The following is a 121,896-nucleotide window of genomic DNA, read 5'->3' as shown; positions in this document are numbered from 1 at the left end:
CACGCACCCGTCAGACCAGACGGTCAAAGTGTTGGCAGCAACTACCCAGTCTGACCACAGAGCCGTGTGTGTGTGTGTGTGTGTGTGTGTGTGTGTGTGTGTGTGTGGTGGGGGGGGGGGGGGGGGGCAGCTCCTGTAATGTGACTGACTGTCTCCTCTACATGGTGAGTAGCAATCTATCCTTTTACATCCTGGAATCTCCATTGGAGTTTAGGAGAATGACATTTTCTACATGGGACGACATAAGCACTCTCCTTTCCCCAACCAGAATATGGAAGAAAACATACCATGAATATTCACGAATTATAAAAACTCACAACTTTATTTCACAATTTTTTTTTTACATCCATACATCATTCTCATTCCAATTCTGATGACACGGAAGGACAGCACCATTTCAATTACTGAAAAAGAAAAGTTATATATCAGTAAGTATTTAGCATAGCTGCTAATAGTATTATCCAAAGAAATGCAAATTACTAAATTCAGCACACACCCTATACCATGTAAGTTTAATACCTTGTAATCAAATCAATAAAACGGCAATCTTCTGATACAGACACCTCAACAAAGATGAAAGCTTTACTTTTTCCCCTGCAAAACAATATAGATATACAACAGTAGAAACATCTGAAAATGTGTTGGTTAGTCTTCAGCACACTCCAGTTTGGGTTTCTACTGCACACTTTTGCATGCATAACCATGCTCATGATGGAAGAAACCTCTATTTCTTAGAACACAGAGGGAGGGGAGAATAGTTAGTACTGTTTCATTGCAATTAACAACAAACCAAGACAAATTCTTCTGTGCAACAAAGGTTATCTGAGAAAGTTTGAAGTTCGTTTAATATTTAGGTGAGAGCACAATATCTTACAAAAATTAAGCATAACCTCTAAAAAAAAATCCCTATATAGAATCGTATAACAAATGACATGTATTTGAGAACATTTTCACAGTATAGCAGGAACATAGATATCTTACAATCTACTTGCTGAACCTAACGAAATCTATACTGTACAGAGATGTTCTTGCTAAAGGTAAAGTCATCATCAACCTGAAGATCGGTATGAATGCCAGTGCTGTATTAGCCATGGTCCGACTGAAGATGGTATGCAATTGCTTCCCTCTTATCTTTCACCTGACTGCCCCCCCCCCCCCCCCCAACCAATTAGAAGGAAACCAAGACTAACTAACATGTTCCTTCTTAGCACTGTAAGGAGATTTAAGTAGTTCCTGACTCAAACATTCACTGCTACTCCAGGGCATGCAACATATGACAAACATTCACCAATGTTTCTACATAAGAATTTCTGGCATGGAGACTGTATGTAGTTGAAACAAATCTGGTTGCTGCAAATTACTAAATACTTCCACGAACAGTACAGCTAACTAAGGCTGGCCCTAAGTGTAAACAGGTAAATTTCTACCTATTCCTCCACTCCAAGCAACACCCCCCCACCCCCACAAAAAAAAAAAATCAAATTTATTGCCTATGTATTACTGTTGAACTACATTAGAGAGCGAAAAGTGTAAAGACACCTGCAAGTTTTTGTAAATGTCTTCACTGAATTTTAAGAGCAACAGAATGTAAAATTGGAAATTAGCATTCTCCGATATTAGTGAAATATTGCAGTTTTCTGCAGCATTGCAATCATCAAAACATGCCATACCAATCCCTTAAGAATTAATTACTTACAGATAACACACCATCAATATCAAAGTAACATACTAATTTAACAAATGGCCATGTCTATCAAAAAGACGTAGCAAACTGGAACAGAAACTGAATACAGTTGTCTGAGAACAGACAAGGGCACACTCCTACACAATGTGATATGAAGTGTAAACAATGTGGGCCCACAAGCAACTGTGTAACATACAGAAATAAAAAAATACTGTGACGTATACAACTTGTGAGAAAATTAACACCAGAAAATTAATAAGTCATAAATGTGATTGCACAAAGAAATGTTGACTTAATATTACTAATAACTGCAATACAAAAATCTGATTGTGGGAAGGATTTCAATAGGTTTGTGTCAGGGAAATACGTGAAGTGAAAATGGAGCAAAATAGTACTGCAGGAGGAAAGAGAGAAGTACATGGAATGTTGGTTGAAGAAACATTGTTTTAACTGAATGTGCACTGACATGGATTCTGTGGAATAAGCCTATTCAAATAATTTTTGATTTTGTGATATAAATATACTCAGACTTCCAGTGATGTTTCCAACCACAATTGGTTCTTTCAATTTGACACCCGTTATTGATTTTCCTACTCGGGTGGTAAAGGATAGCAGCTCACTGATAGATAACTTCTTTATAGACCAAGATAAGTTTAACCACGTAAATGCTCAGCCTGTTGAGAATGGTCTTTCTGATCATGGTGCACAGCTAGTTACAATATATGACATAGCTCCATTCAGCAATACTAAACAGTCCTCCAAAGTAGTACGTTCAGTCAACGATTTAACAATTGCAAATTTCAGGGAAAGCCTACAGCAGTTAGACTGGGATAAGGTGTACCGTGAACCTGATGCCAATTCAAAATATAATTTATTTCATGACATTTTTGTAAATGCATTTGAAAACTGCTTCCCCAAGAAAATAGTTAAATATACTCGTAAGAAACCTTGTAACAAACCATGGGTTACTAAGGGTATAAAAATATCTTGTAACCGGAAAAGGGAAATGTATCTGACAGCAAGAAAGAGTAGTGACCCAGAAACTATCAAAAATTATAAAAACTACTGTGTTATATTAAGAAAAATTATTAAAAAATCCAGGAGTATGTGTATCATGTCTGAAATCAGCAACTCTGATAATAAAATTAAAATAATTTGGAATATTGTTAAAAGAGAAACAGGTCAACCAAGAGCAGAGGAAGACAGTATTACCATCAAATTGAATGAAAGCTTTACGAACAAAAAGTCAGAAGTTGAAAATATTTTTAATAATCATTTTCTAAATGTTGTGGATATAGTAGGATCCAGGTGTTCATTAGAAGATGCTAGGCTGTTAATGGAAGAGGCCATACCTATGCAATTTGATACAATTGAAATCTCACCCACTTCTCCCTCTGAAATTAGGAAAATAATAAACTTTCTTAAAAGCAAAAACTCACATGGAATTGATGGCATTTCCAGCAAAATACTAAAAGCTTGTTCTCAACAGATAAGTAAGATTCTCAGCCACCTGTGTAATAGCTCTCTGGAACAGGGCATTTTCCCTGATAGACTGAAATATGCTATTGTTATACCTTTGCATAAAAAGGGGGATAGATCTGATGTCAACAATTACCGTCCAATCTCCCTTCTAACAGCTTTATCCAAAATTTTTGAGAAAGTAATGTATTCAAGAGTAGCTTCACATATCTGTAAGAATGAAGTACTAACAAAAATGTCAGTTTGGTTTCCAGAAAGGTTTTTCAACAGAAAATGCCATATATGCTTTCACCAGTCAAATTTTGAATGATCTGAATAACCGAACACCACCCATTGGGATTTTTTGTGATCTCTCAAAGGCTTTTGATTGTGTAAATCATGAAATTCTGCTAGACAAGCTCAAGTATTGTGGCATGAGTGGGACAGTGCACAAATGGTTTAATTCGTACCTAACTGGAATAGTGCAGAAAGTTGAAATAAGTAGTTCTCGTAACATGCAAAGATCAGCACATTCCTCAAACTGGGGAACTATCAAGAATGGGGTTCCACAAGGGTCAGTCTTGGGTCCTTTGTTGTTATTATTATATATTAATGACTTGCCATTCATCTTTCGGGGTAATTCATCACTGAGGAATAAAGTATTTATTGCACAAAAGCGTGTAATCAGAATAATAGCTGGAGTCCACCCAAGATCATCCTGCAGACATTTATTTAAGGATCTAGGGATATTCACAGTAGCTTCTCAGTATATATACTCTCTTATGAAATTTGTTATTAACAACCAAACCCAATTCAAAAGTAATAGCAGTGTGCATAACTACAATACTAGGAGAAAGGACGATCTTCACTATTCAAGATTAAATCTAACTTTGGCACAGAAAGGGGTGAATTATACTGGCACTAAAGCCTTTGGTCACTTACCAAATAGTATCAAAAGTCTGACAGATAACCAACAAGTATTTAAGAAGAAATTAAAAGAATTTCTGAATGACAACTCCTTCTACTCCATAGAGGAATTTTTAGATATAAATTAAGAAAAAAACGAAAAAAAAAACAAAAAAACAAAACAAAAGTATAAAAAAATAAAAATAAAAAATAAAGAGAAAAAAACAAAAAAATAAAGTTGTTATATTAACTTAAGTATGTTGTTGAATTAACCTAATTATGTGATGTATTGGAAAATTCGACTCGTTCCACATCATTACGAAATATCGTATTCATGATCCATGGAACTAGTATTAATCTAATCTAATCTGTGTAATAACTGCAGGGCAACAAAGTAATGTCATCAGCAACAGTGCACTTAAAATATTTCCAGAGTGACATCATAAGCTCAAAATTTGTGATAGATCGGAAGACAAGTTCAGTTGAAAAGTGCAATAAAAACTAGCTTTTGTTTTAAATGTAGGCTGTGACAAAGATCTGTAGTGCAGCCATACCTACATCAGTTTCGAAACTAAAACCACTCTTTTTCCCACTGCAGTCAGATTTTTTTAGTTTTTAATATGTTTGAAGGCATAAGAAAAGTCCCACTTAAAACCACATACATCAGGATTTCCATGTACTTTGGTAGTTAAAATAGGGCATGAAACTATGTATGATACCATTAGCATTAGTGGTGGTAGCCTGCCCTATGGTGAACACCAGTCAGCTCAGCAGACAAAACTTATAACTGCTTCTTGTGCACAGCTGACTTTACAGTACAGAGTACTACTATTTCAATGCCGATATACTGTCAGATAACAAAATCAGTAACCAGAAATTACTGACCACACAGTACTAACACAATGATTTCAGATGTTCAGTGCAGTTCATTCCATTTTTATGCATAGTATTTTGACAACTGACCTAATAAGGTTGCTAGAAGTTTCCCAAGTGAAATTCCCTGATTCCCACAGTTTTAGCACATTTCCCCTGAAAACATTTGATATCTGATCGGTAAGTAAACAGGTTATTTGTGTAAATTAGATAAAGGATTTACATGTTTAGTAATAAGTTGACTCATTCAATTAACAGTAGGCTTTTTCTCCTTCTCCCACACTTTCTGCACCAGACCAGTTAAGAAAAAAACAGGAATATTTTGTACAACAAACCATTAAAATTTCAGAAATTTGAACAGCAGCACTTGGGTATGTATGGTGACATTTTTTCAGCCAATATTCAGTCTTTTGTCAAACAATTAAAATCAATCAACAAAAACCAGACAATTCCTTCATAACAGCAGCAATCTCACAAAAGTCCACTCAGTTCAGTGGCCCACTTGGTGAGTAGTCATGACTTTTTGGTGTTCAGTTCATTAACTTGCTGGTCAATGGACCTCTTCAACCTAGCTCTCTCGGTTCCTTCATATTCTTCCCACTGCTTCTGTTTTGAGGCCTCACCAATTTTGTCATATACTTGACGTATAGCTAACCAATGACTTCAATATAATAGAGGGAAACATTCCTCGTGGGAAAAATTATATATAAAAACAAAGATGAGGTGACTTACCGAACGAAAGCGCTGGCAGGTCGATAGACACACAAACAAACACAAACATACACACGAAATTCAAGCTTTCGCAACAAACTGTTGCCTCATCAGGAAAGAGGGAAGGAGAGGGAAAGACGAAAGGAAGTGGGTTTTAAGGGAGAGGGTAAGGAGTCATTCCAATCCCGGGAGCGGAAAGACTTACCTTAGGGGGAAAAAAGGACAGGTATACACTCGCACACACGCACATATCCATCCACACATACATTGGATGGATATGTGCGTGTGTGCGAGTGTATACCTGTCCTTATCCACTGTATGTGTGGATGGATATGTGCGTGTGTGCGAGTGTATACCTGTCCTTTTTTCCCCCTGAGGTAAGTCTTTCCGCTCCCGGGATTGGAATGACTCCTTACCTTCTCCCTTAAAACCCACTTCCTTTCGTCTTCCCCTCTCCTTCCCTCTTTCCTGATGAGGCAACAGTTTGTTGCGAAAGCTTGAATTTCGTGTGTATGTTTGTGTTTGTTTGTGTGTATCGACCTGCCAGCGCTTTCGTTCGGTAAGTCATCTCATCTTTGTTTTTATATATAACCAATGACTTCTGTTTCTTGGTTGACTATCATACACTATTAATGGAAAAACCTTGCTCTACGATGGCTTGATCATGGTTAACACTGAGAATCTTTTACAGGAAGTTATACAGATGTCACCATCCAAAAAGTCACTTCAAAAGCAACTGATTCTAGTCTCACTTCCCTTGTAGCATGCACGGAGATCACAAAATCCCTGCTTAGCAAGAAGTTGCACATTCTTTCTCAACTTTGTCACAGTCCTTACCACTCATTCAATTCTGCAAAATTAATTTCTGCAAGGCACTTGAGATTCTACTGTTTCTAGTTCTTGAGCTGCTATTTATCACTCCTGAATCTGAAAAGCTTAGGTATCAACAAAAGCTATACTTCACGAGCGTCTTTAGGTGGTGGTTTGGGCACATTTTGATCACAAAGTCCACGGGTTTGCAGATAATCAGAAAGTTCAACGATGTACTCCACAAATGATTAGATCTACCCTGTGGATGGACTGGAGAGACTAGATCCGATGGGCACAGCCTGCATATTAGCAGGAAACAACTGGCCTCAGATTAGCAGCCTGATCAGTCAGAGATACCAGTGAACTGAACTGCTCAGAAATCCACTCGTGTAGCCCAGCTATTCATGTCCATAGTCTCAAGACACCCTCTGCATTTTGGAGTGAGACCCAGTGATCAATCTGTGCAACAGGCAACTTGGGCAAATACCCCGAGATCCAAAAAACCATTCCTCAAACCTTCCTGATACTGACTGCAAGCTGAAGTGAGTGGTGGGGAGGGAAGAAGCAACAGGAACGATTGAGTAGGGAAAAAGTGTATGACACCCAATAGCCACTCCACCTCGCCCAGACAGTGACAACACTTAATGCCTCTGTAAACAAACAGTTTCACAGTTGAGCCAAAAAAACGAGATTTGCCAAAAGGCCGCCCCCCTCCTCGGTATTTCCCTGATAGGTTTGAAATTCCGACTTCCAGGAATTGTGACAAACGTGCCTAACCTCCTTCAGTGGCTGCTGGCTGATGTTCATGTTTCCACAGACACAGCATTTCCAGCTCTAGTCACTCAGATGACAGGTGAGATCTTAATAAACTGAGTAAACCTCTGCTATAGTTTATAAGTTTTCCAACTTCTTTTATTAATATAGTAAGCCGGCACAAAGGTTTCAATTTAAACTACACTTATCTCATCAGCTTTCTACATACTGTGCATAAAAATGGAATCTACAACCCTGCTGAACACCCACAAACAACAACATTATTCAAGCAGAACAAATAATCTGAAATATCAGTAACTTAATGCTCTACAGGGAATTACAAATGTGTAGAGTACTCTTGAGTTTAGTTAGTGAACATGCAGAATCTTCACAATTTAAAGTGCACCTGCAGCTAGCTCACTGAAAGTGATAACATTCATTTCTGATTAGTGTGGAGCAGTTTCAAATGAATTCTGAACATAATTTGTATAAATAACAATACTGTTGCAAATATTATCACCTAAGACACTTTAAAGCAATAATAAAGGGCCATCACTGAAACTTCATGAAATCTGCTGCTTTTAGCAACATAATGCTAAACAGAAAGGTTAGGATGACAGTTTAGTTCCTGTGTAAACAACACAACTCTAGATGTGACATAAAAAAAACCAGCCCTACTTCCAGTAGTGAAATTCCATTCTACTAAGCTTCAGTCACCCACAACACATTTCCCAACAATTTTGCACAACAAATCATATCAAACATGCCCCATTTTTAAGATCTTTCATGTGGTGCATTAATTAAACAACAAATATTCACAGTACACCCGTATACGAAAACTGCAACCAAACTGCCCTTCAACCTAACCTAGACATTACACATCTGGCTACCATTACAAACTTAATCCACGAAATAGTGAAAATCAAATAAACTCATTGTTCAGTTTTACTGGTAGAAACAAACTTACATGATGTCTTGGCTCCTGTACTGTAACTGGGTGTTGGAACCAAACTGTTAGTTACATGTTTGTGGAGCTAAAGTGGTGTATTTGGTGGTTTTCATATTTACCTGCATCCTACAAAAATATACAGTTTAGTTGACGCACCACATGAACGAACTCTTAAAACTGTGTCATTTTTGTACAATTTATTGGTGAAAAATGTTGTGGGTTACATTCATCAATAAAACTTTCACATGTATTCCAAGGTGAAATACCCGTGGTCTAGGGGTAGCGTCTTTGATTCATAATCAAAACGTCTTCGGTCCTTTGTTCGATCCCCGCCACTGCCTAAATTTTGATAAGTAATCAGCATTGGCAGCCGAAGACTTCCGGCATAAGAAGTCAGCCTCGTTCTGCCAACGGCCTTGTCCAAGAGGGCGGAGGAGCGGATAGAGGTTCAGGGCACATTCTTGTCCTAGGGGTGGGAAATTGCCCCTAAAGGCGAAAGAATCAGCAATGATCAACGACATGAGGATGCAGAAGGCAATGGAAACCACTGCATTAAAGACACGCAACGTGTATCCACAGGACATGTGGCCTGTAATTGAAGAAGTGTCCTGATGACCTCTCCATTGGCAAAAGATTCCGGAATAGTCCCCCATTCGGATCTCCGGGAGGGGACTGCCAAGGGGGAGGTTACCATGAGAAAAAGATTGAATAATCAACGAAAGGATAACGTTCTACGAGTCGGGGCGTGGAATGTCAGAAGCTTCAACGTCGTAGGGAAACTAGAAAATCTGAAAAGGGAAATGCAAAGGCTCAATCTAGATATAGTAGGCGTCAGTGAAGTGAAGTGGAAGGAAGACAAGGATTTCTGGTCAGATGAGTATCGGGTAATATCGACAGCAGCAGAAAATGTTATAACAGGTGTAGGATTCGTTATGAATAGGAAGGTTGGGCAGAGGGCGTGTTACTGTGAACAGTTCAGTGACCGGGTTGTTCTAATCAGAATCGACAGCAGACCAACACCGACAACGATAGTTCAGGTATACATGCCAACGTCGCAAGCTGAAGATGAACAGATAGAGAAAGTGTATGAGGATATTGAAAGGGTAATGCAGTATGTAAAGGGGGACGAAAATCTAATAGTCATGGGTGACTAGAATGCAGTTGTAGGGGAAGGAGTAGAAGAAAAGGTTACAGGAGAATATGGGCTTGGGACAAGGAATGGAAGAGGAGAAAGACTAATTGAGTTCTGTAACAAGTTTCAGCTGGTAATAGCGAATACCCTGTTCAAGAATCACAAGAGGAGGAGGTATGCTTGGAAAAGGCCGGGAGATACGGGAAGATTTCAATTAGATTACATCATGGTCAGACAGAGATTCCGAAATCAGATACTGGATTGTAAGGCGTACCCAGGAGCAGATATAGACTCAGATCACAATATAGTAGTGATGAAGAGTAGGCTGAAGTTCAAGACATTAATCAGGAAGAATCAATACGCAAAGAAGTGGGATACGGAAGTACTAAGGAATGATGAGATACATTTGAAGTTCTCTAACGCTACAGATACAGCAATAAGGAATAGCGCAGTAGGCAGTACAGTTCAAGAGGAATGGACATCTCTAAAAAGGGACATCACAGAAGTTGGGAAGGAAAACATAGGTACAAAGAAGGTAGCTGTGAAGAAACCCTGCGTAACAGAAGAAATACTTCACTGATTGATGAAAGGAGGAAGTACAAACATGTTCCGGAAAAATCAGGAAAGTCGCTGAGGAATGAAATAAATAGGAAATGCAGGGGAGCTAAGACGAAATGGCTGCAGGAAAAATGTGAAGACATCGAAAAAGATATGAATGTCTGAAGGACTGACTCAGCATACAGAAAAGTCAAAACAACCTTTGGTGACATTAAAAGCAACGGGGGTAACATTAAGAGTGCAACGGGAATTCCACTGTTAAAAGCAGAAGAGAGAACAGACAGGTGGAAAGAATACGTTGAAAGCCTCTTTGAGGGTGAAGATTTGTCTCATGTGATAGAAGAAGAAACAGGAGTCGATTTAGAAGAGACAGGGGATCCAGTACTAGAATCGGACTTTGTGTAGGATATATGAGTCTGGCGATATACTATCTGACTTTCAGAAAAGCATCATCCACACAATTCCGAAGACAGCAAGAGCTGACAAGTGCGAGAATTATCGCACAATCAGCTTAACAGTTCATGCATCGAAGCTGCTAACAAGAACAATATACAGAAGAATGGAAAAGAAAATTGAGAATGTGCTAGGTGACGATCAGTTTGGCTTTAGGAAAAGTAAAGAGACAAGAGAGGCAATTCTGACGTTACGGCTAATAATGGAAGCAAGGCTAAAGAAAAATCAAGACACTTTCATAGGATTTGTCGACCTGGAAAAAGCGTTCGACAATATAAAATGGTGCAAGCTGTTCTAGATTCTGAAAAAAGTAGGGGTAAGCTATAGGGAGAGACGGGTCATATACAATATGTACAACAACCAAGAGGGAATAATAAGAGTGGACGATCGAGAACGAAGTGCTCGTATTAAGAAGGGTGTAAGACAAGGCTGTAGCCTTTCGCCCCTACTCTTCAATCTGTACATCGAGGAAGCAATGATGGAAATAAAAGAAAGGTTCAGGAGTGGAATTAAAATACAAGGTGAAAGGATATCAATGATACGATTCGCTGATGACATTGCTATCCTGAGTGAAAGAGAAAAAGAATTAAACGATCTGCTGGACGGAATGAACAGTCTCATGAGTACACAGTATGGTTTGAGAGTAAATCGGAGAAAGACGAAGGTAATGAGAAGTAGTAGAAATGAGAACAGCGAGAAACTTAACATCAGGATTGATGGTCATGAAGTCAATGAAGTTAAGGAATTCTGCTATGTAGGCAGTAAAATAACCAATGACGGACGGAGCAAGGAGGACATCAAAAGCAGACTCGCTATGGCAAAAAAGGCATTTCTGGCCAAGACAAGTCTACTAATATCAAATACTGGCCTTAATTTGAGGAAGAAATTTCTGAGGATGTACGTCTGGAGTACAGCAATGTATGGTAGTGAAACATGGACTGTGGGAAAACCGGAACAGAAGAGAATCTAAGCATTTGAGATGTGGTGCTATAGATGAATGTTGAAAATTAGGTGGACTGATAAGGTAAGGAATGAGGAGGTTCTACGCAGAACCGGAGAGGAAAGGAATATGTGGAAAACGCTGACAAGGAGAAGGGACAGGATGATAGGACATCTGCTAAGACATGAGGAAATGACTTCCATGGTACTAGAGGGAGCTGTAGAGGGCAAAAACTGTAGAGGAAGACAGAGATTGGAATACGTTAAGCAAATAATTGAGGACGTAGGTTGCAAGTGCTACTCTCTCTGAGATGAAGAGGTTAGCACAGGAAAGGAATTCGTGGCAGGCCACATCAAACCAGTCAGTAGACTGATTGGGGGGGGATGTATTCCAAATAAGTGTTTGAAGTCTCCAATATGTGGTAAAAGGAATATTTGGTGATGACATCTGTAAGATTCTGAGAATATTAAGGAATACATACTTTAAGCAGAGGCAAAGGAAACATTGGAACATACTGGGCTGCACCTTCAAACTAGGCTAACAACCCATATGGCCACAGATCCATTCAAGTCTGTGTTCAGTCATAGGCTCCTGTTTCAACATAGGATTTTAATGATGAAGTGTTAGTACTGACATGACAAAGACCCTGTTCTGCTATGCGTGTACTGGCATGAGTCAGCTGTCTACACATCCCAATTGTACTTTCCAACCCAGCAGGAAATGTAGACATTGTCAAATACCTGATGTTTTAATGAAAACAGTTTGTTTCCATGTTCAAATATGGATGCCAGGTGGCTGTTTTGCATTGATAGACTGGCAGCATAATGCCTCAGATGAGAACTTTGAAGTTATCACAATGCTTTCTTTAGAAAAACTGATAACATTTTATGACTGCAAAGTACTTTTCTTTAATCAAATACATTTTAAGCATTTAATGTGAAAGCCTTAAAAATACAGTTTGGATGAGCTTCATACCTTCTTTCCTGATGCTGCACCAACTTTGGATTTCTTTGTACCACGTACTTTCTTCATTCTGTTTTTCCTTTCCTTGCGCTGCTTCCTTGTTGCCTTTTGTTTCTCATACAAACCATGCTGCAAAATTAAATTCACACAGATTAGCCAATGTTGCAGTACTTTATAGCTTAACTGTACATCCAATTATCTTGTGTTATCATTCGAGACATTCCATGCTTATGGGCGTGACAAGCACACATTTTGCAGTAATATACACTGAAGTGCCAAAGAAATCTCCATACTCCCACATGGTGTATGTGTGTTTTTTACTCTACCTCACAAAAGGATTAGTCCAAAAGCTAGCAAGTTTTGTTCTTTTTGTGTGTGCGCGCCTATCAGCAACACACCATTTCTGCTCATAATTTATTCACTTATGGAATTTGTTAACAATTAATTCAAGATTGACCGTACCCATAATAGTAAGTCACAAGTAGAGACTCACACCTAGGACGACACAGTTCTTTATGTAAGAGGAAATATATGTGGATGTGTTCTGGTTGGGCCCATAAATGATGAACAATACAGCACTGCAACATATTTCAGATTTCAGCTTGCTGATACGTTACTTTATAATCAAGACATAACATCAGATGTCAATTTTTGCTGTAGAGATTGTCAGCACCATGTAAGGTAGCATTCTTTTTCAGGTAACATTTTATTTCCTTATTTTCCATATTTACATATTATATTATATGTCTGTATATATCAGTAGTGTTCAATAAGCTCAGCCAGCACTGTAGAACACCAGACCAGTGAATAAGATTTCAGTTACCACACTGGCTCAAGTAGCCACTAGCACGAGATGCTGAGAGAAAGACAGTTACACCAGTGCACAATATGTTGGGAAGACTACAGGCATTCCGAAGCAAAGCAAGTAATTTGGTTTAATAAATATTTACTAATAAAAGTAACTTCTTCCACTACAGCTATTACGAGAACCCTACTGGTGAGAAACACTTTCTTACAACAATATTACAACACCTACAACACAAGTAAGTAGTCATTTCAATAACCTGATGAATAATGCTTACAGTAAAGTTGCACAAACAGCAGATCTAAATTGTGCGGTAGTCGCCAGTGGCAGATATGATGCCTTTAGGCCCAGTTCTGTCTGAATATGCTCTCAGTAAGTATCCAGTTTTGAATGAAAAGTGACCGTTCCACTGCTGTTAAACAAAGGTATTTTTGTAAAAAAATACCTCATGCCGGCACCCAAGAACATTATTTCAGCTAATATAGTTTCCCCTCTTTCATCATTTTGAAATTACAGGATATACAACTGCATTGTACAGGAAATTCTGTGTGACTACAAAATCCAAGGACGAGTTGTCCTAACCTCAAAGTTCCTGGTGGAAAAATACAGACAGCCATACTGTACGCCTCTTATGCCATCTTCTAACAGACTCCCCAACTACACTAAACAATTCACAAACCTCCACAAAACAGTTGGCCAAATTCACCAAAAGAATGTGATTCACATATGTGGATATCAGGAAGAAGACAGCAATGGAGCTATTCTAAATGAATGGATGGATACATTCAATCTCCAGTCTGTGTACAACACCAAATATCCAGGAACATTTCAATCTGGTAGATAGCTAAAGGACAATTATGCTGATTTGAGTATTTGGAAGAAACAGACAAAAAGGTCATCACGTCTCTCCCACACAGAAAGCATAGGCCAATCGTAACACATTATGATACTGAAATTCCACTAGTCACGTTCATCCCTCATTCTCAATGGAGGGGAACTGTATATTGGGGAATGTGTTGTAAGGATAACTCCCATCTGTGCAGTTCAGAAAGTTGGTGGTGGAGGGAAGGGTCCAGATGGCCACTTCCACTCCTGTAATTATCTCGGCCTCAACTTACGGTAACATACTGCCCCAAAACTCTCCACCCTCATTTTCCACCCCCTGTATTCTATCATCTCCCACGGTTTCCTTGCAGCCGTCTGCCAACATATCTGCCTGTCTCTCCCCACTCCTTTCCTTTTCTGTTCCTCTTTCCCCTAGCTCTCTGCCCCACAACCTCCTGGCACCGCACCTGTTTGAGTCTAGTCCTTGCACACGTCACCAGACAGTGTTCACCTCTCTCCCCACCTGACCTGTACACTATTATCCCTTCTCCTCCACATTGTTGCTTGCATCCCATGTGATGTTACATTCTGGCCCAAGATGCTGGAGTTGGCAGTATCTCTCTGTACTGATGAAGACTGGCTGAAAGCTTTATGTGAGTGTCTACAACCCGACATGACAATACTTTCGTGTAATTGAAAACCATTTGATAAATAAAATAAACCAACAAGTACAACACTATTCGGGAAATGGGAAATACGGAAGCGTCCGATACCACCCGTCTGCTTTGACCCATGATGTCACAAATATGGCAGAAATGACCATAAACCACGATTCCAATATGGCACGTATAAAGTCGGTATGTACACATTATGAGGACGAAAATACATCGAAAAACAAACACACACACTTTCCAGAAAAAGCCTAATGACACTAATGGGACAAGTGCGGGAAATGGGGTGTTTTTGGGTGGGGGCAAACTAAATATAAACAAATTTAGACATCCACCCCCGTACAAAACCACACGAAACGACGAGAAAAAGCGACATCACAAAACTCCCCATATACCACTAAACACAATATCATCTGGAATCCGACACTTCCTTTGACCTATATAGCTCAACAGCAGCTCCTGTCCCATAAATTAGGATCAAACACTTCCCTTGGCCTATATAACACAAAAACATCTCCCGATACCAATATCAACATACACAGCCACATATTGGGATCGAACACTTCCCTTGACCTGCGCACTGTTACTTTTATCCGTCATATCCATTCCTGAACAAAAAACAACAATCTATTAATTTTACTAAAATTACCACTCGATCTACAGCAAACAACACCAAATTAACCTTCACAAAAAATCGTCAACTCACTGAAACGAATTCCACTACAAACACAGCCGACTAACAATTCTGGATGACGAGCAAAAGCAAACTGAACCAATTACACCACACACACGAAAACCCTGAACATACCACCAGAGAGCACAACAAACCACAACACGACGACATCTACAAACACGCCACACACACACTCACAAGCCAAACTCCACGCCGTCATGATGTCACACACGACAACACCCGTACGTCACGGGTCAAAGCCAACGCGTGGGATCGGACACTTCTGTCGACCCGGGAAATGATATGCAACATGTTCCTCCCATGAACCATGGACCTTGTCATTGGTAGGGAGGCTTGTGTGCCTCAGCGATAGATACTCGTACCTTAAGTGCAACCACAAAAGATGCGTATCTATTGAGAGGCCAGAAACGTGTGGTTCCTTAAGAGGGCCAGCAGGGTTTTCAGTAGTTGCAGGGGCAACAGTCTGGATGATTGACTGATCTGACCTTTTAACATGAACCAAAACGGGGGAACTACAGACATAATTTTTTCCAAGGGCACGCAGCTTTGCTGTATGGTTAAATGATGGCGTCCTCCTGGGTAAAATATTCAGGAGGTAAAATAGTCCCCCATTCGGATCTCCCGGCGGGGACTACTCAGGACGGCGTCATCGGGAGAAAAAAACTGGCATCATACGGATCATAGCGTGGAATGTCAGATCCCCTAATTGGATAAGTAGGTTAGAAAATTTAAAAAAGGGAAATGGGTAGGTTAAAGTTAGATTTAGTGGGAATTAGCAAAGGTCGGTGGCAGGAGGAACAAGACTTCTGGTCAGATGAATACAGGGTTATAAATACAAAATCAAATATGGGTAATGCAGGAGTAGGTCTAATAATGAATAAAAGAATAGGAACACGGGTAAGCTATTACGAACAGCATAGTGAATGCATTATTGTAGCCAAGATGGACACGAAGCCCACACCTACAACAGTAGTACAAGTTTACATGCCAACTAGCTCTGCAGATGGCAAGAGTCTGAGGAAATGTCCGATGAGATAAGAGACATTATTCAGATAGTGAAGGGAGACGAAAATTTAATAGTCATGGGGACTGGAATTCGATACTAGGAAAAGGAAGAGATGGGAAAGTAGTAGGTGAATATGGAACGGGTGAAAGGAATGAAAGAGGAAGCCGCCTGGTAGAATTTTGCACACTGCATGAATTAATCATAGCTCACACCTGGTTTAAGAATCACAAAAGAAGGTTGTACACGTGGAAGAGGCCTGGAGAAACTGGAAGGTTTGAGATAGATTATGTAATGGCGAGACAGATTTAAGAAGCAGTTTTTAAATTGAAAGACATTTCCATGGGCAGATGTGGACTGACCACAATTTATTGGTTATGAACTGTAAATTAAAACTTAAGAAACTGGAAAAGGTGGGAATTTAAGGAGATTGGACCTAAAGAACCAGAGATTGCAGAGTGATTCAGAGAGAGCATTAGGGAACAACTGACAAGAACATGGGGAAGGAATACAGTAGAAGAAGACTGGTAGCTTTGAGAGATGAAATAGTGAAGGCAGCAGAGGATCAAGTAGATAAAAAGATGAAGGCTAGTAGAAATCATTGTGTAACTGAAGAGATACGGAATTTAACTGATGAAAGGAGAAAATATAAAAATGGAGTGAGTGAAGCAGGCAAAAAGGCATACAGACATTTCAAAAATTAGAACAGGAAGTGCAAAATGGCTAAATAGGGATGGCCGGAGGACAAATGTAAGAATGTAGGAGCATATCACACTTGGGGTAAGATAGATATTACCTATAGGAAAATTAAAGAGACCTTTGGAGAAAAAGAGAACCACTTGTATGAATAGCAAGAGCTCAGATGGAAACCAAGTTCTAAGCAAAAAAGGGAAGGCAGAAAGGTGGAAGGAGTATATAGAGGGTCTATACAAGGGTGATGTACTTGAGGGCAATGTTACGGAAATGGAAGAGGATGTAGATGAAGATTGGATGGGACATACGATACTGCGTAAAGAATTTGATACAGCACTGGAAGACCTAAGTCGAAGCAAGGTCCCGAGAATAGACAACATACCGTTACAGCTACTAATAGCATTGGGAGAACCAGTCATGACAAAACTCTTCCACCTGGTGATCAAGATGTATGAGACAGGCGAAATACCTTCAGACTTCAAGAAGAATATATTAACTCAAACCCAAAAAGCAAGTATTTCCAGGTGTGAACATTACCGAACTACCAATAAAAATGCTGGAGCACATGAGGCAATACTGACCCTACAACTTATCTTAGAAGATAGATTAAGGAAAGGTAAACCTCTGTTTATAGCATTTGTAGACTTAGAGAAAGCTTTTGACAAGGTTGACTGGAATACCCTCTTTCAATTTCTGAAGGTGGCAGGGGTCAAATACAGGGAGCGAAAGGCTATTTACAATTTGTACAGAAACCAGATGGCAGCTATAAGAGTCGAGGGGTATGAAAGGGAAGCAGTGGCTGGGAATGGAGGGAGACAGGGTTGTAGCCTATCCCTGATCTTATTCAATCTGTATATTGAGCAAGCAGGAAAAAATAAAATAAAATAAAAAAATAAAAAAAAATGGAGTAGGAATTAAAATCTGTGGAGAAGAAATAAAAACTTTTGAGGTTTGCCAATGACATTGTAATTCTGTCAGACAGCAAAGTATCTGGAAGAGCAGTTGAATGGAATGGACAGCGTCTCGAAAGGAGGATATAAGATGAACATCAACAAAAGCAAAATTAGGATAATGGAATGTAGTCGAATGAAGTCGGGTGATGCTTAGAGAATTAGATTAGGAAATGAGACACTTAAAGTAGTAAAGGAGTCTTCCTATTTGGGGAGCAAAATAACTGATGATGGTCAAAGTAAAGAGGATATAAAATGTAGACTGGCAATGGCAAGGAAAGCGTTTCTGAAGAAGAAAAATTTCCAACATTGAGTATGGATTTAAGTGTCAGGAAGTCATTTCTGAGAGTATTTGTACTGAAGTGAAACATTGATGATAAATACTTTAGACAAGAAGAGAATAGAAGCTTTTGAAATATGGTGGCAAAGAAGAATGCTGAAGATTAGATGCGTAGATCATGTAACTAATGAGGAGGTACTGAGTAGAATTGGTGAGAAGAGGACTTTGTGCCACAACTTGACTATAAGAAGGGATCGGTTGGTAGAACATGTTCTGAAGCATCAAGGGTTCATCAATTTAGTACTGGAGGGAAGTACAGAGTGTAAAAATCATAGAGGGAGACCAAGACGTGCATACACTGAACAGATTCAGAAGGATGTAGGTTGCAGTAATCATTTCGAGATGAATAAGCTTGCACAGGACAGAGTAACATGGAGAGCTGCATCAAACCAGTCTCTGGATTGAAGACAACAACTATGTTTTAATGAGTCTAGTTATGGCACAGAAAGAGGGTGAAACACGCTGTTACTGAACTGAATCTACCTACAGAACTTAAAGGTTCGACAGATAGCGAATGTGGTTTCCAATGCAGATTGAAGACATTTCACCTTTGCTGCTACGTAACAGAGGAGTACATGAATATAAAGTATTTTCTATACTAACATTTTTAAATGAGTGTTCTGTATTCGGCTGAAATGTTCACCATAATGTTTATCACTTTTTTTTTTATGGAACATGTAACTAGTTGAGCAGTCTTTGACTGAAGATCACAACAATACTTCACAAACTTCACACCATGAAGTTCCCTATCAAACAAACTTTACCATTTCACTGAAGTATATATCCCTCAAGCTAAGTTTTTATCGGGTATAATATTCAATTTGAGACAACTTACACACTTAGAAAAAAGATTAAGAAAAGGCAAACCTACATTTCTAGCATTTGTAGACTTAGAGAAAGCTTTTGACAATGTTGACTGGAATACTCTCTTTCAAATTCTGAAAGTGGCAGGGGTAAAATACAGGGAGCGAAAGGCTATTTACAATTTGTACAAAAACCAGATGGCAGTTATAAGGGTCGAGGGGCAAGAAAGGGAAGCAGTGGTTGGAAAGGGAGTGAGACAGGGTTGTAGCCTGTCCCCAATGTTATTCAATCTATATTGAGCAAGCAGTAAAGGAAACAAAAGAAAAATTCGGAGTAGGTATTAAAATTCATGGAGAAGAAGTAAAAACTTTGAGGTTCGCCGATGACATTGTAATTCTGTCAGGAAGGACTTAGAAGAGCAGTTGAACGGATTGGACAGTGTCTTGGAAGGAGGATATAAGATGAACATCAACAAAAGCTAAACGAGGATAATGGAATGTAGCCAAATTAAGTCGGGTTATGCTGAGGGAATTAGATTAGGAAATGAGACACTTAAAGCAGTAAAGGAGTTTTGCTATTTGGGGAGCAAAATAACTGATGATGGTCGAAGTAGAGAGGATATGAAATGTAGACTGGCAATGGCAAGGAAAACTTCTCAAGAAGAGAAATTTGTTAACATCGAGTATAGATTTAAGTGTCAGGAAGTCGTTTCTGAAAGTATTTGTATGGAGTGTAGCCATGTATGGAAGTGAAACATGGACGATAACTAGTTTGGACAAGAAGAGAATAGAAGCTTTCGAAATGTGGTGCTACAGAAGAATGATGAAGATAAGGTGGGTAGATCACGTAACTAATGAGGAGGTATTGAATATGATTGGGGAGAAGAGAAGTTTGTGGCACAACTTGACTACAAAAAGGGATCGGTTGGTAGGACATGTTTTGAGGCATCGAGGGATCACAAATTTAGCATTGGAGGGCACCGTGGAGAGTAAAAATCGTAGAGGGAGACCAAGAGATGAATACACTACGCAGATTCAGAAGGATGTAGGTTGCAGTAGGTACTGGGAGATGATGAAGCTTGCACAGGATAGAGTAGCATGGAGAGCTGCATCAAACCAGTCTCAGGACTGAAGACCACAACAACAAACACATATATACTGTGTTATGTGCAGACCACACAGCACAAAACAAAGGGAACAAAAATCATTTCTGCCTGCACACACATATCGACTAAATGCTTCTACTCTTGAGTGGTTTCCTTTATCCCTACATTTACCAGAACTTTCCTTACGGCTATGTGTAAGCTTATCTATTACTGCGCAAAGTAAATCTGACACACACACACACAAACTGTATATGCAATATTCACACATTTGTTATAACTGCATCTAAGTTTTATAGTGTTACAAGAGGATGACTGAATTCCCTTGTGGCTAGATTCTGTCCCTATATCCTATAGCAGTATGCATAGACAAGTTTCCTATGCTTCTCATCCCCCCCCCCCACACCACTCAGAAGATTGGAAATGGAGATGTTGCATGTTGAAATGGATGAGTTAGTCTCAAATTTATAGTATTTGGCAATTCATGTGGTATGATGAGATCACCACTGTGTTCGCATCTTCTAATTGCTGGTGAAGTAACTACATAATACACAGGCTAGGCATGCTGCCTCAGGGGAAAACAGTGACTTTCATTATATACACAGTACAATAAACTGCATATTTTGAAAACAAATGTTCAAAATGGGTTCACTACTATTTACTAAGTGCTGCAAAGTATTTTCCCAGCATTTGAATGCGAGGCATGACCTGTGGGTACTGAGCACCAGCCAAATCGTCAATGCCTACAACCTTCAGAACAATTTTAACTAAAAAACGTCAGTATCATGCGTTCTAATGCAAAGCTAAGATTTTTACGGTCCTTAAGTATTAGATTACTTCGATTATTCTGACAATTATTGATAAAGACATTGTACACTGCATAAAAATTACTTCCAATCTTTCCGTATTACTATGTCAACAGAGTTTCGAACATACAAGAGCCTAGATAGATTCTAACCAAACAGCTACAAATACTAATAAGCAAGACTTACCCTCTGTAACCTGTATTTCGGTTCAAACTTCTTGGCATAATCTAGCGTATCATAAATCAAGGCGAACCCAGTTGATTTTCCACCTCCAAATGCTGTACGAAATCCAAATACAAACACTGTATCTGGTGTAACTTTAAACATTTTACCGAGTTTTTCTCTTATGTCAGTTTTCTTCACAGACGGCTGCCCTGGATGCAAAACATCTACAACCTGCAAGCAATAAGTTAATGAAAAAAAAAGTTACTGGTGCACTGTAGTCTGAGGGCAAAACAAGAGCACAGATTCATGATTTTGAATGGCTACGCATAAAATAAACAAGAGGGTATTTTAAGAGCATTCGTTTCAACTTGCCAAATAAGTGAAAACTCTCCAAACATTTCCATAATGAAATTTTATTCTACTTACCATCTGCTTTCGGCATAAGAGCCTGTTTGTCATGAACTTTCTTGTTCGAATAGTTGCTGTTCCTTCACTCTGCAAAAGAAAAGTACAAATATCGATGAATCCTCTGTTCAAATTTCACTCTTGATGTTTGAAATGTAATTGTTTCGCAAAATACTTAATTCACGAATATCCTACCATTATTGGTACAATGTAAATTTAACTGCAAGTAGAAACGGCACACTAAAAGTGCAATTCCGAATATATGTCAATAGAAAGGAACACAAAAAATATTAAACACACGAACGATGGAGTTTCCTACAACGGATATACAATTTCAACAAGCGCATACCATGCTGCCCTCATACACTAGCACGTTGTCTCCAGCAAAAGGATCAAAGCGCCCTCTACTTCCTAGAGGGAAACTACGTCATAGCTGCTGAAAATGGCGTTGGTTTCGGAAGGACAGGAATATTGTTCTCCTTCAAAACGAATAAAACTTGACCACGTTCAACAGCTATCGAATTATACCACTGGTATTGACTTAGGGAGGTATTCTGCCTCTACGAAAGATATATGCAGTTCAATCTCAGGTAAGCAAATAATAAATATTTTCAATTAATCGTGTAAAACTTGTGCTCAAAGATGGCGGACTTTAGGCGTGAAGCTCTTCAGTAAAGTTATGTTATGTGGGCGGGGCTGCCATGACAGCAAAAATGGCGCAGGACAAAGTCGAATATACAACTTATTTTCATAAATAGCATTTACTTATCAGTTTTTCGTAGAATTGTGATTCTGGTATGCTGGATGTTAATGCTCGAAGTTCGAATGTTATGTTATTGTGAAAGTTAAGACAGTGCAATCTCGGCTAATGTGATGTACTCGATATGGATTTGTGTATCGATTCTTAGCTTTTATGTCGCATAAGTATAAACTGTCTCTTTTCTGCCTCTCGTACCAGTTTAACAAATTTAATTTTCTAAGGAGTCTTTATTTTGCAGAATTTATTGACAGAAGTACGACGATGACTTGTGATTTGAGCAACGTTAGTTGCAATTTCTAAGATGGAGTATAGCGACAGCAATGGCGTCTAGTACTACTATTTCACGGGAAAATGCTGTTGACGTTAGAAAGCACTTGTCATACATGATGTATGGACGATGTTGCAGTTAATACCGAGAGAAAAAAATTTACTTTTTTCGTTTGAAGCAAGTATATATAATGACACTCCATAGTCAATATCAGATTAATATTACCTGACTCGGCAAAGGTTTTTGGCCTTCCGGAAACTATCAGTAGTATTCTTCTCCAAAATTAGCCCGAATACGTTGTAATTTATCCAATTTCAACCCATACAATCCACTTTATGCCCTTGAAATATCTTAAGAAACTGGATAGAATGTGCTGAGATTTCGAGAGAGATAGATGGTTGCGCAGTATTGTGGGATACTTGTAACTGTACGTCAAAGTAAGTGCAATGTTATATTGCACAAAAATGTAACCATTATTTTAACAGTAGTTGACTGCTTATGTATTATGTTAATGTCTTTTAGAGCTCATACCATTATTTACTCTTAAACATATTGTTGCAACTGTGATGTAAAGTATAAACAATAAAAAATGCTGATTAATAAATTTTACGTTGTTTGTTGAAACCCTTGTCGTTAGCCTGGTGTGCGTCAATTACAAATGTAAAGCATGAATGATAAATTCAAAGTGATTCAGAAGAATATAAATGTGTGTTCATTATAAGATTCTTAATGTATGCATGCGCCGTATCTTTTCTAATCATTCGAACGAGAGACAGCAAGCAACACCTTTAAGTACATAGACTTTCGTGGGTATTTTGGGGGAGCGGCTACTGTCGTGTGAATTGGATAAGAATTTTACACGGCACGAAAAACTGCATATAAAGAGAAAACTATTATAACTAAGCAGGGTAAGGTAATAGTTGTTATAAATGAAAGTAGGACGACTAGACAAATTACGTGTTACTTGAATACCCAAGGTAACCTTACTTACTGTTGTCTATGGCTTTTTAGAAGCCTCATGTAATTATGTGTTTAAATCTGTCCGCATCCTGCTTTTCGACAGACAAGCATGAAAACAAGGGATGCAGCACCACAGGATAATCTGTGCTAATTTAGAACAGGGCTATGAAAAATGTGTAGAGGCAAGTGTGGAGTAAGAGCTTTATGGTAAATCAATTCCTGCATTTTCAGTATGTATTTGTCAATGAGACCGTTTCGTTAAACTCGTCCCTCTCCTTAGTTCTGTATGTTTATTTATTCGCCCTTTGACCATGTACCATAGGACATGTCAAATGTATTTACACTTGTAAGCAACTTGTGTGTAATGGGCTGGACCTGGGAAGGGTGGGCAGGAAGTCAGCTATTTACCAGGTCAAGTTGTAGAGTGGCAGACAGATGTCCCCATCCTACTTTTCCTTGATATCTGTTGATGTAGTGCCCAAGTGTGATATACAATCGACTGTGAGACTTGACAAATTTTTGCTGTCACATTAAACCCAATAAATTATTTAAGGTATGGCTTCCTGTTGGAAGTGGCCATTCCATCTAGTGTGTCTCAGGTAAGTAATCCAGAATGGCTCCTGTTGACTATTCCTTAGGTGATTACCAAGCCTCAGTCACTAAGATTCTTAACAATGTATTGCAGAGTGGGGGGGGGGGGGGGGTCTTTTAGAAATGTAGCTTCCCCGAAAAATGAAAAGTTTTCAAGGTTTTTCCAAGCAGCCTGACTTTAATCTGGTTGAGTTCTGTTTTGTAACAAAATGGAAATTTTTAAATCCTTAGTGCAAATGTGGGACATCTTTAATTGGTAAACAAGTATTACAAATTGGTGTAGAAAGGTTAACACCCATGGTCAACAAATTCTAATGGGTCTCTGAGGCTAAATGTGTTATCCATGAAAAGTTTTTGTAAAACCTGACATTTTATATGAATCAGTATGAGAAACAATTATGTCGTATCTCTAATTTTTTCTGATGATGTATGGACCAGCATAAGTTCGTGGGAAGAGGAATGAGCATTTGGGCAACTGAAAGGAAAGAACATAACAGGAAACTATATAGAAAGCTTTGGTGATTATGCCTGTTCATGAAATTTGACGGTGTAGAGGTGAGCTAACATTCAATGAACCATTGAGATCCGTGCTTTCTGTAGTTTCCTCAAATCACGAAATGTGAGTGCTGGTATTGGTTCATTTGAAAACGACATGGCCAGTTTTTCATTGTACACTCTGCAATGTGGATCAAGAGACAGACATGATTCAATTAGAGCTTCGGGAGTACTATCTTCACCATGAAGTTTGGCGTATATGAGATCAGTGCTTGACTGTAACTGTTTGTGCGCAAAATGATTTGTGTACTCTAGGGACACTGAAATTGTCAGATCAAGGCACATCTGATTCCTCCCCCCCCCCCCCCCCCTCCCCCCATTGGCTTCCATACTTGTGTACATAATTATGGTAATGGAAAGCTCTGGGTGCATGTGTATGTGTGTGCATGCGCCACAGACACACATTTCACTAGGCTCATTTTATAGTAAAAGTTATAGAAAGAACCATTTCCCAGATGAATGCTCAAGTAATGCTTAGATTGGTATGTAGTGAGCCTGCTTTGTATCGTACCAGTTACGTAAATCATGAGTACTGAATAACAACAAGAAACAGCCAGCATTACTGGTAAGGTAGGTGCCATCAGTCAGTGGAGTTTGTTGCAGCTTTCCTTAATGCAGAGTAAAGGCTTGATATGGGATAATACATGGTAAAAAGTGGTCATAGCTAGAATTCCATTAATTGTTTCACTAGAACTGCAAAGTCATGAGCTCAGGTGGAAGACCATGCTGAATGATGGATGAACTTCAAATTTCTGTTGTGTGTTGTGATTTCACTCAAGTACTGGTAAAGTATTTGTTCCTGGCTTTTCTACTGATGACTAGGTTAGGATCAAGAGCCACACTTGTGGGAAGAAATCATCAGAATCTCCACCATAAAGCAAATGAAATAATTCTTCATTATCTGACAGTTGAAAATCGTTGTCCCCATGTGTGAGGTCATAGTTTACTTGGAATGGGGAAAAGCCCTAATAAATGGTACAGTGGGACGTATCATCTGCCACATGCTTCTCAGTGGTTTCCGAAGTGCAGATGTAGAAGTATATCCATTGCATCTTTGAAGACAAGAGTCCCAGAATTCATTACCATAGCACAGCATCCTGTATTTTTGTCCAAAACAGAACAGCAGCGAAATGTTGTAGAGACAAAGGTGCTATGCTGCGTCATTGTATTGTGAGACTTCATGTTCATAGAAGTGGTTGAAAGTAAATTATGACCTTGTCAATTGTTACAGATATTTTCAGTTGCCAGATAATAAAGAACTGTACAAAAATGTTTGCAAGCTCTTCATTGAACAACTGGTGTGCCACCAACAAAACCTGACACACTTCCTTGGCAGAAAAAACAGTGGTCCAATATCTTTAAAACATCATATCCCGCAGGAACCCAACAATTTTGTAAGGAAGCTTGCCTTCTTAAATATTGATTTTATTTTATTGGTAATTGTCTTGAGCAATTTATGGAAAATTTGATTCCGTGGTGAAAAATATGCTTATTATTTTTCCCTTTTTGTTTCCCAATGTATTCAGCATTGGCTCTTGTCCCATGTCATACAGCATCCTATTCTGTGTTAGCTTACTTCTTTTGAAAGATAATTTTCACTGCACAAAAGCAACCAATAAAATTATAAAGTGCAACGTGCAGACTTCAACTTAACAGTAGGCCTACCTATATTCATGTATGGCTATTCATCTTTGTCAAATGATGAAGCAAATGCTCACAAATGCACTTCTTTCATTTTTCAGTCAGTTACAGCATTTTAAATTTTTCTTGTCCTAAGGAAATGCTCACTCATCTCACAAATGCACTTCTTTCATTTTTCAGTCAGTTACAGCATTTTAAATTTTTCTTGTCGTTTCAGTGCTTGTGTTCTACCACTCCCCCCCCCCCCCCCCTCCCCCCTCCCCCCTCCTGCCTCCCTTTTTTTTCCTCATGTCAGTTGCTAAATTTATTGGCATTGGAGGAGATATAAAATTATAATTATGCATCAAGCCAAAGCATTCTCATACAATGAAAAGTTTTTAGAAGATATGAACCACCTATGTGAAGCAGTCAAAGAAAGCAAGCGAAACAATTTGCAAATTTCACACACATTGGTGCTTTTCATTTATTATAATGTTGTTCTACCAAGAACCAACAGAAGATTCTGTTAATATGATCAAAATTAGGGATTATTTAGTAGAAGTGAAGGTCTTCTGCTCCTTTGAAGCAAGGAGGATGTAAGAAATAGTTCAGCACAGACAAATAGGGCATTCCTAGTTTAAAGACAGCTGCTAGTATCAAACATAGGCCTTAACTGAAGGCCAAAATTTACATCTGGAGCAGAGCATTTACGGGTGTATCATGGATTGTCAGAAAACTGGAAAAGAAGAAAATTTAAGTCTTTAAGAGATTTGATGTTGCTGAATGATCTTGAAAAATTAGGTGGACTGATAAGAAATGAAAAGTCTAAACAAGTTTTGGTACCAAACCAGCAAGGACATTGAAAAATCACATTGTCCACAAGCATATTGAGAAAACCACACTGGCAATAATGTGGCTTTTTTCCAGTGTGCTTGTGAATGAATGACTGCTTCTTTTTATGCTCTGACAATATCCAGTTATGGCTGTAACAGCTAATTTCTATGTGAAATTTTGTGTGTGCACTTTGTAAAACAGTAGCAGAAGGAACACGAAAGGTGAATGTGCTGGTGCTATCCCAAAAAATAATGTATAGTGAAATGTATTCCAGAAAATGGACATTGAACTGTATTTGTTAGTATGTCAATCATCAGATTAACAAGCAGTGTCTTGGGTACCTTTGTGAAAGATGCTGTAGTACATGTATGGGAGATAACATCGTCAGCAAATATAGTGGCTTGCAGATGAGTAAAGCTAGTGACCCATCTATCATGAGCAGACACAGTGGACATACAGTGAAAGAAAGTGGTGTGGGGGAGGCCTTGTGTGGCTGTGGGCAAGGCACTAGTGGTGCCATAACAACTGTATGTACACCGAAATAAGTTGATAGCCGACACCTAATGGACAGCTACGAGGATATATTCAGATGAATACTCATGGTGTTTGAGCCCTGTGGTGTTGCCGGAAGCAGAGACAAACACAATTCTATGGTCTTTACAGTGTTATGACAGAAGAAATTATTTACATCAAATAGAAAAATTTAACACACAGATGTGGCAAAGAAATCAAAATCACTTTGAATCCAGGACCAAGACCCATTCGAGCTGCAGTAAATTAATCAGTTATAATTTCAGGATTGCTGATAATGACATAATTCAAATAAGCTTTTCTACAATTTGTTTTTGACAGAAGTGTGGTGTTTTTATTGTCCTGAAGATATTGTTAGGTGGTCCACTGTGTTCATTATAAAAATACTAATCTTTAGATTTTTTGTGGCAGGGACACGAAATAATTGGTTTTGATTGTCTCCTGTGTTATTCTCAAACATTGAAGGGGACTTTCAGCTCTGGAAAATGTAACACCACTTGTAATGAGCTTGAATGTTTTGTAAATTAAATAATTTTCGTAGCGTTATTAGTGTGGTCAACATTAATGGAGATAAACATGTTAGGAGCTATGGGTCTCTTTAACTTTGTCAAAAAAGAAAGAGTAGGGTAAGAGGGGAACAGTGGACATAATTCCTTCACTTTGTTGCGATAATGATCTTATTCCCATCTGTTTGCATTTTCAGCAGAATTTCCAGTTTCCAGTTGTGCGCTTAGTTCAGAGAATAGCAAAAGTCATGTTGATGATGATGAAGACGAGGATGATGATCTTTTAAATGTCAATGGTATCCAGCAGTTGGACTCTTCTTCAGCAACAGAAATAGAATGTGATGTTACTGGAGAGGGCAGGTATGGTTTATTTTGTTCCTTATTTTAACAAATACTGACTTATTAACCTTCTCAACCTACCTTTTCCACCTTCTCAAGAAGGGACTATTAGTTTGAAAAGCTATGATAGAGTTAAGTACTTCTATATTTTATGTGTCTTTCTGCAGCATGAAATAGTTCAATCCTTGAAGGTAAGCTACTGGTAGACAATTTTGGATTTTGAGCTTTGAAGCAAACAGACTTTTATTTACTTAATGAAAGACAGCAGCAGCTCTCTCCTTTCACTATACAGCAAGACTGTTTCTAGTTTAACCGCAGATAAGCCCAGTTATGAGTTTAGTTGCTTCTCAGATTACGTCTTCAATAAGATTCCTTACATGCATGAATTTATGAACCAGTTGTCTCAGAAGGGTAATACAAAATTACACGAAGTTGCTGTGTACCAGATTCACAATTGAGGCCACTTTACAACTGTGAAATATTACACTGTTCATTTCACAAAATGTAATGGAAAGAAAATGATCTAAACATTGTTAATTTAGTGATACAGAATTCATGTTGCTGCTTCTGCTGTTATTGTAATGATCTTATGCCTGAAAACTCGTTGGATGTATGTCTCCACACTAGCCTTTCCTGTGCAAGCCTCTTAAACTCTGCGTAACTACTATAACTACACGTCTTTGAATCTATGTACTCTAATTTAGTGTGGATCTCCCTCTACAGTTCTACCCACCACACTTCCATAAATTGCCAACCTGATAATTCCTCGATGCCTTGAGATGTGTTCATTGAGGCAGGTTGTGCCATTAATTACTTTCCTATTTTGATTCAGGACCTCCTCATTAGCTATATGGGCTATCTGTCTGGTCTTCAGTATCCTTCTGTAGTGTCACATTTCAAAAGCATCTGTTCTTTTCTCACCTTAATTCTTTATCACCTGTGGTTCACTTCCATAGGAGGCTATAGTCCAGGTAAATGTGTAAAGGAAATACTTCTTAACACTTGTTTATAGTTAGTGTTAACAGATATCTCTTTTGGAAACAGTTTTCTTCATATTTGGCTGTGTTTTATATTCTCTCTAATTTGCTCATCATGAAGCTATGTATCTGTTCAAATAGGATACCTTGTTTACTGTTCTTAGTGTCTCATTTCCCGATCTAATTCTTCCAGCATCACACAATTTAATTCAACTACATATCGAAATCCTTGTTTTTTGCTTATTGATATTTGTTTTATAAACTCTTTTGGACAGTATCCCTTCCGTTTACCTGCTGTTCCAAGTCTTTGGCCATACTTGCATTGACAAACATCCTTCACCTTGAACTTTAATTCCTTTTCCAAATTTCTCCTTGGTTTCCTTTATTGGTCGCTCTATATGCAGATAGATAACATGGGGGTAGGTTGAATAACCGTCTCATTCCCTTCTAAGCTACTGCTCTCTTGTCATGTCCTGTAACTCCTATAACTACACTTACCTTTCTGTACAAGTAGTAGATAACTTTTTGATCCCTGTATCTTATACCTGTTACATTTAGAAAAATGTAGAGTCGGTAATGCCTGCTGTGTTCCTAAATTTCCCCTTAACCCAAACTATTCTTCCCTGAGGTCAGTTTGTACCAGTCTTACATTCTTTTGTAAATATTTCTTGTTAGTATTTTGCACTCGTGACATATTAAACTGATGATTCTTTAACATGTCAGCACCGACCTGAATTTATAATTGCTATTAAAAATCAGATATTAGCACTAAATATTGAATTGCTACCATTAGCTGTAATTGCACATTTTTGCTTGATGCCAGACACTACATGTGAGCAGCTGGCAGCAGTGATTGAGCATATCATAATTTTCACAGTTTGCTATGATGACATGAACACATACAAGGCATTCAGCTTATCATGTGGTAACATGCCTTGTATGTGTTCATGTAATCAGTAGTGGTGTGACCAGATGAAGAAATTCAGTTCTTAAGATTTGGTACAGTAATGTAGTTTTGTTTTGGTACTCCTCAAAATCCTTGCATTATTTTTGTCTTGATATACTTCCATGCGAAAATCTGTTAACGGGCATGTATAATGTCTTGTAAATGTGTTAATAGTTCAGATAACTTTTGCTATATTTACGTTGAAATCATATTTTGTTTGAAGTACAGAGGAGGCAAGGGGTAGAGAGCAAGGAAGTAGATAGAGGGAGTTGGAGGACAGGCACAGTGGAGGTTGAAGCCAAGAGGGAGGATATGTTGCAGGAGGAATCCTCACGCATGCAGTTCAGGAAAGACAGTGTTGGTGTGAAGAATCCGGATGGCAATGGCTGTGAAGCCGACAAGCACATCGTATTAGGTGGCATGTTCATCTGCTGGATGATTCAGCTGTCTCTAACACAGTGTGGTGGTGGGCATTTGTAAACACAGACAGCTTGCTAGTGGTCATTCACATGTAGAATGACACACATGGGTTACATGTCTTGCATCTAGGACTTTTATAGTGATTCATGAGTCTCTGGTCAAGGGGATGGTGGCACGTGTGGGATAGGGACGAATAAGGATATTGTGTATGTTGGGTGAGAGGGCAAATACCACTTTGAGATGAGCAGAGAGGATATTTCGAGCTAGAGTAGATGTAGTTGAAAGCTTGGCAGTGTAGGTGATTTGATCCCTAGTGGTGGTTCTCCTTTGGAAGCATCACCTACAAACATATCTGTGGTACAGCTATGAGTAGCCACATGTCACCACCCCATGCCACCTATTTGTAGGTTATATAGTGGAACCCTTCCTAGCTGTGTGGAATCACAAACCCCTCACCTTGTTCAGATCTGTTGATGACATCTCCATTATCTAGATTAAGGGTGAGGATACCCTATCCACATTTTTCCAGAACCGCAACACCTTCTCACCCATTTGCTTCATTTGGTCCTGCTCAGCCCAACAAGCCACTTTCCTTTACATCAACCTCCACCTCACTGGTGACTGACAATAACTGTGTTCACATCAGACCTACCAAACACTGATAGTACCTCCATTTGGATAACTGCCTGATATTCCACACCGATAAGGCTGTTATGTAAAGTCTAGTCACTTGTGGTTGTCGAATCTGCAGTGATGAGCAGTTCCTTTCCAAATATGCCAAGGGTCTTGCTGTAGCCTTTAGGAACCGAAATTATTCTTCCCACCTTGTCCAGAAACAGATGTTGTGCACCTCATATCCCCAGTTACCTCCTATCCCCCACATGCCCTCTACTAGCCCCCTCTTGTGACTCAGTGTCACCAAAAACTAGAGCAACTGAACCACATTCCCTGCCATTGTTTTAGCAATCTCTTGTCGTGTCGTGAAATGAGAAACGTCCTGCGTACTATCCTTCCTGTCTCTTCCACAGTGGTATTCTGCTGCCCACCCAACCAGTACAGTATCTTCGTCTGTCCCTATTCACCCTGCTCCCAACCCCTTGTCCCTTTACTTATGTCATTGTAATAGACCTTGATGCAAGACCTATCCCATACATCCTCTCACTGCCACTACTCCAGTCCTTCTGGGGCCATTTGCAAGAGCAACTATATGGTCTACTAACTTAGCTGCAACCATTGCATGGTATTCTACATGCATACAGCTGCTAACAAGCTTTCTGCCCCATGGTTTCTTCCACTAACACGAGCTTGTATGAATGGCACAGACGGCAATATATTTGTTTCCATAATACCCTTGGCCTCAGCCTTCACTAGCTCCTGCCCCTCCACTTGCCTCTATCTCCTGCCCTGCACTTGCTCCAGCCTCACACTTGCATGCTGCCCTCCAGCTGATGCTGTTGCTGGCAGCCCACCAACATATCCCCACCCCCTTCCTGCTCACGCCTAGAGGTAACAGTCCAGAATTTTTTTTTCCAATCCCTACCGTTCTGTCCCCCTTTCTCCCCACCTGATGTGTCTTCTGTACCCTCACTACCAAGAAAACTACTCACTGCAGTTGGGCTTCAGTGCGGCCATTCTCTGTGTGGTGAAAGGTCTTTTTTTTACAAGGTAGGGGTCTGAACAAATAAATGGGTGCTGTATATGCTGTTCTTAATGTTCATCCATCTTCAGTGTGTGAAGAGATGCAGAAGTGCTAATGGTTTGAAGGATGCCCACCAGCTGTGCTAATGACTAGTTATTTCTGTCCACCCTGTAAACAAAGGGGTCTCTGTGAAGAAGAAATCAAGGATTTTGTGCCCTAACATGTGATCTGCAATTCTCTCTGTACCTCATGGCAAACAGCTTCCTGTTCCTGAACCTCCAGAAAAGGTTTGTGTTTGCTCTAATGCTCCTCATTAGAAGTTGAAAAACCACCTATTTTGAGAGATGTAGATCTATCTCCAAGACATTCTTCTTAGTTCAGAAGATGGCAGAAGGGGAGTTCACTGACCTCATTACAAATCTAGAACTTCATAAAAATAACGCAGGCCCTTAAGTATCACATTTAAGGGAGTGTAAGTATCTACAGATCTCTGTGGGAATGTCCACATTTCACTACAGAATTAAAGAATTAAATCAATTCCTTAAAAGTGAAGATGACTTCATGTAGTTGAAAAAATATAGATCACACTGGACTTGCATTCGGGAGGTCGATGGTTCAATCCCGTGTCCGGCCATCCTGATTTAAGTTTTCCTTGATTTCCCTAAATCGCTCCAGGCAATGCCGGGATGGTTCCTTCGAAAAGGGCGCGGCTGACTTCCTTCCCCATCCTTTCCTAATCCAATGATACCGATGACTTCACTGTCTGGTCTCCTTCCCCAAAAAACGTAGATCGTTTGATAAAGACACTGAAAATGATGCACAGTTCTCATCATTAGTGACGGTTCATTGAAATTTTGAAGAGAAGTCTTAGAACAGCACCTTTTCACAATGATAACAATCTTCCTTTTAGTCTTGTAGCTTATGATACCTATGCAAAATAAAACATCCGATTGTGAGAATCATCCTGATAGGAATATCAGATAATACTGAAATGTTTGTGTGGAATTTTGCCTTTTAAGAATGCAGTCGGGATACACAAGCACTGTAGTTTTGTGTTCAAATGGGACAAACACCACCAATAGAAAAGTTACTGAGGTCATTAATTGACAGAGAGAGATACACAAAGTTATGCTTCTGGGAAATCATATAAAATTGGGACTTACAAAGAATTTTCTAAAAGTTATTAATTTAAATGACTCTGCACACCTTACTCACTCATTTGCTTTTATCAAAAGTTCCCCATACTCAGTTTCAAAACTGTAAAAACAGCCGCATTCATCAGTCCACCGATCTGAGAACTTTTCGACACTTTCGCTGACCAAGTTTTAAAAGACAAAAAGAAAACACCTTGGTAATTCTTGAAGAGCGTTTTGAATGGTTTTGTGGGAAATTTCAAAGGTGAAAATTTCAAAGAACTTTTGCAATGATCTGTACTTGTATTAACAATACCAATGTAACATGTCATTAAAATTCACTTTTCGTAATCACACCTGCATTTCTTCCTGCCAAATTGTGATGATATGAACAGTGGACATGGTGAGCACTTAAAACAGAACACTTCACTGGCAGGGCAAACGTACAAAGGGAAATTGAATTCTGACATTTTAGGTGATCATTATTAGATGGTAAAAATAGTTCCAGACATCAAATGCTGTAAGACATATCTTTTCTTTATCTTTTCTTGTCAGATATGTCTATATCTGTACTCTACTTACTGGTGTGAGGAGCATAACACAGGATACTTCGTGTTGTGCCTTGTATTAGGCTTTCTTCCCATTCCATTTGTGTACAAAATGAGGAAGAATGATTACTTAAATGTTTATCCATCCTGTTAAATCTAACATGTCTGTGTGACCCATATGAGTGCAATACATTGTGTGCTGTAAAATATCCTTAGATTCCACACTTAATTCCTGTGCCTGGAACATTGTAAATAGGGTTTTGTGGTTGTAAACTTACGCATTCTCCCTATTATCCAACCAGTGAGCTGAAGCCAGCCAACTGCTTTACCTATATTTATTGCAGTTTGTTTCCATTTTGTTAGACCCAGTGTGAGTCAACTGTTTCCATTGATGATGTAGACATATCATACTACTTTTTTTTCTTTTTGTGAAGTGCACAATTTCATATCTTGGAATATTTAAGGCAAGCTGCCAACCTTGGCACCATTTAAAAATTGTATTAAAATCTGATTGAAAATTTGCGCAACCTTTTTTTTTTTTTTTTTCCAGATAGTACTCCGGTATAGACAAGTGTGTCATCTGAAAAAAGTATGAGGTTACTGTTAATATTGTCTGCCATGTCATTAACATAAAACATGAACAGCAAGCCTCCCTAAACATTTCCCAGGGGCACATCTGAAGTTACTTCCATGCACATTTATCACACTCTGTCCAAGAAAATGTGGTGCTTCTTCCTTGCCAAGAAATCCTCAGCCAGTCCCAAAGTTCATTTCATACTGCGGTTGACCGACGGCTGAAAGTTCCTGAATACCAGAACAGTAAGATAATGGAGGTCAGCTCTTCCTCAGTTTCTCTATAGTTGTAAATTATTAAAATTTATTGTGACAGAGTACAGTAGATCAAATGCTGCCATCATGTAAAAACAATTTAGCAGTGGCTGTTAGTTCACCCAGTCCTACTGTTAAGTGGAGAGACTGATGTCGCTCACCCAGTGTCCCAAGTGGAAACATGTCTCACTTTGACACAGATTCTTGGAGGCAAAAAAACATGTAAGTTCACTGCTTCCAAGGTGCCGTGTATGTCCTGATTATTCTTGTTGCTTTACTTTCCTGCTGACTTGGTTTCCACAAAAAACCTGGCCAGATATTTCTTGCATAACTGGATTGTAATTAAGGCATATTTAAACAGGCACCTGATGATGTGTTAGATAGTATTACATGTTTCTGTAACTACTAAATTTGCCTTTTTAATTTTATTTTACTTTATTTTTACAGGAGGAAGAGACAATTACCTGGACCAAGTGATGAAAATGAAGTAGAAGAAGAAGAGGAAGATGACTGTGATGATAAAGATGAAATCTCGTCTACTGTTAGCAATCTTTCAAACTTGAGTGGTCTTTCTGATTTAAGTGGACAAGAGTGGAAACCAATAGCAGGTTGGTTTATGCTATTACATTTGTAATCTCTTGTTCATTACTTACAATTATATATAAAAACAAAGATGAGGTGACTTACCGAACGAAAGCGCTGGCAGCTCGATAGACACACAAACATACACACAAAATTCAAGCTTTCGCAACAAACTGTTGCCTCATCAGGAAAGAGGGAAGGAGAGGGGAAGACGAAAGGAAGTGGGTTTTAAGGGAGAGGGTAAGGAGTCATTCCAATCCCGGGAGCGGAAAGACTTACCTTAGGGGGAAAAAAGGACAGGTATACACTCGCACACACGCACATATCCATCCACATATACAGACACAAGCAGACATATTTTTCAAAATTTGTCTGTGTCTGTATGTGTGGATGGATATGTGCGTGTGTGCGAGTGTATACCTGTCCTTTTTTCCCCCTAAGGCAAGTCTTTCCGCTCCCGGGATTGGAATGACTCCTTACCCTCTCCCTTAAAACCCACTTCCTTTCGTCTTCCCCTCTCCTTCCCTCTTTCCTGATGAGGCAACAGTTTGTTGCGAAAGCTTGAATTTTGTGTGTATGTTTGTGTTTGTTTGTGTGTCTATCGACCTGCCAGCGCTTTCGTTCGGTAAGTCACCTCATCTTTGTTTTTATATATAATTTTTCCCACGTGGAATGTTTCCTTCTATTATATTGATATCATTACTTACAATGTTAGAGACGACTCACGCGCAATTCAGTGTGTACATTGCTGTTTACGTCCTGCTCTAGTAGGAATTGTATCTCGAAACCCAGTGACAAAAAGAAATTGACATCTCACCAACAATAAGGGAAGTGTCATGTCTCCACTTAATGAATAGGTAAAGAACGTACTTCAGAAAAGCAGCATTTTCTGATTTTTGAAGTATCACTTTTTATACATATACCAAACAGAAAGTACAAAAACCGCATAAGGCAAAGGTCCCGAGTTCGAGTCTCGGTCCGGCATGCAATTTTAATCTGCCAGGAAGTTTCATATCAGTGCACACTCCACTGCAGAGTGAAAATATCATTCTGGAAACATCCCCCAGGCTGTGGCTAAGCCACGTCTCCGCAATATCCTTTCTTTCAGGTTCACAGGTTCGCAGGAGAGCTTCTGTACAGTTTGGAAGGTAGGAGATGAGGTACTCACAGAAGTAAAGCTGTGAGGATGGGGCGTGAGTCGTGCTTGGGTAGCTCAATTGGCAGAGCACTTCCCTGCGAAAGGCAAAGGTTCCGAGTTTGAGTCTCGGTCCGGCACGCACTTTTAATCTGCCAGGAAGTTTCATATCAGTGCACACTCAGCTGCAGAGTGAAAATATCATTCTAATGTAAGATCTCTTAATGCTATACACATACAAACATACGGGCAATAATGCCTGTTTTCTGGTGCTCTCTGGCAACTGCTGAAACAAACCTGTTGCTAACAGGCTGCTGGAAAATAAATGTGAATGGTGGTTTTAAAAGCATTACTTTCAAAGTGAATTTCCTTTTATGCAAGATGAATTACATTACATGTGTGAATGTGCAATCAATTTCTGGAATCACAGAGTGTTTGACTGTCACTTAAAACTTAACACTTCGAGGACCAGATACTTACAAGAACTTCATGCCCAGAAGACAAGACATTTCAGTCATTATTTAAAATTTTACTGGAATGTTTGTGTGATGTATCTTAAAGTGAAACACATGGGGGGGGGATTATTATACATGAAAGATTAGCTGTTCTTGTAGTTACACTTTGTATATTAATTTAAACCATTAACTTTTCCTGTTTGTGTGTTCATGCAACTTAACAATGGTGCTGCTTTTTGCTGACTGTATCTTATGTACTTATGCCCTGAAGATCTGCTGTCATCGGCTGGCTGGCGAGATCACTTGGCATGAGTTGTGCTTGGCTTACAAAACGCATCACAATCTTGATTTCAATGCTTCGGAAACTAACGTGCTGAGTGTGGTGGGATTCGACTTTATACATTCGTAATATGAAGATATGCAGCGTACTGGTTGCTGCACGTAAAAGTTCTTTCCAAAATGCTTCTTTTTTTTTGACGGGAGGAGGGGGAGTTTGTTTTTTAAAGTTTCAGGAAGCTCTATGCCAGTATATAAAACCTTAACCATTGAAAAGATTGAAAAGTTTTACAGTTCCAAGGGAAAGTATACTGTCACTAGACATGGAAAAAGTGTATGTTAGCCCAGGAAATCTGGGCAATCCGGGGAAAATTGGGGAATATTTTTCCTTGTCTGTGTATACACTCTGTTGTAGCCTTGCTGGGGCTTCTCTTTTACTTTCCAAATCTCACAGCCCCTGTCCTGCATACCTTTCTAGGCCAGAACTCGTAAAAGGAAGGATATAATGGAGAAAAGGCAGTTTTGAAAGGAGTACAGAGGTACTGGCAGAAGTAAACTGTGAGGGCAGGTCACAAGTTGTGTCCAGCTAGCTCAGTTGATGAGAGCAAAAGACAAGGTTCCAGGTTTAAGTCCCAATCCTTATCACGGTACAGTGATGGGTACGCCTGTCACAACACCGTAAATGTGATATGCGACTCTTCTGTAGTTTGCCATTTCTACAATAGTTGTGCAGCAATACTGTTAGATGGCACTAGTTGTTAGCTTGTGAAACTGGAGCTCATGTACATCGTTCAGTCTGCTTTTGTGAGCTCCACGAGTGTTGATGGCTGACCCCTACAGAATTGGGACCACAAGAATTCAGTGCTTTTGGAAGAAAGTGATTTTGGTGATTCGTGTAATTGTGCAGACTGTGAAATTCCAAACAATAGTTCATTGAGTGGTGAAAAGGATAGTATTTTATGTGACCAGAAAACTGGAAGTATGCTACTGTGTGCGGTGATGAGAGAAACGTGTTGGTGCACTGAGGGAGTGTGCTGCAAACTGTTTGGAAGTGATTTGTCAAGACTGGGACAACGTAGCTAATCATTCTAAAAGTACACTGTGATATCCAAAATAAAAGCGACAGTTCTAAGGTGTTAGGGACAAAATTCTACAGTACTTAAAAACTTGTATATGAATTTTTGATGACACCATTTTTTGAGCCAGTTGCAAGAGTAACAAACTGTTATGCTGCAAAATCGTTGGCTATCAATTCAAGCACTGAAACATGCTGGTTTACCGTAACAATTGACAAATTAAAGGCGCACATTTCTCTGTGCATCTTTGTGTAACAGACACAAAAACCACCTACATGAGACAAATGGTCAAAAAGAAATATTATTGTGACTGCAATATTTGCTGAAACAATGACATGGAGAATGTTTGAAGCTATCTCCTGGTATTTGCACTTTGCTATCAATTCACCAAAAAAATGAAGAAGAAACTGAAAAAGCCCCAAATTTGAAAAGGTATGTGTTCCTGCCAAATGCCTGATGAAGGATAGGGGCAAACTTTTGTATGTTTAACATAATCCATCAAAGCCAGACTGGACATAAGGATATATAAAGCATGCTATCCAGAGAATGGGTAATGTTATAATCTGAAGATAGGTACTGGGAAAGAGGAAGTAAGTGGTGATGTGGCTGTCATATTTCCAGCAAGTGAAAAGATTCTGGAAGACTTTGTTTGGAATATGAAGTACTCTTTACATGGAGAAGTGCTACAGCTCTCCAACTTGTTCTGAGAATTGCTAGAGAGCAGCACTCATGCAGTCAGGACTGTAATACCGACAGGAAAAAGTGTGCCACTCGTGTTCTGTGGAACTAACCTAAAGAAGGGGAAATGTTCACATCATCAAACGATATTTTTGCAGTGGAATGGTCTAATAGCAAAAATGTTCATCTCCTGTGAATGCTACCATATGCACCAGAGTATTTACAGGTACATAAACATGAAAAAACAAAGCTAAGATGTTATTGTTTTATCAATTACCGATGAGGAATGTGTGAAGTTGACAATATGTGACCAGTTTCTGCCCTCATATCAACTTATGAGAAGAGGTTTTTAGGAGTGAAAGAAGGTACAGTTCTATCTCCTGGACATAGCAATTATAAATGCAATCGTAATTTACGACATACTAAACCCAGCACCCAAGAGGATGATGTCAACAACATTCTGGCTCATTGTGGCAAAGCGAGTGTAACTCTCCATGTCTACACTTTTAAGAGATGACCAAGGAGAGCAGAAAATCCATTATGGCTTCAAGAGAGAAGCAGGGAACATTTTCTATCAAAAATAATTCCAGATCAGAAGAAAACTGTTCCCTCTAGAAGTTGCAAAGTTTGTTATGATTGAGAGCAAAATGTGGTAACCTGTTTTTGATGTAACATGTCTAAAGTTGTCCATTTGAACCAGTGTTCTACATGTATCCTACACAACTGCACTGTGTGAATATTTATGACTGATAAGAACTGATTCTTGGTGTACCACAAACAGTGGAGCTGTGTGTGAATGATTGCGGTGCTATAAGTCTTTAGAATGAGTGTATGCCTTTATGTTTCCTAAATAATAAAGTGTATGTGAAAAACAAAAATATACAGTGAAAATAACTGTAATCACACGGGAAGACACACAAGGCCATTGATCCTTTGGAAGTGAACTACCTGCTGGAATTACTATGTTGCTCAGGAAATTTGATTTCTGATGCAGATGACGCTCTTTTTGCAACCTGACGAAACACACAATTTTGCCTACACTGTGACTTACATGCTCTGTGATGTGGTTAATTTCATCACAGTACTATTGCCTGAGAGGCAAGACTTTGGATAGATACGCATTAGTATCTGCTGAGGGTGACCGACAATTGTGCTGTTTAGTTTCCTGAAACCTCCAGTGCCCAACAAAACAGTTTTTCCCTTCCTGCCTGTATTTTTTTAGTAAGAAGTTCAGTTGCAAAACTAGAATTTTTTTTCTGTGTGATTCATCATTCTTTCTATTTTAGAACTTGCTTACACAGTTCTTTTGTGTTCTAGGTACGATGAGCTGGGTTCAGAAGCAGATGCTTACTGGAGTGAATCCACGTTGTATTCTTAACCAGATAGTAGGTGACGGAGTTCCTGTATCAGAGCAAATGGATGATTTGAGCCTTTGGAAGATTATAGTTAATTTTCTCAGTGAAATACCGAGGAGACAAAAATTACGCCATATAAATACTTTAACAGATGTCGTTCGCTTGTTGAGAGGTGCCAGGAAAGTCATTATTCTTACTGGAGCAGGGGTAAGTATTCTAATTCTGCTTATTAGCTGATTGATAAATATTACATATTGTTAATAACTTGCGATTTGAAAGTCAGTATGTAATTTACAATTATATAGAACATAAGAAGGCAAGGAAAAATTTTAGCTGCCCAGAGATGCCTTAAAAATGTGTTTTACGCTAATGGGTCATTCCATGTCAGTTCAACCAGGGGCTCCAGCTCATAGTCTCAGATTTGACTGAAATTCAGTACACTAATTCTACCATGTGTGGAACACTCGTGTACAAAGTATTAGTTTCCCCTGCCAATTAGTTCCAGAATTATGACTTGTGACAGAAGGTGGCGTAACCCGGAAATTGCAACCCGCATCTGGCAATCTATCTTCAGACCCAACTTCAGGTCTTAATAACTTTGGAACTATTCCACACAGTCCAGTGAAATTATTACAACCCAGTAACATTCATTTAGAGAACACACTCCGTGAATCAAAACACCAACAAAATATTTCTGAAGGAAAATAAAAAATTCCAAAATGTGATTTAAAAAATGTAATACGTTAAAAGGTACATATTGTAGGTGCCCTCTATGCCAAATATAAATCAATCAAAAAGGGTATACATTTTTTGTGGTAAGCTTAATGTGGTATAAACACACACAGAACTCATCTTGCCCATATCAGTCACAGAAACTGAGTTACATGCACATGCAAATACAAAAATTCGAAAAATTACCTGAAAATCATGGGTTTTCTAAATGTGGTAGCACAAAAGGGACAAGTGGTCTCCAAGCCAAATTTCACACATTGCATTAGTAGACCATAATGATACGTGTCTCAAAATTTCAGCATGTTATTGCAAGACATTTGTGTACAATGGAAGTTGGTAGATGTTTTTGGTGATGTGGCCGTTGTTCCACAACACAATTTTGTAAAAACATATCTTTCTCTTCTTATCCTCTACCACAACTGTGTAATCGCTAAGCAACAACATACAGACAGATTAACACAACCTATCATTAATGTTTACTGCACCTTAACTGCTGAAAACCAGTCGATTGTGCTTCAAACAGAAGTTCTCTCACACTTTAGCTACTGTACTCTGTACATTGAGTGACAAATTGTACTGTCTTCCTGACACTGTGGTAGGAACTGGAACTGTCATAAGAATGTGTTCAAAAGGAATCCAACACCTGTCTGCCAAACGTGGCCAATGAAATGATCTTGCTGGTGCCATGAAGTTCACAAATACATCACCTTCTGCTTCACAGCACTCTGCAACACATCCTAAGTACCATTTGTCATCATAAACAGCAATAACATAGCAGCCTGGTTGTATGTTGCAGCTTTTGCTTCTGAATCCTGAGTCACACACACTGTGAAGACACATGTTGTGCATGAACCTATAGTTATAACCGGACAGTCTGCTCATCTGCACATTGTCAGAGTCCGCTGGAGAGAAGTGATGATGGCTCCTTGTGCCTGCAACAGTTTTAACATGTTCTAGTCTGCTTTTTAGCAACTCTTCGACTGATTTCACCTCATCTTTCGAAATGTAGAATGATTGTATGCCAGAGATATTTTTCTGTATCAGGTAAATAATTGAAGAGGTGTTAGAATGTGACCTTCTGTAGGGTGCTGCAGACTAGCTCGTGATGCCATGTGCTTAATGGTAGCACCGATACCATCACATACATTTTTACCACGACTTGTTGTGAAAAAATTCCATTCTGCATGAATCTGAAAATCGTGGTAATGCGTGCATAAATTTTTGAGATTTTTACAGCTTTTGTAATGACTAGCTGCTACATCACTGAAGTATTTTGCAAAATGTACGTGAGGCAGCTTGTTTTTCACATATGCCGTGACAGTGCGAATGTGGGCATGAACTGCAATGGCATCATGAATTAAACAATCACTAAAACTGCACAGGTTCATGATAGACACATCACCTGATTCACCTCTATAGTAAATCGCAAATGGGTGGAGAGTTGCTTGACTGTTGTCCCAATGATATCCTTGGATGGCATCTTGAACTATAAATGCATAATTTTCAGAAAAGTCTAGTATTACTATAATGTCATCTTGTTTCAAATCATCCTTACGAAACTGGAGATAAGCCAATTGTGCTGTTGCTGTGAAGCTGTGTGTGGTCAGTTTGTCCGTTTTTTGACAACACATTTCAACAAAATCTTCCACTCACTGTACTTTGCTTTGTTTCAAGACTTATGTGCGATCCATGTGTGTCCATCGTTTATAAGAAACAAGTTCATCATCATCCATAAGGAGTTCACCATACAGTTTGTTGCTCATGTGTTTTGCAAGATTTGCCTTACCAGGACACTTTTCACACCTGTGTATCATGCACTGGTAGGAACTGATGTCACACACTAGCAGCTTCATTTCATTGCACCGTTGTAATCCAGACCAGAATCCTTTATAGCAGCAAACATCAGCTTAGCATTTTGATGGGTCTCACATACACAAACATTGTGTGTGCCCCTTGCACTTACAGGCACAACCCATTTTGGCCGAAGATTAAAAAAAAGGTGATAAACCTACTTTGGTCTTGGGATACTTTTCCTTGAATTCTACATATAGTTCTGATATGTTGCATAGCAACAGTCTTTTTTGCATCTATACACATACATTTCCCATTTTCACCGTTACATAGTCTTTTTTTCCAGGCATTATTCGGCTGTAGTCATTATTTTCATAAAACTCAGACACTAGCACCTTTATTTCTGAACTCAATTGCTTACCCTGAGCCTGCTGAAGTTGTGGAAGCCCCCCTTGGGTTGCTTTTATTTTCCTAGCTTGCTTTACCATATATGTAGAAATATTGAATTCATTTGCAGTGTAGTCAATAGACCAGCTGGAAGGTGCAAGGGTAAGAATAGCTACTTTTTTCTGACGTGTGGATATGGCACATTTTTCTTTCAAATTATGCACAATTTCGTCCAAATCAGAGCATTTCTGGCATGATTTCTGTTCCTTTGGAGCAGATAGTTCTTCCTCTTCCACCATCAGTGTGTCAGCTATTTTGTGTTTTAATTCCATTTGAGCTTCTTGTAGTTTTCTTCTACCATAGCTGGGCCTGTCTCTTTTCCCAACTTTGTGGTGGGCATCAACCTGTCATAATGTTAATTTGTTTGCTTCATGACAACTTTTTCATTGTTTTTCTTTAACTAGTGTATAATTAGAATGTAATGACTCTATATAACAAGTGTTTGATTGATTTTAATTGAAATGTAAGAAACTCAGTAAATGAGAAATGTAACTTTTCATGTGTTTAGTGTAGTAAAATATATATTCATGTTGTTTATAGGTTTCTGTATCATGTGGAATCCCAGATTTTAGAAGTCGTGATGGTATTTATGCAAGACTTTCAGTTGACTTTCCTGACCTGCCAGATCCCCAGGCAATGTTTGACATAGCATATTTCAGTCAAGACCCTCGCCCCTTTTACAAATTTGCTCGTGAAATATATCCAGGACAGTTCAAACCTTCTCCATGTCACAGGTAAGAAATGACTAGACATTTACCTGTAGTAATTAAGCCTCTCTCTCTCTCTCTCTCTCTCTCTCTCTCTCTCTCTCTCTCTCTCTGTGTGTGTGTGTGTGTGTGTGTGTGTGTGTGTGTGTGTGTGTGCGTGTGTAGGAGGAGGGGGAGGGGCTGTCGGAGAAAGGAGGGAGATGCAAGCAGATCATATGATTCAGAATGCTGTTTGGCGCCATTTTGTAAGTGAGTAGCAGTAGATGGTTGCACTTAAAATATATTCATGAAGATACCACAATTATGTCAGTAATAATTTTTGTAAGATCTTTTGTTTGGTTGCGTTGCTCCATGATTTAGGTACTCATATGTTAATGGATCACATTCGTGGTGTAGGAACAGCTCGAATATAAATAATCTAAAGAGTAAAGGTAACAGCTCACTGTGTCATTGGGTGTAGACCTAGCGGGCACAGAAAAAACTACATTGTACCTGAGGGCAGCTTGAGTCAGTTGTTGTCATTTACCATTAACTACAGGCTGCTTATTTCTGCAGGCAGATTCATCTGCAGAACCCACTGTGGCCATTTATACCCATCCTGCCCACTTACAAGCCTTAAATTCCAAATTTGGAAAGTAATTTTCTAGATTAACCATTCCAAGCAAAGTCTTCTATAATACATATGGTAAGAGAGGACCAGACAGATCAGCCCTCCCAAATGTTAATCTTTTCTTTCTATCAACTATAAATAGCTGTGGTTCTGTAATATGTAATGTTCTTCACGACATTCTCAAAATGTAATTATTTCAGTGTGTTTTTATACAAATTAAAATTGCCATTGTTTAGCCATTGCATGAGGAGAGGGTCCCCATAACCGTAATAAATACCTTCTAGTCTCTCTCTTTTTATATCGTTTTCCAGATAATATAACCAAGCATTTTCACCTCCTGAACAGCAAATGGATAATATATCAATCACAGTCTGTATTTCAAAGGGGGCTGCTCCACTGATCTGCCATTTATGGCACACACTTGATGTTGTCAGTTATAATATTCTATTACAAAAGTTATGGTTTTATGTATTACATGGTTCAACACATGCATTGGCAATTATTTTGTTTTGTGCAAGGGTGTTGAAGTGGTTTCCAGAGGGACACTACTGTATTAGCATGGTAACAAATCACGATGGACATTCTGTAGTTTGATCTTGTGCCTGTGATGAGGTAGTATTGCTTCTTCTACAGAATTACTATTGTCAACTCAGAAAAACAGAGATAGTTACAAGTTAAATTTATGTCACAGAGACAGCCATAAATTATATTTATGTGTAAGTTAAGTAGTTTGGCACAAATGCTTGTCTCTGATATGTTTTGTCAAAGGAAAGAGCACATCATTCATCCAGTTTTACTGTTAAAATTACTCCACCTTGGTCTACGTAATACAAGAAATAATAGATCAGGTAACATGTTCCACATTCCTGAGTGTACATTTTAATGACAATTTCAACAGGAATGCATAAAGTAGACCTGTAAAGGTGTTTACAATGATACTAACTGCCAACTTGGATCACATAAAAATTAGTAAAGTAATTTGTGTCTCATATTTTCCTTAATTGTTATCATTTATTATAATTTTTGGGATAACTCCTCACTTAGGAAAATTCACTATGCAAAAGAAAGTAACTAGAATTATGAGGCCCACACATATACAACTTCTTGGGATCTGTTAGAGTTAGGAATATTAGTGTCGGCCTTACAGTGAATTTATTTACTAGTTTGAGGGTAATAGATAGCCGGCCTCGGTGGCCGAGCAGTTCTAGGCGCTTCAGTCCGGAACCGCGCGACTGCTACAGTCGCAGGTTCGAATCCTGCCTTGGGCATGGATGTGTGTGATGTCCTTAGGTTAGCTAGGTCTAAGTAGTTCTAAGTTGTGGGAGACTGATGACCTCAGATGTTGAGTCCCATAGTGCTCAGAGCCATTTGAACCGTTTGGTAATATCCAGTACTAAGGGATGGATGACCTGCATTGGCTGTTGCATGCAACTTGACAGGAAGGAGTGAAATACACAGTAGTAAGACCCCATGACACTCAGCCTGTAGAAATAAAATGTACCTCACACACAGGGGTGAAGCTTGAAAGTTTTCTCTCTTTGTTGACTCCTTGACTGTTTAAAAGATTTCTGGTATAAAAGGAAAAAGATTGATTCCTACTCGCCAGATATATGACATTGAATAATTGCAGGCACAACAAAAAGACTGTTACACATTTAGCTTTTGGTCAAAGCCTTCTTCAGAAAAGGAAAAACACACACACACACACACACACACACACACACACACACACACAGAGAGAGAGAGAGAGAGAGAGAGAGAGAGAGAGAGAGAGAGAGAGAGAGTCATTCACACAAGCAAGCACACACCTCACACTCATATGATCGCCATCCCCTGCATCTCGACCGCCATTGATCGAATGTGACTGCACCGCCATTGATCGAATGTGACTGCAGCAGTCTGGAGGGAGGGGAAGGGCTAACAGGGTGTGGATGAGAGGCAAGGGACTAGAACACGGCATTACAAGACTGCCAATAGGTGCAGGGTCAGGAGACTGTGGGGCAGTGAGATAGCAAGGTGGGAAAACAAGGGGGAGGGGAAGAGAAAAGACGGTTGGGTGTATTGGGAGAGGGTGGCACACAAAGAGGGTGAGGGGGCATCAATAGGAAGGCGGTGATAGGACAGAGGGGGGCGAAAACTGCTGAGTGAAGCATGTGGGGACAGTAGTTTACGTAATGTGTTATAAGGGTAACTCTCGTCTGTGCAGTTAAGAAAAGCTGGTGATGGAGTGGACGATCCAGATTGCCCGCGTTGTGGAGCAACCATTGAAGTCGAGCACGTTATGTTCAGCTGCAGGTTGTGTTCAGCTACGTGTTGTGACAAAGAGTGATCTGCTTTGCTCTCGGCCACAATTTGGTTGGTGGCCATTCATCAGGTGTGCAACCATATCCATATAATGTACAAGGATTGCAGGACATTGCAGCCTCTGATGGGATAGGGTAAGCCTGTGACAGCACAGGAATAGGAAGTGCTGAGTGAGTGGATTGGGCAGGTCTTGCTCCCTGGGTCTTCTACAGGGATAGATCCCGCTGGCAAGGGAAGTGGCATAGGGATGGGCTAGGACGTCTTTAGGAGGGGCAAGAAGAATCTCAGGTAGGATGTCCCTCATTTCAGGACACAACGATAGATAATCAGAGCCCTGACAAAGGATGTGATTCAGTTGTTCCAATTCGGGATGGTGTTGGGTGATGAAGGGCACATACCGCTGTAGCTCATTCTTGGAGTAATGGGAGTATTGGTGGTGTTTGGGGAAATTATATGAGAGATCTAAGTCTGGGAAACAATACCTGTCTTCGAAGGCCGTGGTGACACCCTCAGCGTACTGGGCAACTGCAGATACACCATCTCCGGCTTGCGAGGCTATACGGGATAGATTTTTTGGCGTGAAAGATATGAAAGCGATTGCTATGCGGTACAGTTAATGGTGGAAAGGCGGGCATTAGTGGCAAGACCGTGGGCATGAGGGATGTTGGTATACAGTGAAGTGGCATCTGCACTGATGAGTAGAGACCCAGGAGGTAAAGAGGTGGGAATGATGGAAAGTCAGTGAAGGAAGTGGTTGGTATCTTTGATGCGAGAGGCTTGAGTACAGGCAATTGGTTGGAGATGTTGGTCAATGAGGGGTGAAATTCTTTCATTGAGGGCACAATCCAGCCACAGTGAGGGTGCAGGACTGTTAGGTTTGCAGATTTTGGGTAGCTTGTAGAAGGTGAGTGAAGCAGGTATCATAAGGTTGAGGGGGGAAACGGATTCAAGAGAGAGGTTCTGGGAAGGGCCTAAGGCCTTAAGCAGGGATTGGATGTTTAAGGTGGACTTCTGGGATGGGATCACTTTGGCAGAGTTTGTAGGCAGAGGAGTCAGATAACTGCAGAGGCCCTCCGCCAGATAGTTGTTGTGATTCATTTGTATTGAGGTTGTGTGTGGCTGTTCTTTCTTCTGCTGAAAGTTTGGTGTTCTTAGGAAGAGAGTTGGGAAGGATGACGTGGCCAAGTTAGAAATCAGGACTTCCTGGAAGGTAACCAGGGATGAGTGGGTGGGTAGGTAGGTAATTGGTGGGAGGGGGGGGGTGATTATGTTTGGATTGTGATATGAACTGGAAGAGGCAGGTTCAGTGTTTCGGCTCTGGATTTAATGGAGTGTTGGACAGATCAGCAAGGCAAGGTCTCAGTGCTATGAGGGGTTCATGAGGAGGAACACTGTGGGTGGATAGTGGTGCCCTGAGTCAGCAGGTTGGATAATGCACGGAGGTGGTGGCTGGACTGCTTCTCCAGGTGCTGGATAATCCTTGGCTCCTCCATGTGCTGAAGAATCCCTTGCATTCTGGTCCAAGCTGCCGGAGATGGCAGTCATGTGTATGAGATGTGATTGCTCTCTCTCTCTCTCTCTCTCTCTCTCTCTCTCTCTCTCTCTCTCTGTGTGTGTGTGTGTGTGTGTGTGTGTGTGTGTGTGTGTGTGTGTGTGTGTGTGTGTGTGTGCGTTTCCTGAAAGCTAAATGTGTAACCTCTTGTTGTGCATGTCTACAACTCAATGTGTCATATTTATGGTTTGTAGCAATAAAGCATGTGTTATCTTTATGGTTTGTAGCAATCTATCTTTTTCCTCATATTGTTGGTACTCCAACCTGGAGTTTCCATTGTTTAAGTACTATTACTACTGTTATATGGCCAGCATTTTCCATATAAATAAATAATTTTAAGAAGTATGTGAACTTTTGCCTAATTGAGACATTCCAAATAATAACATTACTTGTGAATGTGATCTGTGAAGCACATAATAACTATAAGAAACTAATTTCTCTCTCTCTCTCTCTCTCTCTCTCTCTCTCTCTCTCTGCGTGTGCACTGTGCACACATTTCAGAGTCCTGTAGTTCTAAATTATGTGTTAGCATCTTTTATCAATTTGTTTGCTTACATAATCAGAGTCAAAAATGATATTTTTTGCAGGTTCATTAAAATGCTAGAAAAACACAATAAACTGCTTCGAAATTATTCGCAGAACATAGATACTTTGGAGCAGGTAGCTGGTATTCATAATGTCATAGAATGTCATGGTGAGTATTAGTCAAGTAGTGCCTTTTCAGATGTATCTTACAGTATTATTTTATTTCAGTGCTATAATCTGTTTTCTCTTTCTTTTGTTTTACATTTAGGATCCTTTGCCACAGCGTCTTGTACTCGCTGCAAATATAAAGTGACAGCTGATGCTATACGTGAAGATGTATTTGCTCAGAGAATACCACTGTGCCCAAAATGTTCGACTGACGCGTTGCCATCTTTGATTGATTCTGCTAATGGAGAACATTATAAAAGTGAGACATTTAATTATAAGACTCACTGCACAGAAACTTTTAATTGGAGAAGACCTGAAAACTTCATGAAATAAACGTATATATTCAAGTATTGTACTTACAGGTAATTTTTATCCACAGGTTTGGTATCTCAGGGTATAATGAAACCAGATATTGTTTTCTTTGGAGAAGGTTTACCGGAGATATTCCATGAATCAATGGCTAAAGACAAAGATGAGTGTGACTTGCTAATTGTCATTGGATCATCCTTGAAAGTGCGGCCTGTAGCACTTATACCAAGTGAGTAATTTTCTGTTTCTGGTGGTAAGTTTATATGAACATATGATGATCCATGGTGAGATGTGCTGCCTGCATGTCAACTTTTGAGATCTTCTGTGGTACTGTTGTATTTGACTTAACCATGCGGAGTTTCCGTAGTACTGTTATCATAGAAGTAAATGTAGAAGCTAGATACAAAGTGGTTTTTTACTTCTGCTAACCATTCAAAAAGGAGGACTTTCCCTCATAAAAATATTGTTCTGAATACTAATTCTCTTTATTGTATTCAAATGACATAGGCAACCTCGCTGCTGCCAGATGGACATTACTCGCCACACATGCCCAAGAAAGGTGCTCAAAGACATGTAGGGCCTAAAGTGAGCAGTTGGGTGCAGGCAGTGTGTGACCAAAGTGTTCAGATACGACTGGTTTAGGACCAGTTGTGTCCCAGAGTTTGGCCTCCACAGTCACTCAGTTTGTGTGTGGGTTTTATGAAAAATTACATATTTGCCAAACACACGTTATCATCAGTAAACAAGTAAACAGCTGTAAAACCATGATTCCTGTAAATAATGATTGCTTTACTTTTTGTTTTGTTTTTAATCAGTGTTTCAGTTTACATTAATAATCAATTTGTTAGACTGCAAGTTCAATCCTATCTTCTTCTAGTTGGTTTTCCACCTGCTCCTTTCCTTATCAGTTCTGTGGAGAATCTCCTCATTTATCATATCAGTTCACTGATTTTCAGCATCTATCTGTAACTCCAGATCTGAGATTCTTTATTCTCTTCTTTTCTAGTTTCCTACACTGCATGCATAATTGACTTCCATGCAGTGCTGTGTTCCAGATGCATATTCTCAGAATTTCTTCCTAAAATTAAAACCCATGTTTGATACTAGTAGACTTGTAAAAATGCAAACTATCACAGCCAGACAGGTTAAAATTCTCTGGGCTGTTATTTCATGATCTTCTGAGATTTGTTAGGTAACCCAGTGTTTCATGCCCATCTTTGGAGCTCATCTGCAGCCGCCCCTCCCCCCCAGGGGGCTCACACCTATTTTGTGAGCATGTGTTTGGATACCATGGGGCCTCAGCTTTTGCAGTATTACTTCCTTTTGTGCTGCGTGCTTATACTTCCACTATCCCATTCTCCCTCTGCCTCTCCATCAGATCGTTTTATTGATGCTGACCCTGCTTGGACCTGGTTTATGATTGGGCCTCAAGTTTCCACACCGGCACATTCTACAACTTTTCGTTAAATAAACACATGGTTCCCATTGTTGGATTTGACCTTCCACCAATTTTCAAAATTCTCCAAAAATGCAGATCCCGCAGGGATGGTCGCCCAATGAGGTGTGCGCTCCATCTTCGTGCCTTTCCATCTGTGCGCTCTTCCCTTTAATACAGTAATACACCCAAAACCAGCCTGGTAGCCATCCCATTGTGTGTGTGTGGGGGGGGGGGGGGGGGGGATCATCAAGTACCTGCATGGTGGTAAGCCTCCTAACACGACACAGGGTGCCTGAGTTGAAAACTTCCCATGAATGCCAAGGAGTATGTGTTCACCATGACTGGGACACCGGGACTCCGAGTAGTGGATTACTGGCCAAGTAGCCATTGCTTAGGCTGGGTGGCGCCCACGGGGAGAGCCCCGGTTTGGAGTGGGTGGCACCATGGCGGATCAGCTGCAAATGAAGTGGATGAAGTTATTTCCCGCTGGTGACCCTACAGCTCCAGCAGTCTCTATTATGAAAGGACAGTCCTCTTTCAGTGCAGAGAGAGATACGGCCCTAAAATGTTCCCTTCCCAGGCTACGCCGTGGGAGGAACGTAGGGCTAAATGGCAAGCAGAGCAATGCTCCCCACAATACTTGGTTTGTACAAGGATTGATAATTATTCTTTCATGGCCCAAAGCCGTTGTTCTTTGTGGAGAACTCAGTAGAGAAGTTTGGGGAAGTGGCGGACATCTCTAAAATGAAAAGTGGATCAGTTCTGATCAAAACGGCATCCCTGGCCTGCTCACGGGCACTGCTCGATTGTACCAAGTTGGAGTGACATACAGGTGACTGTCACTCCTCATTACAGTCTAAATTTAGTTCAGGGCATCATTTTCTACAAAAACCATCTGTTACAATCTGACAATGAGCTATGGGCCAGCTTGGTGTGACGGGGTGTGCACTTTGTACATAATGTACAAAGGAGGCCAAAAGACAATAGGACTGAACGGGTGCCTTCATCTTGGCCTTTGAGGGTGATTCATTGCCTGCCCCCTCCCTCCCCTCTTGCTGCTTCCCCCACACAAGTTTTGGGATCAATGGTTTCCAGCCACAAGGGACATTGGTCCCCACCTCCCAGCCACGGACAAATCAGTTTTCTTTCGCAAGCAAGAGCTAATGGAGCCGCAGGATGCTGGTCCCAGGGCTTCGCGATCCCCATTTTTACCTGAAACTGGTTCAGAGAAGCCCTCGCAATTATCAAAATCCTCCAAGAAGAAGGGCATTCTGGTGGCCACCCATGCCCACTGATCCTGCCCGTTCCACTCCTGTGGCTGAAGTGGAGATTCCGGCAGCCACTGAAGCCCTGATTTGCACCACCAAGAGATCCAGAAACCTATGTATATTGATGCTGTAATCCTCAGCAAATGCCAGCAGGTGACCCTAAGGGATAACCTGCACTCCTTGTTCCATCCTGGCCTCACTGTACATCATCAACATTATTCTCCAGTGGAATTATAGTGGTTTTTTTCCTTCACCTGGCTAAGCTGTGACATCTTTTAAGCACTTCAGGAGACCTGGTTTCCAGTAACACAGACCGCAGCCCTTACCGGGTGTGTTTTAAGAATTGTGCTATGACAGGGTTTCGGGCAGAGCTTGCACATATGTTAAAGACACACTACACATTTATAGCAAACTTGTCTCTCTTAATACCCCTTTAGAGGATATGGCTGTTCGGGTAAGGGCATTTCAGGATATTACCATCCTCATGATGGTGAAGTGTCTCAGAACGAACTTTTCATTGGTTTCCCAGTCTCCCACCCCCACCCCCTTTCCTAATCTTGGCTTGGGTGATTTCAGTGCCCATAACCCTTTTGTGGGGTGGAACTGTGGACACTGGCTGTGGTAAAGATGTCACAAATTTACTGGTGCAACTTGACCTTTGCCACTTGAATACTGGTACACCTACACACTTCAGTGTGGCACACGGAACTTTCTCTGCCATTTGCATCTCTTGTCTTCTCCCATCCAACCACTGGAGGATCCACAATGACCTATGTGGCATTGTGACCACTTCCCATTCTTCCTGTCCCTCCCTCAGTGTCAATCCCCCGGATGCCTGTCCAGGTGGGCTGGGATGCTTTCACCTCTGCTGGTGACCTTGACACTCTGCCACATGGATATATTGATGAGGAGGCGATGCAGAATACAAGTACAGCCATTTTTCCGGCAGCTGATTTTGTGAACTACTGCTCCTCAGGCCCGCCCTGACGGAAGACAGCACCTTGTTGGTCCTCAGAAATTGTAGAGGCCATTCGAGATCATAGGCGAACTCTCAAACATCACAAGCGGCACTCATTGATCGAGCATTCCATTGCCTTAAAGAGGCTCCGTGCACGGGTGAGCCACCTAGTAGAAAGACGGAAGCGAGAATGCTGCGAACAGTATGTTTCAACCATTGGACTGTGTGCCTATCCTTTCCAGGTTTGACCCCAGATCAGACATCTCTATAGATACCAGACACCTGTAGGTGCACCTGATATTACCTTGAATGAGACTGTCTGCATTGATCTAGACGCTGTCGTCGAACGTTTTGTCTGCACTATGCGCAAGCTTTAGCATCTGAGAATTATAAACCTGCCTTTTGTGTTCTTAACAGCAGTTGGAGTGAAAGCAGTTTTCTTTTACTGCATGCCACCTGGAGCCAATAGTGCTTTATTCAGTGAGTGGGAATTTGTCAATGTCCTTACCCACTACGCTGATACAGCTCCAGGGCCAGACTGCATCCGCAATCAAATGATCAAACACCTACCAGTGGACTGTCAGCATCATATACTTGAGATCTTTAACCACATCTCGAACGAGAGCAAGTTCCCATTGCAATGGCGAAAAAGTATCATTGTCCCGATACTGAAATCGGGTAAGCACCCTCGAGAGATGCACAGTTATCGCCCAATGAGTCTCACCAATGTTTTCTTTAAGTTGCTTGAATGCATGATGAGCTGGCGGCTGTGTTGCCCTCGTGAGTCTTGGAGTCTTCTGGCTCTGTCCCAGGGTGATTCTTGCAAGGCCATTCCACTACTGATAATCCAGTTTACCTGGAGTCTGCCATCCATACAACTTTTGCCCAATCTCAGCATCTTATAGTCATCTTCTTCGACCTGTGAAAGATTACACCACCACATGATGACACCACACCCTCGCTACCTTACTGAATGGGGTTCCCAGGGTGTGTTCCCAGTTTTTATCCAGAACTTTTTGTCTCGTTGTATTGTCCGGATTCAAGTTGGTGCCTCACACAGTTCTCCCCGTATATAAGGGAGTGGGTTACTGCAAGGTTTGTACTATGTGTCTAGTAGCCATCAATAGTCTAGCAGTGTCTGTGGGGTCCTCAGTATCACACTCACTGTGTGCTGACAACTTTTACCTCTACTGTTGCTCCTCTAGTGTGAGCATTTCCTAAATGTTGACTGCCAAGGTGCCATACCGAAGGAACAAGCGTGGGCCCTACCCATGGCTTACGGTTATCAGCTGCCGAGACTCGTGTCGTGTGTTTTCATCAATGTTGTGCTGTTCACCCACAGCCAGAACTTTACCTGAATGACCAATTACTCATTGTGGTGGAGACTTCACATTTTAGGACTGGTCTTCACTGCTCGGTTGGCACGGATTCCCAATCTTCGCCAGCTTAAGTGTAAGTGCTGGCTGCACCTTAATACACTTTGCTGCCTGTGTATCACCAGCTTGGGTGCAGGTCGCAGCGCCTTTCTGCAGCCTTACAAACCTCTGATACAATCCCACATTCATTTTGAGGGCCTGGCATATGGTTCGGCATCACCCTCAGCATTGCGGATACCGGATCTGGAGGTTTGACTTGTGACAGGAGGCTATCAAACTAGCCCTGTGAACAGCTTACTCATGGAAGTTGAGGTTCCTCCACTGCAGGTCAGGCACCAACAGCAGCTTATGCTACCTAGGTTCGCAGCTTCCCTAGGCATCCAAACTATCATTTCCTGTTTCCTAACATGGTGATTCATCTCCTGCAATGGCAGCCCCATTCAGGGATTACAATCACAGTCCACATCCAGTCTCTCCCCTCTGAACTTTAGTTGTTTCCTCTTCCACCTCTCCTCTGTACCCATCACCATACACCTCCGTTGTGGATCCGTTATTTCATCCTGAGGCCCCCACCACCAATTCTTCTCCATCCTTGGTGCATTCCAGGGTTTACAAGTCGTCGACACTCGTGACAAGTCATCTATACTGATGGCTTGATGGTTGTTGGTCGTGTAGGCTTTGCTTATACTCATTTGGGACATACCGAACTGCTCTCCTTGCTGGACAGCTGTAGTGTTTTCACTGCAAAGTCGGTAGCTGTCTCTCGTGCTGTTGAGCATATGCATTCCTGCAGTGGTGGGTCCTTTCTCTTCTGCAGTGACTCCTTGAGCATTTTCAAGCTCTCAACCAGTGCTAGCCTCACCATCCCTTGGTCATTGCCAACCAGGATTCCCTGTATGCTGTTGACTCGTGTGAACATTCAGTGACCGTGGGCCGTGTCAGGATCCCAGTGAGTGAACTCGGTGATAGCCTGGCCAAACAGGTTACCAGTAAACCGACTCTTGCAATCAGTTTTCTGGAAACAGACCTCCTATTGGTATTACACCATCAAGTTTTAGTAGCCTGGAGTACCAAATGGCTCACTCTGACTTCACCCAAACAATGGGTTATAAATGAGACTACAAATCTATGAAGGCCCTCCACACAGGCATCTCACAAGGGCTTTACCGTCGTTTGCTGTCTCCGCATCGGCCAAACTTGGCTGACTTGTGGTCATCTTCTCCATAGGCTCGATGACTCATCCCACTGTCATTGTGGTGCCCATTTGATGGTGGCCCACATTTTGGTCAACTGTCCCAACCCAGCCACCCTATAATGGACTCACTCATTACTCCCGGTGTTAGGAGACGATGCCCCAGTGGTTGACTTAGTTTTTCATTTTACTCACGAAGCGGACTTTTACCACACTCTTTAAGGGAGGGCCGCTTAACCTTATTGGCTTTTATTATGTTAGTTACACTTAGGCTTTCCAGGATTTGCTTTTCACCTCTTCCCTTTGATGACTACTCCTGGTTTTCCACTTAATGGGTGAAGGAACTGATGACCTTGCAGTTTATTCCCTTTCACTCAAAACCAGACAACCATCTGCAGGGGAGAGAATCAGCTTTGACCTCTCTTTGGAGCACACAGAGGTTCGCCACAGTGTACCATGCACTCCAGGCCAACATCAAAGTTACTGTGACCCCTGCAAATCCCTGTAGCAGACGAGAACAAAATTTTGGGGCTTGTATAGATCCTAGAAGCTCCTGGCAGAATAACCTGGAGAATTTTGGTATTTTTAAATAGTATAGCCTTCTTTTGCTGAGGAGTACAATCTTTGCTTGTGTTAGGCTGTTCCCAATGTCTTCCACGCTTTTTGTGTCATTGTTAGTTTGCTTCTGAGGTAACAGAACTGCCTTTGCTGTGTGTACTATGTGGCCTGCAGTTTTGACATTAAGTTTGTTACTAATTTGCTGCATTTCTCAGCACTTTATCTTCCTTTGTTTTGCTCTTGATCTATGTTCTGTACTCAGTAGACTGTTCATCTGTGCAATCCTGTAATTATTTTTCACTGTAAGGAATGATGATAATGTCATCGGTGAATCTTATCAGTGAAATCCTTTCACCCAGAATATAATATGTGATTACATTTCTGAAGCTATCTCTTATTTCCTTCATTGCTTCTTGGATAATAGTGGAGAAACACCTAGTCCCTGCCTTGTGCATTCCTCTCTTCCGTCTTTCACTCTTATTGTTCTTCCTTGATTCGTACGCATGTTGTGATGATAATGATGAAGTCCCGTACTCCGTGGCGGAGCGTAGGGGAACGATGCGGGAGACCCACACCGCCGTACTAGGCAACGTCCTAGTGGAGGTGGTTTGCCATTGCTTTCCTCCGACCGTAATGGGGATGAATGATGATGATGAAGACAACACAACAACACCCAGTCATCTCGAGGCAGGAAAAATCCCTGACCCCACCAGGAATCGAACCCGGGACCCCGAGCTCGGGAAGCGAGAATGCTACCGCGAGACCACAAGCAACGGACACACATGTTGTATATTACCTTTTTCTGTAGTGTTTATCTGTTTTTCTGAGTATTTCAAACCTCTTGTACTGTTTTATATTGTCAGTTGCTTTTCCTTTGTTAACAAGACCTGTGGAGGTTTCTCGATTTGTTTTAAGCCTTGCTTCCAGTATCAGATGTAATATTGGAACTCCCTCTCAAAAGCTATTACGATTCCTCAAGTCAAACAGATCATACTATAATATATTCTGAATTTTGTTCTTTATTCATTTGGCCAGCAACTCAGGCACTTAAGCTGTCAAGCAGATAGCACAATATTTCTTGTGTTTATCTGCCCCGGATGTCATTGGCACTATGTGTGTATTCTTGTGAAAGCTTAATGAAATGTCTCCAACCTCGTAATTTTACACTAATTTGAAGAACCTTTGATCGCTACCCAGTGGCACTAGAAATTCTAAGGAAATGTTGTCTATTCCTTCTGCTTTGTCTTCTGAATCCCTGTCAAACTCTTACTCTTAATACTGGATTACCTATGTCCCTCATATTGACACACATTTCTTCTACCAAATTGGCAGACAGACCCTTGCCTTTGTAGAAACTATAATGTACTTGTTCCACTTGTCCACTCACTCCTTTGAGTCTAACGGTGGAATTGTGTGTCCACTCTTAATCCTGGTTTTTGCTTGTAAATTCTCCTTAAATTATGTTTCACTTTTCAGTATTCTTTAGTTTCCTTACACTACCTAATGATTTCATTTCTAACCAACGTACATTTCTTTGCCCCTGCCTTTTCCTGCACTTTTTAATATTTGCCATTTTTGTTGGATCAGTTGAAATGTTTCACATGTTACCCACAATTTCTTCAGATTTACATTTCTTATGCTTACATGTGTCTGTGCAACTTCTGTGCCTACTCTTTTTAGAGATGTCTTTCCTACTATTCTGAATTACAAACTTCCAGTATGTGCTGCCTTGGATAAGTTCAAATGCACGTCATCTTCCTCATTAGTTCAGTACCACACTTCCTTGTATGTTATAATATTATGAAACGGATAGATTGCTACTCACCATGTAGTGGAGAAGTTGAATCACAGAAAGGCACAACAAAAAGACTCCCATCTTGTAACCCAATGGTGTTTTTCTTTGTTACTACAGTATTTGCTAACACATTACTCTACTGTGTCCATCTTTTTCTTTCTCTTCTGTGTTTTACATGTCGTCTTTCAAACCACCCCACACATACTGGCTTATGAGCCACACATGTGTCTGTCCTACATCTGTCTGGCCTGTGTGTGTGTGTGTGTGTGTGTGTGTGTGTGTGTGTGTGTGTGTGTGTGTGTGTGTGTGTGAATGCGCACGCGCATGCGTTAGAGAGAGAGTTGTCTAATTGAAAAGAAGTCCTTAGTGCTGATAGCTTATTTTTTCAGCAATCTTTTTGTTGCACCTTTCTGCGACTCAACGTCTCCACTGTATGGTGAGAAGCAATCTATCAGCAATCTATCCTTTTTGTAATATTGTCATTATTTCATCCTGCATTTTCCTTGTATGTTAATTCTTCCTGATGGCTCTCAAGAACTTCAGCCTATTCAGTTTTATGCCACTCTATTTGGATGCTTGGTTTATATATTCTCTGCCTGGACATCATTGGTAGATGAACATTTTTTGTGTGTAATACAGGAGAACACACAAAGGCCACTGTTTGACTGCTACGCTATTACATTTCCTCTAAAATCATATAAAATTGACTATTTTTGTATCATAAATACAGATACAAGGGCGATGTACTTGAGGGCAGTGTTATGTAAATGGGAGAGAGCATAGATGAAGGTGAAATGGGAGATATTATTTGCGTGAAGAGTTTGACAGAGCACTGAAAGACCCAAGTCGAAACAAGGTCCAGGGAGCAGACAACATTCCATTAGAGCTACTGATAGCATTGGGAGAGCTAGCCATGACAAAACTCTTCCATCTGGTGATCGAGATGTATGAGACAGGCGAAATACCTTCAGACTTCAAATAGAATATAATAATTCCAATCCCAAAGGAAGAACGGTTGACAAGTGTGAAAATTACCAAACTATCAGTTTAATAAGTCACGGCTGCAAAATACAAACACAAATTCTTTACAGATGAATGGAAAAATTGATAGAAGCCAACTCCGGGGAAGATCAGTTTGGATTTCGTAGAAATGTTGGAACACGTGATGCAATACTGACCCTACGACTATCTTGGAAGATAGATTAAGGAAAGGCAAACCTATGTTTCTAGCATTTGTAGGTTTAGAGAAAGCTTTTGGCAATGCTGACTGGAATACTCTCTTTCAAATTCTGAAGGTGGCAGGGGTGAAATACAGGGAGCAAAAGGCTATTTATAATTTCTACAAACAGTGTTTGTACGTAGGAGTCCCTATGTTTGATGCAGTTGGTTACCTGCACCATGGCTTTGCCAGTTACTCCTTGCTTTGGATTTGTATTGTAGAATAACTGAGTCCAAAAGAATATTCCTCCCCCCCCCCCCCCCCCCCCCAATACCCTTTAGGAAGCTACAAAATGCACTGTGTTGCAGGTTGACGTTGAACTGTTTTCCTGTTCTATTTTTGCGCTGGAGATAGGCAGCTAGCTGAATGTCTGGCTAGACAGGTATAAGATGACTGTCCGAAACTCGCACTCAAGCGAAACCTCATCAGTCTATCGTATAAATTTGGTTTATATCCAGAAAGAAGGGATATTAAAATTTAATACAAATTTGATTTGGATAGTGAAAGAAGGAATATTAAGGTATAATATCTCATAACTGGTGAGACACTGGCAGAAACGCTGGGATACAAGATGGGTCCCAAAACAATGGACGGAGCAGCTCAAGAAAATTTAAGTCAGTAGTGCCCACGAGTTTCTTGAGCAGCTCTAATTGGAAGGTGGGGATTTTCAGAATTCTATTGTTACTGAAGATGAAACGTAGGTGGCTTATTACACGCCTGAGACAAAAAGACGTTCATCACGGTGACATCACACCAATTCCCCATCAGCCAAAAAGTTCAAAACCACTATTTCGGGCAAAAAAAATCATGGCCTCAGTGTTTTTGGATCGAAAAGATATCATTTGAGTCAAATTTCTGCCTCGTGGGAAGATCACCAGTGCACAACAATATTGTGAGATCTTAAAAAACTCAAAATGACCATTCAGTACAAAAGTAGGGGAATGCTGACAGGAGTGTGCTTGTTGCATGACAACACACTGAGACACTCTCGGTCTCATAAGTAGGGATGTGTTGAACTGCCCCCATATTCCCCTGACTTGGTGCCTTACATTTTCACCTCATTGAAGGCACACGTGTGGAGTTAAATTTTCAACCATCGGTGCAGATGCACAAAAAGGTTCTGAAGTGTGAGGGAAGGAACTGGCGGGAGAGTTCTTCGAGGAGGGCTTAAAGAAGCTTGTGCCACAGTTCAGCACGTGCACTGAACGTTATGGCAATTATGTGGAAAAATACTCTACAGGTTAATCAAGAGTATCCTGTATTTCTTCTCTCTCTCTCTCTCTCTCTCTCTCTCTCTCTCTCTCTCTCTCTCTCTCTCTCTTTTCCACTCTCTTCCAATTACACTTTTTCTAAAGAAAAATCTAAACATATAGTATACTTAAAATTCTTAATATACCTTGTACGTTTGTGAGACCAGAGCAGTTGTAAGTGGGAACATGTGTAGCTTTGGGATCTTGCATACCAAGGTTATTTTCTAGCAAGAGTTGTTGTTGCTCTGTAGTGAAATGTTATGTAATTTAATTGGTATGTATAGCATTTTATACACAATATCATTACAATTAAAAACTTCCGTCTTTTTTCCAGGTTCTATTCCACCACATGTTCCCCAGATTCTGATTAATCGAGAACCGCTACCGAACTTCAACTTTGATGTTCAGCTGCTAGGGGACAGTGATGTGATTATCAGTCAGATATGTTATATGTAAGTCTATAAATGCTTCTTGTACATTTTCTGTATGTCTCTAAAGAGAAAAGGAATCAAACGTGAATTTGTGTGTTGTATTGGTTTCTTTTTCTCTTTCTAGAAGTCTACTTTCATAGAACCTCCAAAAGAATTATTGTTAAATTTTTTAATAGAGTGGAAGCTGAAAGATGTACTATGTGTTTCCAGTGTGATTCAACCTTGAATCCTAAGGATATATACCAAATATTCTTCACTTTTGCCTTTTATAACCCACATTTAAACACATGTTGTAGTTTATGTTGTGAGAGTAGTTCTCTCCGCTTGTCACATTTGTGCTAGTCGTGCCAAGGGGGAGAGACGATCTTTATTCAGTACCTTTGTTCGTCACAATCCCAGTATCACTTGAAGTTTACCATTGTTAACATAGATCGAGCAGATGGTCCTATTGACTAAACAAAAAATGTATTACAATATTATCCTTAGTATTGGATGCTCAATTCCTGTGTAATTGATTTGTGCTATGTGCATACATATTCTTAGACAAGAGAGACAGAAGTACAAGTCACTACAATTAATGACCTCTGCTGTGCGTAGGGATCTGTCATCCGAGCTCAGTTCGACTCTGAACCCAGTAGGGTTAGAGTCACTGCCGCTGCAAAAGATGGCGGCTCTGTGTACTCAATTTTGCAATTTGCAGACTCTTGAATCTCCTATTCATTTTATTGTGGTATTCTTCCTATTGTACTGTTTTACATACAGTAAGTAAAATTTTGTTATTTGCCATCGTTTCCGGTGTTTGAATTTTAATGGCACACATGTCGCACCTCCTCAAGTTTCAAGAGTTGAGTCACGTCAGAAATGTGTGATACACAATAGGAAATGTTGTAGACATACCAATAGCTAACACACGCAAAGCCTCACCGAGTACAGGTGGCTGTATTCCAGCGACACTTGTGTACCTAAGTTGGATTACTTTTTACATTTTTTTAATGCCGCACAATGAACAAAACAATTAGAAGTTTAAAAAGAGAGACTATCAAGTGCATGTTGATACAGTAAGAGATAACATTCTATATTGAATAATATGATGGAAACACAGCACAATTTATAAAGATTTATCAGTGCAATATATTGCACTATCAGTAAGAAGTAGTTGGCGGTTTGAAAGAGAATGAGGCTAAACTGGGAGTGTCAAACCCTGAAAAATTACAATAGTAGTTCCCTGAAGTAGGCAATGTTAAAGTATTCTTCATAGCTTAAGAATGATATTTTGATTTGGTGTTTATTTTTCCGTCTAATATAACAAAAAATTGTTTCAGTGTGAAGTATCTTAATTTTGATGTGGAACTGCTGTGTACCATCAGTCCACTGTTTTCATGCTTTGTAAGTTGTACCCTCAGTGTACTGGGTAGATTCAAAGAACTGCACTGTTTCCACCAGTCTGTGACTGCTTTGTGATGTGCCTGTGACAGGTTTTGAGACCACACTTATTTTTGAGTGCACCTGTTGCTGGCGACTGAACTGCCAGCAGATGTGTTCGCACAGTTTATTCCAAGATTACGTCCATTGACGACACTGCCGTGTATGGCACATGTTTCGGTGGGTGCTGTATTCCTGTGCACTTGCACACCTCAAAACTAGCACATGCTCACAAACAGCCTGTAGCACTTAATAGACTACTGGCAACCTTGTGCAATCTTTGAATTTATTGAGGCCGCAGTGCCGACACAGTAAAAGTCAATGGTGGGAGAGAGTAGTAAAATTTTGTAGAATAAAAGCTTCCATATTATTACAACTTTGTTGTTGCATAATATTTTTATTTTAAAATTTTAATTTTATATTTGTACATGAAATACAGGAGAGGTATACATAGGTATCTAAAGAGGACTGGTGCGTGGAGCACAGAAACACATAATAGGAAACATTTGTGTAGCTTTTGAGCTCTTGCTCTTGTTGTAGTAAAAGTACACACATTCGGACACACAACCACTCAGGCACCGAAATGTACATAACTTTGGCTGTCAGTGTAGTTGTGTGCATTCTTACTGCAAAAAGAGCAAGAGCTCAAAAGCTATTATTAACTCTATTCTATTATGTTTTCCTGTGCACCATTTACCCGTCCTCTACAGGAAAGTGGTTCCCTTTTCCTTATTTTATATATCTTTTCATCCGGAATTTCCATTATTGTCATAATTTTGTATTCATTTTTATAGTTATTCATTTGGTCATATATGTTTAGTAATAACAACTGCTTCATGTTATATCAGTGGTTTAGTAGCTATTCTTTACCATAATACAATTTTTCTTCCAAATTTTCTTTTCAGGCTCGGCGGAGATTGGCTCGAAGTGTGTAGTACCCCTAAACCTCTTACAGAAGCAAAGCATCTTCTGACACGTGAGAAGTCTTGGAGGACAAATTTTGATGACACGTGGGAAGAGAGGAGCAGTGACCAGTGTCCTACAGATTACAGCCTCGACAGTGCCGAGGTTCGTTCTTCGGGTCACAGCGGCCGAGACAGACTGAACTCGAAAACTGTCACTCGGGCCACGTCTTCAGTCAGCAGTCTCGCTGGCAACCCAGCATCGAGCAGTGACGGTGGCCAGTATGCGGGAACATCTGAAACTGATTCTTTGCATATGGTTGTAGACAGCAGTTTAGCAGTGACAGCGGATAGCACAAAATGTGTGGTCCATAAGGAACGACATATGTCTATTGACTCTTCAACAAGGGACAGTGGAGTGTGCTTATCTGTGGACAGTCCTGTAGATAACCTGGTAGCAGATTCGTCCAGAGATGTTAATGCCCAGGTTCTTGTAACAGACAGTCGTGAGAGAGCTGCTGAAAATATAGGCATTAATAATAATTGTGGGCGTAGTTTACATGCTCCGAGAATGTGTAACGAGCCTTCACTGCCACCCAACAGCACATCACTGAGCAGTAGCCAGAACACAATTCTTGTCGATCCGTCAAGATTCTGTACTGAAGCTGCCGATTGTTCCTGTGCACAGGTGGAGTGTAGCAGTGGCGAAAGGAGCAGTAGCATTAGTTGTCGTCACATGTCAGTCGACTCGACCAGGGACAGTGGCATAGGGGACGGTTGCAGCAGCATTGCAAGTGGTGTTATGAATAAGGAAAGACATATGTCTTTAGACTCTTGTGATGAACATCAGAAATCGGAAGACAATTTAGACATGCTGCGGTCGTGCTGGGAGCCGAAGATCAGAGAGAGCTTGGCTACGAGGTTACCAGGTTAGTCTGTTTGATAAATATGGAACAGTTAAATGTTCACAGATTAATATAAAGTTTAGACTGAATTACACCACTGAATAAACACATTTTGTTGTTGTGCAGCCTACAGAGAAGTCTTTGTTTTTCACACAGTGTAAAAATAACGAGTTTCATAAAAGTTTAATTCCATTTATGCTCTACATGATTAACACACACACCAAAAAAAGTTTTGCATCACCTCGGTTCCAAGAGTTCTGGAACCTGTACAGAAAATTGGAACAGAGATCAACATAAACATAATTTCCACCCTTTTTATTACTCATGAAAACCACATGTTGCATGTCGTACCGCCATACAGCGAGCCCTTCAGAGACGGTGGTCCAGATTGCTGTACACACCGGTACCTCCAATACCGAATAGCACATACTCTTGCATTGATACATGCCTGTCCTTGTGGCATACTATCCACAGGTTCATCAATGTACTGATGGTCCAGATTGTCCCACACCCCAACAGCGATTCAACGTAGATCCCTCAGAGTGGTGGGTGGCTCACTTCGTCCATAAACAGCCCTTTTCAATGTATACCAGGCATGTTCAATTGAGTTCATGTCTGGAGAACATGCTGGCCACTCTAGTCGAGAGATGTCATTATCCTCGAGGAAGTCATTCACAAGATGTGCACAATGGGGCCACTAAATGTCGTCCATTAAGACGAATGCCTCACCAATATGGTACCGATGTGGTTGCTCATCGGTCAGAGGACAGCATTCATGTATCGTACAGCCGTTATGACGCCTTCCGCAACCTCCAGCAGCGTACACGTAATGCCACCCCAAATCAGCAGGGAACCTCCACCTTGCTGCACTCACTGAACAGTGTGTCTAAGGCATTCAGCCTGACTGGGTTGCCTCCAAACACGTCTCCAACGATTGTCTGGTTGAGGGAATATGTGACACTCAACGGTGAAGAGAACGTGATGCCAAACCTGAGTGGTCCATATAACTTAAAAGTTTGCTGCAGGGTGACGTCGTCGAACACCGCCAGTATTTCGACAGGAGCACACCCTGTCATTCTCGAGGCACAAATGCAAGGAAGAAGAAATGTGCAAGGAAATTTAATACCTCGGTTCACAGAGGAGAAACAAGGAAGACAACACACACAGAACAAGTGTCAACACAAACAAAGATAACCAACATCAGAAATATCGATAGTTACTATTAATCAACAGGTTAGGTAGCACTAATTCTGTCCCTCTGTTTTTTGATGAGAGACAGCGCTGGATTCCAAGCAGCATTTAAACAAAATCCACCATCTCTGTTAATAAGGTTTCTTGATAGTTTGATTTCAACAGCTTCCTTAATAACACTATCCCAATAGCTGGACGTGCAAGCCAGAATCTCCGTGTTGTTGTATTCCGTAGGATGACCAGTGTCAAGGCAATGTTCTGCAATAGCAGATTTGCTCGGCCATTGTAAGCGTGTGTGACGCTTATGTTCAATACACCTGTCTTCCACAGTCCTTGTTGTCTGACCAATATATGACATGCCACAACTGCAAGGAATACGATAGACCCCAGCCTTACACAAACCAAGATCATCTTTTACGGATGCCAACAGGGCCTTAATCTTAGAAGGTGGTCAAAAAACATATTTCACATGCTATCTTGTAGCTAAACATCTTACTAGTTTGTTGAGCCAACTAGTAGGTAGGTGTGAACACCACATTAAGAATTCTGCAGCTTTCTTACGTCGATTGCAGGGATTGCGTTTGAATGACTCTGATATTTTAGTCAGTTTTGATGTGGTTTCTATTTTCATTCGTGTTCCTCTCTCTGATTCGTTGCAGCTAATTGAGGTTAAGTTCGGTGTCGAGTTAACAAATTTGTTTCAACATGTGCTGACTTCCACTTTCTTTTTATTCAATGGTCAGTACTATGAACAGACTGATGGAGTTTCAATGGGAAGCCCGTTGTCACCTATTGTGGCCAATTTGTTTATGGAGGACTTTGAGGAACGTTCATTGGAGTCAGCGACCTTAAAACCTGCGTGTTTTTTCAGATATATATGTGATATTTTTGTTGTTTGGCCTCATGGTAGTGAGATTTTTACCGGCTTTTGGAACACCTGAATTCAATCCACCCGAATATTCAGTTCACTATGGAGGTGGAAAAGAATGGATGCCTTCCCTTCCTTGATGTGTTGGTCAAAAGGAAGACTGATGGTACGTTGGGACATTCTGTTTGTAGGAAGCCTACCCACACTGACTTGTATCTGCGAGCTGATAGTTATCACCATCCAGCTCAGTGTGAAGGAGTACTTCGTACCTTGGTTCACACAGCCCGCGTTATCTCAGACCCTGAAAGATTGGCAGCTGAGCTATCACATCTCGAAGTCACCTTTTGTCAGAATGGCTATAGTGAGATGCAGATCAAACGTGCATTGTGCTATCAGCCTTCTGTGCAACAGGTGAGTGATGATAGCAACGAAGTGGCACCTAAGTCTACGGCCTTTTTGCCTTACGCAGGAAGCATTTCCAACAGGATTGGCCATATTTTGCAGAAATGTGATGTGAAATGTGTTTTTCGACCACCTTCTAAGATTAAGGCCCTGTTGGCATCCGTAAAAGATGATCTTGGTTTGCGTAAGGCTGGGGTCTATCGTATTCCTTGCAGTTGTGACATGTCATATATTGGTCAATCAGGACTGTGGAAGACCGGTGTATTGAACATAAGCGTCACACACACTTACAACAGCCGAGCAAATCCGCTATTGCAGAACATTGCCTTGACACCGGTCATCCTATGGAATACAACAACACGGAGATTCTGGCTTGCACGTCCAGCTATTGGGATAGTGTTATTAAGGAAGCTGTTGAAATCAAACTATCAAGAAACCTTATTAACAGAGATGGTGGATTTTGTTTAAATGCTGCTTGGAATCTGGCTCTGTCTCTCATCAAAAATCAGAGGGACAGAATTAGTGCTACCTCACCTGTTGATTAATAGTAACTATCGATATTTCTGATGTTGGTTATCTTTGTTTGTGTTGACACTTGTTCTGTGTGTGTTGTCTTCCTTGTTCTCCTCTGTGAACCGAGGTATTAAATTTCCTTGCACATTTCTTCTTCCTTGCATTTGTGCCTTGAGAATGGCAGGGTGTGCTCCTGTCGAAATATCGGCGGTGTTCGACGATGTCACCCGGCAGCAAACCCGTAAGTTATTTGAGCATTCAATTCGCTGGGAGAAGTTAAAGTCTGAGTGGTCCGTGTGGCATTATTGTTCAGCCCATCTGTACTGCACTGCATGGTGTTGTGGTTGCAAAAATGGACCCCGCCGTGGATGTCGGGAGTGAAGTTGAACATCATGCAGCCTGTTGCACACATTTTGAGTCATAACACAACATCCTGTGGCTGCATGAAAAGCATTATTCAACATGCTGTCAGGGTTCCTCTGAGCTATAATCCGTAGATAGCGGTCATGTACTGCAGTAGCAGCCCTTGGGCAGCCTGAGCGAGGCATATCATCGACAGTTCCTATCTCTCTGTATCTCCTCCATGTCAGAACAACATTGCTTTGGTTCACTCTGAGACGCCTGGACACTTCCCTTGTTGAGAGCCCTTCCTGGCACAAAGTAACAATGCGGACGCGATCGAACAGTGGTATTGACCGTCTAGGCATGGTTGAACTACAGAAAAAACAAGCCGTGTACCTCCTTCATGGTGGAATGACTGGAACTGATCGGCTGTTGGAAACCCCCCCCCCCCCCCCCCCCCCCCCCCCGTCTAATAGGCTCTGCTCATGGTTGGTTGTTTACATCTTTGGGCAGGTTTAGTGACATCTCTGAACAGTCAAAGGAACTATGTCTGTGATGCAGTATCCACAGTCAACATCTATCTTCAGGAGTTCTGGGAATCGGGGTGATGCAAACTTTTTTTTGATTTGGGTAATATAAGTACATTTGCTGAAGTTGAATATGTATATTTTTTGTTTTTCAAGAATATTTTAAGCTTTAAAGGAAATAAAGGCTGATCAGATTAACAAAAGTAGTTTGAATTTTGAGACTTCTTCTGTGAAAGTTTATTAGGTTGGTTAGTCAGGTTGGTTAGTCTACTTGGCTACAGTGTCCTAGCAATTAACTGATAGCAGTGATGTAATCTTTCAGACTTTCTCAGCAAAATCAATATTTCCCAGCATTTTAATTTTACCACCTAGATGATGATACCATTTTTCCCACGATTGTCACAGAAGGAGCTGAGAAGCAGTCACCGTGGTGTAGTGGTTATGATACTAGTCTTTTGCATGGAGGGTCGTAAGTTCAAAACTCACCTGAACTGTAGCATTTTAATTTCTGTATTCAGTTCGAGTACATTCTAGAAGTATCCACAAATATCAAGAATCATTGTACTGAAATGTTCTGTAGCTGTATATATACCGTATGTGTTCGGGCCAGAGGCAGTTCGCTCCACATTCTTGTATGTGCAAGTGCTGAATAAACCTTCGATAAGTGAAGTTAGTGTTCGTCATTCATCTAATTACACCTCCTCTACGTGACGTAGGTGCTGGGTATTGGTACTTGTGACAGCGCACAGTAGCTCCCATCAGACCACGACAGAACCGCTGTTTACGTGGTGAGAAACAAGAGTTCGAGCCATATTCAACAGATCACAATCTATCGGAGACAGAAGAAGGAAGAGGGTGTTAATGATGACAGCAACTGTGTGCCACCACATGAGACATCCTTCCGGGTTCTCTGGTGACGTTAGCCAAGATCCAAACAAGTGACTGAAGGTATATGAATGTATAGCCAAATTTAACAAATGGGATGACTCCGTGTGTTTGGCTAATGTATTTTTCTACTTGGAGGGCACTTCCAAGCAGTGGTATGAGAACAACGAGGAGAAGTTCACAAGCTGGGAAGTATTCCAGGCAGAACTGCGCAAGTATAGCGGCCAAGGCTGCAGTCTCTCTTCCTCGGCCAGCTATTCAGTCTCTTCCGTTTACCGATCTCCGGAGCGGTTTATGTCGCCAAGTTGCTCAATTATGGCATGCGCATTGGTCAACACTTCCAAATTGCGGGAAGTGAAAGCCCTTCCTTGCGCTTGGACCTCTTCCTCCCGAACGCGTCGTCGGGAGGAGGTAATTTTAGCTAGACTCCGGATAGGGCACTGTCTTTTTAGCCATCGACATCTTTTAAGTGGTGATCCTCCCTCACTCTGTCCCCACTGCTCTCAGCTGTGGACGGTCAGACACCTTTTAATTGAATGCCCCTATTTTAATCCGTTACGCTCCCGTCTACAGCTATCGCCTGATCTATCGTCGATTTTAGCAGATGACACGCGCTCAGCTGACCGCGTTCTACAGTTTATTAGTGACAGTGAAATGACGTCAGTCATTTGAAGCCCTTTTTGGGGACAACCAACCCCTTTTTATAGTGGATTTTTAAGCATTCCTTCTGCCTTTAGTTTCTCAAATTTTATGACTTTGTTCCCATTGCTGCTGATTTTAAATTTCGTTTTTTTCCTGTTTCCTACGTCACGGGCTGGGCGCTAATGACCATAGAAGTTTTGCGCCCAAAAAAAAAAGAACTGCGCAAGTATTTCGGCGACACACGACGACAGAAGTGCAAGGCTGAAGGTAAATTAAAGTGCAGGGCACAGCGTCCAGGAGAAACGACAGCATCTTACATCCAAGACACCTTGGATTCTGTGTAAAATAATGGTTCCTAGAATGGAGGAGGAAGATAAGGTTGCACATCACATGAAGGGTGTTGCTGAGGACATGTATCAAGCCCTACTCCTGAAGTAGGTTTCACAGCAGCCGACTTTATAAAATGGTGCCAGTATCGACGCATCAAAAAGGAATTGCACGCAAGAAGTTTGAACGGCTTCCAAACGTCATATCGGTGTCTGTAAGGAACAGATTTCTTCTTCAGATAGTGAGAGAGGAAGTTCCGAAGGCACTTGGATTGCATGGCGAGCAAAAAACCGAGACGCTTCAAGAGGTCATAAGCGAGGAAGTGGAACAGATATTGAACCCAATCTCTTGTCCTGCATTTCCCTTTAAAACAGTGAAAAAGTCGAGACCTAGGCGAAGTTACGTTCCTACAATGACACATGATAAACCTGTTTGGGCACCAAGGAAGACTGACGTCTGGAGGACCCAGGATAACCAACCAGTATGTTTCCACTGTGGACATGTGGGACATGTGGTGCTCTATTGTCGAGAAAGGCGGCGGATATTTGATGACGCCCACACCAGAAGACAGCACAATGGTCTTAGCCAATGCCAACTTCGGGACGACAAAGATGAACAAGGAGATGTGGGTGCAGGACGTCATAGGTCACCATCGCTGCAAGCTAGCCGCTGGAGAGGACGCTCTCCAACACGCCAGTCAAGGTCTCCATCGCCTTTCAGAAGCTCCAGCCAATCACCTAGCCGCCACAAACCTGGAAAACTAAAGGGTGCGACCTACCTCGGCGGTGAGGCCGCCGAAGAGAAAAATCCTCCACCGTCGAACACTATAAAAATGATAGGAAACTACGCGATACCCTCATGGACGGCCGGCAAGCCCAAGCTGTTGTGGACTCTGGAGCATCATATTCAGTCATTTCGGAGAAGTACCGTCACCAGTTGCAGAAAACCGTATTCGTCGACAACAAAACAACGTCTCTGTTGAAGGTGGATAATGGGAAATAGAAAACTACAGGAAAATGTGTCATTCGTGTGGGTATAAGTGGCCATACACAGCCCTTAGAATTCATCGTCTTACAAGAGTGTAGTCATGACGTCATTCTCGGATGGGACTTTTTGAAAGCTTCTCATGCAATTATAGAGTGTGGTCACTCAAAGATTATGCTAGACGAGATGAGATACTGTGGACAGGAAGATGTGCATCCGAGTGTGTGGAGACTATGTGTGCTGGATGAAGTGATCATTCTTGCAGTTAGCGCTACAAAGGTAAATGTCACGTGTCATGCCACACATCAACCCATGGATCTTGTAGTGGAATGTAAGAGAAGCGTACCACTGAAGAATAACTTGCTCATTCCAGCCTCTGTCATCTCATTTAAGAATGGATTCGGTGAATTGTGGATGGATAACTGTCACCGAGAACCGCAGATCCTTCCAAGGAGCATGCGCGTAGCAAACGCTGAGCTGTTAATTGCTGAACAGCTGAGCGTCATGGAAGCCTCTCAAGCCGAGTTTGTGGGCGTAATTGGTGCTACCACTACAAGACACGATCTTCTAGATCGACTATCCCAGATCTCACTAAGTAACAACAGAAGAAGCTTCTTGCCATTCTTCAAGAGTTCTCTGAATGCTTCAATCCACAGATGAAGAGCAAATTAGACAAATCAACAGTTAAGCATCAGACTAGCACTGGAGACCGTCAACCAATCAGCAACGGAACGACGAGTAATTCGAGACGAGGTAAAGAAATGGATTAAAAATGACATCATTCAGCCCTCGCTGAGCCCATGATCGTCACCAGTGGTTCTCGTCAGGAAGAATGATGGCAGTTGGTGCTTTTGTGTTGATTACAGGAAGCTTAATAAAATAATTGAAAAGAACGTTTATCCCCTTCCACAAATTGACGATACACTAGATTGTCTAAAGGGGGCTGAGTTTTTCTCAACCGTGGACATGTACTCGGGATACTGGCAAGTCGAAGTAGATGAGGCTGATCATGAGGGCCTGTATGAATGTAAGGTAATGCCGTTTGGTTTGTGTAATGCACCAGCAACTTTTGAACGAATGATAGATAATCTTCTAAGGCACCTGAAGTGGACGATGTGTCTTTGTTATTTAGATGACATTATAGTGTTCTTAGAGACATTTGATGAACACGTAAAAAGACTGAGAGGCGAAGGTAGAAAGGAGGTGGGTAGCAAGAGGTAGGGTCAGGGAAGGACGGCCGACAGCGTGCAGTGAGGCAACATTTGCACAGGATAGGGATGCGACTCACCAGCATTGATGAGGAGGAGGAGGAGGAGTGGGTTGGCAGGGAATGACAGAACAGAGGAAGGAGAGACTGGTGAGTAGGGTGAGGGAGGTTAGGGTCCTGGGGCAGGCCAAGGTGGGTGTGGGGCAGAGGCTTAGCAGAAGCTGGGAGGATTGATCACCAAACTTTGATAAGTTCTTAATCATGCTTATTTTTTATTGTATAGGTCATGTCTTCTGTCTGTCGTAATATGAAAAATGCAATTTTTAGTTGTTACGCCGCAAGCCTCTTCTCTACACTTAGCCAGTCAGATTTCAGACCATGTTTTTGGCTGAGAACCACTTCATCGTTTGAAGAGATTTCGGGATTGCAGCTGGCCATCGTAAACTTTATTCCACGGTATTTCAACTGGACACCTGCCATTCATCTTCAGGTGAGCCATTGAAGACGTTCTCCGCTCCGCCTATATGGCACACTGACAGTATTGTCGCGCATGCGTCAGACTCACGGTGACAGAAGGACTCCACCTCCCTCATTGGTGGAACTGCAAGGATCGGTTGTCTTCGGCATTGTCACTCAGTGCAGTTATCGGAGTATTCTGGTGTCTCCGTCTGGAGCAAATCTCAGAGATGACGGGATTGCACGCATTATCCAGCTGGCAGCTGCTGTCGCAGTTCGATAGATTTTCCACGATGCGTATTTCGACAGATTCTTTTATAACGGAGTCCCAAAAAGAAGTTGTTGTGGCCAGAATTAATGTTTTGTCATGCTCCATTGAATATCCGTCGGAGATACAGTGTTCCGCAACTGCAGACTTGCTGGGTTGCAGAAGGCGATTGTAGAGTTTACGTTCTGTGGAACGTTCTTCCACTGAGTGTATTGTTATAGGCCATACCACATTGGCAAGGAATTTTGTAAATTCCCACCTTCTGCATAACACATTATCCCTCAATGATCCCAGCAAGTCCGAAATCTTAGATCTCTGACGGACATTCAATGGTGTAAGAGAAAACATTACTTTTGACCACAGCAACATGTTTTTGGGACTCCGTTATAAAAAAATCTGTTGAAATCATCACAGAAAATCTAATGAACCACGAAAGCGGCTACCAGTTGGGTAATGTGTGGAATCTCGTCATCTCCGAGATGTGTTCCAGATGAAGACGCCAGAATACTGCGACGAGTGACAACACCAAAGACAGCTGGTTCTTGCAGTTCCACCAGTGAGGATGCTGCCGCCAAGTGGTGTGATTCTTCTGTCACCGTGACCCTGATGCATGTGCGCCTGTACTATCTGCGCTCTATATAAGGTGGAGTGGAGAACATCTCTGTCAGTCTTCGACAGCTCACCTGAAGATGACTGGCATGCATCAAGTTGAAATGTTGTCGAATGAAGTTTATGACAATCAGCTGCAATCCCGAAATCTTTTTGAACATTTAATTTGCTGGGAAAATTTTAAATTTCAAACCCCTTCATTTATTATGAAAGTTTTTAAAATAATACACGTGCTATAAAAAGTATGGTAGTTTGTGCAGAAGACCCAAATTGTTGAATAAAGTAATGACTTACAATGAAATTACTATGGTATCATCCACTGCAAACAAAACTTCTTGTTTTGTACTTCCTGTTAGATATTTCAGGCACTCAGAAAAATTTAAACATAGGTTGTTCTTTCTCTTTTTCAGATAATTCTTACTATTTTGTACATCCAAACCGATACATTTTTCCGGGCGCTGAGGTGCTCTATGACCCGGACGACACCCAGCGATCGTCGTGCAGCAGCAGTGGAAGCAGCACGAGCTCGAGCGATTCTGAAGGTTGTTTGTCGGAAGAGAGTGACAATGACGAGGGTGAGGTGGACGACTGGGAGCACCTCTCGGTGTCTAATGATAATCCCACCAATGGTCGGTGTCCTTGATGTAAATTGGGAAGCTTTAGTAATCATTATTGTGGGACATGGTGCATTGTTAATTCTTACTGCAAAAATTGGTAATCTGTAGTTAAAGGTGTGGCTAACTTATACCTGGCAGTTTTAAATATGCAAAATTGCATACCCCAGATTCTTTACATAAACAAACAATGCTTGCATGTAAAGAACTGAAAATGAATTACAATTCTTTCATTTATCTGGAACTGCTATATATTACCATCAAATACAGCTTTGGATTTTGAAATGTAAGTGTGACCTGTGTTCTAATATATGTGAATAATAATATATTGTAAAAATTATTTATTATTGTTCAGGGTAGTTACATGTTACTTGTTATTTCAGTATTTTGTAGATACATATGTAGCATATTGGAGATATTTACTATTTAGAGCAACAACCTGTTATTGGTAAAATTAAGTCCCTCTTCTGCCAGGTATAATATTTTTCATTTAACTCAGAAAAATTTTGTTCTGCATATTAAAGAGTCGTCTTATAATACCTACATATTACAAGATCATCTTATCATCTTATAAAATAATGTGGCTCATTGAAAAAAGTTCAAATATTTTTGTAAATGGTTGCTGCTATTAATGAATGGCACTGCTTTAATGGAAAAAATTATTTTGAAGAGAGAATTGTGTATAATCATATTTTGCAATGTCGGTCAGGCACTGCTTCACTATTAAATCAGCAAATCTTTTTCATGACTTAGGTGTGGGTTTTTTTTCATCACCTGTAGCAATTTTTTGTTTTCCAAGAATATTGCTTCATTATTGAACACTGACATTGTAGAAGAGATTTGAAATTAATTTAAAGAAAACATTATGCAAACTAGCTTGACACTCACTGTAAACTCTAATTCCTGCTAAGAAAGCAGATTATTTGTTGCAGATTACCTGTAATCGAGGATGGTGGGTATATAGCAAAACCCTTCCTACACAAAGTAATTAATTTATTTATTTTAACTTTTGCTTGTGGCAAAGTGACTGTTACTGAGTTATAGCAGTTTAATAGAAAACAATTATCCTCTTCATTGTGGAAACCACAGAAGTTTTAGTTTCCACTGACACACTAACAGTTGATTTAACAGAAATTGAGCCACACAGGGATGAGTACCAGATCCTGTGTTAGATGTTAAAATGTAAATAAATTTGCAGTGTAATTATTAGATGTCTAAATTGGACATGTTATGTGATAGTACTTTAGGGATTAATGATTCCGTATTTTTGAAAGCAAAATATGTGAATACATGTTGAAACATAACATTAAGAGTCTCTCTCCCTCTCTCTCTCTCTCTCTCTCTCTCTCTCTCTCTCTCTGTCTGTGTGTGTGTGTGTGTGTGTGTGTGTGTGTGTGTGTGTGTGTGTTGGGGGAGGGGTGGGGGGGGGGGGAGAGAGAGAGAGAGAGAGAGAGAGAGAGAGAGAGAGAGAATATTCCTGTATGGGTGTTTTGTAAATAGAGACAGATTGTGTTTCAATACTGTTTGTAAAAAACTGTAAATGAAATCACTTTCATACTAGGTGTATCATCAGTGTGTACTTTAATAAGCTGCTAATTTTAATTAATGATCTCATAAATTTATAATTGTAATTTTAAAATATAGGTATTATATTTAATGCCACATCCAATATTTTAATGCAGGCTTGATGAAAAAAGTAGAATAATTCAGTGTATATAATTTGCTTTTGATCCTATAGGCTTAACAGCTATGAAAGATATATCGTCATATTTTTCTACAAACTGAAATAATTTCAGGTATTATGTTTGTATAAAATTAGCAATGTAAATGCATGACATGGAAGAAAAGGGAGAAACGAATGCAGTACGAACTTCATTATTTGCATTTCTTTATCTGTCAAATGGCATATAATACTATACAAGTGTATAGTTTTGTATACTCATTTAGTATCTGCAACATCTGTTGCAGAAGAATAGGTTCTAAAATCTTTATGAAGTTTGTTGCACTGTAAAGGAAGAATCTCTCATATATGACAGCAGGCATCTGTATAAATAGATTTAAGTATGCAGGTATGCTATGGCCTTAACTGTCAGATACACAATACAACCATTTATCTATTTTATATCACTTGTTGTGTATATAGTTTTGATAATGATGATTATTTATGTTTTTGTTAGATACCACAATGTACAGTGTTAATGTAATCTGTGCACATGTCCATTTTGCTCATGTGAAGGCCATAGAACATAAAATTGTTAGACTTCAATTTTCTTAGCTCTGCTATTGGGTATATTTGTATGATTACAATAGTATTGTGGTTCCGTTATACACTGTAACGAAAGTTTCTACCATCATTCCATTGTATCACTTTTAAAAAATTGGCTTTTGCGTAACTATGGTTTTAATTTTTGTATGAATAGATTGTGACTTGACGTTGCTAAAGGATAAATAGAGGAAGTGTCAATTTGTGTGCTGTGTGAACTTACTTTCACCTCCTATTAACAATGTGAGTGACAAAATATTCAAGGAAAGAAACTGTTACCAACTGCTGGGCACTTTCTGAGGCAATGACAGTTTTATAAACATATTTCTTGTTGATTAGCAGTTGCTGTTATAATCATTGTGTTATACGTCTGCTGTACCTTGTTTGTTCATCTGTCGTCGAGTAATTGATGTGGGTGGAAACCAATATGGGATACGATAGTTTCTGAGAGCAATAAGTAGAGTGGTACCTCATTTCTTTACATCTCTAATGTTGTCTCTTGTCTGTTTTATAATGAAAATGTCTCCTGTCATTGTAGCAAAAAAACTATTAATTTAATATTGTCTGTTTTGTGTACATAGAAAGTTTCATGTATATTGACTTTCTTAAAAATATGTTTACCTTTTGCATTCTCTTCCCTACATTGTTTACCCCTCTGTGTTTAAAATACACTTTTTTTTTACAAACAGCCTGTAGTTTTGTGTATGAGCCATGTTTTCCCTTTGTCTTTCCCTTGAATTGTATTAGCCAGTACTTTTATTCTGTATTCCAATTTTAGAAAAGGCTACTGCCTTTAAAACATAAGCCAAAAGTTACACAAGCCTGTGTTTCTAATTTTTTTTCAGATGACTTTTAAAAAATGTACTATCATGTCAGGATTTTTCACAAAATAAGATCTCATATTTTAAAAGCTGAAGCAATTGATGCACAAATATTGAAATTTCAATCAAGATACATATTTTTATAATTATTAGTTTATCTTTCAGCCATATACTTAAAGTAGTACAAATCTTTATCTTAGCCACATTATGAGTATTCTGTTAAATTTAAATTTCAAATGTTCTCCATTTTTAAATTCTTTAGGAATTTCCATCTTCACTTTAAATATTCAACAATAGTCGGTCATCATGCTTTCATTCCACCTTCCCTGTCATTTATCCTGAAACCATCTCAGTGGAAGCATTCTTCTTGCTCTTTATTATAATGTTCCTGATTTTTAAGGTAATAATCAAAATGGGCGTGTAGGAAGTAAACTTTACACACATGCTACAACCCAACTTCTTGAAATATTCCAACATGGTTTTGACAGTGTTCTTATTATTGGGATATTTTATACACCCTAGAAAGTTTTCAGTAACAAACCTGAAGGAAGTTTATGCTTTTTCTCTAACATTAATTGTATTGTCAGATTTGAGTCTTCATTATTTTGCAAATTTGAGGTAGTGACTGCAGCTACGACTGAAACAACCAGTTCTCGGTTGTATCAGTTTTCCCCCTCTTTTCATCCCCAGTTTAACCTGACTGTAAAAACTGCTCAGAATAATCAGTTTCTGAAAGAACATATTTTTGGTTTCTTATTCCTATTAATTCCAATAATAAATGTATGCATCAAAGATTGAAAAATTCTAAGACTTTTGTATTATATGTTTCCAGATACCTAGAATCAGAATATCAAATAAAACAGGGAAGCAAAAGAAAACTACATATGCTCTGTTGTTTTTTTCAAAAAGCAATAAGAGTTGAACTTGACAAAGTCATCAGTATTTTGCTGTTGAATCTAACCTTTAAAACTCATCACAAAAATCGTGTTGTAATAGAGGGTCATACAACTATTTGGGCATTATGAATAGTCAGTGTTGAAGGGTAAAACCAGAGATTGGAAAACTGTTTTTCATGGTATGTTGTTGTTTACAAGAGCTACAAAAGTAGATAAAGGTGTAGTATGTAGGCACAGCCAGCAGATCAGCTACTGACTATTTTTATAATAAACAATTAATGAATTGTTAAGTTTATAATTTCCTCTCTTTTCTATTATTTCATAGAAGTGACTGACAAATATTAAACTTTTCTATAAAGTTTCTTTGTCTTTTTGTTTCATTCTTTTGAATGAAAACCCCTCTTTTTATCTCAAACATACACTGTTCAAAATAATTAGGGGAACACGTAGATCAATGTCTGGTATGTTAAATCCATTTGAAACAGGCAGTATGGCTTGATCATTGCTTTCAATGTGTGCAACAATTAAAATCATTCATCATCTGTTGGCTGCATCATGCATCATAGTGTCAGGTGACCCATTGGAAGGAATTGAGTACTGGTATCCCAGTGTTTTCTAGTGAATTGACATGTTATTTGCGGGCATTTTATTCGACCGAGCACTTGCAATGCAACATCTTAATGCACTGCCATTTGCAAAGCCAGTCTGATCCAACAAGGATAGACTTTCTGTCACGTTGCTGCAGATACCAGTGCCTCTCCATCTGTCATTCACGGGTTGTGGACACGTTACAGGGAGACAGGTTAGTACACGAGGCGAGTCGGACAAATTCGACAACGCATTACGACCCCGTGTGAAAACCGATATCTGGCCCGCTCTGTGTTGCAGCATCGTACAGATACTGCCAAAGTACTGCTACACGATCTCAGAATGGCCACTGGAGCCTCTATTCCAATCAGACTGTAATGAACAGGCTACAAGAAAAAAGCCGTATGACCCAGACATCCCGTTCGAGTGCTCCACTTGACACAACATGACGTCTTGCAGCTTTCCTACAGTTCTGCCATTCCCGTGTCAACCAACAACATCGTCAGGGGTGAAATGTGTTACAGACGAGTCTCGACATCCTCTGAAGCGGGGTGATGACTGTGTGTATGTGTGGAGACCCGTGACGAGGCTTATCTCACTAGGGGTATGATAGATACTGCCTACAGGAAAATTAAAAGAGACCTATGGAGAAAAGAGAACCACTTGTATGAATATCAAGAGCTCAGATGGAAACCCAGTTCTAAGCAAAGAAGGGAAAGCAGAAAGGTGGAAGGAATATATAGAGGGTCAATACAAGGGCGATGTACTTGAGGACAATGTTATGGAAATGGAAGAGGATGTAGATGAAGATGAAATGGGAGTTATGATACTGCGTGAAGAGAGTGACAGAGCACTGAAAGACCTGAGTCTAAACAAGGCCCCGGGAGTACACAACATTCCATTAGAACTACTGATGGCCTTGGGAGAGCCAGTCCTGACGAAACTCTACCATCTGGTGAGCAAGATGTATGAGGCAGGCGAAATACCCACAGACTTCAAGAAGAATATAATAATTCCAATCCCAAAGAAAGCAGGTGTTGACAGATGTGAAAATTACCGAACTATCAGTTTAATAAGTCACGGTTGCAAAATACTAATGCGAATTCTTTACAGACGAATGGAAAAACCAGTAGAAGCCGACCTCGGGGAAGATCAGTTTGGATTCCGTAGAAATAATGGAACACGGAGGCAATACTGACCCTATGACTTAACTTGGAAGCTAAATTAACGAAAGGCAAACCTACATTTCTAGCATTTGTAGACTTAGAGAAAGCTTTTGACAATGTCGACTGGAATACTCTCTATCAGATTCTGAAGGTAGCAGGGGTAAAATACAGAGAGCGAAAGGCTATTTACAATTTGTACAGAAACCAAATGGCAGTTCTAAGAGTTGAGGGGCATGAAAGGGAAGCAGTGGTTGGGAAGGAAGTGAGACAGGGTTGTAGCCTCTCCCCGATATTATTCAATCTGTATATTGAGCAAGCAGTGAAGGAAACAAAAGAAAAATTTGGAGTAGGTATAAAAATCCATGGAGAAGAAATAAAAACCTTGAGTTTTGCTGATGACGTAAATCTGTCAGAGACAGCAAAGGACTTGGAAGAGCAGCTGAACGGAACGGACAGTGTCTTGAAAGGAGGATATAAGATGAACATCAACAAAAGCAAAACGAGGATAATGGAATGTAGTCGAATTAAGTCGGGTGATGCTGAGGGAATTAGATTAGGAGATGACACACAGTAGTAAAGGAGTTTTGCTATTTGGGGAGCAAAATAACTGATGATGGTCGAAGTAGAGAGGATATAAAATGTAGACTGACAATAGCAAGGAAAACGTTTCTGAAGAAGAAAAATTTGTTAACATTTAATATAGATTTAAGTGTCAGGAAGTCGTTTCTGAAAGTATTTGTATGGAGTGTAGCCACGTATGGAAGTGAAACATGGACGATAAATAGTTTGGACAAGAAGAGAATAGAAGCTTTCGAAATGTGGTGCTACAGAAGAATGCTGAAGATTAGATGGGTAGATCACATAACTAATGAGGAGGTATTGAATGGAATTGGAGAGAAGAGGAGCTTGTGGCACAACTTGACTAGAAGAAGGGATCAATTGGTAGGACATGTTCTGAGGCATCAAGGGATCACCAATTTAACATTGGAGGGTAAAAATCGTAGAGGGAGATGAATACACCAAGCAGATTCAGAAGGATGTAAGTTGCAGTAGGTACTGGGAGATGAAGCTTGCACAGGATAGAGTAGCATGGAGAGCTGCATCAAACCAGTCTTAGGACTGTTACAGACACTATCTCCCTCACATTTCCTGTCTAGTTCTCTTACGTGAGTAGACAAAATAACTTCACCACACTTGTGTTTATATAGTTGAGTACTTTTTTGTGGTGTTAGGTGAGGTTTCGCGTAAAATACGTTTCTGTAAACACTGGCTGAGAAGTACTTAATTTGTAACTGTGGTGATGTCCATGAAATTTGTAGCGTCAGTGGCAAAGGAACTGGATTGGGAAATGCGCTGCATCGCCGTTGTCTGTTGACAGCATATTTTGAAGCAGTGTTGTTGTCACTTGATGGTGAATTTGTGAATGACCATTAATTGTGTTACTGGTAGGCTGCATACCGTATTTACTCGAATCTAAGCCGCACTTTTTTCCGGTTTTTGTAATCCAAAAAACCGCCTGCGGCTTAGAATCAGTGCAAAGCGCAAGTTCTGAAAAATGTTGGTAGGTGCTGCCACAACTAATTTCTGTCGTCGAATATATGCAGCGCTTCGCAGGCACAAAGATAAATACTGACACCAAAACCTCTGCGTCAGTAAATAAATTTAAAAAAGGAGGAAGACGAGCTCTCTTTCTCCGCCCTGAGTTTCGACCACTGCCTTTTCATACACTATCCAACGAAGTAAATACAAATTCCGTATTGTTCATCTTCGAATGTAGCAGCATTTCAATGTAGTGCGAAAATCCGACTGGCACGACTGTTTGGGATGTTTATCAGTATGGCCAACTCTGCGTTCTGAATTTTTTCCTACCTGTGAGAAGAGATGGTTGCCAATAGGAACTTTTATGAATTGTGAATCACATGCAGTATTCTGTTCACCATAATAATAATACGAATATAAACATTTTGCCATGTATTCTTTCGTGTTTGCTGCTATCTCATTTACATTCTGTCTGCCAAACTAGAGTGAGACAACAGCAAACGTGGAAGAATATACATGTCATGTCATGTTTATATTCGTATTATTCTTATGCCGAATAGTGACACAGTCAGAAATGAAGCGCGGCAATTGATTAGATGTTTAAATTTAAGACGATTCTAATTTCTGTGCAGAATGTAATGTACTAAAGAGGCGTCTGCAAAGATTTTCAAACGGAGAAAAATTTTCACTATACTCTCGTTCAGAACATCTTCTCTCATACGCAGTCTATTATTTGGTTCTTGTTGATCATTATCAAAGAAAGCAGCAGTGTAAGTAACTACAAATAGCAGTCTCTCGCCATTGTTTCGCTAATGAGCCGATTCCTCTCTCTCTCTCTCTCTCTCTCTCTCTCTCTCTTTTTTAAAGCGGCTGTAGTGCGCACAAAAGCAAGCCATGTCGCGAGCAGCGACAGGTCGTAAACACTCATTATCAGAAAGCGACAAACAATGCATGACACAGCACAGTAATGCATTTTCAGCTTTGAGTGACCTAAACACCTATAACAAAGAGAACGGCACTTGTCAGATCAAAGAAAAATAAGCAATCAATTCAAACCAGACGAAGCACGTGAAAAAGGAAGGGTACCCTTATAAATACGGACGGAGTGCCTGATGCATAGCAACGGCTACCTGGTAAAGCTTAACTGCTAAGGCTATGACTCGAACCAAACTAATATAGCTGTATCGTCATTCATTCGACCTAAATCGTGTCTCATATTACAATGGACCAACTTTGTTTCGATTTGGAGGTGCGGTCTAAACTTTTCTCTCCCCTTGAATTTCCAGTCTCAGATTTTATGTGCGGCTTAGATCCGGGAAATTTTTTTTCGTCGATTTCGAGTCTCATTTTTCAGGTGCTGCTTAGATTTGAGTGCGGCTTAAATTCGAGTAAATACGGTAAATCTTTCTCATTCGGGAATAGCTGGCACTTGTGGAGTGGACCCACTCGCCACGCATACATACTAGTACTGGTGGAGCCAGTCTAACTGATATTGTCGAATACATATTGACAGCATGTTACAGTTCGTATAGGCTCTTCGGTGTGGTAGGCAGTAGACAGCTCCAGCTGTTTGAGTTTATTTACATACTAGCTCACGTAAAAACTGAATAAGTACTTACTTAATAAACTGAAAATAACCGCCGGCCGGTGTGGCTGTGCGGTTCTAGGCGCTTCAGTCTGGAACCGCGTGACCGCTACGGTCGCAGGTTCGAATCCTGCCTCGGGCATGGATGTGTGTGATGTCCTTCGGTTAGTTAAGTTTAATTAGTTCTAAGTTCTAGGCGACTGATGACCTCAGAAGTTAAGTCGCATAGTGCTCAGAGCCATTTGAACCAGTTTTGAGAATAACCCCACTATTTAAACACGAGCTCATCGAAGTTATTTTCTCTACTCGCATAAGAGAACTGGACACGAAATGCAGGGGAGTGGGGAAGTTGCCTTTCCCAGAACAACTGCTGTACAGGAAGATTAAAAATGAGCTCCCCTTCAGCACATTAATTTTGTACCACTACAACAATATTTTTAATAATCCGCAACTTCTCCATCCCCTGCAATGCCAAAACTATCCACCCAAGTGGAAAAATGAGTAAGACCTTTTTTGTAGGAAATTTAATGTAGTTCTTTTCTACTGGGAAACATTTATGTTAGGAGCAGCAGTTTTTGAGTTATATAACACAAAAAGCAATCTTTATACGATCACCGACACTAACACACACACCCCCCATTGATCAGTATTTTTGATATGTTGTTCGTGACACTAACTCCTGGCACTGTGCAAAAATTACTACTACACGATTTTTTTTCCCTGTAACTTACTTGTTTTGGTCTTCATTGACTGGACTGAAATAGCAGAATTGGTCTACTACTTCGAAGTGCCACATTTCCTAATCTAATCCCTCAATTGCCTGATTGAGTTCTGCCATATTCCAGTAGGCCTACACTTGTTTTGCTTTTGTTGGTTTTCATCTAATATCCTTTTTTCGAGATGCTGTCAGTTCTGTTCGGTTTCCACGTATTTTGCTGTCTCTGACAGAATTACAATGTCATCTCCATGAACGTTGGTGCTTTCTCCAAATTTTTCTTGTGTTTCCTTTACTGCTTGTTCATTATACTGATTGAATAGCAACTCTCACACTCTCCTCTCAACCACTGCTTCTTTTTCAATCCCCTCTACTATTTGTAAAGGAATTATATAATTTTTGTTTTATGAATATATAGAGACTAGTTCAACTACCAGAGATTAATGCATAAAGCATTTGCTGAACAAAAGAAGCTTCACGCTCTTCGTTTATTAGTTTTAGAATAAGTTAAGTAATAAATGGGAGTTATGATACTGCGTGAAGAGTTTGACAGAGCACTGAAAGACCTGAGTCTAAACAAGGCCCCGGAAGTACACAACATTTCATTAGAACTACTGATGGCCTTGGGAGAGCCAGTCCTGACGAAACTCTACCATCTGGTGAGCAAGATGTATGAGACAGGCGAAATACCCTCAGACTTCAAGAAGAATATAATAATTCCAATCCCAAAGAAAGCAGGTGCTGACAGATGTGAAACTTACCGAACAGTCAGTTTAATAAGTCACAGATGCAAAATACTAACGCGAATTCTTTACAGACGAATGGAAAAGCTGGTAGAAGCCGACCTCGGGGAAGATCAGTTTGGATTCCATAGAAATATTGGAACAGGTGAGGCAACACTGACCCTACGACTTATCTTAGAAGAAAGATTAAGGAAAGGCAAACCTACGTTTCTAACATTTGTAGACTTAGAGAAAGCTTTTGACAATGTTGATTGGAATACTCTATTTCAAATTCTGAAGGTGGCAGGGGTAAAATACAGGGAGCGAAAGGCTATTTACAATTTGTACAGAAACCAGATGGCAGTTATAAGGGTCGAGGGGCGTGAAAGGGAAGCAGTGGTTGGAAAGGGAGTGGGACAGGGTTGTAGCCTGTCCCCAATGTTATTCAATCTGTATATTGAGCAAGCAATAAAGGAAACAAAAGTTCGGAGTAGGTATTAAAACCCATGGAGATGAAACAAAAACTTTGAGGTTCGCCGATGACATTGTAATTCTGTCAGAGACAGCAAAGGACTTGGAAGAGCAGTTGAACGGAATGGACAGTGTCTTGAAAGGAGGCTATAAGATGAACATCCGAACATCGACAAAAGCAAAACGAGGAGAATGGAATGTAGTCGAATTAAGTTGGGTGATGCTGAGGGAATTAAAGTAGTAAAGGAGTTTGCTATTTAGGGAGTAAAATAACTGATGATGGTCGAAGTAGAGAGGATATAAAATGTAGACTGGCAATGGCAAGGAAATCGTTTCTGAAGAAGAAAAATTTGTTAACATCGAGTATAGATTTAAATGTCAGGAAGTCGTTTCTGAAAGTATTTGTATGGGGTGTAGCCATGTATGGAAGTGAAACGTGGACGATAAATAGTTTAGACAAGAAGCGAATAGAAGCTTTCGAAATGTGGTGCTACAGAAGAATGCTGAAGATTAGATGGGTAGATCACATAACTAATGAGGTGGTATTGAATAGAATTGGGGAGAGGAGGAGCTTGTGGTATAACTTGACTAGAAGAAGGGATCGGTTGGTAGGACATGTTCTGAGACATCGAGGGATCATCAATTTAGTATTGGAGGGCAGCGTGGAGGGTAAAAATCGTAGAGGGAGACCAAGAGATGAATACACTAAGCAGATTCAAAAGGGTGTAGTTTACAGTAGGTACTGGGAGATGAAGAAGCTTGCACAGGATAGAGTAGCATGGAGAGCTGCATCAATCCAGTCTCAGGACTGAAGACCACAACAAGAACAAAATGGTAAAAAAAGCAATACGATTAGGTTAAAGTAGGTATACCTTCCTATGCAGCTACGTGAATCAGAGCATTTCACTACTTCTGTTTACATTTGTCAGTGACTGTGGACTCAATACACAAGCAAGCTAGGACATACACGTCAATTGATGACTAGCAGTGTTAACATAGGATGCACTTGGAAGGTTGACTAAATAGTTTCCGATCACAGTGATAATTTATTATTAAGTTTATGTACAAAGGATTCTGGAGCGAACAATTAGCACAGACCTCGGAACAAAGTAAACGTAAGTTTTTTTTTTCACTTGTGTTTCAAGATTATAAGGTACAGGGTAAGTTACAGAAAAAATTGGACTCCCTAAAGTACAAAAGTATACGGTCACGCAAGTACATGCCATGTTGCAGAGAGAATATTTTTTTTTACGTGACCACACCACTAGGCTTTATTTATGAATATATCGAGTAAAACGATATTAATTTTTTTTCTCCGATGATGATATGATTTCTGGCTGCTAATGAAAGTATAGCGTGTTATACACCATATGCACGACAACCTGATCTAAGTAAAGTGCATCCAAAGATAGAGTTTAGGAATAAAAAAAAACTCGTGTGATCTTACTGAAATAAAAATAATTTTTTAACTTTATACATACGTTTGAGTGCAAGTACAGTGCTGAGGTACAATTTGTAAACATGATATGAGGCATGCTTAATACCGTCTCTTGTAGAATAAAGTAAAAGAAGTATGTACGAGGTAGGTTACAGGAAATTGACGGGCAGAGAAATTGGACAATGCCAAAACAACCTTAATTCTTTACAGGCGGCGTTCATCGAGATGCAACGAGATTTCAATCGGCGAAGAGAGGCAACTATATTACTCTTATATCACTACGACTTACGATCTACGTTACAGAATATTACCAAGATCACTTAGAAGTACATTACTTGACACTCAGTAACACCAGAAAGTTTTAATAATTGGTCTTATCTTCGGCATGAGAGTACCAAGAATGTATGCCGACTTTAGAGCAATGTATGCACTGATTCTTATGTTTAAAATATGTTTTCCAATCTGAGTTGGAAACGTTTTGTGAAGAATTAGAGTAAGAAAGGACTTAGGTCACGTGCCAGTGATACAATGATGCACACAAGTAAATATGAACAAACACAGAGACAGACTCAGCAGTACAGCGTATAGCGGCTAAGCTTCATTATCAGTCTGTTGTTCGTAGTGCCTAACATTTTAATTTTTCTATTTATGTATGAATTTTAGTATAGTGATTTATTTATTGATATTTTTTATTTCTTTCTACTTGTTCTTGATGTGCACTATGCGTTGTTACAATCTTGGGTAATGTAAAGATGAAATTCTTCCCCCCACGGTAACTAATGAACGGGTTTTGCCTCATTTGCAGACAATTTCTATAAGAACTTTTTGTGCATTCATTTTTTGTAGTGTCATTTCAATGTGTGAGTGCGTCTATAGCATGGTCCTAAGTTAGGGGAGTGCCGTTGTTCACGAAAACGTGTTCTCTTATGTCCTGTGATATGTCAGATAGTATCGTGATTGCGAACTGTAGTACTAGAGACACGTATGTTCTGTGAACACATTCACCTACCAACTTCTATAATTTTGAGCAATATATACCCCAATAAAGCTTTGAAAGAGAATACAGGAGCAAATAACGAGCATAGAGATAAACTACTACAAACCAGCCAGTGGTCTCATGAGCTATTATTTTTTTGGGGACAGAAAGAAAATCAACGGGACAGTGTACAGTTACCCACCGACAGGTTGTTATTCAGTGTCAGTGACATGTGAGATATACGCATAGGAACCAGTTTGAATACTGTTATACCACAAGCTTTCTCCTTCGAAATAAAGAAGACTTGGTAAATCGAGAAAGTCTGTTACGGCACGAGTGTTCGTGCAAAGTATAGGACGGTGTGCCGTTGGCAAGTTAAATAATAAAGTGCAGTACTTAGCTTCGTGCAGTGACCGTAGGAATTGCCCTGTGGTCTCTTCTCACAGCCGAGGTGTACGACGAGTGGAAGCAGATGCAGTAGTTTCGTTAACGCTGCACAAAACACTTCCCACTCCAAACGGCTCGTAGAGTGCCGCCAGACTCATTGTTGCGCGTGCGGTTGCTAGCAACTGGCACTTTATTGACTGACAGCGTGAAGCTGGGGGGCAATTTGAATAGGAAGCAAAAAATCTACGTTCAAATGGACGCTCACCATAGTGCAAAGAGGCATAGAGACTCGATTTCCTGACCTACTAAATAAAGTCTTATCACTACAGCTCATGATTTACGTCACACGTTTGTGTAAATGTTAGTGTTAAGCTAGAATAAGTACTAATCTCTGTGATTGTCATTGTTAATTGTTTATCTTGCCCATGATGAGACACCTATGAAACCCAGAAAGGACATTATCAAATAGATCCTGGTATAAATGAGGGAGGAAGTGGAGAGCATAAGCGACTATAAGGAAGAATTTCTCCCACTTACTACTCCAGATACCCTTGCAGCTATACAGCCTGGATCGATACACTAAAATATTCGACATTCTTGTACAACTTCTTGTTTTCAGCAAAAATGTAACTGCAGAATCATAGAAAAGACTTGTGAAACGTAGTGTTATTGTCAACGTGCGATTGAAGATGTTTTTTCTACGTAGGAACAGTTACATTGTGAATCATCAAATTTGATCTAAAAGACGACGTAATGTAAAATCCAATGTATTTGATCTAAAAGACGATGTAATGTAATATCCTTGTATTTGATGTAAAAGACGATGTAATGTAATATCCATGTATTTGATGTAAAAGATGGTGTAACATAATATCTATGTATATAATATAAAGGACGATGTAGTAATTTTTGTATCTAGTATGTAAGTATTTTGTGTGCCCTAGTGTGTACGTCTTGTTTTCCTTGCTAAGTACCAGTGCCAGCACCAGAAATATATAAACTAAGTGATGAAGAGAACTCCATTAAAGAAATGAACAATGTCATTTAAGTTCATGTGTAGAGGAGTCAAGAATTACCAGTGTGTAAAGTGGTTGGGCCCATTGCCCAGAATTTGACATTTCTTCGGAGAATTCGCCCAAGGGGGAAATGTAAAGGAATTATGTAAACTTTTTTGAAATGAATATATAGACTGTAGTTCAACTATCAGATATTAATGCGTAAAGCATTTGCTGAACAAAAGAAGCTCTACGCTCTTCGTTTATTAGTTTAGGAATAAGTTACCTTTCGCTGTTATCCTGTCCTAGTGTTAAGACATGTTGTGCCATTTCTTACTGATAAAATTGGGTGAAATGATGAAATTGATTTTGAACCAGAGCGATTTCATCTTTTGTGATACCATGGGTCCCAGCTCCTGAAATTCTGGAAAATTATTACTATTATTTTAATTTTATGCAGAGAATTTAGATGGAGGCGTCGATCTTCATGGCAACACTGCACCACAATAGAGGTACGTGAGTGTGTTCATCTTTTTCCTTTCGTGGCCGCAACCGTCAATTTCAATATATTTGCCGCGACATTCAGAACCTGCAGTCTTTCTTTTGATTTAATTTTGAAGTCCACATATTTACGTTGTTAAGATGAATAAATGCGTTTAACTGTAATTCTTTTTATCCAGGCCAAGGGGGATGATTGCAATCAAAATGTACATGATTCTATCCAGTTCGTATGTTTACATACATTTGAGTATGTACAAGCGTAACTATATTTAAGACTCATTTCCTACCAGACGATTTATGTCGTTAGTGAGTGGGATTTGTGGTGTTCTTGACGTTTCTTCGGCGAATCCTGTCACATGGAAGACTCTAGTTCCTTGTATATCCAGCGTAGAAAATTCTTCGACTTTTTGTCGCAAATATGGAGTACTACCAGAGGAGGAAAGATGGGGCTGTGTACACTGTGGTGGTGCGGAGTGTGTAAAACTTCGTAAGAACAGTTTCGATGCTGAAATACCGTTACAATTTCATTGCGGACAGTGCGGAAAACGAAGGAGTGTCAGGAAGAATACATGGTTCGACTCTTCCAAATTATCCATCCAGACCACCGTAATGGACTTTCACATGACAACACCGACGACGAGTAAGGTAAGTCGTCTCCTTTGCAATTACAAGTATTTTTGTAACGCCCTTCTTTTGTCGTTGCTGTAGTGACCAACGTAAACATACTCATAACACCCGCCACCAGAGCCGCATGATCGATTTACGATCGCACGTTCAATATGTATCGTTTCGACCCAGCGACTTCGATAGGCAATCATTCCTGGAAATTACCATTTGGAATATTCAGTGTCTTAGTTTCCACAATTGATCTTTGCCTGTGTCGCAAGAGCGCTTCACGCGAAATACGTATTACGCGACATCTACAATAACTTTTATTTCAAAATTTCGACGACCGACTGAATAAAGATTTTTCTAACAATAACAATAGCGACACATAATAATATAAGAGGACAAATTACATATTGTAACTGAAATCTGGTTTCTCTGCAAATTGTAATCAGCTTTTCACTCCCTGTATTTTATCCCTGCCACCTTTAGAATTTGAAAGAGACTATTCCAGTCAACACTGTCAAAATCTTTTTCCAAATCTGCAAGAGCTATGAACATAGCTTTGCCTTTCCTTACCCTATCTTAAAGTCGTAGGGTCAGTATTGCCTCATTATTCCTATGTTCCTCTGGAATCCAAACTGATCTTCCTCAATGTCGGCTTCTGCTAGTTTTTCCATTCTTCTTTAAATATAATGTATGTTTCTATTTTGCAGCCTTGAATTATTAACCTGATGGTTCGTTAACATTCACACCTGTTAGCAACTGCTGCCTTCGGAATTGAAATTATTAGATTCTTCTTGAAATATAAGGATATTTCACCTGTCTCGTACATCTTACACACTGGGTAGAATAGTTTTGTTACGGCTGATTCTCCCAAGGATATCAGTAGTTCTGATGGAATTCTGCCTTCTACAAGGGCCTTGTTTCAACTTAGGTCTTTCAGTGCACTCTCTTCTCACAGTACCGTGTCTTCCATCTCATCTTCATCCATGTCCTGTCCCTTGATATTCAGACAGCTGCTATTCTTTTCTCCCACCGTCTCTTTAATTTTGCTGTAGGCGATATCCATCCCCTAGTTGTATGTGCTTCTGTATCCTTATGGTTGTCTTCTATCCATTCCTGCTTAACCATTTTGCTCTTCCTGTCAGTCTCATTATTTAAACATTTGTCTTCTCTTTCACCTGCTTCATTTGCTACATTTTTGTACTGTCTCCTTTCATCGATTAAATTCAATATCCCCTGTGTTATCCAAGGATATCAACTAGGCCTTGTCTTTTTCCCTTTTGCTCCTCTGCTACCTCCACTATTTCATCTCTCAAAACTATTTATTCATCTTCCTGCTGTATTCCTTAACGCATTTCAGTTAGGGGTCATTCCATATAAAATCACCCGATAAAAAATAAATTTTACACCCACCTCCTTAGATTTTCATGAAATTTGGCTCAAATGGTTCTAATACCATCCTGCATCTTTTTTTTGCTGTATCTCTTATAGCTTTTTTATAAATTTTTAAAGTTTTTATGTTTTGCATTTTCAGAACCTTCGGAAATGGTAAATTTAATTTGTATTCAAAACTTTAAAATTGCTTATCTTAAAAACTCTTTTAGATAACATCATGAATTTTTGCAGCAAGTTTATTTATCATACATATTTGAAGATAAAAATGATACTATTAAAATATATTAATATTCTCTATGAAAAAAATTTGTTTTAATTTACTCTTAAACATATAGGCCACTTGATAAAACAAAAATAATGATGGCTTTTTAACATGTTTATTAATTATAGTAGATTACATTAGAATTATGTCCAAAGATAGTGTACTTACGACACTTATGCATAATCCAACTGACTGCTTAAAACATTGAATTTTTTGAGTAATTTTGTCTTTTTAATAAACATTAATGCTGATTCAAACTGTTTTTCCACTTCATCCAAGAGCTTTCAGTTCTTTTGATACAGTCTTTTTTGAAGTAATACATTCTTCCAGTGCCGCTTGATTGAGGTGCGTCTACTACACAGACTATGTGCTCCAAAGGCACTATGCAAAAATCTTCTCTTTCAGGCCAATAAAATGATGCAGCTGGTCCTGAAGGATGTAGAAATAGAATTTCTGCATCTTATTCATCATTGAATATTTTTTTTACCAGTCTAAAATACCAGTTACCATCATAATTTGCAGCCACATAGCTATTTATGGATGGTTCAACACGAACCCAGTCAGAAGAAGATTGTTTGTTGGAAGTGGTTTGAAGCTATGAAAACTTCTTGTTCCAGGAATGGTTCGGGTTGCTGAAAAACGTTTTTCTAGTTTTACCGTAGCAAATCAGCTTCTTTTTTGTCAATAAATTGAAAATGAATGTTTTCAATATTTTTTTCGCAAAACTTGTACACATTGATTGCTGTCATTATTTGTTCTTTGTCTGAAAGCTGTAGACTGGCTTTCCTTAAAATTCTTTTAATAGTTCCTCCTAGGCCATCACAAATTGACTTCCCATGACTTGTTGCAAAAAAGAGTGTTGGGCCTTCAAATTAAAGTCTCTCAAGTGTTCAGTCAAATTTTTAAAACTGTTTCTATTTTTGTACTGCCCAGCACAACCATCTGTAAAGTAGTGAACTGAGTCAATGTCAGTATGATGTAATGACAGCCACTTTGGAATTTCTTTTTGTACAAAGTTAACAAAACCAGTGTCATGTTCTTGGTCATCACTAATAAAACAGTGGTTGGAAACAAAAACATTGTTTTCCTCATTTCTTAGAAAAACTCCAACTGGGTGTAGAGTACAACCACCTCTATTCCAGTGGTAACTTTGGATCTCATTTTGTATAACAAAGGAATAATTTTCACTAAAAACCATCACAATAATTGCTGTTTTGGGTGGTGGGTCTTCTTTCAATCTTTTAAAGGCTGCTGATTGGGATTTTGCTATAAACGAGTGCGGGGTGAGCTTTTCCAATGACCTAACCAATAAAGAAATGTAGTTTTCAACACTGATAGGCTGTTTGATCATTTCTGCCCTGTCTGTGTTAACCCACTGACTGATTACAATTTCTTCTTCTAAATCATAATCTTCACTTAGTTTTTCAGCTAATTACTCAGTTAGTGCAGTATTTGCAGGACAGCTGACACAATGATGTAGCATGCAGTTTTGGTTTTCCGTGTTGCACGCAAGCATCTTAATTAGGTCTTTATAAGATTTTTCAATTTTCACAGCATCCAGTAATAGTTTAACATTCTGGTGGATACAGCATACACATACAGTGTGTGTGCCTGCAGCAACAGCAAGGATACACCATTTAGGTCTCAAGAAACAAAATTTTGAAAATCCTACTTCTACCTCGGGATTCTCCCATTTGAAAGAATAATAGAGTTCTCTCAAGTTACACAAAATGAGTCTTTTTTTGCATGTACACATTTTTTTGAACACTTACTTTGTCTTTTGTTCCAGGTAGCACTCTGGAACTTCCAACCTTTTCATAAAAATCTGTTACAAGTCTTACTGTATTTTCAGAAAGACTTTTACCTTTTTTTGGACCAGGAGTATCCAAAATACCCTTTTCAGATTTTAGCTTTCTAGCTTGTCGCACCATGTACTCACTTACATCAAATTCTTTCATCACTTTATTTCGACTCCAAGAATCTGGAGCCAAGGTCAGAATCTGAATTTTTCTAGACCTACCAACAGATGAAATCTTCTCTTCCATAAGAGAAATCATTACATCAAAATCCTTTGCTTTCTCAACCACACTTGTATCTTCTTCGTCATCATCAGAACTTGGTGCATCATATTTTAATGCTTTTGAAACAGCCTTTTTTGCAGTCTTTTCAATACTGCTAACATTCCTTTTAAAATAAGACCCTTTACTTTGTTCTGACAAGCCATGAAGCTTTATCGGTGTTAAACCTAAATTATCAAGAGCAATGTTTGTACGAGGGATTCATTTCTGGATTCCAATGATTCTAATTCAACCATGACTTCGTCATCTGTTTCACTTTCATTGACTTCAACTCTTAATTTTTCCTCACAAAAGTTACAGCATGTTGAGCAAAGCTTTTGTCCAGGTTTTATGCTAATATTTTTTGTCAGTAATTGTTTAGAAAGATCCAAGCCTACACTTCTCAACGATTTTTTGATGGGCTTTTTGCATTTTTTTAGTGGGTCTACACATGTTGTTTGATACTTTTCAAAAACATTTAAAAAGTAGGAGCTGTGGTGTGAATATATATTCTTAAATTCACACAGATTAATTCCAGATCGTAAGTGGATCAAATCTTTTTCTTCCTCACTCAATTCAGATACCGGTTGTAACTTTTTTGAAGGTGTGTAGGTTGTTTGGAAACAGTCAGATTTTTTAAATAACTCTACACTACAGGTCTGAATATCTGACATACTGATTTCACTTTTGGTCTGATTACTGTTCTGGTTACTTTTATAGGATATTGGAAAAGAATCTCTGTAAACTAAGTAACAGTACTTACTGGAAGTTTGAATAAACTTAATAAAATACTATCGAAGCACTATTTAACACTGTAATAATTTTTTACTTCAAAACACAGGAGTAACAAAACAAAATCCACGCGTACATTGTTACTCGAAGAAGACAAAAACTTATTTTCAGTGTCTAAGTCACTTGGTACTTTTTATTTTTAAAATATAATTAATATTATTTTAAAAATTAGATAACTATTAAACAGGTTAAAAAGCCAACATAATTTTTCTTTTATCTAATAGCCTATACAATTAAGAGTATTTTAAAACAAATTTGAGCTTTCTATCAGGTCTGAGACTCTAGATATTGCAGTTTTTGTAAAACTAAACATCCGTTCCAAAATTTCATACTGATATCTTGAGTATTCTTTAATATACACATTTTTTTAGTTGTGAGGACATGTTTAAGTTACAATTTCCGACTGCTGAAACAATGCCAAATCTAAAAACTTTAAAAATTTATAAAAAAAAATAATATAAGAGATAGAGCAAAAAAAATTTACAAGTGCTTTCAGGATGATAAAAGAAGTCATTGTACCAAGTTTCATCAAAATCTGACATGGTTGGTGTCAAGGCCTGGGTGACTTGACATGGAATGACTCTTAGCCATTGCGTAATGCTCCCTCCGAAACTCTCTACAACCTCTGGTTCTTTCAACTTATCCAAGTCCCATCACCTAAATTACCTATCTTTTTGCTGTTTATTCATTTTAAATCTACAGCTCATAACTACATTGTGATCAGAGTCCAGCCCTGTCCCTGGTTCTGAAAACTCTGACTTCCCATTATACAATAAAACTTGATCAAAACAGAACATGTATCACTCGGAAAACTTCCCAAACCATACAAGTATTTCAGTCACGACACATTCAATACATATTTATGTGCTAATTTTTCGTATAAAGCGGAATGTGACTATCACAAACATGGAACGCAAATTTTAACTTGCACAATACTACTGTATTATAGTATACGAGGGCTATTCAGAAAGTAGGGAACGTTTTGGCATTAAAAAAAAACTAAGTACAAGAAATACATTTTATTATATACATCTGAAAGAGCGACTGACATACTACTTTTCCACATAGTCACCAAACACATTGAGGTGCTTATCATAACGGTGGACAAGCTTTGAAAGACCTTCGTCATAAAATTCTGCCGCCTGAGACTTCAGTCAGTGAGTCACGCCCGCCTGGAGTTCTGCGTCGTCATCAAAGTGCTGTGTTGCAAGCCAGTTCTTCATCTTGGGAAACAAGTGGAAGTCGCTTGGTGCAAGATCAGGCCTGTAGGGTGGATGAGGGAAAATTTCCTATTTGAATGAATTAAGGAGTTCTTTAGTGCAGTTTACCATGTGAGGTTGGGCATTGTCATGCAAAAACAAAATTTTTCCTCGGCGTTTGTTTTGAACTACTCTTCTAAGGCTGTGCAAAGTTTGACAGTACTGGGCAGAATTTATGGTTGCTCCACATTAAAGAAAATCAATAAGAGGCACACCTTGCATATCCCAAAACACTGTCAACATCAACTTCCTTGCTGACAATGTTTGCAAACATTTTCTTGGTTTTTGGGGGACCTAGTGTGCCCCCACTCCATGGACTGTAATTTTGTCTCACAATTGAAGTGTTTCACTGAAGTCTCATCACTGGTTACGATTCGATCCATTAATGACTCACCATGTTTGTGGTAGGCCTCCAGAAATGTCAACGTTGCCCTCATTCTCTGTTCTTTATCGTGATCTGTAAGCATTTAGGGCACCCATCGTGCACAATATTTGTGGTAGCCTAGCTTTTGAGAGACAATTTCAAACAAGAAAGTCTGTGAAACTTGAGGAAAAGAAAACGAAAGCTCCGTTATTGTGAAGTGACGGTTTTCATGAATTGTGTCATCAACTTGAGTGACAAGATCGTCAGTCACAATGCTCAGGCGTCCACTCTTCTCTTCATCATGAATGTTGGTTAGGCCATTTTTAGACCGAATGCATCATTTCCGGATGGATCACTCACACATTACATTGTTTCCGAACACTTTGCACAGTTCATGATAAATTTCTGAGGTTTTAGGTTTTTTGCCAACAAAAACTGTATTGCAGACCGCACCTCACAATTGGCAGGATTTTTGATTGCAGCACACATTTCAAATTCGAATATAAAAAAAACCAGACGCACAGAGATGATCCCGCTGTAACAGATGGATGCCGACTGAACTGATACCAAAATATACGTGATCGGCATGTGCCTAGCAGTGCCAGACAGAAATGTTCCCTACTTTCTGAATAGCCCTTGTACATTAGTTATTCACAACTCTACCTTGAACACAAAAACTGTACAGCCCTGACAATGCTGTTCAGTGGAGCAAAGCCGAGAAAACAGGTGCGGACATCCAACTGCACCGTTCTGTGCAGTAACGACCAAGTTACGTGCAGTGTCAATACATTAAAATGAAACTGTTGGTGCTGTTTGTTGACTTTTCTCGTTTTCCATTATTATTGACCAGCAGGGGTGCACACTAGAACATTATTGTGCACCTACAAACACTGTGCTGTAATCTGCTCCGTGAAAGAGGTAGATCTTCTGTTAAACAGTGGTTTTACCCAGCAAGATCAAGTATCCCGAAGAAATACACTGCCTGCACTGTTTTCTGCCAGTTTCAGTTAACTGATAGCACTTTAAGTGATAACATCATGTCAAACAAAACTTATGTGGCACTGACACTTACTGGAAAGATTAAGTTGACTGAGAAAGGCAGACACTCTGTGTGCAAAATAATGTTGTGTTTCAAATGCGGTAAAACACAAATATATGATATCTTAAGAAACAACAATAAGATACAGGATGAATGGGTGAAATGGAATGGGCAAATGAAAAGAAAGCTGAAGAAGACAGGAAATGAAGAAATTAACGAGATAGTGTAGAAATGGTTTTTAATTGTGTGGGCAAAGAACTTACCTTTGTCTGGACCCACGTTGCAGAGTGAGGCTCTGAAAGTCACTAAAGAGCTTGGAAATACAGAGTTTAAGGTATCAACAGTATGTCTGGATAGTTCCAAAGCTAGGCACAATGTCGTGTGGAATGCAATGTGTGGGAAAGCTAGAAAAGTGTAACAACAGAGTGGAAAACAATACCTAACAACTTATTGTGAATTATGATCCAAAAGATGTGTTCACTGTTGATGAAACAGCGCTCTTTTATTGTGCATTGCCTCCAAAATCTATAGCAATTAGACGTGAAAAGTGGACCATGGAAAATTGTCCAAGGAATGACTCACTGTACTGCTGTGTGGAAACATGATGGGTGAACTGGAGAATCTTCTGGGGATTGAAAAGGCAGCAAAAGCACGTTGTTTCAAAAACATTGCTGTCACTAAGCATCCAGTCACATGACGAAGCAATAAAAAGCCATGGATGGTGAGTGACCTTATGGAAGGAAAGATGTGCTTTTTCAACGACAAGATGGAAAATGGAAATTGCAAATATCTCCTTTTGCTAGACCATGCAACCTGCCACACAAAAGTCAAGTTACCAAACATGAAATTGGCTTGATCCCCATCAGGCTCAACCAGCCTCACACAACCCCTTGGACCAAGGGGACATTCGAGCCCCATTTAGGAAATTATTGTTACAGTTTCTTATTGTTATTGTTATGAAGTCAATACAGCATTTGCTCTTGCACAGTCAGTTTCTGTCCTGGATGTAGTAAACTGGATTGGCATGGCAGTAAGGGAAATAAAATCTGAAACTGTCACCAAGTACATCAACAAAGTGGGTTTGGAGGTCAAGAACAGGATGCTTAAGAAAATGCAGCAGCACTTTCTGTCAACTCACTTCATTTTTGCTTCAGCAACATATTTAATAGAAATCTGCAACACAGAAGATGATCAGGAAGAAACGAATGAGGAAGAAGAGCAAAATGATGTGTGTATAAAAATTAATTTGCCTGAAGAAGCTACTGCATTCATAAACTATGTTATGCAATTTGCAACACACACACACACACACACACACACACACACACACACACACACACACACACACACACACAAATTCTCCCAAGCTGTTGGAACTATTGTATAGTGCAAGAAAGAAAAAAAAAGCTTTGAATGGGAGATTCAAACAGGTTCCCTCCTCGATATGTGGAGAAAAAAAGAAATGCAAAGCAATTAGACACAAGAATATTATATATGAATATAATGGAAGGAAACATTCCACGTGGGAAAAAATTATATATAAAAACAAAGATGAGGTGACTTACCGAACAAAAGCGCTGGCAGGTCGATAGACACACAAACAAACACAAACACACACACAAAATTCAAGCTTTCGCAACAAACTGTTGCCTCATCAGGAAAGAGGGAAGGAGACGGGAAGACGAAAGGAAGTGGGTTTTAAGGGAGAGGGTAAGGAGTCATTCCAATCCCGGGAGCGGAAAGACTTACCTTAGGGGGAAAAAAGGACAGGTATACACTCGCACACACGCACATATCTGTATGTGTGGATGGATATGTGCGTGTGTGCAAGTGTATACCTGTCCTTTTTTCCCCCTAAGGTAAGTCTTTCCGCTCCCGGGATTGGAATGACTCCTTACCCTCTCCCTTAAAACCCACTTCCTTTCGTCTTCCCCTCTCCTTCCCTCTTTCCTGATGAGGCAACAGTTTGTTGCGAAAGCTTGAATTTTGTGTGTGTGTTTGTGTTTGTTTGTGTGTCTATCGACCTGCCAGCGCTTTTGTTCGGTAAGTCACCTCATCTTTGTTTTTATATAGAATATTATATATGTATATACAACAATAAACAAATATATCTAAAAACAAAGATGATGTGACTTACCAAATGAAAGTGCTGGCAGGTCGACAGGCACACAAACAAACACAAACATACACACAAAATTCAAGCTTTCGCAACAAACTGTTGCCTCATCAGGAAAGAGGGAAGGAGAGGGAAAGACAAAAGGATGTGGGTTTTAAGGGAGAGGGTAAGGAGTCATTCCAATCCCGGGAGCGGAAAGACTTACCTTAGGGGGAAAAAAGGACGGGTATACACTCGCACACACACACATATCCATCCACACATATACAGACAGTTGTCTGTTGGCTTGTGTCTGTATATGTGTGGATGGATTTGTGTGTGTGTGCGCGATTGTATACCCGTCCTTTTTTCCCCCTAAGGTAAGTCTTTTCGCTCCCGGGATTGGAATGACTCCTTACCCTCTCCCTTAAAACCCACATCCTTTCGTCTTTCCCTCTCCTTCCCTCTTTCCTGATGAGGCAACAGTTTGTTGCGAAAGCTTGAATTTTGTGTGTATGTTTGTGTTTGTTTGTGTGTGTGTCGACCTGCCAGCACTTTCATTTGGTAAGTCACATCATCTTTGTTTTTAGATATATTTTTCCTACGTGGAATGTTTCCCTCTATTATAACCATATCATTAATTTGAACCCAACAATTACGTTTGTTATTGTCGCTGTTGCATTTCGAAATCTTTCCTGTCGTCTTATTTTCTCTTTATTTTCTCTTTCTGTCTTTACCAGTAGTCTCACTTTGTTTTCACCTTCCCCTTTTTACCGTAATACAATTTTATCCCGCCTATATATACTCAATAATACGTAACCCACTTCCAAACCATAACCAAAAAAATTTTTATTTTCCGCTTTCAACACTACCGCTGCTATAAAATCCACCGTTTCTAGTTCAATAACAGCTGCTTTCACGTATTAAACAACCATTTCGGCTAGTTCTAATAACTTTCACTTTATTTCCACTTCCATTTTTCGCACATCACTAATCATTTTTAGCCGCTCCCCACAGGTTTTAACGTCAAAAAGGCTTGTGTCTGTATATGTGTGGATGGATATGTGTGTGTGTGCGAGTGTATACCCGTCCTTTTTTCCCCCTAAGGTAAGTCTTTCCGCTCCCGGGATTGGAATGACTCCTTACCCTCTCCCTCAAAACCCACATCCTTTCGTCTTTCCCTCTCCTTCCCTCTTTCCTGATGTGGCAACAGTTTGTTGCGAAAGCTTGAATTTTGTGTGTATGTTTGTGTTTGTTTGTGTGTGTGTCGACCTGCCAGCACTTTCATTTGGTAAGTCACATCATCTTTGTTTTTAGATATATTTTTCCTACGTGGAATGTTTCCCTCTATTATAACCAACAATAAACAAATTTAGAGTAAAAATAAAGAAATGCTCTATTATTTATCAATTATTGTAATAGTCGAGTGTTCAACTCTAAATATACAGTAAAGGAACATCTACTGTGCAGGAGTGAAACTACGTAAATATGCACAGAATTACACATTTTTACTTTTGTGCATGACCTGACAAATTTTATGTAGTGTAGTCTAGTGAGTTTTGTGTAATGCAGACACCTGTTCAATTTGGAAAATTATTTTAGTCCCATGTGATTCCATTTTGAGCAAGATGTATTCTATAATCCGTCTGAAAACTTCCATTGGCTTCCGGTCTCTTCCACATACACATCGTTCTTTCATGATTGTTAAACCAAGTGTTAGCAATGATTAAATTATACTCTGTGCAAAATTCTACCACCATTTGCTTTTGTACTTATAACCCTGTACTCACCTAACGGGAAGTCCAATTCCTCCTGCCACCAAGTTTCACTAATCCACACTATATCTAACTTCAGATTACCCACTTACCTTTTTAAATTTTCAAACCTACCTGCCTGATTAAGGTATCTTAAGCTTCCACACACCAGTCCGTAGAGAGCCAGTTTTGTTTTCCTGATGACAACATCCTCCTGAGTAGACCTCACTTGGAGATCCAAATGGGGAACTATTTTACCTCCAGAATATTTTACCCAAGGACATGCCATCATCATTTAAGCATGCAGTAGAGCTGTAAGCCTTCAGGAAAAATAATGGCTATTGTTTCCACTTGCATTCAGCCATTCATAGTACCAGCATAGCTGGGCCATGTTGGTTAACATTACAAGGCCAGACGAGTCAATCATTCAGACTGCTGCCTCAGAAACTACCGGAAAGGCCATTGCCCCACTTCAGGAACCACATATTGGTCTCGCCTCTCAACAGATATTTCTATTGTGATTGCACCTTTGATAACCTATCTGTATTTTGACAATATTGTGCAAAGAAAAGTTGCTACTCACCATATAGCAGAGATGTTAAGTCACAGATAGGCACAACAAAAATACTTTCACAATTAAAGCTTTCAGCCATTGGCCTTCATCAGCAATACACACATGCGCACACACATGCACTCACACAAATGCAACTCACATGCACGTGTGTGTGTGTGGGTGCACGTTTGTGTCTATTGTTGATGAAGGCCAATTGCCGAAAGCTTTAATTGTGAAAGCCGGTATGTCGACCTTTGGCACGGATAACAGTGGCAACTCGACATGACACGGAAGCAATAAGACCTTAGCAGGTCACTGGAGGAAGTTGGCACCACATCTGTATACACGTCACCTAATTCTCGTAAATTCCAGGGAGCGAGGTGATGAACTCTGACACGAGTTCAATCACATGCCAAATGTGTTCGATCAGGTTCAGATCTGGTGAGTTAGGGGTCCAGCATACCAACTAGAACTAGTCACTGTGTTCCTTGAAGCACTTGATCACACTCCTGGCCTTGTGATATGGTGCATTATCTTGTCGAAAAATGCAATTGCCGTCAGGAAATGTGATCATCATGAATGGGTATATGTGGTCTGCAACCAGTGTATGATACTCTTTGACCATCATGGTGTCTTGCTCCACTGGACCCAAGGATGCCCACACAAATGTTCCTCAGAACATAATGGAGCAGCCGCAAGCTCGTCTCCGTCCTGTCGTACAGGTGTCAAAGAGCTGTTCCCCTGGAAGACGATGGATTCACATCCTCCCATCAACGTGATGAAGAAGGTATCAGGATTCATCACACCATATAACTCTCTCTGCTACTGCGCCAAAGGTCACGTGCCCATTTCACTCGTAGTTACCAATGTCGTGCTGTTAACATTGGCACATGTGTTACTCATTGGCTACGGAGGCCTATTGGTAGAAAAGTTTGGTGAAATGTGTGTTCAGACACACTTGTGCTCTGCCCAGCATTAATGTCTGATGTTAGTTCTGTCACAGTGTTCCACCTGTCCCGTTCTACCGGTCTGCCCAGTCTACGATGTCAGACATCCGTAATGAGGGGTGGCACCCAACCCCACGATGTGTGGAGATTGGTTTTGCCACATGCTGAAGGCACTCACCACAGCACTCCTCAAACTCCCAACAAGTTATGCAGTTTCTGAAATGTTCGTGCCGAGCCTCCGGGCCATCACAATCTGCCCTCAGTCACTTAGATAGATCACATGCCTTCCCCCATTCTGCACATGGATAGCACGCTCACTTGATGCTACATGAGGGATGCTACAGAGAGAGAGAGAGAGAGAGAGAGAGAGAGAGAGAGAGAGAGTGTGTGTGTGTGTGTGTGTGTGTGCGTGTGTGTGTGTCTGGTCAATCCTCACCAGTGATGCTGCTATCACCTGGAAGCGTTTATAGCAATAGTAGATTGTTGGTCATAATGTCCCGGCTGATCAGTGTATGTTCAGAATGGAGCCGATTAGTTAGACCATTTTATTCCAAAAACAGGTGACATGAATCACATGAGGACTGGCTGACACATGCTCCTCTGTGCCGTACTGAGTGAGTGAGGCAGTCAGGGCAAGAAACTTATTGGATTATCTGGACCTTGCCTCAGTTACACAAGTTGGGTGGTACGGCGTACTGATATTTCAGAGCATACACTTAGGAACTTGTCATTCCTGTCTGCAAACTGTTAAGCGATCTCCAGACTTCCCAATTTTTTGATCATCAGGGGCTAGCTCTTTTGATGGTTCCATTCAGTAATGGTCTTTTGAACTTGGCCACATCTTCACTTTAGGCTCTGTTCAGTGTTCACAGTCCTCGGTTGCTCCGAGGAACTTGGATGTGTTGTTGAATATCGTATAATCAGTCCTGTTCAGATGTGGAGCACTTTACTCTCCCTTTGTAGGGAGTCAGCACCTGTCAAATTGTGGGTAGATCGATTCCAGCCAGTCGGCGAAACACACCTGCGGGACCAGGTTTCGTGCTGCACTCATCTCTAAGTGTGACACCATCTCGCTTAGCACGCTTGAATTATTACCAGACAGGAGGAGCATATTTACTGGTGGAACTTCGAACTGCTAGTATTGTTTTTATCACTTGTCATTTGCCACCCTAATTTAAGCCTACAATTTTGTGCAGGATATTGTTTCTGCCTGTGACTTACATATAGGTATTGGCCTAGTACGAGTTATACGTGAAAGTTTTGTAGAGAGGAATACCAAACTCTTCGTAGTGACAATGCTCCAACAGGAATCCTCTCCACATAACCTCGAGCCATCACATGTGTGCCTGTCAGGAGGGATCAGTGTTTTTTAACATTTTCATTAAAGAAAGACCATTTGCTGTTGACTTATCTTTCTCTTCTCCTTGCATTATTTGATGACCATGTAGTACTGTTGGACTTATTCAAATCTCTGGCTTCAGGTTTATGTCAGTCATTGAAATCCAATCCTGGCATTAGTGATCCTCTGAAGGCATAAAAGAAATACATCTCCTTTACATACTTATGTTATGGAAAGTTCTGGCACAAAGTAAATAATTTAGAAACATGAGCAGCAACTCACTGAGCAGTGGAAGTGTTGAGTTCTCAACAGGCAAACCTGCATCCCTACTTGTCACTGCAGATGCCAGCTTCCTATACACCAATATTTCCCACACCTGTGGCCTCGATGTTATCAAAAACTACCTCTTCTGATGTCCTTCAGACTCCAAACCCTCTATCTAATTTCTCATACAGCTAACTGATTACACCCTCAGACATACATCTTTGTAGAGGAAGATTTATAAACAAATCTGCAGCACGACTGTAGCCATCCGAATGGCACTTTCCTATGGCAATCTGTTTACAGGCCATCTAGAGCAGTGGTTGCAAACCCTTCTGAAATCATTACACTTGAATCCAATCAGATATTAGCTAGTACATCACCCCCCCTCCCCCACCACCACCACCAGGCCTGCCCCCCCCCCCCCCCCCTTGTGCCTCCAACCATTGTCAAATTAGCTCCTAACAAATCCTTAGATTGAAAAAGACTTTCCTTTCATATCATGAGGCACAAGTGAAGTCTCCCTGTAGCTGCCACTGGGCGCAGGCTCCGCTGTGGCTGCCAGAGGCCTCAGGGCAGTCAGCCTCACGATGCCAAGTGAGGAGCACCAGCACCTCTAGCACACTTACTCACTGCTCTCCACATCCCTCCAAGTAATTAATTTTTAATCAAATTATGGCCAGTGATGGGTTTTTGATGGAGTCCGGACATTCACTAAGAGAATTGTGGAAATTAAGTGTCTCATACCCGTGGGATGGGTCACGATACTACCGCACACCCCTGTTCCGGAGAATATTCTACTAAAGGCAATTACATTTTAATTACATCAATTTCCAAGTGCCTCACATAGTTTGCAGAACATAAAGAGCATGAAAAGTCTAAAAAATCGGGGACTCTAGAAATTATGAGCTACGTTTAACACTGGCACCTTTTCCGTGGCCAGCTCACCAGATGCATTTGCAGGCCGATTGTCTGGGGAGAGTGTCTGAGCTGAGTGAAGGCTTTGTGTCCATTCGTTTACAGGCTGACACTGTTAGTGAGGCTACAGTGAGAAGACAGCTCCCAGGTCAATTGCACACGATGCAGCTCCACATTCACACGTCATTCTCGTAGGTTTGATCACTTTACTGACTGTCGGTATTTGTGTTAGTGGGTGCCGGAAATGTTTTGTGACCTGCTTCATTTCTCATTTAATTGACAGACGATGTGAGTGATTAAAGTTTAGCAGTGCCTTCGCCCGTCAGCACGGAGAGGTCGTCACCCTCCTTCGTGCCCAGTGCTCGTCAGTTCCGTCCGACAATGCGGTACATCGGGCTCGCCGGTTCTCCGGCCCACGTCATCTACAGTGGTGGGTGGTGCACTTGCAGCTTCACAGTTTGATGAGAGGAGCTATCTTATGAGTGACGGGACAGTGGAGCCACTGCTATTGTGGCACTACTGTGTTGTAGCAGAAAGAGGTAACACTGCAGCTACGGACACCATTCACAGAACGATGTGACAGAACAAAGTACTGAAGTCCACTGCCTCGACACAGACCTCCGATTGGAATTCCCTCCTAAGGCATAGGTGAACTTTGTACATGAAATGGAGAATGAAATCACTGCAGAGATAAAAACTCGTGACGAGATATGAAATATCACGATCCCCGTCTGACAAAAACTCATTCTGTAGACACACCACCAGGTGAAACGGGACAGCAGTTCGAGGAACTAAGAGTGGATAATATAAGGCAGTGACATGAAGTCACCCAGTCTCATCGTCAGAAGCAGAAATGTGAATTCAGTGGAGACAGGAAGAGCCCCTCCCCCCATGAACCATGGACCTTGCCGTTGGTGGGGAGGCTTCCGTGCCTCAGCGATACAGATGGCCGTACCGTACGAGCAACCACAATGGAGGGGTATCTGTTGAGAGGCCAGACAAACATGTGGTTCCTGAAGAGGGGCAGCAGCCTTTTCAGTAGTTGCAGGGGCAGCAGTCTGGATGATTGACTGATCTGGCCTTGTAACAATTACCAAAACAGCCTTGCTGTGCTGGTACTGTGAACGGCTGAAAGCAAGGGGAAACTACAGCCGTAATTTTTCCCGAGGACATGCAGCTTTACTGTATGATTAAATGATGATGGCGTCCTCTTGGGTAAAATATTCCGGAGGTAAAATAGTCCCCCATTCAGATCTCCGGGCGGGGACTACTCAAGAGGATGTCGTTATCAGGAGAAAGAAAACTGGCATTCTACGGATCAGAGCGTGGAATGTCAGATCCCTTAATCGGGCAGGTAGGTTAGAAAATTTAAAAAGGGAAATGGATAGGTTAAAGTTAGATATAGTGGGAATTAGTGAAGTTCGGTGGCAGGAGGACCAAGACTTTTGGTCAGGCGATTACAGGGTTATAAATACAAAATCAAATAGGGGTAATGCAGGAGTAGGTTTAATAATGAATAAAAAAATAGGAGTGTGGGTAAGGATGTAGAGGCTTATCTCACTAGGGATAAAATAGATACTGCCTACAGGAAAATTAAAGAGACCTTTGGAGAGGAGAGAACCACTTGTATGAATATCAAGAGCTCAGATGGCAACCCAGTTCTAAGCAAAGAAGGGAAGGCAGAAAGGTGGAAGGAGTATATAGAGGGTTTATACAAGGGCGATGTACTTGAGGACAATATTATGGAAATGGAAGAGGATTTATATGAAGATGAAATGGGAGATAAGATACTGCATGAAGAGTTTGACAGAGCACTGAAAGACCTGAGTCGAAACAAAGCCCCGGGAGTAGACAACATTCCATTAGAACTACTGATGGCCTTGGGAGAGCCAGTCATGACAAAACTCTACCATCTGGTGAGCAAGATGTATGAGACAGGCGAAATACCCTCAGACTTCAAGAAGAATATAATAATTCCAATCCCAAAGAAAGCAGGTGTTGACAGATGTGAAAATTACCGAACTATCAGTTTAATAAGTCACAGCTGCAAAATACTAATGTGAATTCTTTACAGACGAATGGAAAAACTGGTAGAAGCGGACCTGGGGGAAGATCAGTTTGGATTCCGTAGAAATGTTGGAACACGTGAGGCAATACTAACCTTACGACTTATCTTTGAAGAAAGATTAAGAAAAGGCAAACCTACGTTTCTAGCATTTGTAGACTTAGAGAAAGCTTTTGACAACGTTAACTGGAATACTCTCAAATTCTGAAGGTGGCAGGGGTAAAATACAGGGAGCGAAAGGCTATTTACAATTTGTACAGAAACCAGATGGCAGTTATAACGGTCGAGGGGCATGAAAGGGAAGCAGTGGTTGGGAAAGGAGTGAGACAGGGTTGTAGTCTCTCCCCAATGTTATTCAATCTGTATATTGAGCAAGCAGTAAAGGAAACAAAAGAAAAATTCGGAGTAGGTATTAAAATTCATGGAGAAGAAGTAAAAACTTTGAGGTTCGCTGATGACATTGTAATTCTTTCAGAGACAGCAAAGGACTTGGAAGAGCAGTTGAACAGAATGGACAGTGTCTTGAAAGGAGGATATAAGATGAACATCAACAAAAGCAAAACGAGGATAATGGAATGTAGTCAAATTAAATCGGGTGATGCTGAGGGGATTAGATTAGGAAATGAGACACTTAAAGTAGTAAAGGAGTTTTGCTATTTAGGGAGTAAAATAACTGATGATGGTCGAAGTAGAGAGGATATAAAATGTAGACTGGCAATGGCAAGGAAATCGTTTCTGAAGAAGAGAAATTTGTTAACATCGAGTATAGATTTAAGTGTCAGGAAGTCGTTTCTGAAAGTATTTGTATGGAGTGTAGCCATGTATGGAAGTGAAACATGGACAATAACCAGTTTGGACAAGAAGAGAATAGAAGCTTTCGAAATGTGGTGCTACAGAAGAATGCTGAAGATAAGGTGGGTAGATCACGTAACTAATGAGGAGGTATTGAATAGGATTGGGGAGAAGAGAAGTTTGTGGCACAACTTGACTAGAAGAAGGGATCGGTTGGTAGGACATGTTTTGAGGCATCAAGGGATCACAAATTTAGCATTGGAGGGCAGCGTGGAGGGTAAAAATCCTAGAGGGAGACCAAGAGATGAATACACTAAGCAGATTCAGAAGGATGTAGGTTGCAGTAGGTACTGGGAGATGAAGAAGCTTGCACAGGATAGAGTAGCATGGAGAGCTGCATCAAACCAGTCTCAGGACTGAAGACCACAACAACAGCAACAGGAAGAGCCACTGCAACCAGCTCCCTTTTATGCATCTGTGGCAGCAACTGATGCAAGAAACAAAATGGAAGCTCTCGCAGTCATGAAGATGTAACAGGCAAAATTGTGGCAAGATGCGACACTCTTTGTGAGATCTGTGAATGAGCAGGACACTGGGCAAATCTGGGTAGCCCACACCAAAGAGATATACCCCAATAAAGCCCACTTAAAGGTCAGATCAATAAGCACAACTAATGCAGTCATCATTGAGATAACATCCAAAGAAGACACTCAAAAATTTATAGAAAAGTCAAATAAAATAAAAAATATTAAATGTGAGGAGCCAAAAAAAGAAAACAACTGATGATCTTTTGTCAGGTGCTGTACACCATAGCAGAGGAGGACTTTGTTACGAACTAAACTTAACTAAGGTAATGAGTAAGGATAAAAAAAAATGAGGCCAAGGCTGAGGTACGCTTATCGCTTCAGTGAGGTAACCCCCATTTTGGAGATATCCTTTTGAAGCTGGGACACATATTTCACGTTTTCAAGCCCTAAACATCAATAATTTCATTCACATCTGAAAATATTTCAAATTTTGTGATATAGGTCACCTAGCCAAATTCTGAAAGAAAACATGAGACTGTGAGTAATGTGGAAACAAAGGCCACCAGATAAAGGACTGCAAGAACCAAGAGAAGCAGGTAGGATGCATCCCACATGAGCAGCACGGGTGCCAGTGTAACGAGTGTGTGACATACCGACAGTTACCAGAGTGACAAACTGCATGGACAGAACACGAGCAGTAAGTAAGTAGCAATAAGTGAAGAGGAATAGCAAAAGATAATCTGACTTTTCCTGATAAATATGTGGCTGTTAAAAATCTGAGATAAAAACAAAACACAAATTCCCCTCCACCAGAGAACACTATTAGCAGTGTGCCACGGCTCCGTGTCAACAGCCGGTGCTTCTCCCACGAGGATGGATGACTGGCGAAAATTCCTTACCATACCTAGCGACATGAGGCGAGCACCTTTTCCTAAGGGAGTGCACAGACAGAGGACCTGTGGTAGTGAGGAAACATTAAGCCTACAGCTGCCATACATATTAAACATCTACTCTATTCGTGGGCTAATTTCCAGATGTAGCTCCTTTCACATGTGGAGGAGGTAGAATATCAATTGTTTGAACACGAAATGGGCACAGATATCTAGAAAGCAACTCTAACGACTTCCTCTGGAGACGAGACAGTCATCAACAGCAGTGCCTCAACTGGGTGTGACTAGTGCAACAATTGAATGTGAGAAAGAGGTGAAACAAGTTCACTGTATTTCATTCAGAGAAAGCTAAGCAGATACTACTGGGAATAAAAGTGTAAGAGGCACAATTAATTCTAGCAAAACAAAGATGGATAAGATGGTAGCAGGCTTTCAAACAGTGGAACCTTCGCTAGCATGTGTATTACTGGGGAGAAAAACATATTACTTAAAAACTGGAAACATTTATTGTATGAGGTGCTAGACAGATATTTAACACTTAGTAGATTAAAGAATGAGTGCACTTTCTGTTTCCCCACAACAGAATAAACTGATCAAATGGTCCTTGAAACTAATAATCTTACAATATGTTCTAGAGATTATTATGAACTGCTTGGTACAACATTCACATGGTTATCTGAAGAAATGGATCTCAGCAAGATCTATAGAGATGTAGCTAGCCACAGAAGGGCATACTTTATCCCCTCTCAGACAGCTCTGAAATGCTACGTCTCCACAAAGAGGAACCCCTGTGTGAAGCTGCTACAGCTAAATGCGACGAGGAGCACAGTGTCGGCTGCAGAGCTCAGTAGAGCGGTAATAGGAGCTGAGTGTTTGCCCCACAAAGCCCTACATCGGTGTTGCTCCATTGAAATGTATTCTGCCTGATGCTGGGATCGTGGTGGCAGTCATAGTAACAAACCTGAAACTCCCGAAACTGACTCTCCTGAAGGTATCCAATTTTCATACTGGACACACAGTCATAGTGTAAGGAATAAGAGATCATGGTATGTTGATACTATCATTGATGTACATTTTATACTGACATCAAATAGGCAGTTATCTACAGGATATTAGCAGATCTGCTGACTATGCAAGGAGGCACAGTTTACTATCATGGCAGATGTAAATGAACAACCAGAGCACTTGCACTTGATGACAGTGATGAAAGAGGAAGAGTCATACAAAACCTGCTAGAGGAAAATGACTATGCACTGAAAGAAGCCAATCAATGAAGGGCAGGCGCACCAACTGGCATTGACATATCTGTGTCAAACAGGAATCCTCTGTGAGAAATCAGCAAATGGATCATATTACCAAGACTCACTTCCAGTGATTGTAATGCCACATACGTAAAAGTCAGGCAACACCATAAGGCACGTTTTGTCACAGAGATGAAGTAATACTGACTTGCCGGCCAGGGTGGCCATGCGGTTCCAGGCGCTACAGTCTGGAACCGCATGACCGCTATGGTCACAGGTTCGAATCCTGCCTCGGGAATGGATGTGTGTGATGTCCTTAGGTTACTAGGTTTAAGTAGTTCTAAGTTCTAGGGGACTGATGACCTTAGAGGTTAGGTCCCATAGTGCTCAGAGCCATTTGAACCAATGCTGACTCAAGGAGGTTGGAATTAAAGGAGATGGCACTACCTTGGCTGAGAGCAGGCACTGATTGAAACCAGATAACAGTACATTTCGCCATCTTTTTGTGACTAAACTAAGTATTTCTCCATTAAAACCTTGTGTGAAACTTGCCCTTCAGTTCAGGGAAAAGGTGAAAGTCACTGGGTGCCAGGTTAGGACTGTACGGTGAATGATCGTAAAATGTCCCATTGGAATTGTTCAAGGAGCTGTTGGGTTGTGCCAGCAGTGTGTCAATGAGCATTATCATGGATCAAGTCAAATGCAAATTTGGTCATTCAAAACAAATGAAATGGCTCTGAGCACTATGGGACTTAACATCTGTGGTCATCAGTCCCCTAGAACTTAGAACTACTTAAACCTAACTAACCTAAGGACATCACACACATCCATGCCTGAGGCAGGATTCGAACCTGCGACCGTAGCGGTCATGCGGTTCCAGACTGAAGCGCCTAGAACTGCAAGGTCACACCAGCCGGCTCAAAACAAATGAAGAGGAATGCTGACTGAAGACATGGCTAGGAGGACAGCACTTTCAAACCAAAGATCTTCAAAACAATGTCAATGCTCATTTGCAATCATCGGCAGCAACATTTTTTTAAGAGGGTATGGCAAAGCTTGTCCACAGGTATGATAAATGTATCAATCTTTTTGGTGATTATGTTGAAAAGTAACCATAGGTATACAAAACTTTTGGTAATAAAATAATTGTTTTCCATGAACTTATCTTTTATTTATTGCCCATTGGTGGTTGAAAAAAAAAAAGACACTCATAATTTTTTATTAATTTTTTTTATCTCATTGTGACCTCGCACCGATTTCAGTTGGTTTTTACCTTTCACTATTGCAGTACTCTCTCAGATTTTTTCTTGTTTCCCCTTATTTCAAGCCGTTTCATCATTTTCATGATTTTTATTATGTAGTTGGGTGGCTTTTCTTATTTTTTTGGATTCAATTCTATGTTATTTACACATTTTTTCACCTTGTTTTGACACCACCATGGATCCTTACTCCTTCCATATGCATCAATACAGGAAAGTTTCCGGAACCCAATCCCACAAACTGTTCCTGCATTGTTCATTGGCTCACGGAATCCCACCAAACGCCTTAATATCAAATTACCCATCGCCAGCTGCCACCCTTCCTTCCACAATGATCTCCATCTGTTCCGATTGCACAAATTCTTAGCCCTCACCAGCATAGTCCTGCAAAACCACATCAATCAAGCTCAAATCTTCTTGCAATAACTCCTTTCCATCTGTAAAATACTCCTGCTATTCAATCCCAAATCCCTGGATCTCATAACACACATTGAAACTCTTGCCCTCCAGGAACTAGAGCAACATACACAATGTCACCTCAAAAACTCTCCACCTTGCTCACTTCCTACTCCCAGCTTGGACTACCACTGTCCACCACCTCTCCCACATCCCCTTGTAGCTGACAAATCCAGTCTTGCAGACCTACTACAATTACCCCATTCTTGTGGTCTGTACAGTGGAAAAACTTTTTTGCCACCAACCCTGCCCATCAGACTCAACCAAAGACAAATGCTGAACCCTGCCTGACTCAGTTCACTCCTCCATCTAACTGTTGTCCACTCCCACTGCCCCTAAATCATCCCCAGTTAACTTTCCAGAATTTCTTAAACTCAAACCTTGCCTCACCACTATTCCCTGATCCCTCAATGTGCAAACTAACCTTACCTGACAGATGGACTCCACCAGCTGTCAGATTTGTCCAGCTACAAACCCTGCCACAGTGACCATGATCCAGAAATCCAGGAGGATTTCCAGTCTCTCCTCAAAACCTTAGGACCATCCCAGAACCCCTCCCCAGAGTCCATATCTCTCCTCACCCCAACCACTCCCTGCCGCATTCCTACCTTCTACATACTTCCTAAAGTCCATAAACGCAAGCACCCAGGACCCCCCATTGTGGCCAGTTACTGTGCTCCACTGAGAGAGAGAATCTCTACTCTCATAATCCTATACCTTCAGCCTATTACCTGCTACCTGCCCTCCTATATAAAAGATATCAACTGTTTCCTCCTCCAACTCTCCACAGTTCCTGTTCCTTTACCACAGGATGCCCTGCTCGTCACTATTGTTGCCACCTCCCTTTGCATTAAGATCCCTAATGCCTATGGTCTTACCATTATTGAACACTATCTTACTCAATGCCTTACAGATTCCAAACCAATCACATCCTTCCTAGTCGCCAAGACCAACTATACCCTCACCCACAATTACTTATCCTTTGAAGGCATTACCTGAAAACAAATTTGGAGTATGGTTAGGTGCACCCATGTGGCACCATCATATGCCAACCTATTCATGGGCCATCTATAGAAATCCCTCCTAAACACCCTATCCACATTCCTCCAGAACCTGAACAGCTTATCCCCATTCACTTCACCTGGCCTTACTCAACACAACAAACATCTTCCTAGATGTTGATCCCTGCATCCAAGATGACTACATCAGTACCTCTGTCCATATCACACCTACTAATCACCTGAAATACATCCACTTTGACAGCTGCCACCCATTCCATATCAAGGAGTCCCCACCATACAACCTAGCCACCCGTGGCTGTCGCATCTGCAGTGAAAAGCGGTTCCTCTCAAGATACATTGATGGTCTCACTGAGGCCTTTACAGACTGTAATTACACCCCCCCCCCCCCCCCCCCCCCAACACAAACTTGTACAAAAGCAGATCTTTCTTGCCTTATCTTTCCAGTAACCCACCACCTCCCAAAGTCCCACTGTCTGGCCACAGAGGAGCATTCTCCTTCATGACCCAGTATTGACCCAACACTGGAGCAATTGAATTACATTCTCCGCCAGAGTTTCAACTACCTCTTGCTGTCCACTGAAATGAGAAATGTCCTACCCACTATCCCGCACCCCCCTCTCACCCCCTCCTCCCTGTGTTACTCCACCAACCACAGAACCTGCACAATACCTTCATCCATCCCTGCAAGGCCCCTGCTCCCAGACCTTTGCATCATGGCTCTTATCCCTGTCATAGACCTAGATGCAAGAGCTGTCCAATACATCCTCCCACCACCATCTACTCCAGTCCGGTCACAAGCATCACCTATCCCATCAAAGGCAGGGCTACCTGTGAAACCAACCATGTGGTCTATAAGCTAAGTTGCAGCCACTGTGCTACAGTCTACGTGGGCATGGCAATCAACAAGCTGTCTGTCTACATGAATGGCTACTGACAAGCTGTGCCCAAGAAACAACTGGACCATCCTGTTGCTGAGCACCTGCCCAACACGATATTCTTCATTTAAATGTCTGCTTCACAGCCTGCACCTTATGGATCCTTCCCACCAACACCAGATTTTCTGAATTATGTAGGTGGGAACTCTCCCTGTGATAAATCCTATGTTCCTGTAAACCTCTTGGTCCCAACCTTCATTAGTCATTTTCCTTATGCATCTAGCTCCTTCCCTGTTCCAATTCTAGCATTACACAGCCCTCCACCAATACACTCAGCCTTTTTACTTCTCTCCTTTTGTACCAACCCCCCACCCGCTTCCCCTCACCCCCACCATCCATCTAACCTCCCAACAGCACCTGGCTACTCTATCCTCTCTCCACATCTTGCCTGCATGCTTTCCCATCGGCACTTTACCATTTCCTACCCTTACCCTGCTATCCCTCCCCTTCCATGTCCCAACCTCATCCTTACCCCCACCATATTGCCTCCGCCATCATGCACTGCTGTTTGTCCCTATCTGATGACTATCAACTTTCCTTTTCATAATATTGTTACTTTTTGGTTGTGTTAAGAACTTCAGTCCAGAGACTGGTTTGAAGCATTTCTCCATGCTACTCTATCCTGTGCAAGGTTCTTCATCTCTAAGCAACTACTGCAACCTACATCCTTCTGAATCTGCTTAGTGTATTCATCCCTTGGTCTTCCTCTGCGATTTTTTCCCTCCACACTCCCTCAAATACTAAACTGGTGATCCCTTGATGCCTCAGAACATGTCCTACCAACCGGTTCCTTCTTCTAGTCAAGTCGTGCCACCAGTTTCTCTTCTCCCCAATTTTATTCAGTACCTCCTCTTCAGTTTCGTGATCTACCCATCTAATCTTCAGCATTCTTCTATAGCGCCACATTTCAAAAGCTTCTATTCTCTTCTTGTCTAAACTATTTATCGTCCATGTTTCACTTCCATACATGGCTATACTCCATACAAATACTTTCAGGAAGGGCTTCCTGACACTTAAATCTATCTTTCCTTGCCATTGCCAGTCTACACTTTATATCCTCTCTACTTTGACCATCATCAGTTATTTTGATCCCCAAAGAGCAAAACTCATCTCCTACTTAAAGTGTCTCATTTCCTAATCTGATTCCCTCAGCATCACCTGATTAAATTTGACTACATTCCATTATCCTCATTTTGCTTTTGTTGATGTTCATCTTATATACTTCTTTCAAGGCACTGTCCATTCTGTTCAACTGCTCTTCCAGGTCCTTTGCTGCCTCTGACAGAATTACAATGTCATTGGCAAACCTCAAAGTTTTTATTTCTTCTCCAAATTTTTCTTTTGTTTCCTTCACTGCTTGCTCAGTATACAGATTGAATAACATTGGGTATAGGCTACAACCCTGTCTCACTCCCTTCCCAACCACTGCTTCCCTTTTGCCCCTTGGCTCTTATAACTGCCATCTGGTTTCTGTACAAATTGTAAATAGCCTTTCGCTCCCTGTACTTGACAGTTGCCACCTTCAGAATTTGAAAGAGAGTATTCCAATCAACATTGTCAAAAGCTTTCTCTAAATCTACAAATGCTAGAAACATAGGTTTGCCGTTCCTTAATCTATCTTTTAAGATAAGTCATAGGGTCAGTATTGCCTCACGTGTTCCAAGATTTCAATGGAATCCAAACTGATCTTCCCCAAGGTCGGCTTCTACCAGTTTTTCCATTCGTCTGTAAAGAATTTGTGTTAGTAATTTGCAGCCATGACTTATTAAACTGATAGTTCAGTAATTTTGACATCTGTCAACATCTGATTTCTTTGGGATTGGAATTATTACGTTCTTCTTGAAGTCTGAGGGTATTTTGCCTGTCTCATACATCTTGCTTACCAAATGGTATATCTTTGTCATGGTTGGCTGTCCCAAGGCTATCAGTAGTTCTAATGGAATGTTGTCTACCCCTGGAGCCTTAGTTTGACCTAGGTCTTTCAGTGCCCTGTCAAATTCTTCACACAGTATCATATCTCCCATTTAATCTTCATCTACATCCTCTTCCATTTCCATAATATTACCCTCAAGTAGATCACCCTTTTATAGACCTTCTGTATACTCCTTCTACCTTTCTGCTTTCCCCTCTTTACTTAGAACTGGGTTTCCATCTGAGCTCTTGATATTCATACAAGTAGTTATCTTTTCTCCAATGGTCTCTCTAATTTTCCTGTAGGCTGTATCTATCTTACTCCTAGTGATATATGCCCCTACATCCCTACATTTGTTCTCTATCCATCTCTGCTTAGCCATTTTGCACTTCCTGTCGGTCTCATTTTTGATATGTTTGTATTCCTTTCCACATGTTGCATTTACTCCATTTTTATATTTTCTCCTTTCATCAGTTAAATTCAATATCTCCTCTGTTACCCAAGGATTTCTATTAGCCCTCTTCTTTTTACCTACTTGATCCTCTGCTGCCTTTACTATTTCATCTCTCAAAACTACCCATTCGTCCTCTACTGCATTTCTTTCCTCCATTCTTGTCAATGCAATATTGTATCAAATTATTTATTGAACTTGGGTGCAGTTCGGCATTACCACTAAAATCAGAAACTTCTGCTATATTCCATGTAAAGTCTGTCATCGTCTCTCTCACATATTTTTCTCCTTTTAAGAATGTGTAGATCATTCTACATACTATCAGCTTAGTCTGGCAGTTTTGCTCTATCAGGAATATATATTTCAGTCATGATTGTAATTCACCATTACAGTCATTAGTGCATATATATTCAGTTGTTGTTGCTGTAAAAAAAGAGATATCAACAGCAAATGTGTTATACACTTAAACTATAATTTTATTTGCAACAAAACAATACTTGTTTTTTTCCAAAGGTAAATCTTCATTTCACTTTCAAAACCAAAACAAACTTTCAAATAATTAAGCAGTGTACTTCAGCAAAAATATACTTCACTGACTTTCAGAGATAATTAGGTTGATGTATTTACACTTACTTTTGTTTCTGTGAGGAATGATTTTGAGCAGTCTCACTGCATGAACTATACTATACTGTAATACCAAGTGATTATCAAGCAAGCATTGATGTCTCATTTGACCACTAATTCAGAAATAAAATCTTGTTTAAACACTTACTCATAACTTTACTAAGCATTAAATCAGTGGAATTCCATGGACATACATATTGCATCACCTGTGAAATGAGGTGCCCCTCTTTGCTACCACTTATTTTTCTATAATGTCACAAGCAAATATTAAATATAAACCTGACATAATCATAAGCTCTTGTAGTGTAAAAGTTAAGCATTGATGCAAAAGGCCTCAAAGCTGATTGAAATTTTGTAAGAACAACTGAACATGTCTCAGCAAACTGATGTTACAAAACTTCATTCATTTATGCTGGATATACTGCTAACAACTGTAATACTATTCAACTATGTAATTCTTCTTTTGTAAGGCCTTTATAATGTGTGATTTTAAGTTTTCCTAGAATAGGAAAATCTCGACTAGTTCTTGGGTGTTCAGCGAGGTGGCATCATCTAAAAGGCATGATATTTCAGCACGCTCACTTCTTGCTATCTTCAGGCATTCGTGACTGAGTGATATCTACTGGGGTCCATCTTTATAACCCCCCCCCCTTTCCGCTCACCTCCAGCCAGCACCTCCAGGGACAGACACGGTGAGGTGGGGGGGGGGGGGGGGTTGGGGGGGAGGAAGCACATCATCGGGCTTCAATCCAGGGCCCTCAGTAGTATTGCAACTGGTGTCAAATTCAGGTTTCTGACGGCGCAGTGATAATGCTTCTCTGTCCTCTCCAGTTGTCGTGACAGGAGCGGACATCAACATAGACTGCCACTGTGTTCTGACAGTGTTCGAGCCTGGGTCTCGGGCCTCGCTTAACTGAAACCTGCTGTTCTTATTTATTAGTCCATCAAGCAATCAGATCTCTACAGCTTCTTTGAGAATACAATCTCAGAATTTGTCGGATTGTTGCAACAACTCAGTGTTGTCATAATTCACAGTACCTCCAAGGAAGATGAAATGCTTTGCCCCAGCAGACTTTGTCAGCTGAACATTATCTGTGTGGTGGTCCTGTTCAGTGCTGATAGGCAGAACACACATTCGACTGCGTGTGTGTGTTCCACACACCAACTGAAACAAAAACGTTATTAGGATCAGTCGACAATGACCTAAGACTCTGGAAACCGTGAGTCTACTACATCTCTCACCAGTGTGGAAAAATGCATGTAGGCCAGACTATCCAGACAGTACAGGAGAGGTGCACTAAGCATAAATGCCACATGAACAACGTTCAACCAAAAAAGTCCACTGTGACAGAGCATTGCATCTCTCAGAGACGTACCACGAATTATGATGACACTGAGCTGTTGCAAAAATCCGACACCTTCCAGGATTATATTCTTGAAGAAGCTGTAGAGAGAGATCCAACTGCATGACGGACTAATACATGAGGACAGCAGGTTTCAATTCAGCCTGGCCTGGGACCCAGCCTTAAGTATGACCAGAGCATAGCAGCAGTCTATGTGGAGGTCTGCTGCCATCACAGTAACTGAAGAGGGCAAAGACACATTGTCGCTACACTGGCAGTGACCCGCATCCGGCTCCAGCCGCAGCACTACTGAAGGCCCTGGACTGATGCTCAATGCCATGCCTCACCTGCCTCCCCCCCCCCCCCCCCCCCGCCCCCCAACCACAACACAACTGTACCAGGTGTCTGTGCCCAGAGGCTCTGACTGGTGGCAGCAAGAGGAGGAGGGGGGGGGGGGGGGGGAGAGCGAATGCAGCAGTTATCACTGTCTTCAGGAACGCCTGAAGATGGCAAGAAGCTGGCTTGCTAAAATATCACACCTTGTAGATGGTGCCACTCAGCTGTGTACTTGAGAACTGTTCAAGACCTCTATGATACAATTCAAATTACTATCTTGCTGCTCAAGGTGACAGTTTGGTTGCTGAAGAAGCTTGATTTTCTTTTCCACCTCCTGTGCATGTTCACACACAGTGCGCAACTTTCTTTTGACGTGGGCGACAGCTTCATGAAGTGCAGCATCTGGACTGAAGGACATGTCTCTTGGCAACACCAGAAAATAAACATATTCATAAAATTATCATTATGCTACATGTCACAGTTTTTGATGTGCATAAATTATTATTGCTTTCTGGAGCAGCTGTTCCAAAAATAAAGAACACTCTTCCAACATAATAATTAGCAAAGTACAGAATAATTGCATATCCACAAACAAGAATTAATATGTTGTTGTGTTAATTCAAATGTAAACATTTAAGTATAACATACAGTACATACAGCTGCCAAAGGCAAAGGAAGACAACATTATTTCACCCATTTTGGTTAGAGAGCACTGCAACCATTTTCGTAAATTACACTGCAGGAAATACAGTATCCAGCCACTTGTGACGGGCTGCAATATTTCCTACATTGTAGGTAAAGGAAAATAAGTTTAACATCAAATTCTGAACTGAAACATTGTAATAATTTATGGAACCCTAGTGAAACTTACATTCTACACGTACAAGGGAAACAATGATAAAAATGTGAGGTTTTGATGTGATCACATGATGCTGAAATACAATCACAGTGAGTTTTGTTGAAAAGTTCTGAACATGTTGTGTTGTATTTCACTGATGTGCTATATTTTGTCACAAAGCCTCGATCCATGAGTTTTTCCTTGTGCCATCCTTGATCAATGAACGTACTGTAAACAAAGCAGCGAGTGAAAACATCAGAATGAACAGTCCACATTTAAACCAAAAGAATTAGTGTAGTTACAGTATTTACCTGTAGAAAGTAACATAGGCTTACATATGTGTAGGTAACACAAGTACCAATGTTTACACAAATTTACGTTTGCATTTTGATGAATAACCCTACAATACATACACGCCATTCACAAAGTTTCAGTCACAAAAATTTGGCAGTGTGTGTAAGTTGTTGGCTTCACATCAACAGTGTTAGGTCATCTTTATAAATTCTAATCTCCTTGTGATGAACCTAAAAAAACAGACTAGGCCCACTTGCATTGTTTATAGCAGACTTGCCATTGGAGGCAACGTAAGGAAACATGGGCTATAACTCATATATTTTCACAGGTTGTACAGGAGGCAGGATTAAGGTGCATTTCTTGTGTTTGAATATACTGCTAGACAAAGAGTTACAGCTTCATCAACATTGGGCTTGCAACCAATCTGTTGAGTTACTGATAGGAAGTGTTTATTAAAAATTTCAGCCACACTTTTGGGGTTATCTACTGGGGTACCTTGATATCTGATTTTATTTACATTTTCTTTGCTTGTTGTGTTTCTTCCTGTTTCCTTTTTTTACAATGCTCTAGTCTTTTATACATGCATAACATATTAACTGCACTTAAAGCAGCAATTTTTTTTAATGGGAAATGGATTAAGTCTCTTTGACACATTGCTTCTTTTTCCTAACACCTGTGCAAGAGCTTTGCTTGTGGGAACCAGTCATAATTCAGTAATGTCTATAATTGATGGTACTGTGGAGAATAATGTCCTAAAGTGATGCCTACTGAAACCTCAACCAATTTGCGATGTTTTTGACGATTGCTATCTGTGATTAGATTCTGAGCAGTCTGGAGCAAATGCATAAAGACAAACTTCCAGTCATGGCAGGTGATTGCTAGAATCAGTGACAAACATTGTCAAAGGACATCTATAAGAGGTGTGGATTTTGAGGTTGCTAGGGATACTTGTTGTAAAAGACTCAAAGAACACAAGGGTCTGAATAACAGTTGTTATTTGCATTGAGACTAACTACTACACTGAAGGTTATTTGTAAACATAAGAAAAAGCAACAGAAGTGGTCCATGGGGTGAGAGCTAACAAAAGTAGCAATCACTGGCAATGTCATAAAGTCAAACATTTGAGCAGCACCCAAACTGAGAAAACAGACTTGTATCAGAAGGAACCTGAGGCCAGTTGTTGAACAACACAGAGTGGATATCCCAACGATCTGATCGAGAACTCTTTTGAGTTTGAAAATTGGGAATTTTTTAAAGGATTTTGGTGCCATATAGTTTCATCCTATCCATAGATGGCCAACCAATCCATCAGCACTTTAAGGCATCGGCCAATCTGACATGTCACTCTGAACTTCACCTGTGCTGCTGGCCAATCGTGTTCATATTCTTTCCCTCCTTCTACTCTTTAGATAGGAATGTTCCTGGGCTTTACACAAACAAACTCCATGTTTGGTAGTAACAGCATTCAGCTGAAATCTAAATGTCAGTTCCCTTCCTAATACAGCTAGCAACCACAGTGTTTTATGTTACTTTGCCAACCCTACAGGTAGGACTCTTTTGGGAGTGGGGACCTCTGCCATACATCTACACCTACATCCACATCGCAACCCTGTGATTTACACTTCAGAGGGTTCATCAAACACCACCTTTGAGCCATTTCTTTGTCATTTCACTTTCAAACAGTCTGCAGAAAAAAACGAATATTTAAATCTTTCCATGTGAGCTCCGATTTCTCCTATTTTACTATGATGATCATTACTTTCTATTCATGTAAGCACCAACAAAATATTTTTGCATTTGGAGGAGAAAGTTTGTGACTGAAATGTCATGAGAAGATCCTACTGCAATGAAGAATGCCTTTGTTTTAATGATTGCCACCCCAATATACATATCATATATGTGGCACTCTCTCCCCTATTTCATGATAATACAAAATATTCTGGCCTTCTTTGAACTTTTTTTATGTCCTCCAACAATCCTGTCTGATGTTGATATCACACTATGCAGCAATGGTCCAGAAGCAAGCAGTGTGTAGGCAGTCT

General features: G+C 40.4%; 2 protein-coding genes across 5 annotated transcripts; one reads left to right on the top strand and one right to left on the bottom strand.

The window, feature by feature from the left end:
* Positions 1 to 295: 295 nt before the first annotated feature.
* LOC124737307 (40S ribosomal protein S24) lies at positions 296 to 21,891 on the bottom strand. Of its 3 annotated transcripts, none has more exons than XM_047248585.1 (6): positions 21,803 to 21,891; positions 21,475 to 21,543; positions 21,070 to 21,279; positions 12,203 to 12,319; positions 520 to 594; positions 296 to 404 (listed from the first exon to the last, which is right to left on the bottom strand). In XM_047248585.1, exons 1-5 carry the CDS (start codon positions 21,803 to 21,805, stop codon positions 583 to 585), a joined length of 411 nt encoding a protein of 136 aa, XP_047104541.1. In that variant the 5' UTR covers positions 21,806 to 21,891; the 3' UTR covers positions 296 to 404; positions 520 to 582. The 3 variants fall into 3 exon arrangements, with proteins under 3 accessions (XP_047104541.1, XP_047104540.1, XP_047104542.1); XM_047248584.1 differs by having other exon boundaries at positions 21,649 to 21,850; XM_047248586.1 differs by lacking the exon at positions 520 to 594 and having other exon boundaries at positions 21,649 to 21,849.
* LOC124737032 (NAD-dependent protein deacetylase sirtuin-1) lies at positions 21,873 to 75,556 on the top strand. Of its 2 annotated transcripts, none has more exons than XM_047248581.1 (11): positions 21,873 to 22,043; positions 28,279 to 28,438; positions 35,356 to 35,516; positions 40,428 to 40,672; positions 43,976 to 44,169; positions 49,196 to 49,302; positions 49,402 to 49,560; positions 49,681 to 49,839; positions 60,999 to 61,116; positions 63,423 to 64,348; positions 73,956 to 75,556. In XM_047248581.1, exons 1-11 carry the CDS (start codon positions 21,896 to 21,898, stop codon positions 74,186 to 74,188), a joined length of 2,610 nt encoding a protein of 869 aa, XP_047104537.1. In that variant the 5' UTR covers positions 21,873 to 21,895; the 3' UTR covers positions 74,189 to 75,556. The 2 variants fall into 2 exon arrangements, with proteins under 2 accessions (XP_047104537.1, XP_047104536.1); XM_047248580.1 differs by having other exon boundaries at positions 28,276 to 28,438.
* Positions 75,557 to 121,896: the final 46,340 nt, after the last annotated feature.

Source organism: Schistocerca piceifrons, chromosome 1, assembly GCF_021461385.2.
Source record: "Schistocerca piceifrons isolate TAMUIC-IGC-003096 chromosome 1, iqSchPice1.1, whole genome shotgun sequence".
Taxonomy (NCBI): Eukaryota; Metazoa; Arthropoda; class Insecta; order Orthoptera; family Acrididae; genus Schistocerca; species Schistocerca piceifrons.
Note: the sequence above shows the minus strand (reverse complement) of the source record. Positions and strands in the feature narration are given on the sequence as shown.

Coding starts and splice junctions, on each gene's coding strand:
- LOC124737307 (XM_047248585.1), bottom strand. Junction 21,280..21,474: donor TCTTATGCCGAAAGCAGATG/GTAAGTAGAATA, acceptor TATTGCTTGCAG/GTTGTAGATGTTTTGCATCC. Junction 12,320..21,069: donor CGAAATACAGGTTACAGAGG/GTAAGTCTTGCT, acceptor TTAATTTTGCAG/CATGGTTTGTATGAGAAACA.
- LOC124737032 (XM_047248580.1), top strand. CDS start 21,896: ATGGCGTTGGTTTCGGAAGGACAGGAATATTGTTCTCCTTCAAAACGA. Junction 40,673..43,975: donor TTATTCTTACTGGAGCAGGG/GTAAGTATTCTA, acceptor TGTTGTTTATAG/GTTTCTGTATCATGTGGAAT. Junction 49,840..60,998: donor GCCTGTAGCACTTATACCAA/GTGAGTAATTTT, acceptor TCTTTTTTCCAG/GTTCTATTCCACCACATGTT.